This window comes from Penicillium longicatenatum (genome assembly GCF_028827895.1).
Source record: "Penicillium longicatenatum strain IBT 33135 chromosome Unknown contig_2_segment0_segment0, whole genome shotgun sequence".
NCBI classification, from domain to species: Eukaryota; Fungi; Ascomycota; class Eurotiomycetes; order Eurotiales; family Aspergillaceae; genus Penicillium; species Penicillium longicatenatum.
The window spans coordinates 7,322,850-7,451,819 of record NW_026643120.1 but is presented as its reverse complement, the minus strand read 5'-3'; the positions used below and the strand labels follow the sequence as shown (position 1 = coordinate 7,451,819).

The 128,970-nt window shown below is 44.3% G+C and overlaps 26 protein-coding genes across 26 annotated transcripts; 13 read left to right on the top strand and 13 right to left on the bottom strand.

Annotated features, from left to right (window-relative positions):
* Positions 1–16,285: 16,285 nt before the first annotated feature.
* N7484_005309 (uncharacterized protein) lies at positions 16,286–17,254 on the top strand (the record flags this gene model as incomplete). Its single annotated transcript, XM_057115729.1, is given in 5 exon segments — positions 16,286–16,474; positions 16,697–16,729; positions 16,744–16,878; positions 16,970–17,046; positions 17,074–17,254. Coding segments are annotated over 5 exon segments (615 nt in total), but the record flags the coding sequence as incomplete, so codon positions are not given.
* Positions 17,255–18,715: 1,461 nt separating this feature from the next.
* N7484_005308 (uncharacterized protein) lies at positions 18,716–18,985 on the top strand (the record flags this gene model as incomplete). The annotated part of the gene is made up of 1 exon (XM_057115728.1): positions 18,716–18,985. The coding sequence occupies one exon, from the start codon at positions 18,716–18,718 to the stop codon at positions 18,983–18,985; it is 270 nt and encodes an 89-aa protein (XP_056975868.1).
* Positions 18,986–20,956: 1,971 nt separating this feature from the next.
* Positions 20,957–21,427, top strand: N7484_005307 (uncharacterized protein; the record flags this gene model as incomplete). The annotated part of the gene is made up of 2 exons (XM_057115727.1): positions 20,957–21,031; positions 21,143–21,427. The coding sequence occupies 2 exons, from the start codon at positions 20,957–20,959 to the stop codon at positions 21,425–21,427; spliced, it is 360 nt and encodes a 119-aa protein (XP_056975867.1).
* A 4,462-nt stretch (positions 21,428–25,889) lies between these two features.
* N7484_005306 (uncharacterized protein) lies at positions 25,890–26,621 on the top strand (the record flags this gene model as incomplete). Its single annotated transcript, XM_057115726.1, has 4 exons — positions 25,890–25,977; positions 26,026–26,195; positions 26,263–26,369; positions 26,441–26,621. The coding sequence occupies 4 exons, from the start codon at positions 25,890–25,892 to the stop codon at positions 26,619–26,621; spliced, it is 546 nt and encodes a 181-aa protein (XP_056975866.1).
* A 2,733-nt stretch (positions 26,622–29,354) lies between these two features.
* N7484_005305 (uncharacterized protein) lies at positions 29,355–30,816 on the bottom strand (the record flags this gene model as incomplete). The annotated part of the gene is made up of 4 exons (XM_057115725.1): positions 29,355–29,495; positions 29,854–29,925; positions 30,258–30,383; positions 30,748–30,816. Coding segments are annotated over 4 exons (408 nt in total), but the record flags the coding sequence as incomplete, so codon positions are not given.
* A 1,333-nt stretch (positions 30,817–32,149) lies between these two features.
* N7484_005304 (uncharacterized protein) lies at positions 32,150–33,314 on the top strand (the record flags this gene model as incomplete). Its single annotated transcript, XM_057115724.1, has 6 exons — positions 32,150–32,347; positions 32,478–32,719; positions 32,763–32,811; positions 32,898–33,050; positions 33,123–33,171; positions 33,217–33,314. Coding segments are annotated over 6 exons (789 nt in total), but the record flags the coding sequence as incomplete, so codon positions are not given.
* Positions 33,315–35,523: 2,209 nt separating this feature from the next.
* N7484_005303 (ankyrin repeat domain-containing protein) lies at positions 35,524–37,896 on the bottom strand (the record flags this gene model as incomplete). The annotated part of the gene is made up of 2 exons (XM_057115723.1): positions 35,524–35,727; positions 37,132–37,896. 2 exons carry the CDS (start codon positions 37,894–37,896, stop codon positions 35,524–35,526), a joined length of 969 nt encoding a protein of 322 aa, XP_056975863.1.
* A 4,212-nt stretch (positions 37,897–42,108) lies between these two features.
* On the bottom strand, positions 42,109–42,768 carry N7484_005302 (uncharacterized protein; the record flags this gene model as incomplete). Its single annotated transcript, XM_057115722.1, has 1 exon — positions 42,109–42,768. One exon carries the CDS (start codon positions 42,766–42,768, stop codon positions 42,109–42,111), a length of 660 nt encoding a protein of 219 aa, XP_056975862.1.
* Positions 42,769–45,400: 2,632 nt separating this feature from the next.
* N7484_005301 (uncharacterized protein) lies at positions 45,401–45,802 on the bottom strand (the record flags this gene model as incomplete). The annotated part of the gene is made up of 1 exon (XM_057115721.1): positions 45,401–45,802. The coding sequence occupies one exon, from the start codon at positions 45,800–45,802 to the stop codon at positions 45,401–45,403; it is 402 nt and encodes a 133-aa protein (XP_056975861.1).
* Positions 45,803–46,279: 477 nt separating this feature from the next.
* On the top strand, positions 46,280–47,056 carry N7484_005300 (BTB/POZ domain-containing protein; the record flags this gene model as incomplete). Its single annotated transcript, XM_057115720.1, has 2 exons — positions 46,280–46,323; positions 46,378–47,056. 2 exons carry the CDS (start codon positions 46,280–46,282, stop codon positions 47,054–47,056), a joined length of 723 nt encoding a protein of 240 aa, XP_056975860.1.
* Positions 47,057–47,884: 828 nt separating this feature from the next.
* On the bottom strand, positions 47,885–48,570 carry N7484_005299 (3CxxC-type zinc finger protein; the record flags this gene model as incomplete). Its single annotated transcript, XM_057115719.1, has 2 exons — positions 47,885–47,981; positions 48,077–48,570. 2 exons carry the CDS (start codon positions 48,568–48,570, stop codon positions 47,885–47,887), a joined length of 591 nt encoding a protein of 196 aa, XP_056975859.1.
* A 1,058-nt stretch (positions 48,571–49,628) lies between these two features.
* On the bottom strand, positions 49,629–50,381 carry N7484_005298 (Allergen; the record flags this gene model as incomplete). The annotated part of the gene is made up of 1 exon (XM_057115718.1): positions 49,629–50,381. The coding sequence occupies one exon, from the start codon at positions 50,379–50,381 to the stop codon at positions 49,629–49,631; it is 753 nt and encodes a 250-aa protein (XP_056975858.1).
* A 2,479-nt stretch (positions 50,382–52,860) lies between these two features.
* On the bottom strand, positions 52,861–54,471 carry N7484_005297 (ankyrin repeat domain-containing protein; the record flags this gene model as incomplete). Its single annotated transcript, XM_057115717.1, has 1 exon — positions 52,861–54,471. One exon carries the CDS (start codon positions 54,469–54,471, stop codon positions 52,861–52,863), a length of 1,611 nt encoding a protein of 536 aa, XP_056975857.1.
* Positions 54,472–72,820: 18,349 nt separating this feature from the next.
* On the top strand, positions 72,821–73,299 carry N7484_005296 (uncharacterized protein; the record flags this gene model as incomplete). Its single annotated transcript, XM_057115716.1, has 3 exons — positions 72,821–72,926; positions 73,031–73,143; positions 73,236–73,299. Exons 1-3 carry the CDS (start codon positions 72,894–72,896, stop codon positions 73,297–73,299), a joined length of 210 nt encoding a protein of 69 aa, XP_056975856.1. The 5' UTR covers positions 72,821–72,893.
* Positions 73,300–78,709: 5,410 nt separating this feature from the next.
* N7484_005295 (MDR family MFS transporter) lies at positions 78,710–80,776 on the top strand (the record flags this gene model as incomplete). Its single annotated transcript, XM_057115715.1, has 6 exons — positions 78,710–78,984; positions 79,057–79,135; positions 79,206–79,476; positions 79,536–80,039; positions 80,115–80,275; positions 80,333–80,776. 6 exons carry the CDS (start codon positions 78,710–78,712, stop codon positions 80,774–80,776), a joined length of 1,734 nt encoding a protein of 577 aa, XP_056975855.1.
* Positions 80,777–81,385: 609 nt separating this feature from the next.
* N7484_005294 (zinc-binding alcohol dehydrogenase family protein) lies at positions 81,386–82,531 on the bottom strand (the record flags this gene model as incomplete). Its single annotated transcript, XM_057115714.1, has 1 exon — positions 81,386–82,531. The coding sequence occupies one exon, from the start codon at positions 82,529–82,531 to the stop codon at positions 81,386–81,388; it is 1,146 nt and encodes a 381-aa protein (XP_056975854.1).
* A 4,210-nt stretch (positions 82,532–86,741) lies between these two features.
* On the top strand, positions 86,742–87,944 carry N7484_005293 (uncharacterized protein; the record flags this gene model as incomplete). Its single annotated transcript, XM_057115713.1, has 2 exons — positions 86,742–86,755; positions 86,840–87,944. 2 exons carry the CDS (start codon positions 86,742–86,744, stop codon positions 87,942–87,944), a joined length of 1,119 nt encoding a protein of 372 aa, XP_056975853.1.
* Positions 87,945–89,272: 1,328 nt separating this feature from the next.
* N7484_005292 (zinc-binding alcohol dehydrogenase family protein) lies at positions 89,273–90,436 on the bottom strand (the record flags this gene model as incomplete). The annotated part of the gene is made up of 1 exon (XM_057115712.1): positions 89,273–90,436. The coding sequence occupies one exon, from the start codon at positions 90,434–90,436 to the stop codon at positions 89,273–89,275; it is 1,164 nt and encodes a 387-aa protein (XP_056975852.1).
* Positions 90,437–94,000: 3,564 nt separating this feature from the next.
* Positions 94,001–94,555, top strand: N7484_005291 (uncharacterized protein; the record flags this gene model as incomplete). Its single annotated transcript, XM_057115711.1, has 3 exons — positions 94,001–94,155; positions 94,251–94,373; positions 94,432–94,555. The coding sequence occupies 3 exons, from the start codon at positions 94,001–94,003 to the stop codon at positions 94,553–94,555; spliced, it is 402 nt and encodes a 133-aa protein (XP_056975851.1).
* Positions 94,556–99,330: 4,775 nt separating this feature from the next.
* N7484_005290 (uncharacterized protein) lies at positions 99,331–99,966 on the top strand (the record flags this gene model as incomplete). The annotated part of the gene is made up of 2 exons (XM_057115710.1): positions 99,331–99,515; positions 99,567–99,966. The coding sequence occupies 2 exons, from the start codon at positions 99,331–99,333 to the stop codon at positions 99,964–99,966; spliced, it is 585 nt and encodes a 194-aa protein (XP_056975850.1).
* A 1,491-nt stretch (positions 99,967–101,457) lies between these two features.
* N7484_005289 (uncharacterized protein) lies at positions 101,458–101,889 on the bottom strand (the record flags this gene model as incomplete). Its single annotated transcript, XM_057115709.1, has 2 exons — positions 101,458–101,751; positions 101,788–101,889. 2 exons carry the CDS (start codon positions 101,887–101,889, stop codon positions 101,458–101,460), a joined length of 396 nt encoding a protein of 131 aa, XP_056975849.1.
* Positions 101,890–102,835: 946 nt separating this feature from the next.
* Positions 102,836–104,896, bottom strand: N7484_005288 (uncharacterized protein; the record flags this gene model as incomplete). Its single annotated transcript, XM_057115708.1, has 5 exons — positions 102,836–103,600; positions 103,667–103,975; positions 104,032–104,354; positions 104,427–104,665; positions 104,733–104,896. The coding sequence occupies 5 exons, from the start codon at positions 104,894–104,896 to the stop codon at positions 102,836–102,838; spliced, it is 1,800 nt and encodes a 599-aa protein (XP_056975848.1).
* A 493-nt stretch (positions 104,897–105,389) lies between these two features.
* Positions 105,390–106,438, top strand: N7484_005287 (uncharacterized protein; the record flags this gene model as incomplete). Its single annotated transcript, XM_057115707.1, has 3 exons — positions 105,390–105,887; positions 105,942–106,041; positions 106,101–106,438. 3 exons carry the CDS (start codon positions 105,390–105,392, stop codon positions 106,436–106,438), a joined length of 936 nt encoding a protein of 311 aa, XP_056975847.1.
* Positions 106,439–107,579: 1,141 nt separating this feature from the next.
* N7484_005286 (uncharacterized protein) lies at positions 107,580–108,446 on the bottom strand (the record flags this gene model as incomplete). The annotated part of the gene is made up of 1 exon (XM_057115706.1): positions 107,580–108,446. The coding sequence occupies one exon, from the start codon at positions 108,444–108,446 to the stop codon at positions 107,580–107,582; it is 867 nt and encodes a 288-aa protein (XP_056975846.1).
* Positions 108,447–110,836: 2,390 nt separating this feature from the next.
* On the top strand, positions 110,837–111,061 carry N7484_005285 (uncharacterized protein; the record flags this gene model as incomplete). The annotated part of the gene is made up of 1 exon (XM_057115705.1): positions 110,837–111,061. One exon carries the CDS (start codon positions 110,837–110,839, stop codon positions 111,059–111,061), a length of 225 nt encoding a protein of 74 aa, XP_056975845.1.
* A 1,573-nt stretch (positions 111,062–112,634) lies between these two features.
* Positions 112,635–115,054, bottom strand: N7484_005284 (SANT/Myb-like DNA-binding domain-containing protein; the record flags this gene model as incomplete). Its single annotated transcript, XM_057115704.1, has 5 exons — positions 112,635–112,699; positions 112,770–113,409; positions 113,464–113,924; positions 113,981–114,157; positions 114,898–115,054. 5 exons carry the CDS (start codon positions 115,052–115,054, stop codon positions 112,635–112,637), a joined length of 1,500 nt encoding a protein of 499 aa, XP_056975844.1.
* Between the last annotated feature and the right edge of the window lie 13,916 nt (positions 115,055–128,970).

The window sequence follows — 128,970 nt, the reverse complement described above, 5'->3', positions numbered from 1 at the left end:
GGACGAGACTCTTACGCGATAGATTATAATATACTTCTAGCTAAGGTAGTCTAATAGTAGAGTTAAGTAAGATACATATAATAGACCTTGGGGGCTGAGATTTAAAAAGAAGTAGTGCCACGCCGCAAAAGTAAAGAATTAAGCACTATAATATGGTCCATTTATAATCCACCGTAGAGTAAATATTAAGAGTCTTAATGGAGAGAGATATTTAGCCTATATACTACTTCTACTAGACTAGATAATCGAACGTAGGCGTGTCCTTAAGTCCCCTATACTACGGACACCATCTAGAATTATGCTAGATTCTAGCTAAATAAGCTCGTGGAATGGAAATTAGTAGTGACTAGGAGGGGCTACTATAACTAGTTATCGTGGACGTCTTAGTAAGAATAGAAATAACCTCCGTGATAATTTCTATTATGATTAGACTATTATACTAGATTTAATATCTCTACTCTATCTCTTATGTATCTTAGTACTATACTCTATTACTAATAATATATAGCCTTTAATAAATCGATAATATTATAGCTAAGAAATAAGATACTAAATCGATCTCTGGTGTAGAATAGGCCCGTTCCTTAACTAGCTAGTTCCAACCGACGTAACCTATGTGCTAAATAAGGTTTTAGGGTATCGGCCAATCCAATCGTCCCATTTCTATTTCTCCTTATAGATCCTAATCTTACTTAGGTCGATTATCTTATCGTAGATATTACTTAAGCTCCTAATTAGGAGGGTAATAGCCATTTAACCATAGTAAGAATATATCTAGATTATTTACCTTTACAACCGATGCTTATGGCAGGGTAAAACTAAGGGTCTACGAGTACCTATATAAGACTTTAGTGGATAGGGCTGGCTCGGCTAATTAAATCAATTCTGATCTAATAGACTACTGACCTTGGTCCTTCTCTTAAACTTTACGGTCCTAGAACCGTAGACACTTTTAGGCTCGTGTCTTGAGCAATCTTGATTCATTCGACCGCTGCTAAGGGATCTAGGGACCTTACCTAAAGCGGAGAAGCTATGAATGTTATTATGACTTAAAGCCGGGCTCGCCTTTCCTAGCCAATCAGATGTTAGTATATGGTTCTAGAATACAGCGATCACTTTCCATGTGGCGTAAGATCCACCACGGATATAGCCCCCTAAACCAGGAGCCATGGTAACTCTCTTTTAGTAAAAGATCCGTTCTAGGCTGGGGCAGACGAAGAGCCTTAGCCGGATCCACCAGTTGGCTCTCAAAGCTTCGCCTGGGTATGTGTATTAGTCCTTAGGGCCAACTCGTTGACAAATATGTAGTCTGATATGTTCTTTGAGTTCTTCATCAAATAAGACACCCGATAGCTAAGATAAACCAGAAGTAGATTAGTGGTGATTGAAGACATATAAGCGCCAGTTTGAAAAGTTCTGATAGAGAGATAGTATAAAAGTTGTGGTTCTATGTTAGACTTAGTTTACCTCTTCCCTAGAAGAGCTATAATGGGGCTATTCTTGCCGAAGATACCCCGTTTCCCTTATAGTGCTCTTTAAAATAGTTAGGCTTGAGTTAGGCTAGCGATGATATGACTATTTATTGCTAGTTTTGCCGCGACTTTCCTTACGCTTCCTTAACATCGATCTATATCTTGCGTTAATCATAGTTATTAAGTAGCCAAAGACCTTATGAGAATGATGAGAGCTTCGCGAACTAACCTTTTCCGTCTAGTCGACTAATAGTCTTGCTTTTATACTTATCTAATTGCCCGACTATATATGTTAGAGATAATAGACTTATAGATAATATGGGGTTATAATATAAATAGCGAAAAAGTACTTACTAAGGGCTTATGGATCGAGTTTATTTATTCTACCTAGAATGAGACGACCCTATTAACTTTCGTCTTTTGGTAGAAGTGAATCGAACCTTCTATTTATATCTACCTTCCGGCTTCTTAACTAGAGACCGTGCATGATTATGCTCTACTCTAGTGAGCCCTAGCTTCTAGCGAGGATTTAAAGGCGTCGAGGAGCTTGCTAGTTCTAAGGGGTAGATTTCGCTCTCTAAACCATCGAGCGACTTTTTATAGTCGTTTAATATTTCATTAAAACGATCGTCAGAAATATTCTTGTCGTACTAGACTATTGTGAATATAGGAATTTCGGTGGAGTTAAATATGATGGCTGTCAAAGTTTAGGTTGTCTGAAAAAGAAAGAAGAGAAATTGCCGTCTACTTCTTTAAACTTATCAGCATGTGAAATCTTGGCAACCCCGGAAGAATTTAGATCTACTACACGCTCGACCATGGTATCCCTCGTCGCCAGGCCTGAGTACTGTTTACTGTCAATTTGGAAAGGGTCGCGCTGGAATCTATATACCTGTATGAAAATCGCTCTATCGTATCGATATATTCAGGGGTGGGATAGTGGTCGGCTGCTCTGGTGGACAGATGTTCGTATAGATACTTTGACCAGCTAACCCCAATTTTGTTCTTTGATGGGCTGGCATGGGTGACATACTGGACCTGGTGGGATCACATTCTCATAAGCACTTTCTAGCTTGTCGGTCCACATGTAACTATAGATGTCAGTACAGAGCAAATTCCAGTAGGGTCAAAGGGAAGAACTTATCAGGTCCCTCAAACCGAAGGCCTGCTCGACTCTGCATAGCCAAGTGATAGAATTCTAAAACCAGCTTCTAGGGGGAGAAGACATTTATAGGCTTCTCGGCTCCTATCGCGTATGTGCTCTGCTAGGTAGCAAACGTTGAGGGACACAATGCCTATTATTAGTGAGGCCTGTTGTGACATATACCGCAACTATTTGCAGCAAAATCCCTGGTGCCATTTCAAGTGTCCATCGAGAGACGTGCTAGAATTGTGTTGAGAATGAAGTTGAGTCGGGTAAGAAACGTTGGCTCACTGTCAGATCTACGGTCCTCTTTATTTAGGCAATGGAGACTGTTCATTCTTTGATTTTACCAAGAGCGCTCACAATTCCATCACGAAGGATCATGGATCTTTTTCCTAACCTCGCTTGAGTGTTGGTTGTCTGAGCTGTTTGGGACTCTGTCCATCTAGACTGCGGAAATTGTCAGGTCACGGTCGCGCGGGTGCGGGTGTTTGACATGTCAACCCGTTGAAGCTTGGCCATACGTTGGCTCAATTTTTGATCTTCTGGCCATCGAGATACATTGGGATTGTTTTTTTTTTCTTCTTTTTTTTGGTGGTTCTAAATTTTAAAATGTCCTGTTCATCGGGCTTCTGAGACTTTCAACGAAAGTGGAAGAGGTGTCTGATTGAAATATATGTCTCTTCATTAAGAGTTCATGTCTGACCTTCAACATCATGAGGCTTGATCAAATATGCCCGACCGGCCTAGCGGAAGGAAAGTGGAGATTTGATGAAGGATAATGGAAGGTGCCGGACCCTGACCCTTTAGGATCACAGCTGCTTGGCTATAATCAGAAACGTGTTTGCTTTTGGCTTGTTTTTATGAACAAATAGAGATAGCGGAATATCACTTAGCTTGGATCACTGGGGTTTAGGCTTCCTCAGCTTCACTGTTAGCTCTATATTTTTTTTAGAAAGTTTGAGTAGCGCTCTATGCTCTATGCCTGCCCACTTTGTCCCTGCGTAACCAATTGGATATTTGGCGGAGTTTGAATGTGTTGAAATGTTCTACATCAACCAAGACTGTTTCTCAGTGTCACCGTTATTGCCTTTGTCAATAAGAACACTCAGCACCAAAAGCCATCGCGGTGCTTTAAAACCGCAGATATTCCACAACATTTCCTTCGCTACTTGTACTTTGCTAAAACTACTGTGATCGGTTATAATTAATTTTCGTCCATGGGCCAGGAGGGCGTAAATTATGATATGCAGAGTCTTTGTAATAGCAGGGTTTCTTCGATATTGTGATTGGACTTCTGGGGTTATTGATGCGTGCACTTATTGATCATGGCAAGGAGTATAGTGTTGGTGAATGATTATTTATAGTGGATTTATTTGACTGTGTCCGACCATTTTCAACCAGAGTACCGTCGAGAGTACATGAATCTTAAAGCAACTTGCCAAACCTAGCCTTGGTAGTGCCGCTAGATGCGGGTTGAGGGTATTGGCTTTACCCGCCGTTATTGGCTCCCTTCGAAGGCTGTCCAGTAATTAGGCGCCCTTTGAGCAACCTGAGATGCTGCACTCACCCGCCCTTGTTTCAGACCTAATTGTTCATGTCGCGGCGGTAGACCTTTTGCCAATTACTACTTCTGCTAATTCAGTTGATGTACTCCGGAAGGTAAGTAACACCGAACACTCGTTTAGTTTACAGACTGATATTAGAACAACACGCTTTCACCGGGTACCCGTCCGCCTGCGGAAAAATAAATATGGCTAATATGTTTTGCTTTGTAGTCACCACACACCGTATATGTGGCGTAAGTGCATGTATATTTACGATGGACTACGGCTACCACAGGATATCAAATTGTACCAATCAACAGGCTACAAACCAGATCAGACCCACCGAAGCACTCCACTGACAACCAAATGTGGTGGTATATAAGCCAAGCCCCTCCCTCCTCTACTGCTATTACTTTTGTATCAACCCATCCACCATATCCGCCAGGGAAGAGCTGGAATCCTACTTCCCCGAAGATCCCACCGTCCCGTCCCTCGCTCTAATCGCATCTAATAAAGCATAGATCACACTCCCATACTCCACCAGAGGCAGCGATAACCCCACTGCCCTCCTTGGCTCTAGCTGTTACCTATCAAAGCTGGAAAGCACCGACGCGCGGGCTCTATTCGATGCTAAAACCGCCTAGTCGGATAGTAGTTTGAAAGAAAGCGTGCGCTTTCGCATTAAGAATAGGGCGCGCTCGACGTTCTATAAAGCTATTACGTTGAATTCGCATGCCACGGCCGAATATTTAAGTATTTTAGGTTGTGCCCGGGTTAGGGGGATTTTATGGGTGTGAGTGTGAGCGGGCGGTATAATAGCGATGTTTTAGGTAACGTATATATCTATCTTACCCCCTTACCCCGCTTCCCTTTTACTTATCACTTAGATAGAAGTAGCTAGTGGTTTGTTCTAACGATGGTAAGATACGAAAGTATCTATTTAGGCCTCGATCTAGACTAGGATAGTTTATATTAATAAACCGCGGTTTTCACTAGATACGTTGGCCGATACGCGTAGATCCTACTCGAACCTATTATACTTTTCTGAAATATATAGCGACTACTATATAGCTAGTCTATACCTTGGCGTAGATGTAGGGGTCCTTATATCTACTATAGCCCACGCTGATATTAAGTTAAAAAGCCTTGACGTTAAAGCTAACCTATATATGCTATGGTGGGATATTAAAGCTAATTATTATAGCTAGAGCGAGTCGTTAAATTTCTGGTCCTAGATCTAGGTGACTAGGTTTAATATATTAGCTAGGGAGAATGTAGCTAGTACGTCGCTATAGAGTCCGCCATAAGAGTTAGTCATAAAGTACGTCTAGCGAGTCATGAAATTAGAGGTAAGTGTTAGGGAGAAGATAGGCACGTTTGGATTAACTAGTAATTAAGTAGTAGATCTATATATATATAAGAGCCTTTGCTAGGCTAGGTTAGTTATAGAGGTTATACTATTGCTATATAGCCACGTGAGAGATTATATAGCGACGCTAAATAAGCGTACGCTATAGGTAGAATCCCGATTTATCTAGCCCTTCTTAATAGTTATATTAGAACTAGAAGGTACTACTTAAAGATAATTAGACTCTGGTATAGTAGCTCACGCTCCTTACTCGCGAGGCTAGGATTTTTAGTGATTTTATTAACCTATATTATTAGTATCTATTATATAGGATAGGGTATGGTATATATACCTCTTTTATAATTAAGTTTATGTTCTACTAAATATAAATCTTAGCTAATTTAAACCTAGCGAGGGTTTCTGTAAATGGCTTTATGGTAATATACGGTTTCTTGGCCGTTTTTAGATAATTGGGGTCTATATTATTAGTATATACTTATCTTAAATTATAGATAGACGTACCGCTAAATTCGCTCTTCTTAAATTTCGTCTTGCTAGTATCTAGATCTACCTATAAGAACTGAATTTCCTTATAGATATTCTTATAATCTAGAAATGTATCTTATAAGATAGAAGTGTAAACGCTCGTATTCTTATATAATAGAATATCTATTTTCCCTTTACTATAAAAGCTCTTAAGAGCTATATACTTTATAAGCACGGCATAGGTACAAGTAGGCGTTTTAGCTACTAGAGCCAGGAATTAAAGAGCTACTACTCGTAGGTTAGTGATGTTCTAATCATTATCGGCTATAATAGCTCCCTTAGTATCTATACCTAGTAGAATGAATAATAATATATACTTCTTTAGCTCTTGTCTACCTCTAGACTAGCTAATGGAAATGGTGGTCTTATTCTCCTTGAAGATATCCTACTAGTTCTTTTTAACCTCTATGTTACCTTTGATAACTAACCTAGAGGTACTATTAGCCTCCTTCTTCTCTACTTCTATCTTCTCCTCTTTCTTTTACTCCTCTTCCTTCTTCCCCTCTTCCTTCTTCCTATTTCCCTTATTATTATTATCTTCTAGTTCTTTCTTCTTTTTTTTAGTGGGTGTAGCTAAAAGTGTTTCTATCTTTCCTACCTTGGTTTTCTTACTTCTAAATAAGGGGGTGGTTAAGGCGATAGCCGCACTAGAGGGGTTAGCCCTTATCTACTAGTATATAATGAGATATATACTTAGCTTTGATATTCTCGAGCTAATTCCTATCCTTAACTTTAATCGAGATGACCGCGTGAAACTCTCCCCCTTCCTAGAAGCCCGAGATAAATATATCTCTATATACCTTGTTAATTAATAAACTATTAAGGTTCTTAATTAGGATAAACTCGGTGAGTTTATAATCCGTGACCGTCTAATTAATTACCTTAACGCTAATCAGAAATATAATATTAGAGTCGTTGATCTTATTAGAGTTAATAAAGGCTCCTTTACTAGTTCCGTCGATTAGGTTATTATATTTGATAGTAAGGGCTCCGCTAATCTATCTTCTTTAGCATATAGATATCCCGTTAGGCATTAAGGTAGGCATATATTTAAAGTATCTATAATCTTAGATACCTTATCGATGATACTTAACTTAAAGATAACTAACTAGGTGACACCTTCGCCCCCCTAAAGGCCCTAGGAGTACTAAAGACTCTAAGGGGGCTAAAGATAGGGGGGTAGCAGTTTTCGTTATAACGGTATTATTAACACATAGCTTATATATATATGAATTAAAGCTAGAGCTAAGTCTTATAGAACTATTATAGGGAGCGAGAAAGGGCGCTATTTTATAGCGGAAATACTAATATAGTAGTATAATACAAGAGCTAAGTAGCGAGAGCTAAGTAGGTTAATATTTAATTTAGTCTTTAGCTCGTACAGTATAGCTATTAGATAGGAGGAAATAATTACCTAATACGTTAACTCAGAGTTATAGTATGATAAATTCTTGGAAACCTTAGCTCTCTTTAATAACGCTATTTATTTTTATGTATTATAGTGAAGAAAATAAATAGATAGACTAGGCTAAGCTAAAGGATTAGTAAGGGCTAACCTACTATATATAATAGACTAAATCGAGGGTCTAAATAATATTAAATACTACCTACTATTACGGACCTATAGGGGGCCGCACCACCCGCGGGGCACTTATACCCAATCATCCTAGATGAACGGGACGACGTGCAGGTCACGTGTAAGGCATGGTTTAGAGAACCATAGCCTCTTCATAACAGGATGTACGATACGCGATAACCGAAGGTAACCATGGTTTGGTGCCATCCTGGGAAAAGGACGATCGCACAATAAGCACGATCGCAGGATAAGGAGTATCCTACAATACGCCATAGCTATCACCAATAAGGAAGATCCTATAATAGGCTCCGCCCTACGATCAAGGATGTCCTACGATAAGCTATGGTTTAGAACCAAAAGGGAGATCCCTAGGATATAGAGTATCCCAGGATCAATAATACCCTACGACGAACTATAGTTACTAATAAACCGTGAGTATCCTACAATACAGAGGATCCTAAGGAGCTTAGTATCCCAGGAAGATAGGGATCCTAGGGAAGGATCACGTGCTAACTCATCAGGCGATGAGTGTAGCTCATCGGGTGATGAGACCGGAACAGACCGAGTGATAAGTCCTAGACTCATCAAGTGATGCGACGGATTAGATATATAAGGAACGGTCATTACCATAGATATATTTAGTTCTTCGCGTTTAATTATATATTGTTACTTAGAACCTATAGTTCTAGCTTCATACTTATTTCGTACTTAAGACAACCCACCCTACTAGGAGAGGTATACTTAGTCTCTTATCACTTAATATAGACCCTAAGTATAGCTTAACTAGGCGCACTACCTAGCGCAGACCAATAAGAGTCTAATCTATAGACCCAAGCCCATATAAGGCCAATAGGCGATGGTACGGTTGCGATTAAGACTTAAGGGCGAGCCTCGACGTATATATAACAGACCATACGAACGATACTCACTGTGACTAGTTAGCACCGCGTAACACATTAAACGCCCTATCTTTATAAAAGCACGACACGTAAAGTAGTAATTTAATATAGCACCAGCTAATACTAATACTACCGCACTAGCGGCACTAGCAGACACAGAGGCACCACTAATGAACGAGTAGCTTATAGTAATGGTAAGCCAGCTTTAGGAATAAATTAGAACTTTGGCTAACTAGGCACCGCCCGTTAAGCCACCAAAGCTAGAGTTCTTGTATAGAGAACGAACCAAACTACGGTTATTCATCACGTAAATAGAGATACAACTAAGGATCATTCGATGCACCAGCGAAATCGATAAAGTGGTCTATATATCCACCTACCTACAAGGAGCCGCGTTTAACTAGTTCGAACCTACTATGAGGGAGTTTTACGAGAAACCGAAGGATAAGTAGAATAATAACACGATAGAAATCTTCGCCTCATATAAGAATTTTAAGAAAAAACTTAAACAAACGTTTAGCGACATCGACGCGGTACACACGGCGGAACGGAGATTAGATAAGCTTAGACAAACGGGATCTACTAGCGCGTACGCCGCGGAGTTCCAATAGATCATTTCGCACTTAGATATAGACGACGACACCTATACCTAGCTATTCGAAAGAGGACTTAAGGAAGAAGTCAAAGACAAACTTATAAGAATCAACCGACCAGACGAGCTTACCAAGCTTATTAACATCGCCGTCAAATACGATAATCGGCTTTATAAAAGAGCTCAGTAACGGCGAGAACACAGGTAGTAGAGAAGCAACACTAGTCAACCATATAGTAACCAACAACTAGAGAGATAGCAGGATTATAACGCGCGCCAGACACATAATAGTGATCCTTACGGTCCACAACTAATAGAGCTTAACATAGCAAGACTCCTTAATAAAGAATAGAAAAGACGCAAAAACAACAATCTATATTTCAAATATAGGAAACCAGGACACCGCATTAAGGATTACCAAAGCAAAGAGTAACCCTAGCAACTTAGAGCCACTCAAGAGCGAGGGGGCTATAACGAACCACAACAACTTTAGGCTACGGCCAAAGATAAACCAACGAATACAACCCAAAGTAACAAGGTCCAAGAAGCCACGCAAGAACTTAATATCAAGGAACTAGCTAATCAGTTACTAGCATCGAACCAAGAAGACAGAAATAGTTTAGGTCAAGTATAGCAGTAGTTACAAGAACTAATAACCCTTAGGCAAGAAAGACGTAACACGTTAAACTAACTAGAAATAACGGCTCAAGGACTTTATCAAAAAGTGATCGATATAGTCCTTAGTAACAGATTTACGGAAATCGAGAGTCAAGGATAGACTTAACACAGAGACTAGAACGACACCATCTCCCAAGATCTAGTCATGTAGGAACTAAGATCAGAGATATAGACGCCCAAAGAAACTCCTAAGTAAGACGAAAGTGCTAATGGTAATGCGTCCACGCACCAAGAGAAACCCCAACAACTTACAGCCACCAACTAGGCAGCATACCTCAAGATCGACGCGAATATCCTCCTTAAAACAGTTAGGGTACTCGTCGACTCAGGAGTATATAGAAACTTCATGGATCCACAATATATGCAACGAATCAAAATGCCAGTATAGAAAAGGAACCAATCTAGACCCATCGTTAGGCTAAATAGAGAAAGTCTAGGCCTAGGCATTTCCCATAAAACGGAACCCCAAACCATAATTATAGGAACCCACTTCGAAACCATTTATTTCGACGTAACCCCACTAGGAAACTATGATATAGTGCTAGGGATGCCATAGCTAAAAAAACACGAGCCAACGATCCAATGGAACACTAGAGCCATTTACTTCGCAAGTTACAGTTATAGAAGAACAAGCCGAACATGGTCGGGCGCATCACGAGAAATAATTAAAAAGGTCTTTAGCACGGGAGCAAGAGAACCTAAGGAGGCACCATAAAGGGTGAACCTACCTCCGACGCCGGTAACAGGCCGACGTATCACAGACATAAGCGTTATCAAGTCGCGAGAACAGCGACCAGAGATAACAGATAACGAACTTAAAGAATACATCGTGATCCACGAAGACGAGATAGCCCTATATATAATAGAGGAAGGAGCACTAGAACTCCCTAAAGAATATAAGGAGTTTCAGGATATATTTACACCACCACCTATTAGTCAGCTACCAGAGCACGGGCCACACGACCACAAGATCAAAATCATAGAGGGTAAAGAACCGACCCACATGCCGATCTACTAACTATTAGAGAAAGAATCCTAGACCCTAAAGGAGTATATTAAGACCAATCTCAAAAAGAAATACATCCAACACTTAACGTCGTCGGCAGGATACCCTATCCTATTTATGCCAAAGAAGGACAAAAGTTTATGACTATGCGTTGACTACTAACAATTAAACGGGATTACTAAGAAAGACCAACATCCACTACCCCTAATTCAGGAGATCTAAGATTAGATCTAAGGCGCTAAGTACTTTTCGAAGTTCGACATCATAGATGCCTATAATCGCCTACGGATCAAGGAAGGAGATAAGTAGAAGATAGCATTCCAAACGAAGTTTAGACACTTCAAATATATAGTGATGCCATTTAGGCTCACCAACGCACTAGCATCGTTCTAACAATTTATCTTCAGCGTGCTAGTAGGTTACTTAGACATCTTTATGGTAGCCTACCTAGATAACATCTTAGTGTACTCTAAGACCATCGAGGAACACCAGGAACACGTGAAAAAGGTACTCTTAAGGCTAAGGGAAGCTAAGGTAACCTTAAAACTTAAGAAGTGCGAGTTTTATATACGACAGACCGGATTTCTAGGGTATATCATCAGCAACGATTAATTTAGTATAGAAGAAGAAAAAATCAGGAGCATCCTAGAATGGCCCTAACCGAAGAACGTGAAAGACATTCAATAGTTCCAAGGACTATACAACTACTACCGAAAAAGTATAGACAGTTTCAGGGAAATAGCTACAGGACTCAATACCCTAACCAAGAAGGATAAAAAATAGGAATAGAACCAGGCCGCGGAAAACTTATTTCAAGGCCTTAAAAACCTCTTCCAGGCAAGACTAATCCTCTACGCGTTTAACGTGGAATTACCGTCCACAATAGAAGCCGACGTATCTGACTTTGCGCTCGGAGCACAATTAACACAAATCATAACTATTAACAGGGTCAAAGCACCTAGAGCGATTACCTTTTAGTCACGCAAAATGATACTAGCAAAACTCAACTATGATATCCACGATAAAGAATTACTAGCTATAGTGTTAGCATTTAAAATATAGAGGCCATACCTTAAGGGAGTAAAGCATCAGGTTTTAGTCAAATTAGACCACAAAAACCTAACTTACTTCACGACGACGAAGGAGCTCACGAGAAGACAAGTGCGCTAGGCTAAAACACTCTTATAATTCGATTATAGGATCGAACACTATAGTAGAGCCAGCAACGGCTAAGCAGATACACTCAGCAGAAGACCAGATTACTAGATTAGAGTCAAAGAAGCGGTACCAGCTATATTAACTAAGGATAACAAGGGAAACCTAGTATACAATCATCAAACCCTTACAGCAACCAGCGAACTACAGGACGACACTTAGCTACAGAGAATCAAGGAAGCAACTACTAAAGATGAAGCTTTAGAACAGATGCTCAACCACGAGAACCGCCAAGCAACCCTAGACAATAGAATACTACTAATACACGGATTAATCTACGTCCCTAGACCAATACAAGAAGAAATCATCCAGAAACATCACGACGAACCTACCAAAGGACACTTAGGGATTAAAAAGATAGTGGAACTAATTACCCGCCACTTCTATATCCCAAACATACACAAAAAGGTGCGAAAGTATATTAATAAATACGATACATACTTACAAGATAAACCAACGAGACACCTACCATATAGGGGAATATAAAACTCAGAAGTACCCAAGAAACCATAGGAATAGATCACAATAGACTTCGTCACGAAACTACCAGAATCAGACGGGAATAACATAATTATAGTTATCGTGGACAAGCTAACCAAATACGCATACATAATCCCAACCACAGAGAAGATCGACGCAAAGTAAATAGCTACGATCTTAGTAAGGAATGTCTTCGCCAATCACGGATCACCTAGAAAGATCACATCTAATCAAGATAAATTATTCACTTCTAACCTATAGCGATCATTCGCGGACTAAATCAGTATTAAGCATAAACTCTCTACCGCTTACCATCCATAAACCAACGGACAAACAGAGCGAACAAATCAGATAATAGAGTAATATCTACGACATTACGTTAATTACCAACAGGACAACTAGTTAGAATTATTACCAATCGCGCAATTCGCGTACAACAACGCAATACACGCGATAACGAAAGAATCACTATTCTTCGCTAATTATAGGTATAACCCCACGATCATCAGAGAACTAATCGGTGACCACGCAGTGGTAGAAACATCACAGATTCTAGCCACCAGAATCAAACAGCTACACCTCTAAATATCACGGGACATTAAGTTCTTTAACCTACGCATGAAGAAATACTACAATAAGACTCACCAAGAGGGCCCAGAGCTATAAAGGGGGGGGGAAAGTATACCTCCTCCGTCGAAACATAAAAACTAAACGACCTAGCGACAAGCTAGACCATAAATAACTAGGACCATTTACGATTAAAGAGAAAACTAGACTAGTAAACTACAAGCTGAAGCTACCGCAGAGCATAAACAGAATTTACCTAGTATTTTATATATCATTATTAGAGAAAGCGCCAGACAATACAGAAATCGCTACCAATATAGAAATCGAAGACGCTAGCGAAGAAGAATACAAAGTGGAAGAAATCCTAGCGGACAGATAGCATAATAGTTAGCAATAACTTTTAGTCAAATAGCAGGGGTACCCTACCTTGGAAAATACATGGGAACCCATCAAGAACCTAAGGGGCTGCCACCAGCTGGTTCAACAGTACTACAACGAGGCGAAAAAGACCCCTAAGGGACGGTAGCTAAGAAAGCGTCGAAATCGACACTTAACCAGTCCACCGAAAGTAAGGGGTTAGACGCAGTCGTCTACGTCCAACTAGAGTCCTCTAACGTGGCCGCAAGGACATACGTGTCCTCGACGAAAGAAAGGCCAGAATGCTCATCAGCGGTCGGAGTAGCCTTCTTTCCATAGTCATTTAAACAATCGACCTTAATACACTCTTTTTCAAGACGATCTAATTCTTCCTTCTCGCGACGCTCGAGCTCTTCTAGCTCAGTAATCTCTTTAAAATCACGAGCAATGAAATCCCCAGCGTGGGACCAAAGTAGAGCTTCTTGATGCTCTAAACGTATAGCGGTGGCTATAGCTTCCTAACTAGCGGATAGGATATAGTACACTTAACACCACTACTACCCTTTACATAACCACCATAACGATCTAAATCTTTAATATAGATACACACTCGTTTAAGGCGAACATAACGATCGCACGAAATCACGGCTTGAAAACCTTCTACGGAAAAACGATCACTTAGTTAATTCTTCTAGACGGAGGACTTTGATAAAGGCATAGCGGTAGGGTTATGACTGAAGGATAGGGAGAGAAGTAGGAACCAACACTTACTAAGAGAGGGGAGTAGGCGGTTATAAGATATAGGAGTCTTTAGGGATAAAGACCTAGAAAAGGAGGGGGTGATATTACAGACCTATAGGGGGCCACACCACCTACGGGGTACTTATACCTAATTATCCTAGATAAACGGGACGACGTGCAGGTTATATATAAGGTATAGTTTAGAGAACTATAGCCTCTTCATAATAGGATGCACGATACGCGATAACTAAAGGTAACCATGGTTTGGTGCTATCCTAGGAAAAGGACGATCGCATAATAAGCACGATCGCAGGATAAGGAGTATCCTACGACACGCCATAGCTATTACTAATAAGGAAGATCCTATAATAGGCTCCACCCTACGATTAAGGATATCCTACAATAAGCCATGGTTTAGAACCAAAAGGGAGATCCCTAGGATATAGAGTATCCTAGGATCAATAATACCCTACGACGAACCACGGTTACTAATAAACCGTGAGTATCCTATGATATGGAGGATCCTAAGGAGCTTAGTATCCCAGGAAGATAGGGATCCTAGGGAAGGATCATATGCTAACTCATCGGGCGATAAGTATAGCTTATTAGGTGATGAGACCGGAATAGACTAAGTGATAAGTCCTAGACTTATCGAGCGATGCGACGGATTAGATATATAAGGAACGGTCATTACCATAGATATATTTAGTTCTTCGCGTTTAATTATATATTGTTACTTGGAACCTATAGTTCTAGCTTCACACTTATTTCGTACTTAAGATAACCCACCCTACTAGGAGAGGTATACTTAGTCTCTTGTCACTTAACATAGACCCTAAGCATAGCTTAACTAGGCGCACTACCTAGCGCAGACCAACAAGAGTCTAATCTATAGACCCGAGCCCGTGTAAGGCCAATAGGCGACGGTACGGTTGCGATTAAGACTTAAGGGCGAGCCTCGACGTACGTATAACAGACCATATGAACGATACTCACTATGACCAGTTAGCACCGCGTAACACCTACCCTATTATATAAGATACTAAGGCTCCTAATGACGCACTATCTTTTAGCCTATTAATTCTATATAAAATGATTCAACTATTTCAACGACTAATAATAATAGTCTAAATAATTTAATTATTAACTAGTTTAGTTAAAATTTATATAAGGCTAAGGGAACCGCTATACTATGTAATAATCTCACTAGTATTACACTATTTTTTTTTTGCGTCCTACCTTTTTTTTTAAAAATGTAATTCTAATAATAATACCACCTCTCTAGGGTTAGGGAGGGTCTAGGAATTTTTCATATTTAATATTAAATTAGGGTATATAAGGGTTAGAATATCAATAGAGAGAATATCTAGTAAACGGATTCATACCTCTATCTAAGGGAGGTAGGGTAGGCGACCCTAGCGTGGGGATCTTAACCTAAGGATATATAGGTGCTAGGTTATGAGATATATAGTAGGGAAGGGTAAATACTAGGTTATAATTACACGAGCGAATAATATATCACACTTAGAATTAGTCTTAAAGTAATTATTAGAATAGGATTTATCCTCTATCCATCTTCTTAACCTTTTCTCTCCACATCCTCATAGCAAAATAAGTGCCCAAACTACCCCATATAATGATTTAATACGCCTTGGCTCTAGGTAGGTTACTCCCCAATACAAGAGTCAAGCTAATATCCTATAGGTTCAATTCCTACACTCAATAGCTACAAGTTAACGATACAGTTATTAAGGAAAATAAAACACCTCTAACCAATAACAATCTCAGGAAAAAATTAACTCCCAGCTCCAACATAATTAGCTAGTAGATAACCTTCACCTCTAAGTTTATCGACTATACTAGCGACCTTACTAAGGCGTTAAATATCAGTAATATTATATTCTCTCTTCTATTCCGCTTAAAGAGGGCTAACCAAGCTAGGGGCCCTAGAAATTAAATACTAGGGAGTAGAGGGCGTAAAGGCGTCCAAAGGTATATCTCTTTCATAATCGCTTCACGACCTATATATACTAATAGAAATAGCCTACCTCAACTCCTCTAAAGTTAAGGAAAGCGACATCAGCTACTTTATTTAAGTTAAGGTAGTTAACTAGTAGCTCATCGCCGACGATACTACTAAATTTAACATTATTCCTAATATTACCATTACTAACCAACAGCGCTTCACTAAGGTCTATAGGGATAGCTATATCTCCGGCTTCCTCAAGGGTAGTAAGTTTAACGCTCTTCTCTCTATTAAACTAAATAATATAGAGAGCGCCATAAACATTAAGGGAGCGCTATTAGTTAAACTATCCTAGGCTAGTTTAGGCGTTACTAGATTAGCTAAGGGGGGGGGTTTAATAAGAATAATCAAACTAAGATCTCAAAGACGTCTATCACGTATACTTCCTCTTACTATATATTAATTTATATACTTATAGTCACTAATAGGGTATCCTAGTCTAGCGGCGGTAAGATCTAGGATAAAACGTCCATCGCAAAAGGATAGACGATCAAAAATATAGCTAAAGCGGCCTTTACCTTTCCAGATCAAGTCCGTAAGACTCCATAGAGGACGCACGCTATCCTTACCAAATATTCGGCCTTACAATCATATCAACTCCTATTAAATAAGGGCAGTCCACTCGACTATAAGAATATAGGTATCTATATAAACGCTCTACTAGAAAGTTATCTCGATTATAAGGTGATCTAGAAGACAATTAGAATAAGTATACTACTCCTCTCTATCTAACATATCCAGAGCTAATTAGGTAGTGAGCGCTAACTATAGCCAGGGGAAATCAATCCTAACCGTCTCTATAACTACGAAGGACACTACAACGGAGATTAAATCGATAAAGGAAGAGTTCAAGTCAATCTCGCACTAAACGCAGGATAGACAGGACCTATTTAGCCACATCCCGGATACCCCATATAATAGCAGTCTGGTTAGGCTAGTAAAAGCTAAGCGCGATTGTCGATTACAGATGATTCGGATCGTGAAAGAGGTATTTACCTTATTAATAGATGCAGATACCGATGCCGTGGTACTGACTCTTCAGGTTAACGCCGTTACATAAGATCCTAAGCTTGCCACTGACCCTAATCGTGTCGGGATATATCTAAGCCCGTTGCTTTTCTGTTAACTCCTTCCAGTCTGTTCCTATCCAGAGATCCCTACCCGGAGGCAAATACAATACTAATACGGCCATAGACTCTTAAACCTCGACCCACAGTAGAGGAACTTCGACAAGAGGGGGAAAGCATATCGACATTAGAGGCGGATGTGAAAAGTTTGCAGGCCTCCGTGGCCAAAATCAAGTAATCGAACCTCCGTTACATGCCACTTGATTTAATCTAACTTGCATAAAATAGAGTAACTCGTGAACCAGTCTCCGAAAACAAATTTTATTCTATCCAATCAACAGCAGAACCAAGCTATTGGCTCACCACAGTCTACGACCCTTATTTAAAGCTTCACCACCTGCGGACCGTGAAAGACCCGTAAGAGCTTTAGCTGATTTCTAACCCTTATATAGGCTAACAAATGACAGTGAGACTAAAACTTACTGGAAGTTCGTCAAATCCAAAGCCAGTATCCCACACTATTACCTGATTAAAACCGACTCAAACCTGACTCTACATTGTATGTGCAGACCTTCATTACTACCCAGTTATTAATATATTCCAGGGAATCTCTTGCTACATCGATCCGTCCCGCGTGATAAACCCAGCACCCAATGGAAAATCGAAAAAGAATTCGACCGTTACAAGTATGTTTTCTTGTTCTTACTTTACTATATCCAGATTTCTAATTTTCGGTAGTATTTCCTCCGTCCATTCGAAGAAATTTGTGGGCTGCTCTCAGGGCAGATTAGTACTTACATTGTCTTCTGATATGTCGTCATGGTCTATGCGTGATAAACCCTAGACCCTATCCCACGGGGGGTGGTGCGGTCAGGGCAGACTGCAGGTTAGGGCTTTGCCTAGCGCTTTTTTTTTCTAACGGACACTAGAACTAGAGCCACCCGCGGGTCGCAGGAAATTGACCTCAGTTACGGAAGCCAAAGAAGACCCGCCCGGTCGAAAGCTACACTTGAAACTGCTCCAGCATCTCTGGGTGAGCCAAAAGAAGGTATCGAACTTGGGGAATTTTTGCAGTTAATAATTTCGGCGACAGTGATCGATTTTCGGCGACAGCTAAACTGCTTTTGGAATAGTGCCAAATTAAACCTCTTTTAGTCATTAGTGTAACTGTATTTGATCAGAGGTTTGTTTTCTGACCAATCCAATATTGTATCCTCAACGAGTGCTACGAGCTTATTCAATGCAGCCCCTATTTCCATCCGCCCTGTTGATCATGCCTTGCGGGGGTGGACCCTGTGCCTCTCATCCCCATGTGCGATCGACGGCTGAGGAGCCAAGTTCACCATGACATTACTAGCCACAGGTCCTAATATTCGAAAGCGCGGCCGACCACGAAAATACCCATTCGTGGAGCAGAGGCGCGAGGCTCGAACAATTCAACCACGGCATCAGCGATGGCGACAGTCCGCCAGAGCGCTGCCAACCATGCGTCTCAAATCAGTCCGTACTGTGCCAATCTCGCTTGCGTACCCGCCCAACCTGTTGCTGGGCTTGTTGCCGTTCCCCGAGAGGAACCCACGCTGCCTGGGGAAATTCAGCCGCTCTCGCGTCCCCTGAGCCCCACACCAACTGCCGTCATTGACCCTGGAAGCCCCGCTCTCCCTCGATCTCTACCAGCCGACTCGACCTATATATTACCAGATGGCCAGATGGCCTACCTGTGAACACAAACCTAGATCATCATCTGCTAGATCCCTTACTGACTGGCGGATCATCGCCCGCGACACTTGCTACTCGCGGAACAACTCCTCTGTTGATTGCCACACACGATACAACCACGAGCGGAACCCTGTCGGATCACCGAGCCATGGTCTGAACGAGGTCCTGTGCTGGCCCTGCCCGGACGTGCTCAGCACTGCCAGACTGGCCAGGTCGGGCGACCAATGGATCAAGAACTGGCCACCAGAACAGCGTGAAAAAGCCTTCTGCGGGACCGATGCGAGACAATCCAGAAGCGTGCCTGCGATCTGCTTGGCCTGGGGGAAACAGAAGCTAGGGCCAGCAGCCGTCCGCTTCGATAGACAGTGTCTTAGCCTATATAACTAGTCCGGCTGCCTGTTCCTGAGGCCTCGGCTGATATCCTGTCTAGCGGCCGATCTCGAACCTCCAGCCGGATCTTCACTTAGATCCACTGCCGGTCCAGTGTACCGATTGCCACGGTCACCTACACTGCCTCTCACTACCACTGGAGCACGTTAAGCACTACACGTTTACCCGGGTTCCGGGATTCGAGGATGCATCGATCTACGCCCTGTTCCCTAGACTCTATCAGCCCCAACAGAAGTCGAGCCGACTGCCAGATGATTAGTTCCGGACCTAGATAGACAATATCTTCCTCCTAGCGGTGTATCAATACTACTTTAATGCCCGGCTACAGCATTTCAACTCCAATCTCAACTATAGTAACTCAAACTCATAGGCAGCGTGGGCGGAGGGCCGATCTATATAGACACAGTCCCGTTAACAGCTACTCAGCTGCTTTCTGCCCCTAAGCATCTAAATCATATATAGTAGGCTGTTTATCAAATCATTCGAGTAAAGGGACCCGATGGATTCCAGGGGGATCGTCTTTTCGTAAGTGCTAAGAACCTAAAGCTCCGTACACAGTCCGCAATCTAGTCTAATATGCAACATCGGTTTCAAGAGTTATAGAGCCGCACTGTCAACCAGAGGTATATTTACAGGCCTTCTTTGATGTTGGGAAGGAAACATACCCGATTACGCCCGACTCTAGCCTATCAGCGCGCAAACTCTGCTCTGAAAACAATGCTGTCTAGACAAGCTTCTCCACTCCCCGCTAGTCCAGAACCCGGGGAAGATAGCATTTTATCCTTTCCCGTTTCTCCGAGATACAGGATCCTTGACTATACAGACACGGACTAGGTCTCACCTCCGTAAGACGGGACTGCTCTACAGCTAATTCTACAACTCGGTCAAAGAGATCTTTTCTGCTGGAAATTAGTACCCCTTTAGTAATCCACTATTAGAGGCTCTAGCCCTGGATCATGAGTCATATCAAACTTGGCAGCACCTCGGGAAAGGTATTCTTAACTGAGATACCCTACACCGCGCGTCCATCCACAGCAAGACCCGGTGTGCAACTGCAATAGATGGATCTACTGGAAAATCCTTCGGGACCCGGGAAGAGCATCGGGTGCGCAAAGACCTCCTGATCTAGATTAAACAGGTATTTCAGCGACGCCGTGCGGCTCACCGAGTGTTTCAAGATCTATCAAGCCAGCCATTCTATGTCCATTCCACCGCAACTATCCTCAAATGGTTACGGTGTAACATGAACTGGCTATGTGCAGGATTCGAATTAACAAATAGCCTGCAGCACCAGCGCCATTTTATGGTGTCCTGGGATCGCACCCAGGTAATGATCCTGTTCCTCCGCTGTCTGCGACGGGCATTTGGCGGAGGCGGGAACCGGTTAGAGCAAAGCCGGGCCTGCAGGCACGACGTGAAAGCCATTCCGGAATCCAATGGCCGGATTAAGTACCGGGAGGGCATTGGGCTGGGCACCACAATTCAACGCCACGGTTATGGCTGGTTCCTTAACAAGATCCACTTGGAAACTAATGGGGTTCCGCCCGGCCCATCGTCTCCACATGGACCTCCACACACCAGCAGTCATGGCCCAGTTTCGAATCTATTACGAGCGCGTCCGCAAATACCAGGATGATTTTCTCCTACTTGAGGATTATTTTGTATATATAATTCAGCACCAGTAAGATCATGCTAACCCTTCTGCGCTGCTCTCGCTCCTAATTGACTTCTGTCTACGCGCCTTTCGGAAAGATGTCCTTGCTGTCTTGCAGGCTGGCATACGCCCTGAGTTTCAGAGTGTTACAAAGTCTGGACAGGTGGCGTTTAGCAAGCCGTCCCTAAAGCGGGATTTGGAAGGTACCCACTGGCCTCCTACTATCCTGACTGGCAATCGTTGTGGTATCAAGCGTGTTGATCATCTGTTTGCCTGGCTATGGGGGTTGCATCCTGACGAGTACAGCCGCCTGCACTGGGCTCATAAACCACATCGTACACTGTACGGTCGGTGTGTGATCAAGATCCAAGAAATCTATGGTGAGGAAATAGCCACTTCCTAGCAAGTATACCTGAAACATCGCTTTCACAGCACGGATTGGATGCTGCCATATCTAGACCAGCAGCCCTTGTTTAGCCGGGACACACACCGGCGGTATCGCTGGTGGTCGAGCTAGAATACAGCACTAACACGGAACTCGCTCCCGGCATGCGCACCTAGTTGCCCAACTATTTCCACTACGCAATATAGACGTTTACCCCAATATAGCTGGATATCATGCGCCAAGCCAATGCCCCTGGATATCGAACTGTGCACCAATCCCAGGCAATACCGAATTATTCCTTCAGATAGTTCTACTCCGACCAGTAGATCTCGGGGTGGTTCTCCCCGCCGTAGCCATCATAACCATAGGTCCTATACTTGGCCACGACTATCAGTTGTGCCCAAGCTCGCCTAGGAAGATAGCGGTCAGTGGACCTATCACCCCTAGCCGGTGGGCTGGTTTTCTTGGTCAACTTTATAGTAAACAGTCAGAAACTTACCAAGGCCAACCTAAACCCGTCGTAGAGGCCAATTCTCCATACAGACAAACCCACAGCGGTATTCCGAAGAGAAAAGTCTTCACGTTGATTTCCTCCCCTTGGTTATATCTTGACAGTACTTATGACCATGGCCAAATAACTGTTGGAACTTGCTGTCTTCCGTACTCAAATCAGCCAATCAGGGGCATCCATGACTCTCTTTTTTATTAGTGCTATTTCAATCTATTTAACTAACCATGAAATGGTATCCTGACTAACCCGTCTGTTCCTTTGCCTCGGTCGTTGACGTTGATGAGTTGTGTGACCAAGTTGAAGAAACACCGGTATTGGGAGTATGATAATAAATCTCAAGTTCTTAATTAAGACAGCCCAGAAACCAAAATCTCAGCGGTGTTCTTGGCTCTGCTTCGCCATTTTTGAGTCAACGCGGGTAAACGTTGCAAAATGTCTCACTGCAACCGCGTCGATGACGGATTGGTGATAGCTTCATCAGCTAAGAATGGCTAGGGTCATTCATCCTACACGATGCGCAGGGAACGCTTCTTAAGCGTTTTCAAAATATCGATACCGCTAAGCAATTCACGACTCGCAACGCCTAATGTGCCCCTCACCGAGGTCTTCCCCCAATAGGAATCCAGTTGAATCAACTTGCTACTAGATGTGTATAAAATAAAATCCTGGCTGGATTATTCCGCATGTATGTGAGGTTTTATTAGCCTTTCAAAAATTGCTGCACTCGTTGGAACACTGGCTATGAATGGACAGGACCATAATGAAGTATGCCTATTAGCTATTGAAATAAAGATGGCTCAATGGCAGTCCGGCATAGCAGACAGGTCGATATCATGGATGAAGGTTCAAGCAACCGAGACTCCCTAGACAGCACTAGTGGGCAGCGGCGCGTATACCCTGAGGCTTCTTCATAATGGAAAGACTGGCAACGAAAGGAGTGGATATCTGATTCTGGTCCAGTCCTCAGCCGGAATCTTGACAAGGAGGGTATCTGATCAGCCACGTGACCTATAGTCCGTCTATCTTTCTAGTATTTTATATGTTACATCACTATAATAGTTATAGAGCACGAATGATGTGGTGTCTGGTCCGGCATTGTCGGCACTCGCTCAGAACCATATGAAGAAAACAGCCCGGAGACATGTTCGCTACAACACGAATGCGTGGCGTAGAAACAATGCTCTTTACGTATTTGACGAGTCCGGATATGATGGCAACGAGAACCAGAATGACTTGGTCATTTGAAAGAAACTTGGTGCGAAAATCCAACGGGCGGAGGGCCATAACGCGTACCACGGTCGCCATCGCTGGCCACGGCTGCCTCCTTGATCCTTTTGGCAATGACAGCCACTGCCTAATCGAATAAGCGACCATGCGACATATTGAAGGCGTCTCAGCACGTTGGCCAAGTTCAGTCGTTGGGAAATAGGACAGTTAACAACTGTATTATATTGAAGGCATTTGATAGGCGTAGAATTGGGGTTCCACAGTGAAACATAAACTTCATGAGACCCAGCTTTGCAATAAAGATATGGTTTTCTTAATGCTGCCGGTATCTTTTGAGAGGGGCTGATGTTCGATCATCAACCGGTTATCGCACCTCGAGGAGCCGTGAAAAAAAGGCCTTCCGATCTTCTTGTAGCATGTGTATGATGGTTGTATTGATTATGAAGTTATGTGGGTCACGACCCAGTAATATAGATACAGGTCTAACCCTAATGCATGAGTAGTGCGTATCAGGGTGACAGGACAATACCATCAGTACAGGGGATCCAACAGATCTTTTTCACCAACAATATAGATGACCGCATCAACATCCCAAGCTGTTTTCGACCGCCCCCCCAAGCACTATGGGCCGGTCAGCGTCGTTCAAGCAGCCTATGGAAAATAAGATATAAACCCGCTGATATCCAATATTGCCTCGCCTAAAAGCATGCCCCGCTCTGTGTCAAAGTTTGCTAGATGGCTTGAAAGGGCGTCCGTCCAAGATAGCTTTGGCCTTTGTGGGCTACTCGCTCTTGTGTGCTGGATATTTTATAGCCTCGGTCGCCGCTTCAGCCATCTACCCTGGAGTTGCAACACGCGGTGTCCTGTAGACGCTTCTTCCGGGCCCCAACGCCGGGTGTGCTCCAGTGGGTGTGCTCCAGTGGCTCGACATCCCATCATACTTGCAAGGGGAAATGCTTTGAGCCTTACTGATTGCCAGTATTGCAATCAGTCTTCATGCTCCGACCTGGGCGGATGTGCAGAAGTGAGCGGATGCTGAGCGGTCACACATCTTGTTCTTTTCTACTCCGGGTTTAGCTTCAGTCTTCCGGCCCATATCTACCATGTGGAACAGGGTACGTTTCAGTGGGCCCATCATGGCTGGGCTGCATTTGCATACTGCATTGCCTTCTTCGTGGGTCCATCTTAGGCACAGTTGCTCGAATTAGAAGCCTTGGGGTTCCTCTATCATCGGATGGCTTCTGGGGGTTTCATGGAGGGCTTCCTTAATCCCCGTCAGATACTACCTCACAATGCGAGATAAGCGCAGGTCGAGGAAACCGAGTCAACAGCAGTTTTCCGCCGTTTGATGGCCGATTGGAAGACACAAGGACAGCCAAGTCACAAACACCCGGCGACAGTCACGCTCTCTCGAGAGACAAACCTCAAGATGCACGCATGTATTATATGCGACCTCACGAAAAGATCGACGGAGCCAACAGCCGACCACCCCCGCAAATTTGGACGGTGGTTGAATTGACATCGCTTTTTATCAATATTAAGCTTAGACTGTGATGATTATCGATTCGTGGAGAAGGCTCAAGCTCCGCTTCAGTTAAGCTGCTCGGGGGGTCTTCTCTATCTCTGCATTTTCAAGAACTGATCCCAAACCTCCCATATCATTGTCTTCTATAGTACAGTGGCAGATGTTGGCGTTTTAATCTTAGGCTTCTTGAGTATTCAGGAGAATATGTAAACGTGTTCTGACAGACCTCGTCTCAGGGCTGATGCAAGCCAGGAGACCAGAGCTCTCAAGCGGTTATTCGAGGGTTTGTTATTAATGCTGGTTTGCTAGATATGCGGTCATCACCATGTTGGCTAGCTCGCCGGCTCTAGCCATTTCAGCGTTCGTAAAAAATCGAATCGACTTAATTGGGGGCACGATGTCGCTTGGTGAAGAAGCCTTGGCGGCCGCCTGACCGTAGGCAACCAACGAGTTGAAGTTACCATCGCTCTTCTAGTATTGAGGCTCCTGACTAACGACGGAGAATGGACCAGAAGTACAAAGCCTTATAGCTAGGCGGCTAATGAAATTTTGTGGCCTCTCCAAAGGATTTTCAAGACATCAAGTTTCCTTCTAGAAGATAATATCTCATGGAAGGCCCTCTTTCAAGCCTTTCGATGGAATGAAAGATTTACCATTACCATGCATATCCCTATGCCTACATATATTGCGTACCATTCCATAAACGAACTTAGATCATCACCGAGGCCGGCCGTGACCTCCATGCCAATGTTAATGTTTATGCTGCCTTTAACGAGCCAGGCTTTGAAACCGCTGCGATACTTCAGCGAAGACTAAGGCAGGCTCCACTGCCTTGGCCGGTGAAGCATTGTTAATCTTCCCTCTTCTTTCTTTTCCTGTTTCGTCCATAACCGTACTATACCCCCTTATACTTTACATTTACACCCTTGGTAGAAGCTAAGACGCGGTATTTTATCAGTAAAGGATGGCTGATTCAGCGACTATCCCCTCCTCCGTATGTTTCGGTACGGTAAATCGGATCGGGTCGGTCAGTACTAGCATGTACGGAAATTCTGTGGCTCAAAAAACCCTTTCGCGCTCTGATTCCTTAGCTATTTTGGGAGGTACTAGAGCGTTCGCAAAGAAAATAAGACTCTTTTCGACGATTCCATTTATTAGGTTAGCCGGTAATCTGCAAACCTTATCTAAACTACCCGTAAATCATTGCGTTGCAACTGATGCTATGCCGGAAGCGCAAGTGGAGCGGCACTATACTTAGGCGCGGATCACCCGGCGGGGTTTTCTTCGATATCAATGCCAACGGCGGTGGGTTGTTTCTGCTTCCGCGTCATAGTCTCATGCTAATATCCACAGTACCGCTTGGTCGGATTGTTATGGAGCTGCGCAGCGACGCCATTCCTCAAACTGCTGAGAACTCCCGTGCTCTCTGCACTGGCGAGAAGGGTTTCGGCTACGCTCGCAGTAAAATCCTTCGTGTCATCCCCAACTTTATGCTACAGGGTGGTGACTTCATCCGCGGCAACGTAAGTTTCTTACCCCCAAGCTCACTCCAGAAGCCGTGTGACCTAATGGCTGGGAAAAACCTTTCAGGGTACTAGTGGCAAGTCCATCTACGGCGAGAAGTTCCCCGATGAGAACTTCACTCTGAAGCACACAGGGCCCGGTATCCTGCCTATGGCTAACGCCGGGCTTAACACGTACGTTGCATAAACACTGGAACGTCCGAGCTACATTGGTGACAGAATCCTAATATTGCATTAACATTCAGCAACGGTTCATACTTCTCTATCTACACCTTAAAGGCTGGGTGGTTAGATGGCAAACATGTCGTCTTCGGGAGCGTTCTTGAAGGCATGGACGTTGTCCAGTCTATCGAGAAGCTTGGAACCCCGAGCGGAACTATCAAAAAACTTATTTTCAGTGAGAAATGTGGCCAACATCGAAATTGAGTAGTAGTCTGTATAGGAATAAAACGAATATGCACGGTTGGCGTGATAAGATACGATGAAGGAATTAGTTATCATTTTCCAAAATGGCCACTAGCTCTAATTGAGAATGTGCTAGGTTTGGAAGGAAACGTATATCGTACGAAGCCACATCTAACTGCGATTTTTCCTGTAAGCTCTGTTGTGTTGGGCTCTAGCAGAAATGCTAGCTAGCTACCCAAGGTACTAGTCAATACTCCCTGGGCGTAAGAGGGCTTAAACAGAACTCCACGGGGCTCCACACCAAGTATCCAATGATGAGCAATCCATGCACGATCTGTTTCAGATTGGTAGGTCCCTTACGATGAATACATTTACAAGGTCGAGACACAATTCAGTCTCGCACACCCCATGCACTGCGTCACCCAATTATTCCCTAATCCGCCACGGGCCAACTCAGCAGGTCCCAGTCGAGTATCTCCAAAAGGCCTGGAAGGTTCAAGTTCTACAATCACTGAGGACTTTGCGCGAGATTGCTAAGGAGCCCCACGAGCTCAATTGGACCTTAGGACTGTTGACGGCTGGGTAGTCGAATTCAAAGAATACGATGCAACACCATTTCCCATTGCACCAAATACCGTGGTTCAGGTGCTTGCTCCATTCGAAAGGTTGAATATCATTCTCACTGAATGCACTGAAAACAAGCCAAATGAGGATGTTCCTGGAGGACGCGAATACCCTTTGGCTTTTTTTATGCTATTTGTGCTGCTTGATTTTCTCGCGCATAGTTCAATTACTTTCCACTATGTTGCAAAGATAATTTGACTTATATTACTCCGTAGCCAAGAGGTCTAGTGCCCTCTCCATATGCGCATCTCGCTTCTATCGTTCTCCTCAATTGGGTTCCAAGCGACTGTTCCAAGAATCTCCTCCGCTCGATTGGCCTTCTGAAGCCTTTCTTTGGGATACACAATTGATACCACCCCGTCTAGTACTGTGGACCCTGTGTTATGCTTGCCCTGATTACTGCCACCGTCGTGACGACCTCACCTACACAGCGCATCCTGAAGTCTATTTGCCGGGTTGATAACAGGGGTGTCTTGTTGCACGGTTCCATCGTTTACGCCACCTTTAGTATGGTACGTAATGTCGGGCCGACTGGTTCACGGAAAGACCTGCGAGAATCTCAAGTCAATTAGCTCCGGATCAGTGACCACTTCGCTCGTGCCACACCACCATGCACAATAGCAACCGCAGCATCCATATACACCCTGGACAAGCCCGGGGTATCCCAACCAGTCAAATCATATAGATGAATCTCTCGGTCAAGGTACCGCAGGGTTCCGAGAGGCGATGATACCATCTCCTCAAGGCCACGCTGACCGACGAGATGATTCAGATGATCAATCTCTTCCAGTGTCTTATCATTCGTTTTTTATTTCCTTGGGTCCCAACGAGCAAACACAACAGGAGCATGGAAACTTGAATGTTCCTCGTATCGCCCCCTGTCGGGCTTGCCAGCCGTTGTGTGCCGCTAGATAATAAATTGTGGGATTCTTCACCTTCGTCGATATCTCGCAGCACCTGGATTGTATGCCGCGTGATATTCTCGTTCCAACTTTTCTGGCGGTTGTTATCTCAGGCATGGTTGATGCGGGTTGCTTTGAGGAAAACTGCTCCGCTGGTCTCGTCGTCCTCAATTGAGAAGGCGTTTGTCGGATGATCCCGATATATTGTTCAACGGGATCGGTGTAAGGATAGATATTGTGAAGAGAGAGGAATGCCAGTCGCTTTGTTTAGTGAGCGCATCAACCTGCTCGCTGATGTATCTCTGTAGCTTTTTACTGCCCAGTTGGTCGTGACTATGAGGGATCCGGATGACAGCTTCTTCGCAGACAAACCGCGTGTCAAATAAGACCTTGTCCCTTCCCTGGAACATCCTTTAACACGAACATTTTGTTTGTGCCGCGTATACGGTTCTTTTTGTAACCGCGATGTTGAGTGCAGCATTATTTCAAATATAAATAGTCGAGTTATATTAAGGAGAGGTGTTCGGGCAGAGAGGAGAGGTCAGTTAGATCACGCCTCGCAAACCAAAACGGTGGATTCTGTAGTGGACTTGGCGGAGGCATCACAACAATTCCGAAGTCGAGCACCACGAGGATAGCTTAACAACGCACACGGCGATTAGGCCGCGGAAGGCCATGTTGTCCGATTCGCCCATGTGCGGAGGTTTTGCCTCACAAGGATGTCCAAAACGCTCCCCGCGAATATTTTGTCACCTGGAATTTGTTAATAACTGGTTTCGTAATACGAAAAGAGGATGCTTGCCGTGACGGTTGTATATCGAAACTAACATCAGACAATGGTGTTTTGGTGTATATTTGAGGTTAGACTTCCACGAAGTAGAAGTGTTTCTGTGACATATAGGGCAGAACTTGCGAAAACGTCCTCAGAGGAAGACGGCGCGGTACCCTCTCCCGCATAGCTTCTCTACTGCGAGGTAATGACTGTGGTCTCCTAATTTTTCTATAAAATATTATATATCTAGATGAATTACGGGCTTTGTGATTACGTTTTGGTCTATCTTATGCAGTAATTGAGATGATTAAACTGAAATGAAATTCAGGTTGCGTTACTTCAATACGACAACATCGTGTTTCAAGTCTTCCACATTCTTCTCTAGTGACGATATACGTTCCTTTTCGCGTCGAACCTCTCTATCTGTCGGTCGAGGTCCTGGGATCTATGGCCGTATTAGTATTGCATTTGCCTCCGGGTAGGGATCTCTAGATAGGAATAGACCGGAAGGAGTTGACGGAAAAGTAACGGGCTCAGATATATCCCGACACGATTAGGGTTAGTGGCAAGCTTGGGATCTTGTGTAACGGCGTTAACCTAAAGAGTCAGTACCACAGCATCAGTATCTATATCTATTAATAAGGTAAATACCTCTTTCACGATCTAAATCATCTGTAATCGATAATCGCGCTTGGCTTTTACCAGCCTAACTAGACTGCCATCATATAGGGTATCTAGGATATGGCTAAATAGGTCCTATCCATCCTACGTTTAGTGCGAGATTGACTTAAACTCTTCCTTTATCGATTTAATCTCCGTTATAGTATCCTTTATAGTTATAGAGATAGTTAGGATCGATTTCCCCTAGCTATAGTCAGCGCTTACTACCTAATTAGCTCTAGATACGTTAGATAGAGAGGAGTAGTATACTTATTCTAATTATCTTCTAGATCACCTTATAATTAAGATAACTTTCTAGTAGAGCGTTTATATAGATACCTATATTCTTATAGTCGAGCGGACTACCCTTATTCAATAGGAGTTAATATAATTATAAGGCTGAATATTTAGTAAGGACGGCGTGTGTCCTCTATAGAGTCTTACGGACTTAATCTAGAAAGGTAAAGGCCGCTTTAGCTATACTTTCGATCGTCTATCCTTTTATAATAGACGTTTTATCCTAGATCTCACCGCCGCTAGACTAGGATACTCTATTAGTGACCATAAGTATATAAACTAATATATAGTAAGAGGAAGCATATATAATAGACGTCTCTAAGATCTTAGTTTAATTATTCTTATTAAACCCCCCCCCTTAGCCAATCTAGTAACGCCTAAACCAGCCTAGGATAGTTTAACTAATAGCGCTCCCTTAATATTCATGGCGCTCTCTATATCGTTTAGTTTAATAGAAAGAAGAGCATTAAACTCACTACCCTTAAGGAAGCTAGAGATATAGCTATCCCTATAGACCTTAGTAAAGCGCTACTAGTCAGTAATGGTGATATTAGAAATAATATTAAATTTAGTAGCATCATCGGCGATAAGCTACTAGTTAACTACCTTAACTTAAATAAAGTAGCTAATATCGCTTTCCTTAACTTTAGAGAAGTTAAGGTAGGCTATTTCTATTAGTATATATAGGTCGTGAAGCGATCGTAAAAGAGATATACCTCTAGACGCCTTTACGCCCCCTACTCCCTAGTATTTAATTTCTAGGGCCCCTAGTTTAGTTAGCCCTCTTTAAGCGGAATAGAAGAGAGAATATAATACCGCTGATATTTAACGCCTTAGTAAGGTCGCTAATATAGTCAATAAACTTAGAGGTAAAGGTTACCTACTAGCTAACTATATCAAAGCTAGGAGTTAATTTTTTCCTAAGATCGTTATTAGTTAGAGGTATTTTATTTTCCTTAATAACTATATCATTAACTTATAGCTACTAAGTATAGGAATTAAACCTATAGGATATTAGCTTAACTCTTATATTAGGGAGCAACCTACCTAGAGCTAAGGCGCATTAAATCATTATATAGGGTAGTTTAGGCACTTATTTTACTATGAGGATATAAAGAGAAAAGGTTAAGAAGATAGATAGAGGATAAATCCTATTCTAATAATTACTTTAAGACTAATTCTAAGTATAATATATTATTTACTTACGTAATTATAACCTAGTATTCACCCTTCCCCACTATATATCTCATAACCTAGTACCTATACGTCCTTAGGTTAAGATCCCCACGCTAGGGTCGCCTACCCTACCTCCCTTAGATAGAGGTATAAATCTATTTACTAGATATTCTCTCTATTAATATTCCAACCCTTACATACCCTAATTTAATATTAAATATAAAAAATTCCTAGACCCTCCCTAACCCTAGAGAGGTAGTATCATTATTAGAATTATATTTTTAAAAAAAAAGGTAGGACGCAAAAAAAAAAATAGTATAATACTAGTGAGATTATTACATAGTATAGCGGTTCCCTTAGCCCTACATAAATTTCAACTAAACTAGTTAGTAATCGAATTATTTAGACTATTATTATTAGTCGTTAAAATAGTCAAATTATTTTATATAGAATTAATAGGCTAAAAGATAATACGTCATTAGGAGCCTTAGTATCTTATGCAATAGGGTAGGTAGTATTTAACATTATTTAGACCCTCGATTTAGTCCACCACATATAGTAGGTTAGCCCTTACTAATCCTTTAGCTTAGCCTAGTCTATCTATTTATTTTCTTTACTATAATACATAAAAATAAATAGCGTTATTAAAGAGAGCTAAGGTTTCTAAGAATTTATCATACTATAACTCTAAGTTAATATATTAGGCAATTATTTCCTCCCATCTAGTAGCTATGCTATATAAGCTAAAGACTAAATCAAATATTAACCTACTTAGCTCTCGCTACTTAGCTCTTATATTATACTACCATATTAGTATTTCCGCTATAAAATAGCGCCCTTTCTCGCTCCCTATAATAGTTCTATAAGACTTAGCTCTAGCTTTAATTCATATATATATAAGCTATATATCGATAATGCCGTTATAACGAAAACTACCACCCCCCATCTTTAGCCCCCTCAGAGTCTTTAGCACTCCTAGGGCCTTTAGGGGGCGAAGGTGTTACCTAGTTAGTTATCTTTAAGTCAAGTATTATTAATAAGGTATCTAAGATTATAGATGCTTTAAATATATACCTACCTTAATGCCTAATAGGATATCTATATACTAAAGAAGATAGATTAGCGGAGCCCTCACTATCAAATACAACAACCTAATCGACGGAACTAGTAAAGGAGCCTTTATTAACTCTAATAAGATCAATAACTCCAATATCACGTTTCTAATTAGCGTTAAGGTAATTAATCAGATAGTCATAGATCATAAACTCACCAAGTTTATCCTAATCGAGAACCTTAATAGTTCGTCGATCAACAAGGTATATAGAGATACGTTTATCTTAGGCTTCTAGGAAGGGGGAGAGTTTCACGCGATCATCTCGATTAAAGTTAAGGATAGGAATTAGCTCGAGAATATCAAAGCTAAGTATATATCTCATCATATACTAGCGGACAAGGGCTAACCCCTCTAGTGCGGCTATCGCCTTAACCACCCCCTTATTTAGAAGTAAGAAAACCAAGGTAGGAAAGATAGAAACACTTTTAGCTATACCTACCAAAAAAAAGAAGAAAGAACTAGGAGATAACGACAATAAGGGAAATAGGAAGAAGGAAGAGGGGAAGAAGGAAGAGGAGCAAAAAGAAGAGGGGAAGATAAAAGCGGAGAAGAAGGAGGCTAATAGTGCCTCTAGGTTAGTCATTAAAGGTAATATAGAGGTTAAAAAGAACTAGTAGGATATCTTTAAGGAGAATAAGACCACCATTTCTATTAGCTAGTCTAGAGGTAGATAGGAGCTAAAGAAGCGTATATTATTATTCATTCTATCAGGTATAGATACTAAGGGAGCTATTATAGCTAACGATAATTAGAACATTACTAACCTACGAGTAGCAGCTCTTCGATTCCTAACTCTAGTGGCTAAAACGCCTACTTATACCTATACCGTGCTTATAAAGTATACAGCTCTTAAGAGCTTTTATAGTAAAGGGAAAATGGATATTCTATTATATAAGAATATAAGCGTTTACACTTCTATCTTATAAGATACGTTTCTAGATTATAAGAACATCTATAAGGAAATTTAGTTCTCATAGGTAGATCTAGATACTAGTAAGACGAAATTTAAGAAGAGCGAATTTAGTGGTACGTCTATCTATAATTTAAGATAAGTATATACTAATAATATAGACCCTAATTATCTAAAAACGGCTAAGAAACCATATATTACCACAAAGCTATTTATGGAAACCCTCGCTAGGTTTAAATCAGCCAAGATTTATATTTAGTGGAACATAAACTTAATTATAAAAGAGGTATATATACCATACCCTATCCTATATAATAGATACTAATAATATAGGTTAATAAAATCACTAAAAATCCTAGCCTCGCGAGTAAGGAGCGTAAGCTACCATACCAGAGTCTAATTATCTTTAAGTAGTACCTTCTAGTTCCGATATAACCATTAAGAAGGGCTAGATAAATCGGGATTCTACCTATAGCGTACACTCATTTAGCGTCGCCACATAATCTCTCACGTGGCTATATAGTAATAGTATAACCTCTATAACTAACCTAGCCTAGCAAAGGCTCTTATATATATATAGATCTACTACTTAATTACTAGTTAATCTAAACGTGCCTATCTTCTCCCTAATATTTACCTCTAATTTTATAACTCGCTAGATATACTTTATAACTAACTCTTATGGCGGACTCTATAGCAACGTACTAGCTATATTCTCCCTAGCTAATATATTAAACCTAGTCACCTAGATCTAGGACCAGAAATTTAACGACTCGCTCTAGCTATAATAATTAGCTTTAATATCCCACCATAGCATATATAGGTTAGCTTTAACGTCGAGGCTTTTTAACTTAATATTAGCGTGGGCTATAGTAGATATAAGGACCCCTACGTCTACGCCGAGGTATAGACTAGCCACGTAGTAGTCGCTATATATTTCAGAAAAGTATAATAGGTTTAAGCGGGATCTACGCGTATCGGCTAACGCATCTAGCGAAAACCGTGGTTTATTAATATAAACTATCCTAGTCTAGATCGAGGCCTAAATAGATACTTTTATATCCTACTATCATTAGAATAAACCACTAGCTACTTCTATCTAAGTAATAAGTAAAAGGGAAGCGGGGTGAGGGGGTAAGATAGATATATATATTACCCGAAACATCGCTATTATACCGCCCGCTCGTACTCGCACCCACAAAATCCCCCTAGCCCGGGCATAACCTAAAATACTTAAATGTTTGGCCGTGGTATACGAATTCGACGTAATAGCTTTATAGAACGTCGAGCGCGCCCTATTCTTAATGCGAAAGCGCACGCTTTCTTTTAAACTGCTATCCGACTAGGCGGTTTTAGCATCGAATAGAGCCCGCGCGTTGGTGCTTTCTAGCTTTGATGGGTAATAGCTAGAGCCGAGGAGGGCAGTGGGGTTGTCGCTGCCTCCGGTGGAGTATGGGAGTGTGATCTATGCTTTATTGGATGCGATTAGAGCGAGGGACGGGACGGTGGGATCTTCGGGGAAGTAGGATTCCAGCTCTTCCCTAGCGGACATGGTGGATGGGTTGATACAAAAGTAATAGTAGTAGAGGAGGGAGGGGCTTGGCTTATATACCACCGCATTTGGTTGTCAGTGGGGGTTTTGATGGGTTTACCTTTGCGGGTTGAATGCAAAAAGGCCCTTACCCGATCCCCAGCGACAGGGCCACGGAAGCAGCATGATGTATCCATTATGTATAAATGGTAGAGAGGCGGACGGTTGACGCCCAAGCACACCAGCGGTCTGTCGGGCGGCTGATCCTAGGGAGCAGGTGAGGGAAAACGGATAGAAAGTGGGTTTATACCATTACTATTGCCTATTAAAGTGAGGCGAACAAAGCTTTACAACCGCAGAGATCACCATCAATGAGGAAGCACCAACCCAAAGAACCCTCGAAAGTAAAAGTACTCTGAAGCACGCGACCCACGCAATACGTCCTCACGTGAGGGAGCAAGTTACCTGGGGCGAGAAAACTCATAAGGGAGTCTTACTTAATATTGCATCACACAGTTTTCCTTAACGTACTCAACCACCGAACCGGCACCACCACCGAGCCGGTAGCCCTGTATTCCCACAAAATCGCGATATTTAATCCTTCATGTTTCAACCACTATTAGTTCTTTTTGCTAGATGCGTTAAGACCTATAAATATTTTCTTAGATATTTCAGTCTATTATTTGCCAATATAACAAAAAATACACATGCGTACGCTATAATTTATAATGTTTTGACGAATAATAGGGTACATTACTTAAAAATACCAAAATTTGAACTGAATATATTATTTAGTTTTTGAAGACTAAAAATATTTAATAAAATAATCATAGTGTGGTTGGGATATAAAGGAATAAAATTTGGAATTTTGTATGGAATACAGGGCTGCCGTCTCAGTGGTAGTACTGGTCCGGTAGTTGAGTACGTTATCCTTTCTTCACGCATTCGGTAAACAGTTCGAGGCATGGCTAGATTCAATCAATTCTTGCTTCAGCCCTTCACAGAGGGAGTTCCAGAATGTGAGAGGAAAGAGAGGCATGGTGGGACTTGGTGGATCGCCACTGAGGCCAAAGCCGGCGTCACCAATTTTCGCCAACCCAAACGCTTGAATAGCTAGGATGCGTGCCTTGTAGTCGCCGAACTGGGGAGTGGGGCGAGTACAGGGTACTATTCGAACGGCGCGGACCGCTATCTACAACCTCAATCTGGTCTTGGCGGCCCCACATGTCCTAGTCAATACGCATTCCCATCCCTTGCAGAGCATGTCTGAGTGCAGTGATGATTTGACAATGACACACGGTTTATTCGTAGGCGTTAACATGCCAGGTTTAATGCGACATAAGTTTGATATTATTTCATCCAGGACACTGAATGTTTCAAAGCCTGTTTACGGCAGCGTGTATTACAACATAACAAGATTATCACAGATCGCGCAGAGCTTTCCAGCGCTATTATATGCCGTATGATGGTCGCTCGCTCTCTTCTACAGCGATAATACACGCAGGCAGATCAAACAGCACAGTAGCACTAATATAATGGGGATTCGGAATGCCAATCATTCGATTAAGGAGAGGAATAGAAAAAGGCTATATAAGAGGAAAAACGGTTGATCAGACAGTATAAAAGTAGATGGTCAACCACGCCACCATGGCCGACGCAGGAAAGTGAGCAATAAATCGAAACGGCGAGGGCAGCTCATGAAGCAGGAGAGGGTTTTTTGTTTTTGTTTTTTTTTTCCCGCGTCCTATGTGTTGATAGATAGTGTGAATAATGTCAAATTTGGTCTTACAGTGTGAATTTTTCTTACGGTGTGGGCCGGGGTGAGCAAGAGAGAGCAGATGGAGTCGCTCCCATACCCCCTTCCCCCCCTCCCGCCCGCGGCAGTCTACCACCGCCCTTGCCAAAGTTTTCCTCCATTAATCCAGATCTGTCTCCGCAACATGGCACCAATACGTCTCTCCAAAGAGTAATATACCACGACATGATATCGGAACAAATTACTGACTACCCCACAAATGGTCAATGCTGCTGGATGTAGTAATCGTTCGATTATCAACATCAGGAACCACTTTCGCCGGTTCGGAAATATCACGGCACCCTCCAACTCGCGTCGGTCGGTGACGAAGCATAACACCTGTGGTGCTAGGAGCACTGTGACTCGCTTCCTCGAAATGTTCGGATATATGTGGACGAGATTGCAATTTTTGGCAGGACGAGTTCCGCGTCCAGGCCTCAGCCTGGCACTGGCTTCGGTGGGCTGGACAAAAAACGGCTTCCCTCGACAAATTGGCGTTTATTCTGGCGACATCACATCCAGATACAATCCCAGTACCATCTCACCCGGCGGTCGAGTCGCCATTGTGGCAGGAAGCTTTTCTGAATTCGTATTGATCCATGGCCAATAGAAAGCTAATTGGGAGCTACATTCCTTCGATTTCTATGAGAGATCTCTCGTGTTCAGAGGGTTCCACCATGCGTAAATTACCATTAAAAGCAGCGTAGGTCCGGGGGGGGGGGGGGGGGGGCATCCCTGGTTGTCGCGAACATTGGGATCTAGATCCTCATTGGCGAGAAGGACACATGCGGTCAGTATGTTTCCCGTTCTTGCCGCATGGTGAAGAGCTGTCCTGTCGGTTTGACTGGCCATGTTGACGTCTACATGATCTTCTGCGAGAATCTGTAAGGCTACAGCTGTGTGTTTCGCATCTGCAGCTAAGCAAAGTGCTGTTGCTCCACTAACATCTGGGGCATTGATATCCACAGCACCATAGGCTAAGAGAAGCCCTGTGATCGACTTATTGCTATATTCTGCTGCGATGTGGAAGGCAGTGCGACCGTAACTGTCTCTTGCGTTGGAATCTATACCGCATTTGGCCAGCAGGCACTTGGCTACCGACGTGCATCCATACTCTGCTGCGATGTGGAGAGCAGTGCAGGACTGTCTGTCCGTTGCATTGATGGAGATCTCTTCATAGGCGAGCAATTGTTGGACTACCTCCCTGTCACCGTTTTTCGTGGCTAGATGCAACAGGCTCAGGCCATCTGTATTTCTAGAATTGGGATCTGCGCCATGGGCAACCAGTAGCGCGATGACATCTTGAAGGCTTGCCTGTACAGCCTGGCGGAGCAGACGGTTTCTGATAGTGACATCCTCCAGTAGGGTCTTTCTTGAATTGGGATCTGAATGGAGAAGTAACAGCCGGGTAATTCTCGGGCTCTTCTTGCAATAGCAAGGCTGAATGGTGAAAATCGTTTGTAATCTGGCGTTTAACGCTGCCCCGTTCCAGAAGGACTTGCACCAGATTCGCATCGCAGAACACGATGGCGTACCAAATAGCAGACCGGTTCTTGACATCCTTTGTATTCAGACATGGATCAAAATCCAGTAAAAGTGATACAGTAGACAGAAGATTCCTTTCAATGGCATATATCAGTGGGGTCTGCCTGTGTTTATCTTGCCAATTGATATCCGCTCTCTTATGGACAAGAAGCGTGTGAATAATTGTCTCGTTCTTTGTCCAATTGCATAAACGATTGGTGTGCGGGATCTACCGTCTGTGGTGTTGGGGTCCGCTCGGTAGTCGTCCAACATCATTTTTACAATTCCGATCTGCCTCGGCGGACTCCCCAAAACAAGGCGGAGCTGCTTTGGAGTCGGACGTTGAACCTGTACAGATAGTCGATAAAAAGATCGTTCGCTGCTTGATTGAGACAAGCAAGCGCAAGCAAATCTCTGGCTTGATCCAGGCTATCTGCTACGCAAAGAAGAATTTCAACAGGAAGATTGAGAAGGGACATCTATCTGTTACGTTAGTATTAACTGATGTACCAAATCGTGTAGTAAATGGTAGGGGCTGTGCCATACTCACATTGAACTGCTGGGTTGAAGAGGAGCTGGAGTACGGTTTGTTTCGTGTGAAATTGGCGTGTTGGGTAACTTGAATAGAAAGCTGAGAGATGGAGGAGAATTCTTGACTATCTTATATGTACCAGAAGATACATCTTGGGGCAATATGAACTCAGAATGCAGGATCACTTGTTGTACGGTAGGAAACCACTAGGAGAAGTTCGGGAACGATTTAGGCTCCTGGGAAGCGGGAGTTGGATACCAGGACCCCTGCCATGTGAGTAATCGTACTCACGGATCAAGCGAGGTGGATCTCGGGTTGAAAAAAGGATTCCTAGTCGCCAATAGATGGCAAGGCCCTAGACTTTCCAGCGCTATATGGAAGTTTGAGTTCTGGGGTTCAAGTGTGTTTCCAGAAGCTGGAGTGCTCCCAGAAGCCTCCAGAAATGAATACGAGTTTACAAGCAACGATGACACAACTAAAGTTATGACATATTGATCCTTCCATGCATGATGGATATAAATTGCTTAGATCATTTATACTTGCATATTGTATCTAAGCCAGCCAGCCACGTCGAATTTGCCTACATTGCATATAGCCCTGGCTGCCGCACTGCTAACTGGTTCTCTTGTTCATTTCGAATTGTGTCGTCGAATAGTCCGGGACACCCCTTCACACCAGACCCTTGACCTTGCACTGTCTCTACCGAAACACTTATGACTTAAAGTACACATGGGATAGATCTGGAGCAAAAATGGTGATGTTGTAAAAGAAGATATAGTCAATGTAGCCAGTGTGTTTCCATGTGTACTCATGATACGTGCTAAAAGCTACTCCTTGGTTTTATGGTGATTACAAAGCATCAGACTCTCCGAATGAGCATTCTGCTTCAAGGCTTTGCCAATATACCATCTTAGTTAAAACGAATTGATGAATCATTGGAGTAGATGAGGATGAACGAATTTCAACGGTGATCGTCAAAGAGACTAGTTCTTGGCACTACGGGTTTGATTGCCCACTACTGGTCAATAGGGTCCGGATTGAAACTTTACGACGGTTCGACTATGCGGTGGTGCTGGAGCCAAGGGCAGTGATCCGATGGCCGTCTACTAAAGCAAAGAATGTTCAGAGAGACGGACAAAACCAACGTTTTGGCTACATCTTTTGTGATGAAGCTCAGGAGCTCAGAGGGAGCTGATAGGGACAGAAACAGTTGACTGTGGATCCCAATCGGGGGACTCGGAGTTAAACACCAGGCTTTGGGTTTTTAGACGACGCCAACGGTTTTCCATAGCTATATGTTTTCATACTTACGAAAGGATCATACTGTTGCCTCAATCCAAGTTCAACTTCGACGAGGGGCCAGGGGACATAATTTTACAAACGCACTCTGTGCCTCTCAGCGGTAAACTGAAACTAATACACCTTCTGGCTGGGTAACGAGTCGACAAATACATGGATAGTACTTGGAAAGTGGATAGGAATGGCAAGTATCTAATAAAGATACAGTACGGTCACTGGCTTCAAATATTGTGAAAAAAAGATGACATTAGACTTTGATTTTCGCGAAACATGAAGCAACTGACTTATGGTCAAATTGCCAACCTAAGAAAGGGGGAGGCTTGGGACAAAATCAAAGTCCATCACCCTCTTGCGTCCTCACACACCGAGTGAACTTAAATTCAAGAAACCGAAAATGACAACTTGTGGCGTAGCCAAACAATGACTGTTGACTGCCTTCATATCTAACAATCCATTGTAGAACTCGGAGAGATCGACGAATCCGAATAGGTTGCCGTGATCACTCCCGCTGCCGCAACTGATACATGGCCGGACGTAGCGTCAGATGAAGTTTGCAGGGGTCTTGTGTTTGAAGTCGAGGTCCATATACTGCTACCGACGGTACAGGAGCTGCCCCTTTGGAGAGATTTATCGATCCTGCAGCTCGCTTCATCTCCCTGGTCGTTGTGAAAGTAAAGCAAACCACTTTGATACCCTTCAACCCACGCAGAATGTTGGTAAGAGCCACACAAATTGACTTTAACTGGATTGGACTCGGACTGTGTCATGGTGCTTTGTACTCAGAAATACTCTTCATCGCCAGTGGGTTTCTTACTGGAGCAGAAGGCGCCTTCAAGTGGTGCAAATGGCTCTGAGACCTCAGTGCAGTTGAAATTTTCCGTGGAATACATGAAGCACTGGCCTTCATAGTCAATTATCTGAAGGGTCCCTCCGAGAGCCACTGTGATGGATGTGAAAAAAGCCAGCAAAAGACTCATGTTCATATTGATCTTAGATACAGAATATCAGAGTTCAGTTGAAAAAAGGTTGTTTGGTGCCTCGGTCATGGGGCGGCGTGCACATGGGCATTTATAGTCTCAGCTTAGCCTTTACGGTTTGATTATGAACCATGCGCCATTCTTGATGTTGAAGCTTATGCGGCCAGCAAGGATTTGACCTGGGTTAGACACCAAATATGTTATATGTTGAAAGAATGGCATAGCTGCAAAAAAGCGATGCTCAAAGAGAAGCTGTGGTTATGATTGAAGGTAGTTACACAGTCAATTTAGAGTTGGAAGATAACAGTTTGCGGTCTAAACATCTGTCGGTCGTTACATGAAAACATTTTGAAAGTCTCACCGTAGGTAGTGCATCCCATTGGTGGTGAATATTTCGACCACCAGAAATGACTAGGCTACAGATATAGCGGGCTCATTTTCTAGAGCACTTGGAGCCCTTTAAAATGCATAATTCATATAAATAATGTCTAATGAACCCTTCTGAGCTATTCTTAGTAACTGATGCGAAACAAGTAAAAGCATGTGATGGTTACTGTAAGTAGGAGTGTCTGATGGACCGCAGGAAACACGTACGCGCTATTAATGAAGGAGCCAAGCATGAGGTAGACCTATGAACCCTGTTGAGAGGATCTATATTTACAAATTCTGGGCATAATACACTGGGTATTCTCGAGTTGGCCTGGTTGACCATACGAAACATAGATTGAATTTGGAATGTTGCCGATTCTGCCTGGATTAACGTTCGTGGTTCAAGCTCACTCTCCGAATGGACGTCTTTGCCTAAATACGGGAAGATTCGAAAGGCAAGTATTGCGTCAATTTTCTGGCTCAACGATGTTGAATCTTGCACTCACCTCTGGATCATTCTAAGCTGGGTATACCATTGGAGAGGTTTTTACAGTTGGACGTGCCGAGACGCACTCTCATTGCATGTTGATGATCAAAGAATGACACGACACGGTATGATAGAAAATATAAGGTGCTTGGAGTACTGCACAAAGTGAGCGAATAACAAAATTTTGAACTTGAGCCTGAATCTCCAAACTGGAATATGGGAAGCGACGAAAATTGGGATCCTCAATGAGTTCGATTAGCCCATTCTCGCTATCGGCCTGCCTTCTTTCATATTCCACTAGCCTATACGCTTTGATTGTGCCTTGAGTGCTCAAGATATATTATCGATGGTCCGAATTGCGACGAAGAGCACGACAAGAGCAAGCCGAAGACGGAGTGTGGGCAAGAGTGGATGAAGTGGAAAATGAAACGGTCTCACCAATAACACCCTTAGCAGGATCAGGAATAGTTGACCTGATGGCTGCCAAGGCACCGAAAGTAGGTGTTCCGGTACATGATGGCTCACCTTAGCGAAGAAGATTATTCGTTTGGCCATTGTGCTCGATAATGCTTTTGAGGAAACCGAATGTCCACATTCTCTTTGGTTATACAGCCATTTATGTTGGCGATGAACATGGGTGGGAAATTAGGCCTCTGCTTTTGTATGCTCTTGTAGGATTGTTGCGGCGAGTCACTCGCCACGGTGATTGGGGCACAGTTCATATACATCTGACGGTTCCCAATACGATTGAACCATGTCCAGGCCAAAGTATATTTTCCGGAGTTAACGCCTTCCGGAATTGCGAAATCGAGTTGAAGGCCATTGTCGGTAGTGGCGCCTCCGGCAAGTTTCTCTGCCTTCGTGGGGCAACCTCCTTCATAGGACTTGATGACCTTCCATTCGGAATCTTTGGTTGGCTCACGGTCTTTGGTCAGGCTCAATTGGCATGAGCCGCCACCGTGTGTCGCGCTTCCTTCGAACCTGATTGTGTTCACAATGCCGATCTGGTAGATAGTCTCTGTTGAAGGAGCCAAGAATGCATCTGTGCGTAGTTTGCAGGGAAAATCGCTACCATGTTCAGCAAGAGGAGAGTTGTTGAGGGTTTCTTTGCTGTAGGGCTCAGGCGAGATCATGATCAGATGTCCGCTGACCATCCGTAAGAAGATTGTCTCCAGCAGTAGAATATATCGAATGAGCATCGTAAAGGTGGTAGGCTAGCTTGATCTTCGCTATGCTGGAGCACCACTTGACGAATCGAATCCCACGTAGAGGTCCAAGAATTTGGAAGGCGGGGAGACCTTTAGTTTATAAGATATAATTGTCACACGCTTTGACCACTAGTGGTGTGTTGACCAAGCCTCCCGTCTTGGTCAGCCACACTAAAGTGTCATTTTTTACCCTTTTTGAGCTTTTCCAGCGTCACACCTTCTGTATCTATTGTATAAAGTGGTTTTCCATCATCTCCAATGACCCAGCTATCAGAATCCTCAATTTCTCCGTTTTCGTCCGATCTTTGTGGAATTGGGACCAATTCTTTTGCAGCGGCTCGGAGCATGCGCATATGATCCAACCTTTTCTCCTCCTCGTCACGTCTCCAAATTCGCCGGTTGGCATCTAGAGGTGTTAAAGCAGTAAGGCTTGATAGCTGCTTTCTAGACCTTTTGGTCTGAATTGGACGTTGACGAGCTTGAATTGGGAGGAATTTCCTCTCAAGCTCATTGGTATACTCCGTGTTGATAACTTGGCCTATCTGGTAGTGCTTGAAATCGCGTTTCAACCGATTAAGCTCTTCGGTCTGATCTTTCATTTCGTCCGATATTTTTCCAATACGCTTTTCAAGCTTATTTCCCACATAATTCAGCCTTTCAATTGTTCGAGGTGGTGAATTAATAGGCGAAGAGTGTGGTTCTGGTGTGTGGCCTAAGAGCTCGAGAATTGGGTCATTTTTATGCCTTTCATCCCATCTTTTTTGGATTGGTCCGATCACAATATTAGGATTAAAAGGCCAAATTCCAGTATCTCGAAACGCGCTCTTGATAATTCGTGGTTGGAATGATTTCTGTCGGATTGAAGTGATATTTTGAAGGAATACCCGCTTTGCTGAATCGGGCTGGAACCACGCGTTTATAAGCGTATTTTCCTTCCGAAAATATTGTTTTAAACTTAAAAATGGCTTTTGGTCTAAAGGTTGAGTAAAATGAGAGGTATGGGGTCGAAAGCTGATTGGGATAATTCGGTGATTTTCGCAAAAATCGAGGAATTTAAACGTAAGGTGGGATCCATGCCCGTCGAAGAAAAGCACGCGTTTTCCATTGGTCCCAACGCGATTTTTCGTGTTTTCATGGAATAAATGAAGCTATTCTAGGGCAATTAGATCAGACGACCAGTCGTTTGGAGAGACTTAGATTTTATAGTGCTGATTAAGCGCTGGATTGTCACGGAACTAGTCCTCTATATGCGTCCGACCTTGGAAGATCAAATATGGGACCATAACCTAACCATCCGCGGCAATACACTCAATTGAGGTGACAATTTGACCCCGATCGGTCGAAGAGAGCCTATCTAAGCTATATTAATAGCGCGTCACGACCTTTTGAGCTCGTCCTTGACCTAATTGGAACCCTGTCTCGTCGAAATTGTAGATATTTTTGGGACTAATACCTTCAATCCAATCTCCAACATGGTTAAACCAGGTTATAAGACGTGAAATATCCTCTGATTCTAGCCTATTTTTATCTATAGGCTTCTGTTTAATCCAAAAGAAGCCTTCTGGAAGACGTCAGACGAATCGGCTAGACCACATCTTGCTAACCGGAGGCTGGTTAGAACGTGCTAAAATTGAATTTGCGCAACGTTCAATCTCTTGGAGCGTACAAGGCGCCCATAGATCATCAAGCTACTTAATATATCGGATTAAAGCAGCTTCTTGCATCATATTCAGCGCTCGTTGTGGTGATATTTTCGTCTTAACTTTTCCGCGTGCGTGGAACTGACGGAGTAGCGACCGATATGGAAGGCTGAACGACCGGGCTAATTCCGTTATATTAGGCTCATTTTGGTCGGATATGGTAGCTAGGGCTTGCTGGTAACGTATTTCGAGTTCAGATGGCATATTTGACGTATTTTGGTAGAGAAATGGGATTAAAAGGTGAAAATTTGACACTTTAGTGTGGTTTGACACTTTAGTGTGGCTGACCAAGACGGGAGGCTTGGTCAGCACACCACTAGTGGTCAAAGCGTGTGACAATTACTTGCTGAACTGAGATGGTCAAAGTACAAGGTATTAAATTGACAAACTCTTCGGGGTTTTCTCGCATTTAAGTATCCTTCAGGTCACTTGCTCAGGAGTACCAGAAAATGCCGAGCACAGAAATCGTCGTCATGTGGCCCAGGAAGTGTGTCAACAACTGCTTAGGACCGCTGTATAGATCTGCTATAAGATACTACTTGGGTTTGAAGCCTGCACGTGAACCGAAGCGCTCCAAGAATACCTCACCTAGATCCCCGAAAGTACGGTCCTGGTCCTGGAATTTTAAGCGAGCGTTCTAGGAGCGCTAATTCACTTTCGGCCATCTTCGAGGTGTCTATCGTATAGTATAAAGTTTCGGTAAAGGTGGTCGGTGTCGTGTTTAGCGTTAGTAGGGTCTGTATATTACTTGGGTAACTGGGCGGGGGAGTGCGCGCGACATCTATATAGGAAGGGGAGCTCATTAGAGCGGGGGCGCTGATCACCTCGCGTAAGGACTAAATCTCGCGTAGGATCTCATCGTGGTTATTCTAAGAGTGTGGCTCGAGGTGGGGTTGCGGGATCGCGGGTCTATCTGCTAGGGTCTATAGCTCGTGTCGAACTTCTGTAAGGGCGGCACTGAACTCTTCTTTGAGGGCGACAAACTCTTCTTTGACTTTTAGAAGCTCTTCCGTATGTAATTTGTCTCGCTGTCTGATCTCCTTCCTGAGTTTGACAAATTCCTTCAATAGCTCCGACGCGTTCGGGTCCTCGCTCTCTGTTGATGATTCCGAGGCTACCACTTCACGTTGGGATACCCGCTTGCCCTGGGTCTTCTTCTTTCGCTGAGAACGCGCGTTGCTTTGTTCGATATCGAGTTCTTGTTCCTGGGCACAATTGTTGGACGGCCTGGTGGAGCGTCTCGGTCTTAGTAATCGCGGTGGGGAATTTTCGTGCTCGTCGCGGTCGGGCGGTTCAGGGGTTCGTGTCTCGGCCCGTCCCGTCATTTTCGTTCGATTAGTGTCGCGCGTCGGTCCACTAGCTGCCCAGTTGTATAGTACCAAGAGCTGCTACAGGATCAAGCACATATCGTTATCGGATACAGTGTGAGGTAGGTACAGTCGATTTGATGGCGTACAGTCACTCAAATTCCAGTACAGACGCGCTCGAAATCAGTTTCACCTATTTACTCTCTTCAATTCTTTGTTGAACTCTATTTTGCATGGCGCCATACCCTTTACGGTTAGCCTACCCTTGACCCAGACTATTGGCAGTATCTTAAAACGGTAACAAACAATGGCACAAAAATAGCTATCGTATCATGGCTGTATGGGCCATACTCTTTCGCGAACCACTCACTTGCAAACAAGCCAAACAGACTAATTCGCAAGAAAATCGGTCGGTTGTCTGGTCACTACAGCTCTCATCCTTCCCCCCTTTCAGCATCTCCTCTCCACAAACTCACAGCATTTCAACTTGAAACAATGTCCGATATATCAGACGCAAGTGCCAAGTATTTTGCGAGATCGTATGTACTATGCCCTTTGTAGTAAAGATGTTATCTAAACGCTTTTTGATCTAGTATTATTCCACTCTATCATAATGCCTGCGTCATAATTGGAGTCAATCCTAGTGACTACAGTTACACAGTATCGAAGGATCTTCTCTGCAGAGAATCTAAATATTTCTCAGCAATGTTCGAGGGGAGATTTAAAGAGGGACAGCAGCAGACAACAACTTTGGAAGAAGTCGAAGGAGTTGTTTCGGTACAAAGCCTTGAGGCTTTCTTACAATGGCTTTACCTCGGCAGAATCAAATTCGATTTAGATAAACCCGAGCACCATATCGCAGCTGCAATAGAGCTGGCGCGGTTTGCAGATATGTGCGATACAGCTGGGATGGAATCTCAAATCTGTCGGTATATAAAGGATATTCTGATCGCTAACCCATGTCCTGAATATGTGGGTGGGGTGGCTGTCCACACCTATTGCCTCACATCTCAGCATATCATTTCGGCGACTTTCTTACCTCAGGGGCACGCAATCCGTCGCATTCTAGCTGCAGCAACAGCGGATGGATACCTTCTCTGTGAAAATCACAAATTTGCCAAGGAGGCTAGAGAATATCCCACCTATGGAGTTGACCTTCTCCAAGAAGTCGGCTTGGTTTTAAAGGGGCTGAAGTTTGAACAGTATAAAGCCACTCATGAGGATCCTCTGACCGGCAACAAACGCAACATCTACAGATTTCGTTCATCTTAATCTCATTCTCCTTACGAAACACATCTGCGTATTTATCTTCGCTCTGAAATGTCGAAGACGCAAGGTACATAATTTTGATCTATTTGCTGCAAATTTCGGCGGTAATTGCGCAATCTCGGCGAATATGTATTTATACACCCTCTACGAAAAGGAATGTTGTCAGCTTTGGGTTGGTTACTTGTGAGGGCGTCGAGATATTGGGTATCAATCGTATGATCATTTCCAATGGATTATACAGTAGCTCATCATGTGACTATAGCTTACAATACGTTTCGAAATTTCGCAATTGCTTAAGCCGAACACAGACTAGCGTGTTTCAGTATTGAGTTCGGGAATGAATCTAAGAGGGTAAAATGGTGAAACTGATCCGAGCGCGTCTGTATGTTCCAAGCAATACCTCGCTTGCTGCTGATTGCGAGCCTTCGAGCCATCCTCAATTAGTGTATAGTACGTAAAGCTGTACGGGCAATATCTGAAAGAGCACCTTACAATCTAAGCAGACATCAGTTGGAATGTTCTGATTTCAAGTGACTATAACGAGACGGCCACGCACGTGACGACAAGATGACGACAGTAGACGAAGTTAAGTGTGTCTGGGCTACTTGCGTTATGTTCCTTAACTTGTGAACAAAGACCAAGTCAAAAGATTAAGCATCAATTTGAAATATTGGTGAGAGAGACAACAAAGCGCTTGCCGCATTTTACTTGTCTGTAAATGATCCAAAGATAACTCGAAAGAAAAAAGAAAACATTGTCTTTGGCCCGATTCCTTGCTCAGTGTCATACACAACAGAACCAGGGATCATGGAGTACTGTAACACCAGCTGATCAATCATGTTGCAGTTTCCACCCTGGTGTTTCCATCACGAAGCCGTGCACACTCGCACTGGATAGTTGGCGCACGGATTCCCAGATCGAGGACAGCCTGTGTACCAAGAATGTGATGCCATGTAGCGCAGCGCTCAGAAAGACATTCTAGAATAATTAGTTACTGTATAACAACGCTTGTACCATACTTACCTCGCTAGCACCGATGCTAAATCCTCATTCGAGTTGGGACAATGACCAACTTTACACCCTTCACACAGTTCACTGTCGTGCGGTCCTCTGCTCAGGCCAGAAAAACTGGGCCGCTGTACCTCGATGCCATTCCATTTTTTGAGCCAGTATGCCACTCTTGCCGCATAGCACTCAGTATCTAGGACTAGCCGACCAACTGCTCCGCAATTTTTGCACCGCTGGTGATACACTCGTGCATTATATCGCTGTCGGGAGTACATGCAAATTGTAATCGCGACTTTCTTGCTCGACCAACCGCTGGAGTAACATCCCTTGTTTTCGCACATAAATCGACCCATTACGTTTGTGTCTCGTTCCTCGATGTTGGTTTCCTCATCGTCGGTGTCAAAGAAGTCTATCAGAAGCCCTTCCTCGTCTAATAGGCGGGCTACGTCGTCATGAAGCTTTGGATGGAGCGACCACAATTTCGCAGCTTTGCGTCCTTTGCGAGGCATTTTCAATCTAGGTGGGATCGTGAAATGTTAATGATGTCGAAAATTTGCGCTGAGAACTCGGGATATGATCGAAATATGGCCTTGGATGGGCTTATGAACACTTTCCTTGGAGAAAAGCTACCCCGCTTCAAAGCAGCAGCTCTACCTCTCGAGGACAACGCATCGCTACCAGAGCACGAGTTGATTGGTAGATATGTTTATGTAGTGTGACACAACGCTAAACACACTGCTGAGATAAGAATGAAAACAAGGGAATGCTCTATAAGTACTCTCGGATATCACGAAATACTACGCGAGATCTCACAATATCCCCAAGGAACTCGAGAGGGTCAGAATCCCGAAATAGAACACAGCTATTTCATTTCCCCTGTTTATGATGCAGTGATATGCTTACCATTGTCGTCATTTGCTAGCCAATATTGTCTCCAATCAAATCCCCTTACAACCCACAAAAGAAAAAAGGCCGTCATTGGATCAAAATTCAACCTTGGTTTAGAAGCGGACTTCTCAGGCACCGTGCGAATGGTCTTGTTGGTGCATTTTAGCACTCTAATCTTCCCTCTGCCCAAAAAGAGAACCACTGATTTACAATACACCAGTGAGAATATGACGTATAGTAGACCTCGTACGACCCATGTCCAGGTAGATACGTTAGGACAAAAAGATCCTCTTACACAAGCATAGATAGTCTGATGCTTGAAGTGGTCTACTACCAACACACATACTCTCGCTGGGTAGGGTGGGAGATACTGAGACAAATACGTACGTAAGCTTTCTTGTGAGTATCTGATATACCCTGTTGTGTACGCTTGAGGGGAGCTGAAGGATTCGCTGGTAGACCAATGATGGTGGTCAATTGAGGTGACTAATTCCAGACAGGAACAAAGTAGTTACCACAAGCAGCAATTGAAATACCCGGGTAGTTCACTTGTAATAGCCATACATAAAGGTCCAATCGAGCGAAGTATCACTGTGATTATGAATTTACCATAATCGGACGAACCATAAGCGAGAGTTGATTCTATACCCCTATAGGACTGGCATATACAATATAGGTCTCATTTGGCATAATCAAGCGTTACCTCAAGTCTGACTGGACCGGGGGGAAGATTGCCACCAATTCCACGGACATCGGCAAGATCCCATGTGTAGGCGTTCTGAACATGACTTGCATCTCGAGTAATTGCTGAGCAGATATGGGTGAGAACATCACATATCTGCATACCTTGAATCTCCAGGCCAGCGTTCTGTGCTTGGATTGCAGATACATCAAATCCGGACCAGCCGTCGTTCACAGATGAACCGAAGTCAAACTCTCCCCACGTCGACGCATAACCACCTTTGGAATCCAAAGGGATAGCAGTTCCAGGCGCAGTGGCCCATCCACCCTGGGAATTCTCATCAAAGGCTATAAATCGCGACTGGCCGGCGGCAAGAGTGAGTCTCCTGCAAGCCTTGCCGTACCAACCGCCCTGAATACCGTCTGGTCCAAGCTTATTCCAGATCACCACACTCCAGCCTTCTCCCTCTGCTGGGCCATTGAAGCGAACCACATATTTGTACTGGTTTGCTTTGTCGCCAGGAACTTCGATGATATTGCTCCCATATGGAGCGCCAACGTTGCGTGGATGTGCTTTCCTGTCGCTAGGAGGCGTTGACCTCGCGAGATTTGCGATCAGGTATATGCGAGGTGAGTTTAGCAATCCCTGTCTGGGAAGATATGGCGCTCTTTCTGAGCACGGGCGTTGCTGGTGACTCTGGCAGCAGATTGCGGAGCATATGAGCGCGCCCGTCAATCGGAAGAGTTGCATATTCGTTAGGGACGTGGTATGGTATTGGGAAGTCAAAATGACTGAGATTGATTGAGACTGGGCAGCGACACCGAGAAGGCTCGACTTCTTATGTTGTGCTTCACACGCAAGGTTTTCCTCTGATGTCAGATGATGCAAGATGGGGTTGAGCCATGTAGATTGATGCGTTTAGCGTGAGTATCAACAGTAATGAAAGTATTTTTCTCGCAAGGTCGATTGACTGCAACTGGTGAAGGAAGTTGTCTTCCTGATATCAAAGTTGTTGACAACTTCAACCACCGACGTAACTGTTTTTATTTTCCACTGATAGAGCAGTGAATACCACTAGCGAGGGGAATAGATCAGTGCATCAAGGTGGAGCATTTCCCAGCTCATGGTTTGATTGATGTATACGGCGTAGTATGTCTCGCTAATATATCAAATTTTCAGCACTTTACTTAACGTAATCGCCAATAAGATGAGTACGCATTCATCCAAGTAGCTATAGATATCCATAGTGTCGTTATAGTGTCGTTCCTGTCAGAAAACCCCCTGTTGGGTATAGCTAGGCTCAAACATGACCATGGCGACAGTGGTGGGTGTTAAAGTAGGCTTTAGACAAGATCACCAGGAAGGCTGTCGCCCTTGTACAGGCTCTCGATACATCAGTCACCGCTGTGACATTTCGAGGCAGGGTCGTCCATCGTTCACCCATCCTCTGCAGACTTTTGTACGGTATTCGGGCCAGAACAGGATACCATGCCGTAACAGGCCAGAGCACGGACAGTAGGTCCCAGAGAACGCCCAAGAGAATCTATGAACCTTCAAAAAATATATATATTCTATGAGATTCCTTTACTAGCCGGTGCACCAATCCCTCATCCTGCTAAGAACCATAGCGAGGCAGCCCGGACACCGGAGCCAGACTCAGACATCCACATAATGACTCCACATTTGGCATATGGCTCGTGCTCTACATATCTTCACGCATCGTCCCCTTCTCGCTAATTAGCATGCTTCGTAAATTTTCTACAGGGCGGATTTCCTGCAGGTTCTTGAAAGTCAAAGTTTAAGAGCCAATGATGTGGTGTCATTCTGCCGTCATACTTACATATTCAGCAAAGTGATCGTGACAACGCTAGTGGTGCACGAGACTCTTTGTTTGTATATCGCAAGGCGGGCGTTGACTACTGTATCGACAAAATCAGCCACACGATCTCAAACATTCAAGCATCAACTTACTTTCACGGATTCATGGCTACCGGATATTGCTTGACCTCTGCGCCATTATCTAGGTGGCTAGAAACCTTATTATAGATATCCCCATCAGCATTGGTCTGACATTACTATTACCAGTTTCAATCGCGCTTTACTATGTAAATCTCAACCTTAAAACGGTGTTATTACTATGAATAATGGGGAAACTGAAGCCCATTCTACGAGTAGGCTCCGAAAGCTCTTGATCCTACTCTTCGAAAGATACTGACAGAACCAGGAGATCAGGTGACCATCAGGTCATTGTGGATCAACGCTTTCTCCTTCTTCTTCTCTTACTTTCTTCTTCTCTGCTCAGTACTCACACAGTTCATGTTGTATTCTCTGCTCCTTCTGTGCTCTTGTAGCAAGCTCCATGAGCCTGTGCTCCTTTTTTGTTTTTTTCTGGCCCTCCAGAACCACATAATGACACAGCCATTTGATGAAATCGATCACGCGATTTTAGTGAACTGAATGCCTGTCCAGACGAGATAATCCACCTTGGCCACAACCGTGCGAAAGCCAATCAAGAAGTAATCAACTTCCGTGATGTGATATCTTCCACGTTCTGCTTCCTCATCGAGCGATAAGGACCATTCAAAAGTATTGTTTGCCAAGTGTCTGAGGCTATATCGCTGAGATTCGCGGCCTTGGAATAAGACCTCCTGGCATTGACTTTTCTGCTCTAATGTGCCTTCCAAGCTTGCTCGGCTAACCAGCAGCATGGAAAAATCGTATTATACAACCTTGCAGCTTTACTCTATATGTCGAAGGGGTGGCAGGTATTCCTATCTGGATACCGGTGGAGGAGCCTCCAGGTCACGCAAATAGAGTACAGTGCTTGCTTTGAGAACGAAAGCAGCACAATCTGTCATTCTTTGAATATGCGGTCTTTAAAAACCAATGACCCATCCAACAAAGAGTATGGAGTCCGCCTAGCTCCGTGTCCGACAATCAACTGCGCGGCGAATGTGTATCGGGGCGATTCTACCTACTACAGTACCAATTCGACGACAATTACGCAACCAAGGCTTGCGATATTGGTACAGATTTGAAGGTTTGTTTTGCCTTACTGAAAAATGGTATACAAAGCTTGTAAGCAATTGAAGATTGCCTGTTGAAGCCGAACACCTAGAAATATTCTCGTCCAATCAGAAATCTCGGTCTCCTCATCTAGGAAGCATAGTAGATGTAATTTTCTAGAACAAGGAGGTTGTCAGATCAAGTTGTATCTCACACGACTTGCTCATATCTGACGTTGTGTCTGCCTTGACGAGTAGTCGCAGTGGCCCTTTTGCTTCATTGCCTCTTGGATGAGACGAGCCATACCCCGATTTTTGCGGGATTGAGCAACCTCCGCTGGCAATGCCAAAATACAAGGTAAGTTCGGGCCCTGGAGCAATCTGCTCACCATTGCGGGGTCTTCCCGCTTGACGGCTAATAGCAGGGCTGTCTCACCCCAACGATTGATCACGTCAATATTGATTCGAGGATGCCCAAGCAACGTTTCTAGCATGTCCAGTCTCCCGTGACGAATGGCCACACAAAGCGCCGTCTCCTCATCGGGACAGTTCAACTGGTTGATCTGCAGCCGACCCCCGTGCCAGACCAGCAGTTGGACCATATCGCGATGGCCCTCCTGGATTGCGAGAAGAAGCGGCGAGTCACTGTATATGTCCATGGCATTGATTTTTGTCTTTGTGTGGGTGAGGAGTAATCTCACCACTGCGGTGTTTCCTTGTTGTATAGCCAGACAAAGAGGAGATTGGGAGTCCCCGCGTAAATTAGGGTTCAGACTCGGCTTACTCAAAAACCATGCAAGGACGGTTGTATCTTTTCTTCTGGCTAAATGGTGGAGCGAAGTAGAGGGAGTATCGTATTTCCCACACGTTCCGAACGTATTGATCTCCACGTCCTTCTCTTGTAAAAGTCTCTGCGTGACACGATCTTGGAATGAATAGGTAGACCACCAAAGCGCAGTCCTGCCGTGACGGTCTTGACGGTTCAGGAGAGTCTTCGCGTGACGGAGCAGATAATCTACCGCTTGAATATGACCGCCCTTGGCCGCTGTGTGGAGTGGTGTCCGCCCCTGTTGATCCGCTGTATCAAGAGCTTCTCCCTGGAGGCGCAGCATTTGTAACATGGACGTATCTCCGCGGCTAGCGGCTGATGTTACCGTCTCCTCACTCCTGGCGAGCGTTTTAGCAGGTGACACGAATTCAGGAGAGGTCGCCTTCCAGTGATCAAGCAACAGATCTACGATCTGGCTCCTGTTGCTGATGCATGCTTGAATCCATGGCGATATTCCAAGCTGATCTTTCGCATCAGGGTTGGCACCGCTTAAGAGTAGCTGGCACACCAAGTCTTTGTTGCCTTGAAAGACCGCAAGCCAGAGCACGGTTTGGCCCTCGCAATTTGGCAGGTCGATTCTGAGACGAGGGTGTTGCAGGAGCTGGCACACAACAGCAGATGATGACTTACTCGCCACACTGAGCCACAGCGCACTTTCTCCCTGGGTATTTCTCATGTTCACGCGTAGCCTTTTCTTCTGCAGCAAAAGTTTGATTACCTGCTCTGAGCCGTAATTTGCGGCCGTCATGAGAGGAGAAAGACCATCGACCAGCGCATTGATATTGGCTCGGTAAGAAAGCAAGGTCTTTGCAAATCTGCGATTGTTGGTTTTAGCGGCCCAATGAAGTGCCGAGCTGTTCTGATGCTTGACATTGTGTTTGATCAACGCCAGACGCAGCTTAGGATAGATGTTTCGGTGGGCCTGAGCAAAAGCACAGATTTCGCCGCCCATTAAGGAACTGGCTATGATCCAAAGGATCTCTGTTGGGAATTGGATAATGGACATCTGTGGGTATCTTTAGCTTTGTAACACCATTGAGGCATCGACCTTTCATACCTTTGGTCTCAAATTTCCCCACGTGAACATACATGGAAATGTTCTAGGAGAATGTATTGCTTCGCTTCAAGACGACGAGTGAAGTCGATGCGACTATTTTTTAACCAACTTAGCATTACATGAAGTTGGAAATTTGGAGATATGAGGAGCTTTAAATATCACCAAGACAAATGAGTGGGCGCTTGACCACCAGCTAGAGTTCCATGCCCACACGCAACCAAGGCTCTGGGAACGTAGTTACATATTTCAGGAGCCTCACATCCCGCCACGGAGTGAGAAATTAATCGCTAATAGTGCACTCATTGGGTTCGAAAGTCCTCACAGCTCGCGATCTCTCCAGCGAAGAACAGTGCTGGCCCCGGGGTCAAGTACAACAGCTCTAGGATTTGGCTTAAGAGCCCCAGGATCAGGCTAGCTCCCAGGGCCAGTGAATGCATTCCCAGTTCCGGCTCAGTCATTCGCGGGATCACTGATTGAGATCCCAGGACCGGTTGTCGCTTGACACGACCTGGAATTGTAACATGAAAGGCTCTCTGGATCCGACGGCTAGCATTGGCCGAAGTCCGGCTTATGGTGTCAATCATTGATGTGTGTTGTCCAAGACAGGTCAAAGTAAGAGCGGTAGTACTATAGTCAATGTGGCATGGCTACAGTACACTCAGTGGAAATAATTTTGAGTGTGCGATGGCTTGGACCCTGAAAATCCGTCATCAACAAGTGAGGCGACTTACTCAGAAAACAGCATGATCGCCGGCCTCTGTTTTGAATCAACAGCCAATACTGAAGTCCAGATGATGGTGATAAAGGTGCATGCTGTCGCAGTCGATCGTTAATGGCTGCCCATCGTTTTCAACTGTTGAAAGTACGGTCGTTGAGACAAGATTGAACGTTGATCAACGCTCTTCAGACAAAATAATAATTGAATGAAACACGGAAAAAAAAAAAAAAAAAAAAAACCAAACAAATTAATAATTTATTATTATTTAAAAATTCCAGAGATTGACTTGAAGGCATGTTTCACCCTGACCATGACCATTCACTTTTCATCTGCCTGTTGACTTTTGCATAGCCAGTCACCTTAAGTAAGTCGCGGTTCAACAGGCCTGACTTTGCATAGGTAACTTCGATGCACCCGAAAACAATGCCCTCCAGAAATTGATAGACAGGAAAAACTTCACCGCGGTAATATAAAGCGGACGGTAACAAGACCAGTTAATAGACCTATAAATATGGCATCCTTCCCTGGTTCTCTATCGAAATAATTATCTTCCTTACTGTATCTTACGGATTCTCTCGAGCTAAAACCAAGATGCCTTCCTGCAGCGGACTGATGAGTCCCTTCTCTTTGACCCAGACTCCTGCTGTCATTAATACCCACGGTGGCCACTTAAGCCACCAAGTCACCTGCCTCTCTCTACCCATCGGTGGTTCACTCCACTATGCCCGTCTTCGTGCCTGTGGGCCAGAGCTTGGCGACAGTCCTTTGGTGAGTGCTATATCCATGTACCTTGTCGAGTTGAGCTAATAACGTGACTTCTGACTAGCTTCTCGACCATAAAGAGTGAAAGTAAGGCATCCTGTAGGTAAGTCTCTTATCAGCCCCATACCCGTCGGCCAGTGCTAAAACACCTAATGTTACGACCAGCTAGGTCTCCTCACATACGATAGCCCCAAGTCAACACCTCAAGGTTATATAACTACCTATCAGTCACACCGATAACAAAATCACCATGAGACCCGACGCTTTTATATGAGTTATGGGCCCGGACTTTGGTTCTACTCCTGACATATGCTTATCAAGTAGTGTCTCCAGTGAGACCATCAGCCAGATCTCCAAGTATTAAACATCGCCATTCTCGAGCCCGTCTAATGCATATATCGCCGTAATCCTAAATGATTCGATATTCTGATAATGTCTTAAGTATGGCTACTTATGCACGCCATCGCGGCCACAGGTCTCGTGCGGCTGGACCTCTCTTAAAATAAGTACGCCTACTATATGCTTCTACCTTATCACCACTAGTTAATCATCAGCCATGATCTTGGCTAGAGGGCACATGGAGCAGACCGGCCTCATGGAGCTACAAGACGGAAGATATGTTAGATCGGTTTGGAGATAAGACTTATCTCCATAAGACGACTCTTTCGCTATCTTGGCAGTGTCGTCTATCGTAGGTGCAGGGTGAGATTGGATAAAAGACCGTGAGTGAACCCTCATTATTAGACACATGCTGACTGCCTTACAGGGTCACTAGCTAAGCCGCTACGAGACATAACGTGTAGCTAAACGAGCCTCGCACGCGTCTTACACCGTCGTTACTTTTTCTAGTAAGCGATGTATCTCGCTTTAAAAGCCGCGTCGAAGTGTGAAAGTCGCCGTAAATAGAGATTGCCCGATCCCTTCATTCTTTCGCCTCACCTACAAATACAGACCGAAAACACCAGCTCCTACTCCACACCCTTGTGAAGCTCAGGCAGCCATGCGACTAATATATAGACCGAGAATACACGACGCATGGTAGATATATAAAGCGATAGGTTTGACTATCGAGGAACCCTTTCACGGGAGGCTGGCTTCCTCATCTAGAAAGCGTGTAAGTCAGAAGAATGCCGAAGGTCCATCCAATGGGTAGGTATCTCTCGCTGTTCGGGACAGACGTCAATCGCAATGAATCAGTCCAAGAAGATGGCCATGAGCATTCAGATCTGCCACAAGGGTTGTCGCTTTCTGCGGTCGCTGAGATGGAAATCATGATCCCCATCGTCTGCTTTCAAGCCCAATTATTGAACACTGGAATATTTGCCAGACTTTTGCAAAGGGTCATCTTTATGATTCAGCGGTCCCAAAATGAGTTTATGCAATTTGGATTTTGCAGCCGTCACCCGTCCCCAATCGTCCGTCAAAACACTGATCGGCCATCGGATGAATGTGAGTCTACGGTCCCTTTTCTGATCGTTTTGCTAATGTGTGCCCAATAGAAGTTGTCTCCGTGCAGTACCCGAAGCACGTCAACAATGCCGCAGGCGTTTGACTGCCATATTCCGGATATGCGATTCCTTTCGGAGTACACGTTGTCATTTTCCCAAACGAAAGGGTATGCTGAGCAACATGCTCACGAAGGGCTTGATCGCCACGGTTGTCTGGCTCAAGTCAGTGCCATGGCTGGACTTGGTCGGTCTTGTGGGAGTCGGTCTTGTGGGAGTCGGTCTTGTGGGAGTCGGTCTTGTGGGTGTTGGCTTCTGGGTGTTGACTCGTGGAATTGGGCTCGTGGGAGTGGTTCGCGGAAGTCGGCCAGGAGTTGAGTGAAAATTGGATATGTCTGCTCGGGGTATGCTACACGGCGATTTCAGTCGGCTACAGCTGTGATACCAAGCAGGAGAGAGAGATCCGAAGCGATCTTGAAAGAGTTGACTAGAGCGAGTATTGGTCGGGTCGAAAGTTGGAGACCGGCAGAGCCACGCCAAATCGTGGTCTGTGTTGTCTACCGGGCGTCACTAGAGCGAGTCACGGATTGCGCAAGGTCGAACATGAAGAATTGTGAGTGGGATCTTCTCGGACCCGATGTTAACTGACGTATTTTGAAATGCCGTGCGGACCACTCCGCGGGACATGGCGCAAACACTGCCACGCGTCTTGGACGCCTCACCGCCTTTGCAGTCGCGTTGGATCGATAACGGCCTCCCCTTGTCAAGCACTGCCCGAGGGGCGCGTTCGCCGCCAATCATTCTTCGCTTTAGCGGGCTAAAGACGAGTCTCCAAGGATGACTTGTCGCCAGTCCCAAGCTCGACATCTTCGGAGACATCACGCTGTCTTTCTACCCAATGGGAGTGGCAGCGCCGACACCATTTGACATCTTTGCTCCCGACAAGTGGCTCACCTGGCGCTCGCAAACACTGGTTACCTGCTGCGCGGCCGATTTCTATCGATGTCCACGGACCGTCTGCAATAGACAGCGAATGTGCATTCTAGCGTGTCATCCACTCGGCTTTTGTGATGACATGGATATCTACGCTAGCGCATGCCGTCCCCATGCTTGAACAAAAGAACGCGATCGAAACAAGACGATACTTGAAACTTGAGGAGAGGTTCAACAAAGGGAATCACTTCATTAAATGAGAACCTCGATGAATATACCCACATCAATGGGCTCTATAGACTCGTCCGCCAAGCGGACCATACCAGAGTGCACCCGCTGGTTCTTCATGGCCTGCAAGTGGAGCAATTGTACCCAAATGTGGGTGGCATGAAGCCCACATCTGGGAAGCCATGCAGTGCAACCTACAAGCTCTGCAACTCTGACCCGACTGTCATCGCAAAGCCATTTACTAAGTGCCACCGACGGTGGGTTTATTTCAGCTAGCAAGGTTCCATGCGGCCTTTCAATTTTAAGCACATTACAATGCCTTCCTACTTGATCATATCACTCATTCTAGGTCTGGAAGGTCTCATGGAGGTGCACTCAAATTGCGCCGTCTCTCCGGTATCAATCAAATCACGATCCTACTCGCGCCGTCCTAAGTGAAATGTATCTCTCGAGATTCTTGTTGGTTGCTGACCCAAATTGGTGCAACGTGGTTTCCAAAACATCCGCTGCCATTTTATCACGTGACACCTGGCTCCGGCCTCGATTTCGCTCAAAACAAGTCAATCTGAGCTTCCAAAAAATCTACATCCATTTTATTGATGGAAAGAAAAATACAGAGAATTCTGTACTGTACTCAGCGGTGTCAAATTCACCCAGAAACTCGCTCTGGGTAGATGTGGGAATCTACGAAGAGGAAGCCAGGATCGTGTAAGGATAGCCCTTCCACCGCAAATGGCAGAACAAAGAAGGACTCTGCCACAATGGTGCTTGACCTTTAGCTCAGTTGCTAGCCATTCAGGCATATGGATGAGTTTTGCGCCAGGATGTTGTGGTGCGAGATGCAAGGTCCTTATCTCTCTACGTCGCATCGTCTTGTCGAGTCCCTGTGACATCTGCGCCGTCGCGTACATTCCTGCATGGCTGTATGAAGTTCATCTTTGCTCGCTCCGGGCCCTCCCCAGCGTGTTTGTTTGCTCTCTTTCCAAGCACAATTAGCTCTGCTGACTTTGATTTAGAGAATACCACCGTCCTGATCGCCGACGTTGCGTCATGACTGACGCTTCTCCGGCCACCTCTCATTGAATATACCTCTCAGCCCTGGGCATCTTATCGCACTTCCATGTGTCTCATCAGACAAGCAGCTTTGCGTCGCTGATCTTGTAGCTGATGTCCCGCGACGCATGATCCCCACTAGGCCTTGACTTGCCTGGTCGAGCATGTCCCCCGTAGCTGCTGACACAACAGTGACTAAGGCGACTGTGAGGCTCTTTGGTATTTTTCCAAGTGCCTCAGCGAGGACTCAAAACCGAGACCAACGTGCTCATCATACCGGACAAAGCTAAGGGTCTTGGATGCAGGGCTCATTCTGCTTTCATCCTGCACGATGCTTTTTCAACCGCCTGCGTAGTTGCTGATCAGACCTCTATGGGATACCTTCATTCCTGTAGATAGATGGATGACTGCTTTCAGTGAGAGACATGCAGTTTTTCATGTTGTTTGATGTTCGTAAGATGGTAGCCTTGTCAGTGTGTGGGGCAGGGGGGAGCTTACAATGTAGATATACACGACGTTCGTGTACAGTGTCAATTTTATCGGATCTAGGGCTCACACGCAGTATTTGATTTAATATGGAACTTGCCTTTGTGACCAGTGGAGTTGCTGAGCATTAACTTTATGGCCTTTTTGCATCATACGTGATGAACCTTGACATAATTTAAATCCGATTTGTTTCGTGATGTATCACAGTCGTATCTAAAGAGACCGGTGTAGACTTCATTGGTCATGTTCTTGTGAGGGCACTAAAGAGATTCAAGGTCACGCATGCGACTTCGATGTCATAGCGTGTGTAGTCTAAAGATGGAACATGTTGTTTATTCATTAGCAGACGTGCAGCTATATATATATCGAGAAGATTAAGGTGATTTCCAACCTGATTCTTGGCGTACACTTCGAATTAATGACGACGATCTAGCTTTCTTCCTAGTAATTACCAGCCGCATGCCACGACTCTATTTTCTGTCAAGAAGGACTTGACAACGGCTGTTGGCCTATGAGGAAAAAAATACAGTGATGTGGGTGTGGTCTTTTCCCAAGTCGGACGAAGTGTGCGCGAAGGGTGACACACCGCCTGAGCGACTCTGTTTGTCAACGCGTCCAGACTCAGCATTGACAGTCTGCTCGTCGACGCGTTGACACTGTCACCATCGACAAATTGTTTTCAGTGCTGGTTACTTTTTTGGGCTGGTCACCGTTCCAAGCACTGTTTTCCTAGGAGGCTCAATTGTTTACCAACGCTCATTCAACTGTTTACCAGTACAGGCTCAACTGTTTAGAAAGCCGATCAACTGTTTAAGAATGCCGGTCGACTGTTTAAGCACTCAACTGTTGATGTAAACGGATTCAACTGTTTGCCAGGCCAGGCTCAACGGTTTATCAGAGCAGGGTCAACCGTTTACCAGAGCAGGGTCAACCGTTTACCAGAGCAGGCTCAACCCTTTACTAGAGCAGGCTCAACCCTTTACTAGAGCAGGCTTAACCGTTTACTAGAGCAGGCTCAACTGTTTACTAGAGCAGGCTTAACCGTTTACTAGAGTAGGCGCCACTGTTTATGAATGGTCATTTAACTGATTATGGACGCTTAGTTAACTATTGAAGCACGCTTATTTAACGGTTCACGACGCTTAGTTAAGTATCACCATAATAGACTAGTTGCTACTATGGACTATTAATCACCGCATCTACCCGTCACCACTAAAGCTAACCTTAATAGTTATCTTGGGTTTCCTGACCTCTGAGATAGACGTGAATAATGCGTTCTTGCCTAAGTGTGATGGTCTTTGACTGAGCCGACTAGCCTGGACGTGTGTTTATATATGTCAGAGAATGGAGTCCTTACGTGTTCTCTGAGTTCGCACTTTTTTACCGGAATTCTCCGCTATTTCGTTTATGTCATATCATGTGATATTTTACTTGATTTGTTTGTTCTGTTTGATTTCTACTCTAAATCTCAGGTATTTAGTTCTCGTATTTCGGCAGAATAGTTTGAATCTTATGCCAATTTCTTCTCCACTTTCTATCCTGAGAATTTCCTGAGAAGACCCTGAATTAGCTCAGCTTGACCACATTGCCTTGTTCATCTGATCTAATTCCCTGAGATTGGTAACCAGTTGCCCTGCCAATCTCAGACAGTTATGAGCCCGGTGTGCCCTCTCTAAGCACAACAATATCCTCATATTTTGACACTATTCGTGTCGTTTTTTCCTGAGATTGGTAACCAATTGCCCTGCCAACCTCAGACAGACACGATTTAGGTCGTTTTGACCACACGTAGCTGTACGTGTGGGTTATTCTGAGATAGTCTCTAGTCTAGAGATATCTCATATTCTATTCTGTTGAGCCTGCTAGTCAGCTAGAGCCTCATAGAATTACCTCTGAATTGTGATATTTTCACATTTCACCATTTTTGACGCAATTCTAAGTCAGAATTTGTGTTCTCTGTCCACACGTGTGACGTGTGTGTTACCTACACGTATCTATACGTGTTTGTGTGTTTGTGTGTTTGTGTGTGTTTGTGTGTTTGTGTGTGTTTGTGTGTTTGTGTGTGTTTGTGTGTGTGTGTGTTTGTGTGTGTTTGTGTGTTTGTGTTATATAAACACATAAATTGTGTGTTTGTTGTTTGTGTTTGTTATTTGTGGGTGAAAATTCTGCAAGTTTGCTGGAAAATTCCGGTAATATCCTGCTATATATACCCCATTTTCGTGTGGAGAATTCTTCCTTCTTCATATATTTTCTATTCGATATTCCGTGGAGAATTCAACGTTGAATTCGGATATCCCACCTGGTGGAGCTCGGGTGGAGCTCGGACTAATCTTGTGGGCCTACCCCACAATATTGTCTATCATATTCTTCTACCTCATCTCCATATTCGCCAAAATTGAGCTCGTCAAGCTCAGAATTCGACAATTTGCATATCCTCGAACGTTCCAGAACGTCCAGAATCCTCAGAATCCTCCATACGAATCTCTAAGTCCCCAAAAATCACGTCCTATCCTTCAAGCCTCACTTATCTTTCACATATCTCTCACTTTGACATCATTTTGACCTTACTTCCACCATGTCTACATCCACAGATGTGATCCTGACGGGTCCTACCACCTGGCAGCTCTGGTATACCCAAATTAAGCGCCTCGCAAAGCAGCAGACTGTATGGGATTATATCAATCCAGAACAGAATGCACCTCAAGCAGCTTTACCTAGGGTACCAGATATCACAGATATCAACGTGGACGATGCATTATATAACAGACAAGTCAAACGTCGCCTAGAGGTCAAAGACGTGTCAGAGAGAATTCGCAAAGTGGAAATTGCCCTACAATCTACAATCAATAAGTCAATGAAGGAGTTTTTGATTAATAAAACAACTGGATTTGAGATGCTGCGAGCATTATATCTCCTATATAATCAGCGAGACGTCTTACACCGGAGAACAGTCGAAAAACGGTGGAGGAAGACGATCTAGGGCCCATCTCAGGGTCAGAAAATTGAGGATTGGGTCATCCAGGTGCAGACAATATATCATGAAGGTGTTATAGAGGGAATTGCCATCGTACAGACGACGGATTGTGCACCTCTAGACTTCATGGACGCCGTGCACAATATTACCCCTTTATGGCATAACCGAACCTATAACGAGGTCATATCAAAGATCAAGAAAAATATTCAAGTGGATTTTGACGAACTTTGTCTAAGTTTCAGCCAGAATCTCGATATTGAAAAACCCAAGACGACCTCATTCCACCAGTCACATGCCACGTTCCAGGATATTCCAGACCAGGCAGAATAGTCTAAATCAGGCAAATCGACTAAACAGACACCTCGTTGTCCCTGTCAGAATGTGCCAAATAACGGAAATCACCGATTCCAGGACTGCGCCTACCTCAATCCGTCAAAAAGACCAGCGAATTATACATGGGATGAAGACGTGGATTCACGCTTTGAGAGAGCAGCTAGCAAGAGCTTACCATTCAAGACAGCCTTAGACAAATTCAAAAAGGATAATATGGGTGCTAACGCGGTTAGCATGCTAACTATATTCAACCAGATCGGGTTGAATCAACCGCAAGAGACCCCAATTCAGACGTCATACCACGTTTCAGCACCGCAGAATTATCCAGATTGGGCCTTTGATACAGGGTCAAACATATATGTGTGCAACGACAGATCGCTATTCTCTAATTTCGTAGAACGGAGCACATACGTCAAAGTCGGAGATACTAGAACGCCGGTTCTAGGTATTGGATCAGTCTCGTTCCAGCCAACCGAGGGAAATAGCCGCTTCGACCTCCATAACGTCGCATATTCCCCATCATTCCACGTCAACCTCATTTCCGCCTCGCGTGCACGTGCAGCAGGTGTGTATCTCAACGACCGGACTAGCTGCCTTGAAGGCAAAACTGGCAACTGGTTATGCAAGGTGGATTATCAAACTGGCATATTGCTAGTCAAATAGGATAAAGAGAACGTGTTTCAGAACGCATTTCTCACATCAAACTACCATATTAACAGCCTCCATAAGCCTGATATAACTACCACATATGCACAATCAAACGTCTTGCCAATTCGACCAGTTACCTATGGGACGTCGTCTAGTCCCTATATAACCAAGGCAACCATAGAGCTCGTCCATAAGCGTCTAGGTCATATAAGCAAGGAAGTGGTGCAGCACGTCCAGGATTCGACAACTGGCATCGAGATCGACAAGACGTCGATATTTCCACATATTTACGAGACATGTTAGCTCAGCAAGGCAAAACGTCAGATATCAAGGCGTCCCATGACGACTGGAACGTCCCCATTTAAGGCTATCCACTGGGATCTCACCCATATGCAGCGCACTCACAATCAGGTGCAATATATTAGTCACGCATATTATCCCGTGACTGGTTATCATATTTCAACAAATTTATCAAGCAAAATAGATATTACAGACAACTTAAGAGCCAAGATTGCCTTTCTGAAGCGTCAATTTGGAATTCAGGTCAAGGTGCTCCATACAGATGGTGACACGAATTTATCACAATTTACCTAAATTGACTGCATACGACTCGGAATTCAATACCATTATACGCCACCTGGTCAGCCGGAGCAGAATGGATATTCTAAGCGTGCTGGAGCATAAATTGCTGAATTATGCCGCTCCATGTTGATTGAAGCAGGTCTTCTAAGCTCGCTGTGGCCTGAAGCAGCGAATTCTACGGTCTATTTGCTGAATCGGACCCCCATGAGACGACTGAATTGGGCAACGCCCCACCAAGCTCTATATGACGCGCTTATGGAGACTGGGATTAATCCACCTGGATATATGGACCCAAAGCCATCTCTTTCCAATCTCCGAGTCTATGGGTGTAAGGCATATGTGCGCATTCCATCGACTATACGATCACAGAAAGTTGGTCCAAGAGCCCAAATTAGCTATCTAGTTAGATATGTGGCTTCAAATATCTAGAGAATTTGGATCCCATCCCGCAACAAGGTTATTCATACAAGAGACTGTATTTTCGACGAGACCAGTTTTTTCAAGCCAACTAACCAGATTGAGCGCCAGAAACATGAGGTTTTTAACAATTCAGGGTCTATTATCAACTGCCTTGATAAGGCAGAATTTAACTCTCTAATCACAGATCTCGATATGCTAGATAACGAGCAGAGAGTAGAAAGTATAGAAAATGTGACGTCAGAACGAGCAGAAACGCAGGATATGCGTTCTGAGGGGGATAAGGAGGATGAGGTCTTGGGCGATATTCCACATACACCAGAGACCATGAAGGGATCACCTGACTAGTCCCCAGAGCCGTCTTCTTTGGCCGAAATCAACCAGCTCCTAGAACCGTCTTTTTCGGCCGAAATAAACCAGGTAGATAGACCCGCTATATCGGTAATGAGACCCATGATCCTGGTTGACAATTCACGATTTGACGTGTCAGAATATCTAATATTCAACGATAATCCTGCCCATGATTTAGACGACTCAGAGTCTATGGAAGACGTGGTGAATAACCGCCTGAAACGTGCCTCTGATAGCACATATAACGTGGATTTTGAGGATTATGACGCTAAACGTTTCAAGTCGAATCTTGCTATATTTCTATTTATCCAGGCGTTCTCTGCCGCGCTGATGAGCTAGCCAAAGAAGGCTTATATTGAGGATATTCTACCACCTCTAGAAGGTTATCATGACCTTAAAACACACGAATTTCGAGTCTAATTCAGAGAAGCAATAGAGGTAGAATTCAGGAAGCTGGAATAAATGAAAGCATGGATTCCAGTCAAGAAAGACCTTATTTCTCAGGCTTATATTAAGTGTGGACCCATTCCACAGAAATCGTGTCTGACACACCAAATCCTACCTGTTAGGTGGGTATTCGCCTATAAAACGGACCAAAATGGGTACGTTATAAGGCACAAAGCGCGCTTATGTGCGCGTAGAGACCAGCAGATCATAGAGGATCGTAATACGCGCGCCACCACGCTCGCCGCCACCACATTACGTATTCTATTAGCTATCATAGCCGCATTCAACCTTGAAACTATGCAATTAGACACTATCAACGCGTTCTTAAATAGTCGGCTGACGGACGACGTTTTCTATCATTATCCACCAGGATTTAGACGGAAAGGACACGTTTTAAAGCTTCTTCAAGCCCTATATAGTCTCCAAATTGCCCCATTTCTATGGCAACAAGAACTCCGCGAAGCATTAAGAGCATATAGTCTTAACCCAATTTCAGAAGACCCATATCTATATATAGGACAGAACGTGATCATTATGGTCTTTATAGATAATATGCTGATAATATATCATCGGAAACACGCTAAATCAGCGCAGAAAATCAGGTCATTCCTTTATGACCGCTTTAAGATGAAAGATTATGGAGAATTATCTCATTTTATCGGGATGCGAATTATCCAAGAACGTACAACTCGTCGATTATGGATCTTACAGGACGCATATATTAATAAAATTACTCACCGTTTTAACCTCACTGGATATACCGCACCTAAGACCCCATTGCCGTCTAAAAGACTAACGGAATTTGAGACTAAACCACCTCTATCACATGCCGCTCTAAACGGATATCAACAGCGTGTTAGAAGCCTTCTTTTTAACGTCATATCCACACGACCAGACGCATACTTCTCATCACAAGCTCTATCCACGTTCTTGACCAAGGCACATGCGTCATATATTGCTGCAGCAGATCACGTCATCAAATATCTATATAGGACGAAACACCTTACCATTGAATTTAATGGGCGCAAGCTAGCTACTCAGCTATTCCGGGCTGCCTTAGACGCCAGCTTTACGGATAATCCTGATCGAAAGAGCTCAGAAGGGTATATTTTCTCGTTATATGGTAGAGCTATTAACTAGAAATCGCGTAAGCAGCGCACTGTTACCACGTCAACAACCGAAGCCAAGCTTCTATCCATAACAGCAGCCGCTAAACAGTTATATTAGATTAAACGGTTATTTCGATCAATTAAGTTCGATCTTAAAGAGCCCTTTGTCCTACAATGCGACAACCAGCAAACGGTCAATCTCCTTATTAAGCAGGACTCGATATTTAAGACCAAGCTAAAACATATAGATATTCAACAGAACTAGCTACGTCAAGAAGTCCAGAATGGAAACTTACTAATTAAGTGGGTTCCAACCTCAGAGATACCTGCCGATGGACTAACTAAGCATCTTTCATCCCAACAACAACGACGCTTCGTAGAACAGCTTGGTATAGTCAACGTGCAGCACCTCATATCTAACTAGTCTAGTCAATTTTGACGGTTTAACCCGTTATATTTCCTTGGTTATATTCCAGAATTTAACAAATTTTGTGGGATTTGCTTACTAAATATGCAGATTTAACATGCTATTAAATCTGGGGGGGTATGTCAGAGAATGGAGTCCTTACGTGTTCTCTGAGTTCGCACTTTTTTACCGGAATTCTCCGCTATTTCGTTTATGTCATATCATATGATATTTTACTTGATTTGTTTGTTCTGTTTGATTTCTACTCTAAATCTCAGGTATTTAGTTCTCGTATTTCGGCAGAATAGTTTAAATCTTATGCCAATTTCTTCTCCACTTTCTATCCTGAGAATTTCCTGAGAAGACCCTGAATTAGCTCAGCTTGACCACATTGCCTTGTTCATCTGATCTAATTCCCTGAGATTGGTAACCAGTTGCCCTGCCAATCTCAGACAATATATGCTCTACGGGTATATATATCTTATGAGATCGGATTCTAGATATGATACTATGATGCACGGCGAATTTGGTAATAGTAAAATGCTAGATTTATTCATTCTCTATATAACGCTATCTTAGAATGAAAATAGGCCCTGGAATGCGCTCTCCTAGCCCTACTACTAGTCTCTTCGCCCATAGCCTGGGCCTATAAAAGTGAACTATTGATGTTGGCGTAGGTCTTGGCTTCTTTAACTATAGAGCGAGAGTTGAATACTGGTCCCTAGCACCACGTAGAGGTGCCTATATTTCGCTAGAGTTCCTTAGTTTCGTAGCTTCCCCCTGCGGAGTCCCTTAGTTTCGTAGCCGTCCCCTGCGGAGCACCTGGTTTCGTAGAGCATCGTACTGTGGAGTCCCTTGGTTTTGTAGCTGTCCCCTGTAGAGCACCTTTTTATACTCGCGGGGCTCGTGGCAGCGAGGGAGCACTTTTGTTGACGCAGAGTTTAGACTGTGAAGTACCTTTCTATACTCGCGGGGCTTGTGGCAGCGAGGGAGCACTTTTGATCTCGCAGAGTTCGTACTATAGAGCACCCTTTTACACTCGCGGGGCTCGTGGCAGCGAGGGAGCACTTTTATTAACGTAGAGTTCGCACTACGGACCCGTGGCCATAGAGACCCTTAAGCCTGTAGATAAGAGATAGAAACCATGACATACGGGAGTGTAAGGAGGAAAGTCCTGATTTTTTCTAGGCTAGAAATCTGGCGCCTTTTATATTAAGTTAGCTACGTCTCTTTATAGAAACCGCCTGTGTAGATTAATAGGGATAGCTACTAGATTTTAAGGAGTGTTAAAGTGTTTAAATAGGCGTGGGAGGGATATTAAAGTATTTTAATAGGCGTGGGAAAATTCTTTTAGGACTATCTAGCTAAAAAACGCACGTCTAAACGACCCGCGGCCGGCCTTATTACGCCTAGAGGGACTACCCGTTAGTTCTATAAAAGTTGACTATATACTCTTTAATTCTATAGTGAGATATATTAGTCTACTATAACTAGTAAATAAATATTGAATCTATAGCTTTTAATCCTATAGAAATTAAATCGCGTAATGTATCTAGTTAAGCTAGACGGGCTACTACGAAGGGTTGAAAGAGGGCTTAGCGTAATAGTTATAACCTATAGTGGTTATACCCGAGTATGCGATATATAAGTTAAGGAAGGCGCACTAAGTTTAACGGTATAGAAAAGATGCCTGTCGTAGGTAAAATAGCTTTAGTGTAGATAGACCTTATTATGATATTAATAATTAGTTCTTAACTATATAGGAGATTTCTATTCTATACGAGAATAAGGTGGATAGAGGAGAGATTTTGTATACGCCGACGGCACGCCTACTACCCCCTCCTACTTTATACCACCTCTATATTAAGGCTAATTATCTATAGTCTATAGTATCTCACTAACCTCGTAAGCTAGAAGTATCTAATCGCTTTCTCCGCCGAACGATAATTTAGCCCTAATATAATATACGTTGTTCCTATTACCCAATTAGGCGATCCCTAAAGTCTCTATTTAATAATCCGTAAAGTCTCTTATCTAACTAAAGACACTATAGGGACGAGACTCTTACGCGATAGATTATGATATACTCCTAGCTAAGGTAGTCTAATGGTAGAGTTAAGTAAGATACGCACGATAGACCTTAGGGGCTAAGATTCAAAAAGAAGTAGTACCACGCCGTAAAAGTAAAGAATTAAGCACTATAATATGGTCTATTCGTAATCCACCATAGAGTAAATATTAAGAGTCTTAATAGAGAGAGATGTTTAGCCTATATGCTACTTCTACTAGACTAGACAATTAAATATAGGCGTGTCCTTGAGTCCCCTATACTATAGACACTATCTAGAATTATGCTAGATTCTAGCTAAATAAGCTCGTGGAATGGAAATTAGTGGTGACTAGGAGGGGCTACTACGACTAGTTATGGATGTCTTAGTAAGAATAGAACTAACCTCTATGATAATTTCTATTGTGATTAGACTATTCTACTAGATTTAACATCTCTACTCTATCTCTCACGTATCTTAGCACTATGCTCTGTCACTAATAATATATAGCCTTTGATAAATCGACGATATTATGGCTAAGGAAATAAGATACTAAATCGATCTCTGGTGTAGAACGGGCCCGTTCCTTAACTAGCTAGTTCTAACTGATGTAACCTATGTACTAAATAAGGTTTCAGGGTGCTAGTCAATCTAATCGTCCCGTTTCTATTTCTCCTTGTAGATCCTAATCTTACTTAGGTTGATTATCTTATCATAGATATCGCTTAAGCTTCTGATTAGGAGGGTAATAGCTATTTGACTAAAGTAAGAATATCTCTAGATTATTTACCTTTATAATCGATACTTATGGTAGGGCAAAACCGAGGGTCTATAAGTACCTATGTAAGACTTTAGTGGATAGGGCTGGCTCGGCTAATTAAATTAATTCTGATCTAATAAACTACCGACCTTAGTCCCTTCTCTTAAACTTTATGGTCCTAGAACCGTAAATACTTTTAGACTTGTGTCTTGAGTAATCTTGATTCGTTCGACCGCTGCTAAGGGATCTAGGGACCTTGCCTAAAGCGGAGAAGCCATGAATGTTATATATCATTATGATTCAAAGCCAGGCTCGCCTTTCCTAGCTAATTGGATGTTAGTATATGATTCCAGAATATGGCGATCACTTTCTATGTGGCGTAAGATCCACCGTAGATATAGCCCCCTGAACCAGGAGCTATAGTAACTCTCTTTTAGTAGAAGTTCTAATAGAGAGATAAAATAAAAGTTATGGTTCTATGTTGGACTTAGTTTACCTCTCCCCTAGAAGAGCTATAATGGGGCCATTCTTGCTGAAGATACCCCGTTTCCCTTATAGTGCTCTTTAAAACAGTTAGGCTTAAGTTGGGCTGGCGATGATATAACTATTTATTACTAGTTTTGCCGCGACTTTCCTTACACTTCCTCGACATCGATCTATATCTTATATTAGTTATAGTCACTAAGTAGCCGAAGACCTTATAAGAATAATAAGAGCTTCGCGAACTGACCTTTTCCGTCTAGTCGACTAATAGTCTTACTTCTATACCTATTTAATTACCTAACTATATATATTAGAGATAATAGACTTATGGATAATATAGGGTTATAATATAAATAGCGAAAAAGTACTCACTAAGGGCTTATAGATCGAGTTTATTTATTCTACCTAGAATAAGACGACCCTATTAACTTTCGTCTTTTAGTAGAAGCGAATCGAACCTTCTATTTATGTCTACCTTCTAGCTTCTTAACTAGAGACTATATATGATCATACTCTACTCTAGTGAGCCCTAGCTTCTAGCGAGGATATAAAGGCGTTAAGGAGCTTACTAGTTCTAAGGGGCAGATTTCGCTCTCTAAACCATCAAGCGACTTTTTATAGCGTTTAATATTTCATTAAAACAATCGTCAGAAATATTCTTATCGTACTACACCATTATAAATATAGGAATTTTGGTGGAGTTAAATATAATAGCTATTAAAGATCAGGTTATCTAAAAAAGAAAGAAGAGAAATTGCTGTCCACTTCTTTAAACTTATCAGCATATGAAATCTCGGCAACCCTAGAAGAATTTAGATCTACTACACGCTTAACCATGGTATCCCTCGTCGCCTGGCCTGAGTACTGTTTACTATCAATTTAAGTAGGTTAGGGAAGCTGCGCTGAAGTCAATTTATAAGGGTACCAATGATCCCATAGTTAATTTGAAATACTCTACCATAAGTGTCGGCCTCCCAGGAAGTATCCTTTATAATTCTTAGAAAGCGAAATTTCTAAAGGACACAGAAAATATCCATCCTATAAATCTACCGTATCTCTCGGACTGTGCTTAAACCATGCCAGTAATTTCTTCTTATGACCCTCGTTGCTATGAGAAAGAGGCAGGTGGGCTTTTGAAAAGGGAAAGTTACAGTAGGAAAAATGACCTTCAAAGTTGTTCTCCTAGTTACTAGTAGTCAGGGATTTGGGGCATTTGACGATCTGCTACTATTGCTAGCAGTTTTCGCTTGTTGAAAATTTGCCGTAATGGTGTAGCAAAAGTATGGATAGGCAAGGCCAGGACTAATTAAGCTTCGAGATTGTTATAGTGAAGGTGAAAGTAGAATCGAAGTTATGAAGTACCAAGAATATGATTCTTTGTTTTTACGTCGATGAACTACGGGTTGATATCACGCAGGAGCGGTGGCGACACAGGATTGCAGGTCTATGGAATGTAAGATGGTAAAGTTAAGGCTGATCACCTTTAGTCTTTAGCCTATCGCGATCACGATTGGTCAGAGAAATTCCACTATTCAAAAACGTTCACTTTGATTTATATTCCTGAGATTGCTAGGGTGAAAACTTCAAAGCTTCCATAGATATGATACCGGCCCGCGGAGTTATGAACACTAATAGGGTATCGCATTTTAGATAATCTTAGAGATGCTGAGATACATCTTTAAAATTTTAAAGCGACATGGATACCACTTATAGTTTACTTAGTTAAATTTATGTTAACCCCGTTATAAGAGAACCTCCTTAGTTTTTCTATTTATGAGACTAGGCCGCTGGATTAAGAGATAAACTAAATCGACTCTAGAAAATGACTCTGAGTGACTATTAAAATGTGCTGACCTAAAGCGACTTAGGAACTTAAAGTCCCTTCGTTGATAAGATCAGTACGGGGTTATCGCACTATATGAATATAAAAGTACTATAAATTTGGGAAATCCACGCTAACTTATGCCTTTATCCTAGGTTGGAAATTCATCGGCGATAAAGACATCTTTGAATGAAGCCTGCTATATATAAATCTATGGAGTTAAGCGTCTATGTCCTATAGGCGAAGCCTATATATTTACGTAACCTCCTAAATAAGGAATATATATCGTCTAGGGTAAGTAATCCCTTACCTACTCGCTACATTAATGAGACTCCCTATACGAGAATACTTAGAGAAGAGGAGGAAATGGATTTTATCTTTAACGTCACTATCAGTGCGGTAAATTAGGCTCTGCTCGCTAGCTATCTAGTCGTTTTAGGTACGTTTACCTCTCTCTAAAGCTCCGACTAGGTAGAACATGCTTTATAAGCTAATAAAGCCAGTCAAATGGTATTACACACGATCTAAAATCCTCCGTTACTCTCTATTACCTATTATCTTCTTCTAGGGGGCCTTATAGCTTTTACATAGCTTTTGCATTTCGCGAAGCTCAGAAGTAATTACATATAGTTAATTAATAGGCTTTTCACGTAAGTAACTACACCACTTAAACAATAACCAAGGTAGTTAAAATTAATATATTAATAGGCCGATTTCGCTAAATACTACTACTAGGCTATTAACTATAATTATTAATGTCTACGCATCTTAGCGGGGAAGTTAGTCTATAATGGCTATCGTCACTACTATCGCTACTAGGGTAACTCTTACTATTTCTCTAGCACTACTATATTTCTATAAGTTTCATCTTCTAGAGATGATTAAACGAGATAACACGGTCTTCACTTTTGTTTTGCCTCCATCGAGGTCAGAATAGTAAGTCGAGGGGCTGGTATCGATCTGAGTATGGTGTATGAAAAAGATTGAAAGTAATTAGTTATGTCGTTATTCTCTAAACCTTTTCTTTCGTATTATCCTTTGAATATCGGAGAAACTCACCACTATAAAGATCAATAGACTGTTAAAGTGCGAAAGATTTAGTGTTAGATGTAATATGATGTTCTTGCTCCGCTATTTGCTATAAACATATTACGCCAACCATATAACCATGTATAGGGAATGCGGAAGAGGTGCCAATGCACCACCAAAGTGCCAGTCAATACAGTACATCACATCGCTTGTCTGCTTATATACGTACGCAGACATCACCTCAAAGGAGGGGCTGGATCCTCTGAGGAGGACCAGCGATTAGTCTGAATATCATCATACACTGTACTCTTATCAGGCACATCTCACATTTTTCACTCGTATTCTTATCGTATCAGGACGTCTTCAGAGGGTTGTCCTAACAAAACACCTCGTTTCGTACTTCACCTCAAAGTCAAGCTTGATTGTTGAAAGTGTACTGTAAACCAAGCAATGAAAAGCGTTGCTATCTTATTTTGAGCCTTAAAGCCCAAAGAACATAAGTATAGTACTAGTGGAGCTGTGAATAGGATTTCGCAGCCCTTCAAAGGCAAAACAGTAAAAGGTTGGAAAGGATGAAAAAGTTCAAAAACTCTCACGAGAAAGCTGGTTAGCCTAACGGTGACTACTCATGAAAATCGAAAACTGAGTCTTAATTCTTCATTCTTTGTTTTATGCCACAAACAATCTCTAGTAGAATATAGCTTCTATAATAGTTGAAATATGGCGCTCAAAGAAGTTGGTCTTAAGGAACTAAATATTATAGCTAGGAAAATGCGTAGTATTATGTATTCTGACGAGTATTCTAGCACTCGTCAACTAATGAAATAGAATCTTTTATTTTTTGTCCAAAATTCAACTTAAAAAACGAGTCCTGCACCAAAACTTAAACAGAAATACCTATTCTTAATTTACTAAATCCGGCCACATATATACATATGGGATATAACATTATCTAAGAGCTATATATCTATTGGATCTATAATTAAGTCTAAGTTAGCCCCCCTACCTTAAATTTCTGATCACGTCGACGTCTTACTTATCTATCATTAGAATGTTTCTATGCGGCAAGGATATGATCAGTGGAGCTTTCATCGCTTATACCGAAAATAACATTACTACGTCTTAGGAACTTAATATAAATACAGAGATACACTAGAATACTGCCGATGTGCCTTTATCATTGATCATTCCTATATTCAACCTACTAACTCTAAGTGTACCTACTGTCACTACTACATCCCATGCCATTAGATAAGGTACACATATAGCGATAGATACTATACCTAGTGTGATAATGGAGGGATTAGCTAGAAAAGCACTTTCAAATGTCCCATAACTCTGGAGACTCTACTAGATCTTACTTCTTATTAAATATATCTCTCTCTAGGGTTAGTGATAGCTTACGTTCTAGTATAAGCCATTTAGTAGTTTAGAAATACCAATCTGCTTAAATAGTAAGGAGTCTAAGTCATATAGCGGCAAACATAGATAATATAAGAAAACTACAAAGTGATAAGCCTGGTATCAATAATGTTTTGAAGAAATATAGAGTCCTTAGAAAAAAAGTAAGGCTTTCCATCAATCAATAATTAGTTAGGCTTATCCATTCTATTAATAGATAGGAAAATGCGGGAAAATATAGAGTACTATAAGCCAGGTATACCCTTAAGTTAAGGAAAATAGAAATACATCATAAAATAAAGGACTTTATATAATAAAAGGCTAGATTTAATCAGAATCAAATCGCAAAAGCGAGACTCTTAGAATCACGACTTTATAATCTTTTATAATTTAATTTCTAATAGAGACACCACGAAACTAAAGTATCGTAACACGTTTAGATAGAGAAATCAATACTCATAGGATCAAACTTTATATATCAGCTATACTCACTTATAAACCTTAAAAGCGATTATTTACTAGCCTTAATATATTATAAGCCTCTTATATCTCATCATATTCTCACAAGTACCATAGAATAAGGTACTTAGTAATAGATTAGCTATTCTATATAACTAATTATCACGCGATTATTTTAATAGGAACTTTTCCGTCCTATCATAGGATATTTACTAGATTAGCGATATGATTAAGAATATATCACAGTGCACTTACCTAAATACTATACTCTTCCTTAGATAAATACCCTTAAAAAAGATACAAAGCGTCTAATAAATAATACGAGGCATATAATAAGCTTTCTAAATCTAAAGCGATGAAATCACGGTTAGTACTTATCTCCAAGGATACTATAGAGGACTTCTTAGAAGAAGTATAGTTATCTATACCCTCTAACTCCTAATTTAAAAGAACATTTTCAGGACTAGTCATAGTGGCTAATAAAATAGTAAAAGGAAATTACTAAGCTATTAATACTAAGAGACTAAATAGACTTAATAGGTCTTTATAGAAATTTATCTAGCCCGATATCTAGATAGGGTATTTTTTAAGAGAGTTTAATTATAGATACGAAAATTTTAGATAAAGATATCATATTTATTACATTTTTATTAAATAGTATTTTAATTTATTAACAGGCTAAGGTCTCAAGTCATCAAATATAAAGTGAAGAATTCTCTTTAATAACCTTATCATATTCATCTTTACCATATTTAACGCCTTAACCAAGATAAACGATACTTTAGTGTTCATATCATTAAGCGTGTGATACATATCACTTATATATAGGCCTATTAAAACGTCTATTCTATTTATATATACTTTATCCCAGTCTTCATAATCATCTTAATAGCTAAGATATACCACATAGCTACTAAAGAAAAGGATTATGTTTCCAAATTCTATAATAATACAGAAAAAGAAAGGTAATTCTAGTAACAAGAGAAGTTACTAAGAAAGGCTAAATAAAATAAACTAATCAAGTAGATACATTTTACATAACTTCATGGTTAAAATATATATATTACTTCTACCTTACCTAGAAAGACAATACCTCTTAGTATTCCAGTAATCGTAAAAGTCTACCAGCGTTACCAGGATCGTATATCTCAATTCTCATTCTCAACCATGACTTTTTAGTCACGCGACTATAACTTACGTATCATAAGACGATTCTATTTTACGTTTTTATTTCATCGCTAGCCCTATATCCCAGAAACAGCCAAGAGTCATTCATTCCACCCCAGAGCTAGCAGAATCTAGAATAGAGAGCGGCTTTTATAGTAGATTTACTCAAGGCTTTAATGGGAACTAGGACCTAATCGTCAAATAATAGTCATGATCTATAGGGTGGGATAATAGCTTTAATTAGCTTTTAGTATTTTATAGTACCATACGCATGATCGTAATTAATATCGAATCAATACACTTTTAATATAATACCCTTTCTACCGGTAATAAGAGAGCGAGGTAGATAGACCAGGGAAAAAAATGCTAAATAATTTTCTGCCGTGTCAGTCCCGGAACATGGGATTTAGACTACTAGCAGAATATCAAAGGGTAGAATTCTACTGGAACTATAGTTTAGATAATACTACCATTCTGCCATCTACATATATTAGCAGGTATTATTGCCTCAGGCCCCAAGCCGGTCTACGGCAGTGCACGACGCCTTTTATACAGACAAAAATTGGCAGGGACATAGCGAGTATTTTATGATTATATGCATTACATACTTTTAATTACATATAGTGGGGTATTCTAGTGTATTGCGTTCAAATACTTTTAACGATATTTAGAATGAACGCGATAGGAATAGCTTTAGCTAATGTCCTCAGATGAGATCATTCTTGCTCTATCTAGCACTTTTACTTAGAATAGTGGCATTTGAGAATTGTCGCAAGGTAATTTGATCATTGGTATTCGAGGCTACTAAGGAGGAAAAGAGCCACGCCCATGGAAATCACTTTCAAGTATACCTATCCTTAGAGGGCAAAGGGCTAAAGTCTATTTACTAAGGTATAAAGACTATAGTTAAAGTCCGCGGGTAAGATATACCTAAAGGTACCCCTAAAGGAATAGATTATTAATACTTAGAAGCGAACTATTTACTCTTAAAGAAAAATAGTCCTATCATGGAGGCTGAAGCATGAAGAGGGGCAATTATCCCCAATTCAATGCGAACAGCCGTGAATGCGGGAATTCAGCGGGGAACCGCCGGCATGGCGGTGGCTTAGCTGAAAGGGTACACTGCAGGACTTGGCGGCCAGCTAAAGGACTACACTGGATGAAGGCCCCATTATCTGCTCATCTTGCTATTGCGTTCTTGATCCCTCCTTCCTGTTTGATTTCTAAGTATGCCTGTTTATAAAAGCTGATGAGTGAGGAGTGGGTTTAGAATTCCTCAAGAAACAGTCTTGGAACATCTTGACTTGGTGACTTTCTTCCTTACCTGATCAACAGGCCTTTCCCCGCAAGTAGATTTTTTCATAACAAGGAGCTATGCAATTGAGGCTCTTCAGCTTCTTCAAGAGGCAACCCCCATGAATCCATGATAAGACGCGTATCAATATGTGTAAAGAAAGCGCGTTCTAATTTATGTGGAACGTGACGGTGCGTGGGAATTAAGGGATACGAGGCCATTCCTAATCGGTAAGAAAGCGGCGGAAGCTAGCCGACAAATAGAAATCTTAGTTCAAAATTACCACTAACCACAGCGCTGCCAGCCAAGGGGATACCTACATCCATGTACGAATAATTGGCTGCGAAATTGGTTTCAGCATCAAAGTCAACAAATTTCACAACGTATATTATTTCCGAAGAGTGCCCAGTCATAATCCCCACCTGTCTTGTAGCAGCCGTCAGGGCTTTTAGACACTTACAATATTAATTCTGAGAGTAGCCCTGAATAGCTGATGGTTTTTTGGGGGCTTCGGAGATGGACTCCGATCAGGTCCACACTCCGGCCCAAACCCGAAATAAAGGTAGATGCACCCACCCTGGGTTAGATCTGAGATGATGGCCCTGCTGCAGGTGACATCCACGGCGAGTCCGGATTTCGGAAGCAGAGTCCGATTACCTCAATATTCAGGGGTCCCAGGCAGTTTGCATAATTGATGCAGCTTATTAGTCATCAGGAGAAATGTCACTGATATATACACCATTTAGCATGATCTGAGAGTTTTCAAAGTGCTGACACTAACAGCACCACACACCTTTCAGCCACAGCCCTTGCCGGATAAAACTTTGTTGCAATGGCGGAGACAACATCTTACACTCTGGATGGGCCTCCCCCAGACGCGACCGAAACTTGGCACAATCACACTGTACAGAAGCAGGATGGTGCTGAAGAGAGTCCCTCCAGCGAAGATGCAGACCTCAAGTACGAGTACCCTACGGGGCTCCCAGTCACTCTCATTCTGACTTCAGTTACTTTGGCCTATTTTCTCTTCTTCCTTGATCTTGCTGTCATTTCCACGGCCACTCCGGCTATTACTTCCCAATTTAACTCTTTGGTGGACGTTGGCTGGTAAGTACAGTTCGACTGTCTTCTATCGACATCGCAGATTATTCTTGCAAGACACTGATTTATTCTGCTCAGGTATGGTGGTGCCTATCAGCTCGGAAGTGCAGCTTTCCAGCCTCTCAGCGGCAAGATATATAGCCAGTTTCCGATCAAGGTAAGATTTAGTCTGCGGCTTAAACAGCCTGTCAGGTTGTGAACTAGATTCTGACGAAATGACAATGTAGTGGACCTTTCTACTTTTCTTTTTTATCTTCGAAGTTGGATCTGCCATTTGCGGAGCAGCTCAGTCATCGCCCATGTTTATTGTTGGCCGTACAATCGCAGGAATTGGTTCTGCTGGCGTGGCTAATGGAGCTGTGACAACCATTGCTGCAGTGCTTCCAACACAAAAACAGGCGCTTTTCATGGGACTCAACATGGGTATGGGCCAGCTGGGTCTTGCAACAGGACCGATTATCGGTGGAGCTTTTACCACCAACGTGTCTTGGCGATGGTGTACGTTGTTCCATCACCCTCCAATTTCAGCGCTCTTTAGGCTAAAATGCATGGCTTAGGCTTTTACATCAACCTCCCGTTGGGCGCTGTCGTCGGTGGATTCCTTCTCTTCAACAATATCCCCGAACCAAAGGCCAAGAGTCCACCCATGGAGATTCTCGGGACTGCCATCAAGTCTCTAGATCTCCCAGGTTTCATGCTCATCTGCCCCGCGGTTGTCATGTTCCTTTTGGGACTCCAATTCGGCGGTAATCAACACCCCTGGAACAGTTCGGTTGTGATTGGCTTGCTGGTTGGCGCTGCCGTCACTTTCGCTTTTTTCCTGGTCTGGGAGCATAGGCAGGGAGACAATGCCATGGTGCCATTTGCAATGCTTAAACACAAGATCATCTGGTCAGCGGCAATGACGATGTTCTTCAGTCTTTCCAGTGTTCTCGTGGCCGACTTCTACATTGCGATCTATTTCCAGGCCATCCACGATGACTCCCCTTTAATGAGTGGTGTGCATATGCTTCCAATCACACTGGGCTTGGTCCTGTTTACCGTGGTTTCGGGTGTTCTGAGTAAGTGTCTCGACTTTCGATTAGTTGTCTCCCATTAAGTCTTCATGCTAATGATTTGTTGCCCCCACGACAAAGTCTCCGTTCTGGGATACTATCTCCCATTCTTGCTTGCGGGAGGCACAATTTCAGCCGTTGGCTACGGTCTCTTATCAACACTCAGCCCCTCGACCTCTGCTGGAAGATGGATTGGCTATCAGATTCTGTACGGTGTTGCAAGCGGTTGCACGGCAGCTGCTGTAAGTTCTGCCTATCGCAAAGTACGGGTTCATCGGCTAATCTCACCTTCTCTATAGCCCTACATCGCTATACAAAACCTCGTGCCCGCAGAGCAGATTTCCCTCGCCATGGCTATTGTCATTTTCTGGCAAAATATTGGCGCGTCAACTTCTCTGATTGCTGCAAATGCCATCTTTAGCAACAGTCTTCGTCATCAGCTCCAGCAGCGCATCGCTGAAATTGGTATTTCTCCAGATATCATCATCGATGCCGGTGTACGCTCCATTCGCAACCTGGTTTCCGGCTCTCAGCTGACTGCAGTCCTTGCGGCCTACGCCAAGAGCGTCGATAATGTCATGTATCTCGGTATCGCTGTCAGCGTAGCTGTCCTGGTCTTTGCTCCCGGTCTTGGATGGAAGGACATTCGGAAAGTGAAGGACCTCCAGGCCATTACTAAGGACTCACCGGACAAGCCCGAGAAACAATCGACGAGACAGGAGGCAGGGGTGACTGAAACGTAGACGAGTGAACCACACTAGCTGCCGGGAGTTGATTTGGGTGTGTTCACATTATCGCTGGCTCCTGCAGCTATCTCTCTACCAACGCCGTAGTATTTCATTGTCGATTTTATCTGTTTATGTTGTACCTGCAAGGATCGTTTTGCGTTAACATTATTAGGAAATTGCCCTTAATTAAGATAAACTCTAGTTGAACAAGCCATAGAATCTTTAATACCACTGTCGAATGCTCAAAATGGAGAAAATATACGTGCAGAACGCGACTTGCATACAATAGCATGTATTACTGATCTCATAAAAAATCTCGTATCCCATTCTGCTCAACAGTTCTTTTTGCATTTTCGAACGCGGTGGACCTAGCTGCGCGGCCAGGTGGAGCACAGTTTAAATTCCTTGTTCAATGAGGTGCGCAACTCGTTTCTTCTCAGAATTGACAATCTAAAGAAAAATAATAATTTATTAAAAGGATTAAACAAAATAGTAGGGCCAGTGACTGTAATGCACATGGCACATGGACAAAACCAGTAATCGGGTAAATATTGCGAAAATTATGAAACCGACATCCTGTTTTACCATAGCGAGGGCTTGTTCCAACTGTTGTTGGACACTGAACTACAGCGTCACAACAAGCTTCTTTCCCGAGACCCCTTTTCTCTGGAGATCCAAAGCCTCTTGAATCTTGTCCAGTCCCTTGCCGACAACCTGCGGTGGAGGAGCTGGGACAAATTGGCCCTGCTCCAGCGCATGCGGCAGGAAGTCCATGTAGACACGAGCAACGACACTCTTGGGGTCGACCAGGCCGTCGACGAGGATGAATTTAGCCTCAACTCCAGTGACAAGGCGCGTCCCGGTCGACTTGATCATGCCGCCTACCATGCCCATCAAAAATGTGCCCTTTCCGACGAAAGACGTGAGTTTCTTGGCAGGGATAATAGCACCAGCCACGGCGATGCGCTTCCTGGTGAGCTTGGGATCATGTTTCTTCATAATAGCGGTGCATACTTCGACTGCGCCACGGCCAATGGTGTAGGCACCCACAAGCTCGTGGCCCTTAAGCACACCAAGGAGATCCTTGACCAGCGTTTTGCTATTGTAGTCGAAGACATGGGTGGCACCGAGGCCCTTGACGTAGTCAAAGTTTTTGGCCGAGGAGGTGGACAAGACTTGGTAACCGGCAGACACAGCGAGCTGCACGGCATTGCTCCCAACGCTCGACGCACCACCAGTGATGATAACAGTGCGTGGTTTGCCCGCCTTGCCCATAGCCTTTATGGGTGCGGGGATCTGGGGCATGTCGAGGCCCAGATAGCCTGGGTGGAATAGGCCGTACGCTGCAGTCCCAAGACCGAGCCCCAAGACACAGGCTTGTTCATCGGTAATGTGAGAAGGGGTAGGTGACAGCATATGTTGTCGCATCACGGTATAGAGCTGGAAACTTCCCTCGGCCGGGCTGTTGACCTCTTTAGCTAACGCCGTAGCACTGCCGAAGACTCGGTCGCCAACGTGGAAGCGCTCCACATTGGGGCCAACCTCGACTACTTCGCCAGCAACGTCGGTACCAAAGATGAAAGGGTACTTGATATACCCAGCGAGCGCCGGACCAATGAACTGCAACACCCAGTCGAAAGGGTTAATAGCCACGGCGCCATTCTTGACCACGACCTGGCCGGGACCGGGAGGGGTATATGGCGCATCACCAACTTTGAATGGAATGACCTTTTTGGCAGGAATCCATGCCGCCTGGTTTTGAGGAGGCATTGCTGTAAAAGAGCGATGGGAGTCTGCTGTTGGTTTTAACGAGGGGGAGTAATTGCGTATCGTTTGAGATCAAAGTAAAATTTTGCGCTCCTGCACAATGAAGAACAGCTATATGTATCACAACCATTGTAGTTAAAGCTTTGAGAGGCCCAGGAGCTTTCTGGCGCAGCACACGGATTCGGTGGACGGACTTTCACGGTAATGAACGGACCGAACTCCGGTTATGCAATTACGCAATCTCGTACAGTTAGTTGTCGCCCCCATGACATCGCCCTACATGATTGGAACAAAGAATATTTGGAGTCCAACTTAAGTACTTCTGACTTGGATCTTAAATGGCCACCAAGACTACCTATCTAGGCTCACGGCTTATCGCGATGTGCAAACACGACCGATGCTCATGCAAGCACCGCTCGGGCTTCCATTCTAAGCTTGTTCTAAGCTTGTATATTGAACTGTGTATTTACGACGTTCAGTAAGCTCTGCACTTCCGAACCCCATAGTTAGGTATTTTAGATGACTGACGGTTTTCACCTTCCAAGCAACCTCCAGTGCTCTGATCAGGATGGAATGTTTGCCTGGACAGTAGAGTAGTTGAATGGTCATATCAGGGAGTGAACATTATGAGTTTGAAAAGTACACACCTATATCTTACAATCCTTGGGTGACTGTCAATATGGCAAGACATTTCCCTTTTTAAACCGCTGAGCCTGCCCAGCTTACTGCACTCGGGTAAATAATATCGCAGTTCTCGTTGTCCAAGTGACAGAGTGACGAATGCAGAAGTGACAGAGTGACGAATGCGAAAGGCCTTGCTTTACCACGATGATGCCCATTGTGCCACTCTAAACGTAGCTCCCTCGAAACGTTAGGTAATTTGCGCTAGAGCGCCATTGAACAGGACCAGTCTGGATCAATTCCTCACTCAAGAATAGTAGGCAACTTCATTCCCCCTCATCAGCTATCTTTGTGGCGTCAGGACGAAACGGAAACCTGTAATCTCGAAACTAAAACGATCTAGAGGGGTTCTCTTATTGTGGTTGACTCCATCTCGTTTACTCAGGGTGGAGAAGTCCATTAGCTTATTGTCGCTGCTCGAGTCTGTGCCCCACCTTAGAGACAGGACTTTGCCCTGCTACTCACTGTTGCATACAGCAAGGCCTCAAATTATCAGCATCCCGCAAAATGCCGTGTCCAACAAGCAGAACACTACCCCAGCAGCCAGAGTTTGCATGTGAGGAGTGTCGCAGACAAAAGGCGCGGTGCGACCATGTGCGACCAAAATGCGGCTTTTGCTCCGAGCGGAATGCAGTGCATCGTGGTGGATAAGAGACAGCAGAAGGGTCCCATACGGGGTCGGATCAACTCAATGCAGTCACAGCTTGGTTCGTTCCCCATATCTGGCAAACTCTGGTGTTGTTGCAGGTCCCTATATTTTTCGTGTAAGCATTAGCGGATGAAGAGATCTCTTCTTCTTGTGCTTGTTTGTCCTTTACCTTGCCACGGCCTGTGATATCATCGCGGATTCGCGTCATCCGTGTTCAGCTATCCATTTTATCTCACAGGATTGTTAACAATATCTTTCTTGTACAGCAACATTGCGGTGGCGGCTTGACCAATATCTCAGGCCTCAGCTAGCCCCGGCCTTGCCTCCACAAGGACCACCCGCCGAACCAGCCACCAATGCCCCTGTAGACCTTCCCATCATGCTTGAAGGCTTTGGAATTCAAACCAGCTTGCCAAAGGACCAAGCCGTATCAGTCGCCTCGACAGCATCTCTAGACGTATCAACGACTGATGCGCTAACGGTGTCAACTACGTCGACTAATTCCGGCATGCCCGCTCCCAATGACCTGCCTGACGTCGGTCTCCAAGGCTGGTCAGATTGGCTTGGCTGGCAGGATATGAACACCACGATCAGTCTTTTACCTCAGAAACCGCCAGAAATCCCATCAATAGACCATGTCAATTTTATTACTCTCAGGCAGAACAGGCCTACCACAGCCGACTCTGGCTCCAAAGTTAAGTTGACGGATCTCGTTTGGCTCGAACTGTGCATGCGTCCCTTCATAAGCATCTATCGTAGATTTGCTAATAGCCTCCCACAGGGACCAACTATACTTCGAGAGGGTGCATACATTCTGTCCTATCCTACGCCGCCAGCGATATTTTGCTTTAATGGCCCAAGACAGCCTCACTCCTGCCCAGGCATGTTTAGATGGCGCGGCTTTCCGAGATTGGCTTTCCATCTTGTGACCTGTCTCTTCCTCTTCCTCTTCCTCTTCCTCAGCAATCAGTCCCGATGTGAGCGAGAAATTCGTTGACGCTGAAGAAGGGAGGAGAACTTTCTGGTTGGCTTTCAGCTTTGACCGAATACGGTGCTTGCAGAAGACTGGACCCTAACGATACAGGAGGAGAAGGCAAGTTGTTCTCGCTGGTAATATGGTGAAATGCAATCCAAAACGAAAGACGAACTAACGTGATGAAAACAGCCAGCCAATTCGCATCAGTTTCCTCCCAGAAGCACTTGCACAGACTGGATACAGCACACTGTCATCGTCCGCCGAATGCGAATGCGTTGTCATGGCCACGCAGCATGGTCGCTGCATGTCAGACCGGCGGTCGTATGTAAACGAATCCGAGAAAAGAAGAGAGAATTTTGTATCCATCAGGGATGGTTGGCCACAGCGCTGGAGAGACGAGTGCAAATAATTCCCTCTTCGCCCGCCGTTGACAGTGATCCGATGATTTTTTTTACTCACATGCTAGCTTACCGCGCGACTGTCCAGCTCAGCAACACGGTCCAACGAGCCTCATGGCAGACTGCCAACCACCAGGTCCTGGTCGCATCCTATCAGAGCCGCGCTGCAGCCGCTCGAATTTTCCGTCTAGCAAAGGCAGTGCCGCACCATAGCCATTTCAAGACTAATTAATTTTTGCCTGACACCCTCGCGTCTGCGGCCGTCTTCCTCGCTACACAGGCTGGTCTTCCGAATGGCGTTTGCGATGGTGTCCAGCACCTGCTCCGAGCGCTAGCCGAACTACAGATCACTCATAGCATGGCGCGAGATTATCTACAGACCCTTAAAGATACTGTACCAAGAGACTAGGCGACGATGCAAGACAAGTATGTAGATTCAAAATTACATCTGATAAGAAAAGTATCTATGAGCATTACATGAGGCATCATATAGTCTCCATCTCCCTTTATCGGGGGCATGGAATATTCTCCCATCTTCCTGAGGGATAGGAAATAGGCATTCGGCGGGCAATAAACACAGACAAATGAAGCAAGAAGATGCCCAATAGAGTACTCATGATTGGTCTAGGCTGTGACTGGAAGTATACGTGGCATAGCATCATTTCCCCAAAGATAATGGGTGCATCAGCCTCGAGCTGTACCCAGTATTGTCCTGGAATATCGGAAATTTCCGTCATTTTACACAGAATAGAGTTCAACTCCATGTATTTAGCTTCGGACAACTCCTGCTCTCCTGAGAGGTCTTCCCATCGTTTATCTCGAGGCATCGTTGAATAACGCTATAGGGTTTTTCCATGACAGTGCATAAGTGGGAACAACCAGCGGGCCACGCTGCTTCTTGATGCAGTCATCTAACCTAATGAAGAAGTCGCATTTGTTTCTCTTTCTAGGTAAGGTGTCTTCCAGTTCATTCACGTCGATTTGGAAGGTTACAAGCGTCACTTCAAGCTTACTTGTGTCCCGACATATTTTGTCACCGACAATACCGAGTCATCCTTTCCAGTCAGTCTCAAGGCTATGGTACTCTCTGCTCTAACAGTCCAATCACATGAGGTGATCTTGAACAGATCAACGGCAAATGGCTCGTGCTGGCTGTTATAGTGACAGATAAGAGGACTTACTTGAAAAGGATAATGCTGCAATGCAAAAGGACGCCCGCGTGTCGGCGACGCCAATGATTCTCAGCAGAAATCGGACTTCGGAGACCGAAATCCGGTCGATCACGCGCGGAAATACATAAGCCCGACGGAGCTCTCTCCGGGCGATCAACACGCACGAGACGGGGATCTCCCGCCTGCCCCACCTTACCACCAGTCATCAACTGAAAGTATCCAGACTTCCTGGCCTGGCTCAAGTCGTATGAGCAGTCAATACGATGGAGAGATCGAAAGCAGACCCCGGCCAATCTAGCACCTATGGCCAGGCTTGCACGCAGTGCTACAAGGCAAAATGCCGCTGTGTGCGTACGGCCAATGGCGATGATTGTGAAAGGTCGATATGGCATATCTGGTTTCTCAACTCACAACACTCGACTAATAGGCCTCCAGATGTATTCGTCTTGATAAAACCTGTGAGCCATCAGAATCGGTTCGCAGGCGCAATGCGCAGACAGCCGCAGCCGAGGCGTCGGATATGCGGATCTCTCGGCTGGAAGATAAGATGGAGAGCTTGTTATCTGCCATGCAGTCTTTCATCGGTGCTCGGGGGGAGACTGCGCCTGCTGTCAATGTCATTGAACCGATCAATGGACACGGCAGTGCTTCATCGATCACGTCTCATTCGAATAGTACTCTGGTGAACCCGACAGGCACGAACCTTGCATTCAGTGATGGGTCGACATTCGCAGCGGGTTCCATTGCGACAGTCTCGCCGCACCCAAATACATTTCTACTGCCCCATCAGTACCCTCTATCTCCCACTACTCCATCATTGATCCAGGCAGACGAACGATTAAGTTTTTTCCGATCCCGCATGCTGCCATTTTTCCCTTTCATCGACTTGACCCCGAATATGACAGGCTGGTATCTGCGGCAGAATAGACCTTTCCTATTTCAAGCCATCCACACGGTGACCATCTTCTCAACGCAAGAAAGGCTGGCTCAACTCGAAGAGTTGAAGCGTGTCTTGTTCACATCTGCTCTGCTCGAAGTCCAGTCAAACATTGACCTGTTGCTGGGATTGTTGACGTATATAACATGGAGCACGGATGCTTTCCTCGGCAGAGCAGACCTCCTCTCACGACTCATGATGCTAGCAATTTCACTTGTATATGATTTGCGATTGTTCAAGCCGTCCTCGACAGACGTGGAAGTTATGATGATGATCACCCAGGGGCGGGCTGATGATAATAACCAGAGCCCCGCTGATGAAACGCCCTATGAGTTATTGGAAAGGCAGCGGGCAGTACTGGCATGTTTTATACTGAGCTCCAAGTGCGTGTGCTCTCTGATTATTTATCAAACTCGACAGGAGTCTTGTGCTCGCGGCTCAGCGTTACTAACATTGACTTTCTCAGTATCTCGTCCCACCTTGGGCGCCAAGATGCTTTACGATGGACGCCGCAAATGGAGGAAGCGCTTCGACTCATTACCACGAATAAATCATGCGCCTCAGATGAGTTATTCGTCTCTCAAGTCCGCTTACAGTTGTTAAAGCAAAGAGCGGAGGATATCCGGCGTCAAGACGAAGCAGATTACCTTTCCACGGGAGCAACACCCATGGCGTCAGTTCCTCGTTTATTCTATCTTAAAACTCTGCGAAGACAACTGCAAGAGCTCCGCGCTTCATTCCGGCCAGATCTTCCCCAGATTGGTAAGTAGATTTACAGGCGAGGAGCTGGTCACGTATCTCATTTGCCGGATCGCTAATTCTTTTTCTAACCGGGGTTATCCTCCGGTTTCTCATGCAGACATTCTTAATACACACACACAATATGTCGAAATATACATTAATCACCTAGCGTATTCCATCAATACAGACTCACTTTCTTTGTACCCATCTGGACAAAGGAATGACGGTGGGATCGACTTGGGATTCGAACGTCTCGAGTGTTTATGGCTGTCAGTTGAGAACATCAAGTCATGGCTGAAGAGTTTCTACAGAATCCCCTGCTCGAAACTTGTCGGCCAACCTTTTCATTTCTGGTCGCAAATGATTCTGAGTATCACACTCTTGAAATATCTCTCAACCCTGAAAGACCCAGAATGGGATTGCCAAGTGGTGCGCAGCACACTAGATCTCATAAAAACCATCGATTCCATGCTGCAGAGAATTGAATTGAGTAGCAAGGAGCCGGAACTTCAGTGCAACGACCATCTACTGAAATATTTATCGAAGCTTTTGAGCAGATGTCGCATGTGGGCTGAAACTCGGTGGCACATCACCTCTCAGGTACACGATGTAGAGACCAGGACGTCTCGGAGCGTCAACCCTGACACCATCTCTCACAATTACCATGTGCCTGATCTTGACCAAATGATCTGGATGCAGTCGATGGACCTGGGAAATGAGCATTGGTTTGAGGATGTACTAGGCATGCCTGCGATAGTGTACTAATTTGCTGGAATTCCCATATATTTTATCTTTATGGTTCGGTACAATCCCACGAAATTGAATGCAGAAAGGAGTCCTTCAAGTCGGCAATCGTTGTGAGCGTAAGAAAGCCCGGCCGACCGATCTCTTCCGGCACATTGAATACAAAGTCAGCCCCTTGGCGTAAGATGTCCATTTTAGTGCAATGTTGGGCTCTTTGAAGAATCACTTAGCCCAGTTGTAGACCCTCTCGCTCGAGCCTTCCATTTAACAAGAGAACGGCATCTCTCCACCGGTTACTTCGATTCAAGTTTCAACTTTTGAACAAATAACATCGACTGTGCTCTCCAATGTAGATCGATGAATCTCAAATAATCCATTAGCTAAACCGAAGGTTTTCCCCCTTGCAAAAGTCATTCTAACTGTACTAAGTGGATGTGTCTGCACGACTAAGGCAACGAGACAATAATCTTCTTAGCCGAGACCCCCTTCTGATTGAGTTCCAAGGCCTCGTTGATCTTGTCCAGTCCCCGTCCGACAACATGCGGCTCCGGTGCCGGTACAAACTGCTTCTTAGCCAGTGCAGGGCCCAGGAAGTTCATATACACTTGAGACACACAGCTATCGGGATCAACCAGCCCCACAATCATGATGAACTTGATCTCAATGCCCGTTCGCATCTTTTTCACGGCATTCTTGCCCATCATGGAAAACATCCCGCCCATCAATCTGTAAGTCCCGAACAGTCCTCGAATCGAGTCGGGTTCCCTCCGCGCACCACCCGCCAAGGCGATGAATCTCCCCGTCGGTAGTTCGGGCGTCTTAGCGATCCGTTGTATCATGACAGAAGCGCAGACCTCATCTGCGTTTTCTCCGACGGTATATGCGCCGACTAGCTCCCGGCCATCAAGCGCACGCACAAGATCTACGACAAGTGTCTTGCTATTGTAGTCGAAGACGTGAGAAGCGCCGAGACTCTTGACCAAGGCAAAGTTCCTTGGCGACGATGTCGATATAACTTGGTAGCCAGCTGCAACGGCGAGTTGTATAGCGCAACTGCCAACGCTTGACGCACCACCCGTGATAATAATAGCGCGGGGAAGATATTCCCCAGGTTGTGGATTAGGCGGCGGTGGTACCTGGGGGAGATCGAGGCCGAGATAATCTTTATGGAAGAGACCATAGGCCGCTGTGCCGATCCCGAGCCCAAGGACAGCGGCCTGCTCATCGGTGATATGGTCGGGAATCGGGGCGACCATATACTCGCGTAACACGGTATACAGCTGGAACGCACCTTCAGCAGCATCGCCGGATTCTTTCGCAATAGAAACGGCGCAGCCAGCTACCCTGTCACCAACCTTGAAGCGCGTCACGCCAGGGCCGACATCAAGGACGGTGCCAGCGACATCTATTCCGAGTACCATGGGGTACTTGAGATGCGACGCAAGGATAGAGCCCTGATATTGTAGTACCCAGTCAAAAGGGTTAATACCGACTGCACCATTCTTGATCGCTATTTGGCCAGGACCGGGGGTTGTGTAGGGTGCATCGCCGACTTGTAAGGGCACTGCACCTTTCGAGGGAATCCAAGCTGCTTGGTTTTTGGGAGTCATTTTGTTGAAACTGGAAGAAGAAGAAATACTTCGAAGGGGTCGGGCAATTGTAGAGATTGCGACAAGAATGACATGTTCTCGTGAACAGTCTTGAGAGCTTGATAATCATAGCGACATAGGGATGGAATTGAAGCACTAACGCTAAGAAAAAAGAGAGGCGGCTCCCGGACTTGAATTCCGTATTAGGACCCAGGAAAAAACTCCCACAGCCTCCCCTAAACCAATGCATCGGACCTATTTATAAAAACTCCGTATCGATTTTTTGATAGGTTTTTGTGGTATGCCCAACCCCGTGCATTGTCCACTTGAACACCTGCCTACTAAGAACAACTGACTGGTTACGAGGTGAAAGCACTCTGTATATGCTGTTTATCCAATAATAATCCTTGGGATGGTCCATCACTCCCAACGCCCACCGCATAGTTTGAATCCGCCGACTCATTAGGCCGATGGGTCGCCCAGCACTTTGAGCCGCATCCAACGGGATGCACGATACAGATAGGAGTGTTAGAGCCCATGAACTTTTTTAACTTGCGTCTAATGTGTGTTGTTTGCTACCTCAAACTCAAACTCGAAATTGCAATCTCGAGTCCGCCCCAGTTTCCTGTGTAGGGAGATTCCATTCATGAGACTCCGGTGGGCCGCGGCGGCAAGGGCGGCCTCACGCCGGAAACACCTGTAGGATAGGGCCACTTTGACTATCGGGGGACGCCACACCCGAAATGTGTGCCCACTTTACTAGATCCAGTGGAGTCTAGACTACTAGAGAACGCTCTAACAACCCTACGGAGACGGAATTCGGAGTTCGGCAGCCGGCCCCATCTGATTTTGTGAAAAAATGGACCCTGAAGTCGTAGTCGAGCGATGATCGCTGCCCACCGTTTCAACTGTTGAAAGTACGGTCGTTGAGAAAATGTTCAACGTTGATCAACGCTCTTCAGAGAAATAATAATTAACTTAAATTAAGATTAAATTTTTTTTATAATCTATTATTGTTCTAATTTTTCAGAAAACAACTTCATTTTAAAATCCACCCTTAAGATGACCGTCCACTTTTCACCTGCCTGTTGACTTTTGCCTAGCCTGTTACCTCAGTAAGTCGAAGTTCAACAGGCCTGACTTTGCACAGGCGACTTCGATGCCCCGAAAACAATGCCCCCCAAAAATCGACAGACAGAAAAGACTTCACCGCGGCAATCCAAAGCGGGCGGTAACAAGACCAGTCAAAAGACCTATAAATATGGCCTCCTTTCCTGGTTCTCTGTCGAAATAGTTCTCTTCCTTACCACATCCGTCGAATTCTGTCAAGCTGAAATCGAGATGCCTTCCTGCAATAGACTTATGAGTCCTTCCTCTTTGACCCTAAACTCCTACTGTTACTGATACTGATGGAGGCCACTTAAGTCACCAAGTCACCTGCCTCTCTCTACCCACTGGTGGTTCACTCCACTACGCCCATCTTCGTGCCTATAGGCCAGAGCTTGAGCCTTGACTGGCGATAATCCTTTGGTGAGTGCTATATTCATATGCCTTGTCGAGTGGAGCTAACCATGTGACTTCTGACTAGCTTCTTGACCACCAGAGTGCAAGTGAGGCATCCTGTAGGTAAGTCCTTTATCAGCCCTATACCGTCGGCTAGTGCTGAAACACCTAATGTTACGACCAGCCAGATCATGTTAAATAGGAAGGCCCCAAGTCAGCACTCCAAGGGTTATACATCTACCTGCCAGCCACACCCATGACCAAGTCGCCCATAGGCCCCAAGCTCTTGATGTGAGTTATGGGCCTGGACTTTGGTTCTACTCTTGACATGTGCTTATTAAATAGGGCCTTTAGCGAGTCCATCAGCTAGACCTCTGAGTTCTAAGCACCGCCACCTAGATCCCTTCCCATGCATATGTCGCCGTTATCCTAAATGGTTCGATGTTCTGATAGTGTCTCAAGCATGGCTACTTAGGCACGCTATCGCCGCCACAGGTCTCGTGCAGCTGGACATCCGTTGGATAGATACGTCTACTCGGTGCTTCTACCCTATCACCACCCATTGATCATTAGTCATGATCCTGGCTAGAGGGCAGACGGACTAAACCGACCTTAGGGAGCTACGAGACGGAAGATGTGTTAGATCGATTTGGAGATGAGACTTATCTCCACAAGACGAGTCTTTCGCTATCTTGGCAGTATCGTCCGTCGTAGGTATAGGGTGAGATTAGATAAAAGACCGTGAGTGAATCTTATTATCAGACATATACTAACTATCTTGCAGGGCCACTAGTCAAGACGCTACGAGAAATAACGTACAACTTAACGAGCCTCGCACGCGTCTTGCACTATCGCTTCCTTTCCCATAAAGCGATGTATCCCGCTTTAAAGGCCATTTCGGGTTGTGAAAGTCGACGTGAATGGAGAATGCCCGATCACTCCACTCTTTTGCCTTACCCACTGATGCCGACCGAGAACACCAGCTCCTACTCCATATCCTTGGAAAGCTGAGGCAGCCATGCGACCAATCTACCGACCAAGAACACACAATGATTGTACATAGATGCAGCAATAGGCTTGGATGTCGAGGAGCCCTTTCATAGGCGGGACCAACTTCCTCACCTGCGGAGGGTGCGAATAAGAGGGATGCCCAAGGTCCATCCGATGGGTAGATATCTCTCGTTGTTCGGAACAGACGTCGATCGCAATGAACCAGTCCATAAAGATGGCCATGAGCATTCAGATCTGCCACAACGGTTGTCGCTTTCTGCTATCTCCCTACCCTTGTCAAATCTGGTGGAAGCCTTTGTCACCAGATGATGGAAAGCCATCGCTTTCGACGACAGTGATTATTTCAATGAGACAGGCGGCCTTCTTGCAACAGCAGATCGCAGACATATCGTTCATCCACTTTGTGCAGAACCAGCGACAGCGCCAGCTCCCTACGGTCAGGCGATAAGTGAACAGAGCGACTCTCGCCCTCGCTTCGGAAGAGAAAGTCCTTTGCGTCACACTCGCCCAAGCGTTGCGTTCCATCCTGCCTCTTACAACTGCGCGAGGCATCTCCATTGGTAGCTTGCCAGTTCCTGCCTCAACAGCGCATCGAAGATCGTTGTCCACCATGCACATGTTGCCCTGCATAACTGGGTGCTACCATTGGGCAGGAAAAAAATCGATCCCTCTTCCGTGGTGTACCAGAATCAGTTGTGGGCACATTGCCAGATACAGCGCTCGTCATCACCGCGAGAGGGATGGGAGCGACAGGCATCTGCGAGCCCGCAAATTGAGCATTGCATCATTTGCGGAAGAGCCCCTTCTGTCTTCACAGGCCCCTGATGCCCAAGATAAGTTCCCCGCCTTGATACGTGTGCGAACCACTCCTTGACACGAACACTGCATGCCCTAAACGGTAAAGGTACCCAACTCCGGTACGTCGTTGATGTTTCGCCATCAGTTCGTGTCTACCAGCCAAAATCACGGTCACAAGCATACACCACGTTACAACATCCCGTACGTATGAAGTTCGTACGAGCCATGCCGACCTGAGCTGACCGAACTCCACCTCTCTCAGTTTCTTTCACTATGACAACACGAACGATTCTTCTCGTGCAGCTATGTTCCAGCCAGCTCAATATCATTGAAGACTTTGCTGAACATCGAGTCATGCGACCAGCCCAATCCATACTCAACCACCTCAGGTCAAGGATGGTACAACGGTCAGCCCGGTATCTGGAAAGGTAAGTCAGAAACCGTTTTCCTGATCCAAGCACTGATAACGCGCCCAGTAGGACATGCCTCCAGGCACACCTCGGGCGAATCATGAAAGCTTCAGGCTACGAGGGACTGCCACCTTCCAGCCCATCTTGTATCAACGCACACGCCGCCATAGACAAAGAGCTATTGTGGAGCAATATATGTACGGGCTGAAGAGTGGTGAGGTCGGGGATGATAGATTGTGAGTGGACCCCATATCGCCGGAGGTATACTGACACCTTTCGAGAGTCACTTGCCAGGTGCGAAACATGTCGACGACACGCGGTGCGAACGCTCCGAACCGACTGGACGGGGAAAGGAGTGCCAGACAAAGGTCTGTGCTATCAGACTGCTCAAAATTCGGCGCGACTGCAGGACGCTTGATCAATACGATTAGAGCAGCAGTCTCCCAGATGATCACGATAGTGCGGCCAACCCATTTTGGCGAGATAATTGGGCTCCCCAGTTGAGCGTGACGGATCTCGACATTGGCACGCGAGCTCGGCGGCATGCAATCGATTGCATTGGAATGGCATTTCCCCTGGCGGCTCAATAACGTCAAATGCCGACGCCGAGTGTCCCTCGCCAATCTTAACAACATATGGGAAGCAGTGCGATACTTCCAGCAAAGAGGCCGACTATGAAGACCACCCCCACACTACACATGAGCGGCCGGATGATCAATGGCGACCAAATCAGATCCCACGCACTCCTGGAGCCCTTCGTATTCCCGCTTCCCGATATGAGCAGCCCTCATCATGTAGACTGAGGCGTGGATCTGAGGCAGGGATCATCACAAACATCCACTGCCTTCAAGCCCAAATATTGAGCATTGGCTCTTTTGCCAGACTTTCCAAAGGGTCACCTTTATGGTTGGGCAGTCCCAAAATGAGTTCATTCGCTTTTGGATTCTGCACCCGTCACCCATCCTCCAATCGACCGTCAAAACGCTGATCAGTCATCGGATAAACGTGAGTCAAGGGTCCCTTTTCTGATCTATTTGCTAACGTGTGCCCAACAGAATGTGCCTCCGTGCAAACCCCGAAGCATGTCAACAACGCCGCAGGCGTTTGACTGCCATATTCCAGATATGCAGTTCATTTCGAAGTGCACGTTGCCAGTTTCCCAAACGAGAGGGCATGCTGGGCAACATGCTCACGAAGGGCTTGACCGCCACGGTTGTTTGGCTCAAATCAGTGCCATGGCTGGACTTGGTCGGTCTTAGAGTCGGTCTTGTGGGAGTCGGTCTTGTGGGAGTCGGCCTTGTGGGAGTTGGCTCGTGGGAATGGGCTCGTGGGAGTGGTCTTGTGGGCGTGGGCTTCTAGGTGTTGGCTTCTAGGTGTTGGCTCGTGGGAGATGGCTTGTGGGAGTGGGCTTGTGGGCATTACTTTATGGGAGTGGGCTCGTGGGCATGGATATGTGGGTATCGGCTCGTGGAAGTCGGCTCGTGGAAGTCGGCTAGGAGTTAGGAGAAAACCAGATACATCTACTCGAGGTATGCTCCATGGTCGTTTCAGTCGGCTACAGCTTTGATATAAGTTAAGAGAGAGAGAGGGAGAGAGACCCGAAGCGATCTTTAAGAGTCCACTAGAGCGGGCATTAGTTGACTCTAACTTAAGATAGGCAGAGCCACCAATACATAGGCTGTGTTGTTAGCTAGAAGCCACCAGAATGCCGAGTATTAAGTAAAGGCGAGTATAAAGAGCTTTAAAAAGATCTCCTTAATCTGATATCGACTGACTTATTGTAAAGGCTAGTGTTATATACGGACCAGCTCCGCGGGACGTCGCGTAAATAATGTGGCCCCCGCGTCTAGGACGACTTCACCGCTTTTACCGTCGCGTTGGATCAATAGTAGCTTCCCCTCGCCACGCATTAGTCGACGGGCGTGTTAATACCTACCGTTCTCGCTTTAGAGACACGAGGCTATGTTTACGTCCATAACGTGCGCGCGCTAATACTATTCGACATTCTTGCTCGATAAGTAGCTTAGCTAGTAAACGTTATTATTATTACTAACCTATCCACCTACTGCGCGACTGATATTCTGATCTCCACGGACATAAGTAGTAATCGAGCATATATGCATTACAGCCTATCATCTTCTTATCTAAGCAATACTATGCTAGTGGATACTCTATTTATGCTTTGATTGCTTTAATAAAATTCGATTACTTTAATGAAGGCACGCGATCGAAACGAGACCAATTTCGAAAATTAAGTAGAATATAATAAAGGGAATCACCTGATTCGATAAGAATGTTAATAGATCTACCTATATCTATAGGGGCTGGGCACTCGTCTCCTAGGGAGCACGTATAATATCACGCCTACTAGTACTTAATCTTCTATTAGCGGAGCGATTATATATAAATATGGCTAACGTGAAGCCATATCTTATAGCTATATAGTGTAGTCTACGAGACTAGTAACTCTGGCCTAACTATCATTATAAAGCTAGTAACTAAGTGCTACCGCTAGTGGATTAACTTCAGCTAATAAGATCCCATATAATGTTTATATTACAGGCATCACTGCTTAGCCATATCAGTCGTTCTAAGGTCTAGAAGATCTTATATAAGGTGTTATTAGTTTACGCCGTCTCTCGTAGTATTGATAACATCACGGTCCCTACTTAAGCTAAACAACCGAAATAGATCTCTCGCGATGCCTGTTGGTTACTGGTCCGAATGGCACTAAGGTTTCCAAACAGCCCCTATGATCTAATCACGTGACACATGGCCCCGGCCCTACTACTACTAAAGAGAAGTTGATTTAAGCTTCCAAAAATCCATGCCCTTTTAATTAACGATTCGAAAAATACTAAGAATTCGGTATTCAGTGATATCAGTTTCACCCAGGAATCCACTCTGATAGGTGTGGGAACCCATGAAGAGGAAGCCAGAACCGTGTAAGGCTACCCGTCGAACTGCCATGACAGAATAAAGAAAGGGTCTTGCGTATTAGTGCTGGGTATCTAGCTCAGTAGCTTATCATTCAGGTGCAGCAGTGAGAGTTACGCCAGAATGGTGTGGTGTGAGATGCAAGCTCATTATCCCTCTATGTTGCACTATCCTTTCGAGTCCCTATGACATCTGCGCCGTCGCGTGCATCCCTACATGGCTACGTGAATCCATCTTTGCTCGCTCCAGGCCCTTCTCAGCGCGCTTGCTCCTTTTCCAAACACAGCAAGCTCTACTGACCTTGTCCTAGAGAATGCCATCGTGCTGATCGCGGGTGATGCGTCATGACACAACGCTTTTCCGGCCACCTCATCAATCACACATCTCAGCTATCGCACAGTCATGTGTCTCATCAGACAAACAGCTGTGCATCGCTGCGTAGCTGATGTCACGCAACGCATGATCACCACAAGTCCTTAACTTGCCTTTATAGGCGCATCTTATGTTCCGCGTGAGCTGCTGACTGACGGAGAGTGACTGTGAGGCTCTTCCGTGGCATTCTTAGGTGCTTTCAGGTTGTTTCAAGAAGAGTGCAAGTCAGAAGGGACCAAAGCGCTCGTCATAGTGGACAAACTCCAAGCCGGTGATGCAGGGCTCATTATGCTTTCGTCCTGCACGCTGCTTTCGCCCGCGTAGTTGCCCTGATTAGACCTCTATGATTTATTCTTCTCGTAGACTGATGACTGCTATCGGTAACACAAATTCAGTATATCATGCTGTTCGATGGTCGTACTACGGCAGGCAGCCTTGTCAGGGCGTGGGGCAGGGCAGCTTAAAAAGTGTATATACACACCGTACGTGCACAGTATCATTTTGTCGACTCTCAGGCTCACCGCAGTATTCAATTTCATATGGATCCCACCTTTGTAGCCGGTGCGGTTGCTGAGCATTGGCTTCATGTTTGTATCATACGTGGTTAACTTTGAATTAACTTAGATCCGATTTGTTTCATGGCGTATCGCAGTCGTACTCAGAAGAGACCGGTATACAGACTTCACTTCATTGGTCATGTTTTTGTGAGACCACTAGAGAGTCAAGTCACGCGTGCGACTTTGATGTCATAGCATATACTGTATAGTTCAAAAAAAGAAAATGTTGTTCATTCATTGAGAGACATGCGGCCATATATATATATCGGGAAGCTTGAGCCAACTGGATTCTTGGTGTAGGGCCTCCCAAGTTAATGACATGATATAGCTTTCTTGTTAGTACATAATTACCAGCTCTATGCCACGACTCTATTTCCTGCCAAGAAGGACTTGACAACGGCTGTTGGCCTGAGAGAAGAATACAGTGATGTTGGTGGGGTCTTTCCCCAAGTCGGACGAAGAGTGCGCGAGGGATGACACACCGCCTGACTCACTCCGTTTGTCAACGCGTCCAGACTCAGCATTGATAGTCTGCTCGTCGACGCATTGACACTGTCACCATCTCCAGAATTTTTGTTCAGTGCTGGTCACTGTTTTCCAAGCTGGTCACCGTTCCAAGCTGGTCACCGTTCCAAGCTGGTCACTGTTTTTCGAGCAGGCTTAACTGTTTACCAAGGCTCATTCAACTGTTTACCAGCACAGGCTCAACTGTTTAGAAAGCCGATCAACTGTTTAAGAATGCCGGTCGACTGTTTACGCACTCAACTGTTGATGAAAACAGATTCAACTGTTTACCAGAGCAGGCTCAACTGTTTACCAGAGCAGGCTCAACTGTTTACCAGAGCAGGCGTAACTGTTTACGAATGGTCATTCAACTGATTATGGACGCTTAGTCAACCATTCAAGCACGCTCATTCAACGGTTCACGAATGCTCAGTCAACTATCACCATACCAGGCCGGTTGCCACTATGGACTATTAATCACCGCATCTACCCGTCACCACCAGAGCCAACCTTAACAGTCATCTTGGGTTTCCTGACCTCTGAGATAGACGTGAATCATGCGTTCTTGCCCAAGTGTGATGGTCTTTGACCGAGCCGACCAGCCTGGACGTGTGTGTATATATGCTCTATATGTGTATACATCTCGTGAGATCAAATTCTGGACATGATACTACGATGCACGGCGAATTCGGTAACCGCAAAATTCTGGGTTTATTCATTCTCTATACAACGCTATCTTGGAATGAAAACAGGCCCTGGAATGCGCTCTCCTGGCCCTACTGCCAGTCTCTTCGCCCGTGGCCCGGGCGTATAAAAGTGAACTATGGATGGTGGTGCAGGTCTTGGCTTCTTCAATTGCAGAGCGAGAATCGAATACTGGTCCCTAGCACCACGTAGAGGTGCCTGCACTTCGCTAGAGTTCCTTGGTGTCGCAGCTTCCCCCTGCGGAGAACTTGGTGATGCAGCGGTCTCCTGCAGAGAACTTATTAACGCAGCGGTCTCCTGCGGGTCTCGATTGTCATCACAGCGTCCCCCTGCGGAGTTCACTTGGTAATGCAGCGCCCCCCTGCGAGGAACAGTTAGTATCGCAGAGCCTATCCTGCGAGGAACAGTTGGTATCGCAGAGCCTATCCTGCGAGGAACAGTTGATATCGCAGAGCCTATCCTGCGAGGAACAGTTAGTATCGCAGAGCCTATCCTGCGAGGAACAGTTGATATCGCAGAGCCCATCCTGCGAGGAACAGTTGGTATCGCAGAGCCTATCCTACGAGGAACAGTTACTAACGCAGAGCCTATCCTGCGAGGAACAGTTGGTATCGCAGAGCCTATCCTACGAGGAACAGTTGCTAACGCAGAGCCCATCCTGCGAGGAATAGTTGATATCGCAGAGCCTATCCTGCGAAGCATGTTTGATGACGCAGAGCTTGTACTACAGAGCCGTGGCCATAGAGACGCTTAAGCCTGCAGACAAGAGATGGAAACTATAACACACGGGAGTGTAAGGAGGAAAGTCCTGATTTTTCCTGGGCTGGAAATCTCGCGCCTTTTATGTTAAGTCGGCTACGTCTCTTCACAGAAACCCCCTGCGCAAATTCATAGGAACGGCCACTAATTTAAGAGGGCATTAGAAAAGTTACTTAGAAATCTTTGGCCAGAAGACGTACCTTCCATAGATCCGAGGTTAGTCTCATGTTGCCAGGGGGGACCAGCCCTTAGTTCCATCAAATCGATCATCTAGACTGACCATTTCCTGCGGTGGGTTACACTAGCGATAGGGTACCAGAATTGATGGAATGGAATCCATGGATATAATCGCTGTGGCAATCAAATTGCGTTGCATTGCAAGTTGCGACAGAGGTAATATAACACAGCATTTAAAGAGGGCTAGACGCAATAGCCATGCAAGTGCGACCATAGGTACTATTGCCATTATTGTCGCGCATCGATCAAGAACTGCTGCAGCGCACGTTGTCCTTGTTTTTACCAGACTCTAAGAAACCAAACAGTGGTGTTCAGCAAGATACACGAAGGACTGGTCCTTAAGACCAACCCACGTGCTATTCAAGATTTAAGGTGCCGGCCGATCATTTCGATCTCGCCGTCCCACGTTCCACTCATCTTATGCACCCTCTTCCTGACGATACTTTAGCCATTGGTAAACTCCTGATGAGAAGGTCAATCAATTGCTACGAATACTACACAATATCTTCTTGCTCATCTCTGTAATCGACGCGCGTGGCAGGGCAAAACATGAGACTTCACGAGTACCTTTGCATGTACCCTGGTAAGTACCCGGGTAAGTACCCGGGCAAGACTTTGGTTGATCTGCGGGCCCTGCTTCTACCGCTCAAACTTACCGGCCACGGACCCGCTACACTCCTGTTTCCAACAACCTTGATTGGTGAGGCATCTGCAGTCCATCATGACTCACACCCTGCCTGACCAATCAGACGCTAGCCCGTTCTCGGAGAAGCCGTCGATCACTTTCTAGAATTTCCATGTGGCGCAAGACCCACGTGTCTTGTAACATCCTGGACCAGGGGCCATGGAACTTCATCTTTGACCGGATTTACAAACTAGCTCTAGAAACTTGTCTTTTTCTGAAATTGATATCCATAGCGAGCTAGTGTACAAATGCTGCTCATAATATGTTCTCTGCAAGCGCATAGATAAGACACCTGATAGTTGGGAATTATATTACATCTCAAGAACATTCTCGATTGCTAATGCGGGCCTGCCTGACCTAATTTTCTATCGCATAATTGCCCTTCGCACATGTTTGGAATAGGGATGTGACTTACATCATAGTACGCGGGTTCAAGGAACTGAGTTTTGACGGTCGCAAATTGCCTTCTGACCTCACTTGAGCCAACGGAGTGATTCCATCAATACCTGTCATTGTTTATTTAAACGAAGCCGAGTAACTCGATTAGCTCGGTATTGAAAGTCTTCACGGCATGCCAAAGAATAGATTGACCCCTTGATCTCGATCGACCCTGAATTTGGACCGCGAGAGTAGACATTTGTGAATCTTGACGTTGTTGGGCTGATCGTAGGCATGGAGCCTCGCAGCCAGCATAAGGGGCGTCTCTCCTAGATGATCGGGACAATCGACATCAATCAGCTCCTCTCTCGCAAGGCTTGTAATAGCATGAAGGTCTCCGTAGATCATAGCTAGGTGTAGGATGGTTCGGCCGTGGTGATCCTTCTGGTTGATCTTGGCCCGCGGATCCTGCAAGAGGATCTGCAAAATCTTATGCTGTTGATATTATAAAGCCACCAGGAGTGGCTGCTGGACTTTTCGATCTTGGCTGTAGAACTCGATATCTTTGCGCCGGAGCAGTTGTCGTACGATTGAAACACTGCCCTGAGTGACGGCCATCGATAGCGCAGTCTGACCGTAGGCATTGTATTGAGAAGCACGAAGTCATCTTACTCCAATAGCAGATCGATAGCCCCGTGAACCCCTGCTTGCACGGCAAGGATCAAGGGCGTGTGTCTTCCATGTATCGTGTTGATATTCGTCGTGCACGTGCAGAGGTACTTTCGAAGCGGATCAGGCTTCAAAAATTGTTGCTTTAGTGGATGGCTAGGGTAGAACAGAGCGGGTGACATGGTGGCGGTGAAGATGGATGTATTGGACGATATATGAGGGATGAGGTATTGTTAGGTTGACACACGTGAAATGAAGCCCTTGGGACTTTCATGTTCTATGCTGGCAAAATGAGTAATCTAGGCGAGAGTCATAGACTCGTCTTTTGTTCACAGCATGTCTGAGTTGAAATGCCGCGAAGACAAATGCAGATCGTGAATGTTGCTTCACAGTGTTTGTTTCCAGAGTTTGACACACGCACCTTTTCGCTGATGCTGCTTAGCAATAAGGATTATGACAAGGCTCGATAGCTAAAACCGTGAAATAATGTTCAAAAGTGAAGCCTTATCCTAGAATCCGATCATTTGTTCCTGGGACAATTTATGGCTTCATCTAGGATCAAGGGCTCTAGCCCCAGAAGCCAGGTAATATCTTCTGCGCGCGATTCTTTCATTTGACTGTCATTGAGGTACTCTATCAGTAGAGTTATAATTCGAGTGCTGAGTCACAAAGCTACAGTATAATTGACCGGGATTGAAGAAGACACAGAATATGTTGTCTCGTTAACATCGCCATTTCACAAACAGCCGGCTTGACGGAACGGTCATGCAACGTGTTATTAATCGATAACAGGCAAATATGCCTCATGTGTCTCAATATATGACTGTTCGATTTTCTATCTCATTCCTTTCGCACCGCACACATCACAAATTATAGCTCATCTTCTTGGCTCTACTTATTGAGGTACGTGCGGACCGACTTCCCTCCAAAACCGACATCGTTCACCCCGTCCTCCTTCCCAGAAATATGCATTCGCTAGGCGGAGGTGATTGACGACCCCCGGATCTTCACGAAGCCAATAAGCCAGATGTCCAGTGACATTTCTGTACAACAAGCTCCCTCCGGTTGTATTCAAGTCCATCATCATTGGTGAAGAAGAGTTCCACATCGGCCAAAGAATATGTTCATCGGTATTTTCAGGCACTATGGCGTCACTTGCACCGCCCTTCGCATCCTGAATAGATATCACTGGAGAGTCTTTGATAATGAAGCTTCCCAACATTTTTTGGAAAGCATGCCTAATGCCTTCTGTTGGTGTTGCTGTATCTACAGAGAAATAAGCTGTTAAGTCTGCTCCGTGATATGCCGGAGTGACCGAGTACTGGTACTTCCAACTCTCTTTTGCGTTATTCCCGGAGAAAGCATCCACCAACCAGTAAGAAGGACAGACAAAGGATGTCTCAGCAAATATGTTGAATACCGTCTGCTGGTAGCCGGTCGCAAACTCGGACTGATTCACCGCGGTGAGCCCACGGTCGCCAAGAGTGTCGTAGAGAGGACCAAACGGATCGGGATAGGACGATGCGAAACCATAAATCTCCAATAAACGACTGACGTCTGAGGCAATGAAACGCGGAAACGTGTCTTCCACATAGGCCTTGAAATCCGCAGTGGTCTCCACATACGGAAGACTCAGGGGAATACCGTCATTGGCATTATTCTGAAAGAAGTCAGCAACCAATAATTTGCTTGAGGCTCTCCCTACATGACATGAGTAGTGACTTACGCCGGACAGAACGCGCTTGCCGCTGACTTGCTTTTCGAGAAGCTGCTTTGATGGAAGGTCTCGAATGAAATGTCCATCAATAACAGGCAAGAAAGCAAAGGTTCCCCAGGCCCCCGAGGCCGATACAGCCCCGCTGGCATTTTGTAAGGTGATGGTGTCGGCGTTCCTCAAGCACGCAAATGTCTGCGCGTCAGCTCTTTTGTCGCCAGCAAGGCAGCCTGCTTGTCCTGCAAAAGCTCGATAATATTCTGTCGGTACTTCGTCGTCATACCGATACTGAGTCACAATGTAGGGGCTTGATGCGATGATCTTATCAAGTCAGAATTAGTTGATCGCTGTGAGATGTAGCTCAATATACCACTTACATTGTTGAATAAATGATCTTCTCGGCCACCATAAGCCATTGCTTGGAGAATCGCTGCGCCTGCCCCAGCTGACTCGCCGCCTATCGTGACCCGAAGTGGATCTCCACCGAATTGAGAAATATGTGCCTGCACCCATTCAAGAGCGAGACGCATGTCCAGTAGACCAACGTTTATTTGACCGTATTCTGCCACATCTGCAGAAGAAAGGAAACCAAATGCGCCCAATCGATATTGAATCATGACTGAAATAAATCCATCGTCATTAGTGTTGATCCATCCACTTGGGTCGTGGACCGCCCCAGATAGACCATAGCCCCCACCATCTGTTTCACATTTTAGTACGGGTGGGTTGGTTGTTATAGTCACGAGGAATATGTGAAGGGGTCTTGACTTACGAATCCAGACAAGAACGGGGAGATCCCGCGCACTTGGTGACGCGAAGACGTTCAGGTATAAGCAATCCTCGTCACCTAAGTCTGAGTTAAATCCATAGACTTTAGGAAGCTCAGCGGCGCCTGACTGAGGACAGAGTGGCGGCTGATGAGTTGCACGAATGATAGTGGTCCGGTTGATAACAGGAGGCTGCGGAGCTTGCCATCGCATTCGTCCTACCGGAGGGGTCGCATATCGAATCCTGGTAACAAGTAGGAATGGGTCAGTGCTCTGTGGAATTCTTGAGGTAAGCGTAATCAGCCACCTACCCCAAAAAAACATTCAGCCTCGACGTGCTGTTGTAATATCCTTGATATTGTGCGTATCCCAGATCAACCACAGGATTGTCTGCTTGTAGATGTGCTCCCAAGCAAGCCGTGGTACATATCAAAATCGTAAAAATAGTGCTGCGGGAAGATATGAATAAATTCATGCCGAAATTGTGCTGCCAATGACCCAAAAATAAGCAACAAAAATGCCAACGAGAAACGTGCAAATTCAGAAGGAAAGTTTCTGGGTGTAGCCGCTTTTATCTGAGAGTGTGTGCCAAAAAACAGATTCGCCATTTTGCAACGCTGTCAACGCAGTACAAATCTTCTCACCTATTTACGCAAAGCTGACTTTTGTTGAGAAAAATTGTGACATGACTAGCGACCTAGGTCCAGGTGTTGACGTTGAAGCTCTTTGCTGAAATGAACTTTGTGTTGAGGTTAAATTGACGTTGAGGTTCAACCGCGCATGCTGCCTCAAAAAATCTGCGTAAAAGATTTACGGCGGAGAAGAAGTTGACCAATGAAGACTAACGTCAAGTCTTTGTACCTGCTCTTGTGTATAAGAAGCTCAGTTCCCTCATCGATAGGAGTTTCTATGCACCCAGATGACCTGACGTTCCAAGTTGATTTCATTGGAAGTGCACGCCCGGAAGTATGAGCGCCAGCAAGCATAACCGCAGACCCCCTACCATATGGGTCAGTGAAGCACCGCCCCTTCAAGCTGATTCAGTCTCCGAGACATCTACAGTGGATCAAGCTTTCCCGAAACCGTTGAGAACCAAAGAGAAGACGGCAACGCTTGATACCGAGAAATATCGCTCGAGTTCGGGAGCTTTGCATGAAGATCCATGGAGCATACTTGAGCCCATTGCAAATATCAAATTGGATCATCCATATGTGCTGGCTCGATACAAGGAAGACAAAGGCAGACTTGTCCAAGTGCGGAAACTGGAGCTGCAAGCATTCTCCGACCTTGGATTGCAACGAACGCTGAATCGCATCTCTCACCCCACTTTCCGGTCATTGCTTGGATGCTATCATCATGATGGTTCGGTGTTTTTGGCCTGGGAGCATGTGGAAGTTTCCGTCACTCAGATTCTGGCAACGAAGCTCGTGATCACGGCGAGTGAGATCATTGCAATTGTCAAGCCAGTAAGTGGAGTTACATATTGTATCACAATAAGAGCGATCGCTGATTATGAACAGATACTCGAAGGGATTCAATACCTGGCTGAACGCGGGAGAGTGCTGGCCACTTTGACAATGAATACCATCTTTTTCACTCAGTCTGGCAAGGTCAAGATAGGTATGCATATCAAATTGACCCCAGTTTTCAGACTTCTTACTAACCGTTCCATTCACCAGTGGGTATCGAGGACAGCTGCGAGATAAGTGCTTGGGAAATGGATGCTGCGACAATGAAGCTGTACGCTTTAGCGGATATTGTAACCAAGCTGATGGGTAAATGTCATTCGACGCATGAGTGGCCTGTCGAGATTGAAAATCTGCCTGATCAGCTTAAAAAACACTCTTTGACGGAGATCCTGCAGGTGATTGCCCCCCTTCTCTTCAATGTAACAAGGCTGATGTCCCAGACAACCCCCTTTCAGCAAAGGCCAAGTCCAGAAGAGTTGAAATCGCTTGTCAACTTGACGAACAAAATCGTGTATCACCGAGTCGAAATTCATTCTCATCGTGTATGAGAACATCATTCTACAATTCGACACATCCGACCTGTCGATGATAGGCAGCTTTCTGAATGCAAAATGATGAGCAGCATGTCTGGTTGCTCAGTAAGGATGGCGATGCCTATCGTAATTGGACAATTTTTCTTTCGATTTCTCTAGCGGCAAGCTGCTTGCATTGCAATCATAATACAAATGTTGGAAAAATTTCCGGCTCGTTTTCGGTTTCTATTCAAAACTAGAGGGTATCAAATTCCAGACAATTGACGTCAAAGTTCAACTCTCAGAGTCCCTAGTGTATACAGAAGTCTGAATGTGTAATTTGTACGCCACGACAGTTGAGAAGTTACTGCTGGTCGAAATTAAGTTTGAAGAATTAGGCGCAAGACAAGTTCGATAACAGAGGCTCATCTAATCATCGAGTTATCGTGTACATTCAAGTCCAGGTACACGTTGCCTTTACGTGCAAAACCTTTCGAGGAGCATTTGGCACTCTTTTGAAGCTTCGGAAATTAGACTTTTATTCTGACGGAGTCCGTCTGTTCTAGTCAGCAAATGGCTATCAATATTAGACCAATCTTGACCTATTGATGTACAGATAATTTCAAAAATAGATTACCCCCCGGACACACACGCTTTCTCCAAGTCCCTTACAAATATTGCGTCAGGATTATTCTGGCTATATAAAGCCCCTTCCCGTGGGAGTCATGCCTTACTATTGGCTACGGGACAATCTAAAACCCGGACGACTCGGAATAGGGGCCAAAGTGAGTCTCTGGATAGGAAACGTGTGTGTCTGGAGGAAATTCTGTTTTCGAAATCCACTGTAGGTACGGCGGCTCTTCTATCTTCATCCCAATTTTCGCAGAGTGGCATTGTCTGTGCGATTAACTCGTTTGTGGCTGGGTTATTCTACAAATTCTGTTGCATCCTTTTATGATACTTGTTATCACTGGATTACCATTGCCAAAAAGCAGTCAATGTGCAACAGAATACAGTACCGGACACGAGAACTTGAACTCCAAAGTATGGCGAAGACCTTTTCAATGATTTATCAAATTTTCATGCATATTCAATCCCCGATGCTTTGCTCAATCAATGGCCTTCATGTTAAACCACTTGTACAGTCTGATTGTGCCGCGAATGCCAAAGATAGGTATCATTGATGGCTTGTATTGCGGCGGGAAGCACGACAAGAGCAAGGTGACGGCTGAATGCTAACTGGAGAAGTGGACGGGGAGTATGAATCAGCCTTCCCAAGATTGCCCTTTTCAAGATCTGGAACGATCGGGTTCATGGCTGCTGAATCACCAAATTCAGGAGTTCCGGTGCATACTTGTTGACCTTCGGGAAGAAGATTTCGCGCCAGACCATTGAGTTCAACATTCTTTCCTGGCTGAGGGAATCGAATATCCAAGTTTTGTGGAGTCATACAGCCATTTATGTTCGCGATGAACATGGGTGGATAATCCTGCGCTTGGTTCTGTATGCTCTGGTTGAACACAGGCAATGAAGGACTGTCGACGGTAATTGGTGCACAGTTCATGTACATCTCACGATCTCCAATACGATTGAACCATGTCCAGGCCAAAGTATATTTCCCCGAGGCAATGTTTTCAGGTATCGTGAAATCGAGCTGAATGTCATTGTCGGAATTGGCGTCTCCTGCAAGGTTTCCTCCCACATTTTTGGGGCAGCCGCCTTCATAAGACCTGATGACCTTCCATATGCTTTCTTTGGATGGCGCGAGGTCTTCAGTGAGGCTCAACTGGCATGATCCGCCCCCGTGAGTTGCACTTCCCATGAACCTCATTGTGTTTGAAACACCAACCTCGTAAATATTCTCTTTCGCAGGGGCCGCAAATGCATCATCTCGTAATTTGCAGGGAAAATCACTCCCGTTTGAAGCAAGAGGAGAGTTGTTGAGGGTTGTATTGCTATAGGGCTCAGGCGACATCATGATCAGATGTCCGCTGACTACCCGTAAGACGAGCGTCTCTAGCAGAAGATAGGGTTTCATGCGCATTGTACGGGTGCCTAGTCGAGATGCTCTTCGTTTCAATTGAACAAATTCGAATATCACCTGATAGGGCAATATCTTAGGAAGATATATAAGGGCTAAGCAGTAGCGAAGAGTTATTTTTATAATGGAAATGCCGCAGGACACCGCACTACAGTACTTATATCGAAATAATCGTGAGTGAAAGTTGATGCAATTCAAATATTGTTGCTCAAAGCTCCTAACTTCATTCGCTGCGACTTGAAACCGCTAACGACTGTTAGTTCGAGATTTAAATCGGTTGAAAGACCCAAATATTGGACTTATGACTTAATGATCCTGTTGATTGATCGTTGATGAGGGAGCCTGTCACAATAAATGAAGGCTTCTGTTGATTCAAAACACCGATCACTCACGCAACACAGAGGCACATTCTGAGTCATGAGATATGCAACTCTATAAAGAATGCTGTAGTCAAATTGATTACGGAGATTTCAAGAGATATTACCTCCGATCTACAGTAGAGAACCTTAATGTCTCTCGAATCTCGTTGAACGATGTCTCTCGATAGAATTCTGCTGGATTTGCTTATGTTAGTGTTCAAACTTTCTCGCTCATGATAAACGCTGACCATGGTAGACGCAGTCGCCAGACAGCACAAGGAAGAAGAGAAAGATAGCTCAAGTAACAACTGTAGGTATTCTTCTGATTGTTTTGTAAATTTGCAGCCCACCTTTTGCATGAAATAGAAAGCACTGAAAATTAGACCATGACTTCTACTTCGGAAAGCTGACCCCTTTCGAAAGACTGGATGGCATGCCAATTCTTTCGTCGATCGAAAAAAGCCCTCTAGAAGCATGAACCATGTCTCTAAGAACCTTCCCCGTATGCCGTTGAGAGGTACTGGAATGTCTCAGGCAATTTAAAATTCAGCCTTGACTCTAAAGCTAATATGAAATTGTCGATTGTTTGGAAAAAGGCAAGTATTATAGAAGCTTTTTGTGTCGCGAGCTTTCGACGCCGAATGACTCTGCTTTGCACATCCTGGATGAGAACTTCTGAAAATGAACAGAAGAAGCAGGAGACATTTTTCTCAATCGAGTCAGAAGTCAGGTGGAAGGACCGGAAATATTCGCGATTCAGGGATCATTTGAGACCCAATAATACTGTATGCGACGGTGATTTGATCTGACTGTAATTCGCTATTATCTACGGTTCTTCCCGCGTTGCAGGTGTATAACTTGATGTGCAAAGTATAGGTAGCGCTCGCAGATGTAGGATACTACCAGCGATCTAACGTTGTGGGATTTCTAGGCTCTTGATACATGCCTAAAGAAGTAGCTAAAATCGAAGCTTTGACTTTTGTAAGTGAATTTCCTGTAAGTTACATAAGATAATGTAACATACTCGTAATGTAATTCACAGATACGGCTAGTAAAGCGGTCTGTAGAGCGGCTTTGAGGGCGGTTCTCTGAGCGGCCACGTCAAAAGCGGTCCCAGGAGCGGCCATCAAGGCGGTCTTGTGAGCGGTACTGGCTCTTCCAAAAAGAAGAGCGGTTTCGAAAGCGGCATAGAAAGCGGCGAAGACCAAATTCTCCCCCAGTGGCCGTCTATTCAAAAAGTCGGTGCTAGTTGGGGAAGACCAATGTTGAGTGGTCTGGGAAGTCTTGTAACAAATGAATGATGGGGACCGAAATTTTTGACTGAAATGCATTTCTCGCCATAGTACTGTACCGACTTCCTGAATGTCTATCTACTATCCGATGTTGCAATAAACATCATGGGCTCATCATGTCACATTTCAGAGGTTTAACTTTTCGTAATGTCTTATCAAAGGCCTCGATATGGTCTTCTGCCTGTTGCAGGACAAATCCCTTTGGAAGTCACTTTCTCAAGTCCAACAAGATACGAAGTTGTCTGTAGGTGAGGAAATAGTAATTAATGGTTGTGATTCACTCAGCCTTTCTCTGCCGTTTCCGTCATCCGCCACTTAAGTAATGTAGATTAGTTAATGGCTGCCGCTACATTTGGCTGAATAAGTAACTCATGGACCATGTGTCTTATTCAACGACAAAACAGATGTGCTCTGGCTACAAATAGTCCTAAGGGCGGAGTGAAGCTCTTTACCACCGCGTCCACCAACAGCCGACACGGCTAAATGATACTTGTCATCAATGACTGCCCGCCTGGTGTTATCCACATTGCTCTCTTACTGTCTGTCAATCTGCGCGCCCTTGTTGACTTTTTGGGATTTGCTCCACATGTTGTCATAGGCTCGTTCATGATCCCGTAACCCAGCTCCAGCTTAGTGACAACCATGTGAATGGCCCTCAAAATGATGTTGCCGCTAGCACTTTCCCATCTTATCAGTCAGACTCCGCTTATACAACATAAGCGATAGCATCGATGTTGGTTGAATGTCTAAGGGTCAATTCGGCGATAGCTCGATATGGTCTTCAAACCAAATTATCCCCGACGAGACCGACCCTTCCAAGATCCGGAAATACGTGGACGAGATTGCAGAGTACTATTATAAGAAGGCAGTCAAAATCAATCCGAAAGGCACTGCTCTGGCAATGAGCAGAGGTGTTCAAAATCGTTACCAAACAATTCTCAAGGGTGCTGCGCTAATTGATGATTGATCAAACAACACTACCACCCGCAAGGGCCTGCAGATGGATTCACCATGGGAGAAAAGGCTACTACATAGAAATTCATGGAGGCTGCTGAATACGGGTTGGGAGCTGAGAACCAACGACAGTATCGCGTCTGGAATAGACTTTTCCTTGCGTGAATCGGGTATTGATAAAGTTCTTTACTACCATTCGAAGGAATTTAACAGCTATTGCAGGGGCTATTTAGAATCAGCAGAACTCTCGTTTGTAGATGCAGTCAGAGACTTAATATAACCCTTTTATCGAGCAGCTTGAAACACGTGTTCTCAATTCTGTAACGGAGGCATGGCGCGCCCGTGCGATCTTGACAAACCCCAGGTTTTAAATAGATTTGAAGTTCCCAAGTCTTATTGGAACAATGCCGGAAACAAATGGGCTTTCACTGCGGACAGAGTAAGCTTCACAGAGAAACACTTGCATGCTTTGCCTGCGAATTCATACTCGAAATTCAAAACAACCAATTGGTGTCTGACTTTGGTGAAGACAAGTCTCCACATGTCTTTCTCGTTCCCCAGAACGACATTTCTTTGTCCGTCTGTTCTGTCGTCCCTGTGTGTAAGGGAGACTTTCTCGGAATATTCTGTGATAGCATTCGCTTCTCGGAGGACTCAAGTGCAAAATACGGTATCTGCAGCCCCTTCGATGATCTTTGGCTAGATTACTCTCAGGTCACTGGTACTTTGAACCAAATGATGGTCTCGGAGCCCGACGGACCGGCAAAAGTGCGTCTTCAATGGAAAGTCGTTCATAATGACATCGGGACGAAGTGTTGCTTCTCGTTGAGAGTCCTCTGTGAGAACAACAAAGTCGATAATGCCATTTGACACTCTCATTCGCTCGGCTACCCAGCAAGAGCAATATGCTCTACATTCATCTCCCGAAAATGCAAAGAGAGGCTTTCTCGAGCATTGTAATGATAACTAACAAAAAATCGAGAAGTCCCTGAGGAATGGACAAAATAGGGCACCAGATTTGACAGTAAAGCTTTCCGAATTTTTGTGTAGTGTTGCTGCTAATCACTGTCATTTTGTGCTATATTTGATTCAGATCCGCAGAAGCAAACAGAAACATATCAATTTATTCTAGCTTGACGATTATATTTCAATCATTTTCCCTTTTTCCCGGAATACGTAAACACGTAGGCTTCTTCTTGAATGGTCCTGCATACTAAAAGCGGGAGTGCTTTGGTCAGATTATTCTCCAGTAACCTAGTACGTCCGACATTTGAGCCTTATGAGAGTGCTCTTACCGCTTCACAGGACGAGTTGCACCATTCACCTACTTGAAAGAAATATGGACGAGGTGTCAAGATTCTTCTGGTCTGTGGCTAGCATCTAAAATGGGGCTACGAAATGGCTTTTGAGTGCAATCTTCTCTATTTTGATTCTTGAGCTTCATACAGCTAATTCAAAATCGCCTTCCGTAACTTATGTGACAAATTTCAATTCAGATCCTGTAAATAGGCATCCTGGAAAATTTCCGGAGGTTGTACGAGGTCCCCAGATGCGATCCGGTCCATAGGCACCCATGCCTGATTGAATTACTCAGGCAGCCGGCGAATAGCGATCAACTGGTCGCCTACGTCGAGACGGGCCATATCGTTGCCTTGGTAAAATATTGGGAGACAGCGTAGTAGAAGTCAGAGGACTATATAAGCGTTTTGTCGAATGCTCACGCCCACGCAAGGGGCCGCTTCCTTCGTTACGTCTCTTGAGACGTGTAGAATACCGGACTTGAAGAGAGCCCTGAGACCTTCCTGGAAAGCGTTTTGCAATCTCTTTCCATGATAAGCCTTGCTGTTCCTTCAACTCAATGAGAAGCCTGTCAGCTTCTGAGATAGATCTCGTGGAACGAGAAGCTTGGCGACGGGGCTTTTCATGTGAGTGCGAGTCTTCATTTGCACGACGTGCCTGAGCCCTGTCCGGAACTCCATTGACGCAGATGTGCTCTACTTGTTCCTCGAAGGTGACTGAATAGACAACCTTTGACAAAAGTATCTGTCTCGTCAAGAAACCTCTGACTGGGATGGTCTCAATGTCAGCCAAATTGGAAGAGTATACTTTGTTACTGACGGCCGTAGTTTGGACTGGTTCGTTGACGGAGAGGTGTTGAGATTTGCGCCGGCTACGCCTGAAGCCAATCTGTATAGTGGGCGGAGCTTTCTTCGATTGGCGTGGCGTGCATTGAATGCCGTTCATGTAGACCGCATCATTCGGGTCATCACAGCCATCAGTGGTGTCGCCGTCGTACATTACGGGCTGGCGTCGCACTCGCTTCCTGCTCGTAGAGGTCGGCGAGTCAGACGACACCGAGTCCTCTATTTATCGAGCTTGGGTTCTCGGATTGGTAATAACCACCGATGGACATACCGAGGCTGAGCGGGGTGTTGCAGCTGTCTCGGGTCTGACACAAGGCTGTTGGACTATGTCGCCTCCATAAATGGGCGAGGGCTGATGCACGGCTGATGCTATTCGAGCTGATTCAGACGCTGCCTCTGGGTCCCATTCCGTGCTCTGCTGGTTGCCTCCGTTTTCAAAACTGGCATCAGCCACGGCTTCTTTTGTTCCCTGACCAAAGCCAATGTTGTTTTCCGTAGCCAGGTCCTTGGATTGCCCGCCGACTGCGCTCTCTTCCACTACACCGGCTGGTGGCTCTGTGACGAAGTCCTCGCTTTCCCCATCTGCAGCTAGCAAAGGTGATTCGTGACAGGGCAGCAGACTATCGGGGTTAAATTGCTTGTCAAAACAGCTTCGGTTTTCTCTACTGGCCATTGGGGGCCGTTTGGCATTATGAGTCGACTGTTGTGAAAGCCCTTCGAGTGTAGAGCTGTCTACACTCAATAGAGTGAGCAAACTATGAAGCAATCGGTAATGTGAGATAACTGACCTGAAAGCTGGAAGCCCAATGATTGGTTTTCCTCCAAGAAGACAAGGCAGTCAGGGCCATCGGTGTCGAAGGCTGCAGCTGGGGTTGACGCAGTGGATCCTTGGTCACTGGTCAGATTGACCAAGTCCTCAGGAACGGCTGTTCGAATATTTTGGCTCTGGTCGGACTGCTGAAAATCTGCGAGATATCGACGTTTGAATTTTAGCATTTGGATTCTCTCAATCCGTTAAGCCCAACTTAGCATTGGGGAAGCTGAATAGACCTGGACAAAACCCGCGGGATTCCCACCATGGGACTGACCGTGGCACGGGTATTTTCATGAAAACCAGTCCCATGGGAGTGGGGCGTGGTGGTCAAAAGCACTTAGTCCCGTCCCATGGGCGGGACTAGGGGGGTATGTCCCGCCCGCGATGGGACATGGGTATTCCCACGGGTATTGTAAACAGTGCAAACTTACCCTTTTTAGACATGCATTAATTATCCAATTTCTACTGTATTTTTGGTAGTAATCTATATACGCACGTGACTATATATCCATGACTAGAATTCTATTAGAACCACTAAATTCCACTAGAACCACCCTTTTTCTAAGGTTCCAAGTTCGATTCTAGCTCTATATTACATACCAAAACAGCTTAAATTACCAATCTTTCAGCATTCTTAGTCAGCAGATTATATAGGGACTTTATGTAGATATGGGTAATTTTGCGACTCCCATGGGAAGCCCGTGGGTATACCCAGGACGGGAAATAGGTAAAAAAAAATCCCATGGGAGTGGGGCGTGGTGGTCAAAACCATATTATCCCGGCCCGTATGACTAAGGACCCGCGGGCACGGGACAAGAATTTAGGACCTCCCGCGGGTTTTGTCCAGGTCTAAAGCTGAATAGGTCCTAACACTCTAAAAAAGGCACTAACCGTCAACCTGCTGATCGCGTAAATCCAACGCCAAATCCCCGTTGAGATGCGGATTATCCTTAGGTTCCAGGCGCTCGGCTGACAATACCACTTCGGTTTCGTACGAGTCATCCCCAGATACTGCTTCAGCAGACCTGCGAGAAGGAGTCGGCATCATGGTCTGTGTCGTGAAGTAGACAGAACTGTCAGGTGGAAATGAGCATTCCGGTGACGTAAAGCTGGGCCTCCAGTGCTGGTCTAATGAAGGCCAGGGGCCTGCAACAGGGGAATGATGAGGCCTGGAACGGAATGCATTGTTTGTGTCCAAATTTGGTTTCGAGGCAGATGGATCGTAATGAATTATGTTGTCCAAGTCGATTGGGGGCATGTTGCAATATGTGCCCTTCAGACACTTGGCAAGGAAGACAGACTTTCCTTGGCGTATGTCCTGCTAGGAAGTCATGTGGGACTATTTATCTTCATCTCTAGAGGCATTGACAGTCATCGCAATCAGCCAAGCGAATAGCCGTCTAAAAATTACATCTCAAGGCCAGTGCCCCTTGCCGAGCACTCAATTCGCCACGACCAGACAAATGTGCAAAATGAACAATCTGCATATGCTGCTGCAGTATGAGGCAATTTTGCCATTGGATCACAACGTCGTATCTCCGGGACCAACGAGGCTTTGAGGTCGGAAACATCGTTTCACCCTGCTGCGCCTCGCCAATAGGGGGTCACTACCATGATAAGGCTACCCAATTTAGAGCGGAACTCGTCATCAACGTGACGATCTTGCCTTTCACATCATCTCAGCGAGCGCCACTTTCCAAAACCGGTGAGACAATGAGACATCCGCGTTAGAGGGAGCAAAACAATGATCCACTGGACGGGAGACCTGAGCCAATTAGATAGAAAAGTGCGTATGACCATATCCCGCACAATTTAACCCGAGGATGAGGCTAGCGGATTAGAAGTAGGTGGCCTCGAGAGTCATCGCAGGATCCGAGGTGGGCGACGTGGCATTCTCAGTATGATTTGCTGATGATGGGAGAGTAGAGAGCGCATGAGAGCATACCGCCCGTGGACCACTTTCAAACAATGGGGGCTCGCAGTGCGAGGCTGGGCCAAGCCGTCTGATCTGTGGTATAAGGCCCCGCCGGTGTAAGCGAGAGGGCCAGACTCTTGATCGGCATTGGTGGCGAAGCCGTGCGATCCGGAAATACCGTATTATTTCAGGGCCGTGAGGATCCTGGGAGGGCAGGGCGAAAGGAAACCAGCACGGATGATGGAGGACGACGTGCAGCGACGCACCGGGGTTATATAGTACGGCGAGCGGGCCTTGCAGGCGGTGGAGGCCGGCAGAAACCCGATCAGGGAAGGTGCGGGCGACCAAACCGCATCGGGCCCCACTAAGCCCGAAATGGAAGTCGTGGATCATGGGCCTATTTAGGCTTAGAGGGACGCTATGCCTGAATAGGGGCATGCTATCCCCAAACGGGGATCGAGCGGGCGGGCGCTAAACCGCATAGAGGGGGGCGCCGAATCCGGCGGCGCCGGCACAAATGGTAGATGTCCTCGTTCTAATATCACATTTTCCATACTTTCCACTCTCTACTCGTTATCTAGTATATCGAGATCTATGATTAGAGAGTTAAATTCTACCTTATTAAGGTAGTTGATAATAGACCCTGAATCGTTAAAAACCTCATGTTTCTAGCGCTTAATCTAGTTAGTTAGCTTAAAAAAACTAGTCTTGTCGAAAATATAGTCTCTTACACGAATAACCTTATTACGGGATGGGATCCAAATTCTCTAGATATTTAAAGCCACATATCTAACTAGATAGCCAATTTAGGCTCTTAGACCAACTTTCTATGATTATATAGTTAATAGAATGCGTATATATGCCTTATACCCATAGACTTAGAGATTAGAAAGAGATAGCTTTAGGTCTATATATCTAGGTAGATTAATCCCAGTCTCCATAAGCGCGTCATATAAAGCTTAGTGGGGCGTTACCTAATTTAGTCGTCTCATAGGGGTCTAATTTAGTAAATAGACCATGGAATTCGCTGCTTTAGGCCATAGCGAGCTTAGAAGACCTACTTCAATTAGCATAGAGCGGCATAATTCAGCAATTCGTGCTCTAGCACGCTTAGAATATCCATTCTGCTCTGGCTAACCAGGTGGCGTATAATGGTGTTGAATTCCGAGTCGTATATAGTTAATCTAGGTAAATTATGATAAATTCGTGTCACCATCTATATAGAGCACCTTAACCTGAATTCTAAATTGACGCTTTAGAAAGGCAATCTTGGCTCTTAAGTCGTCTATAATATCCATCTTACTTGATAGATTAGTCGAAATATGGTAACTAGTCACGGGATAAGATGCGTGACTAATATATTGCATCTGATTGTGAGTACGCTATATATGGGTGAGATCCTAGTGGATAGCCTTAAATAGGGACGTTCTGGTCGTCATAGGACGCCTTCATATCTAACGTTTTGCCTTACTGAGCTGACACGTCTCGTAGATATGTGGAAATATCAACGTCTTATCGATCTCGATGCCAGTTATTAAATCCTAGACGTGCTATACCACTTCCTTACTTATATAACCTAGACGCTTATAGACGAGCTCTATAGTTGCCTTAGTTATATAGGGACTAGACGACGTCCCATAGGTAACTAGTCGAATTAGTAAGATATTTAATTATGCATATGTGGTAGTTATATCAGGCTTATGGAGGCTATCAATATGGTAGTTTGACGTGAGAAATGCGTTCTGAAACACGTTCTCTTTATCCCATTTAACCAGTAATATGCTAGTTTAATAATCCACCTTATATAACCAGTTACTAGCTTTGCCTTTAAGGTAGCTAGTCCAGTCATTAAGATATATACCTACTATATATGCACGCGAGGCGGAAATAAGGTTAACGTGGAATGATAGGGAATATACGACGTTATGGAGGTTAAAGCGGCTATTTTCCTTAGTTAGCTAGAACGAGACTGATCTAACACCTAGAACTAGCGTTCTAGTATCTCCGACTTTAATATATATACTCTGTTCCATGAAATTAGAGAATAGCGATCTATCGTTATATATATATATATTTAACCCTATATTAAAGGCCTAATCTAGATAATTCTATGGTGCTATAATGTGGTATAACGTCTAAATTAGGGTCTTTTACGGTTGATTTAACCCAATCTGGTTAAATATAGTTAGTATGCTGACCGCGTTAGTACCTATATTATCCTTTTTGAATTTATCTAAGGCTATCTTAAATGGTAAGCTCTTACTAGCTACTCTCTTAAAGCGTGAATCTATGTCTTTATCCTATATATAATTCACTAGTCTCTTTAACAGATTAAGGTAGGCGTAGTCCTAGAATTGGTGATTTCCGTTATTTAGCACATTCTAATAGGGATAGCGAGGTGTCCGTTTAGTCGATTTGCCTGATTTAGACTATTCTACCTAGTCTAGAATATCCTGGAATGTGGCATGTAACTGGCGGAATAAGGTCGTCTTAGGTTTTTTAATATTAAGATTCTAGCTAAAACTTAGATAAAGTTCGTCAAAATCCACTTAAATATTTTTCTTAATCTTTGATATGACCTCGTTATAGGTTCAGTTATGCTATAATGGGGTAATATTATATATGGCGTCTATGAAGTCTAGAGGTGTATAATCCGTCGTCTATACGATAGTAATTCCCTCTATAACACCTTTATAATATATTATCTATACCTAGATAACCTAATCCTTAATTTTCCCCTAAGATAGGCCCTAGATCGTCTTTCTCTACTGTTTTTCGACTATTCTCTAGTACAAGACATCTCGCTGATTATATAGGAGATATAATGCTCGTAGCATCTCAAATCTAGTTATTTTATTAATCAAAAACTCCTTTATTAACTTATTGATCGTAGATTATAGGGCAATTTCCACTTTATGAATTCTCTCTGACACGTCTTTAACCTCTAGGCGACGTTTAACTTATCTATTATATAATATATCGTCCATGTTGATATCTATGATATCTAGTACCCTAGGTAAAGCTACTTAAGGTATATTCTGTTCTAGGTTAATATAATCCCATATAGTTTACTACTTAGCAAGACGCTTAATTTAGGTATACTAGAGTTACTAGGTAGTAGGACCCGTTAGAATCACATCTATAGATATAGACATAGTAGAAGTAAGGTCAAAATAAGGTCAAAGTGAGAGATATATGAGAGATAATTAAGGCTTAAAGGATAGGACGTGATTTTTAGGGACTTAGAGATTCATATAGAGGATTCTGAGGATTCTGGACGTTCTGGAACGTTCGAGGATATGCAAATTATCAAATTCTGAGCTTAACGAGCTCAATTTTGGCGAATATGGAGATGAGGTAGAAGAATATAATAGATAATATTATGGGGTAGGCCCACAAGATCAGTCCGAACTCCACCTGAGCTCCACTAGGTGGAATATCAGAATTCAACGTTGAATTCTCCACAGAATATGAAATAGAAAATATATGAAGAAGGAAGAATTCTCTACACGAAAATGGGGTATATATAGCAGGATATTACCGGAATTTTCTAGCAAACTTACAGAATTTTCACCCACAAATAACAAACACAAATAACAAACACATAAATTATATGTTTATATAACATAAACACACAAACACACATAAACACGTATAGATACGTGTAGGTAACACGCACGTCACACAAACAACAAACACACAAACACGTATAGATACGTGTAGGTAACACACACGTCACACGTGTGGACAGAGAACATAAATTCTGACTTAGAATTGCGTCAAAAATGGTGAAATATAAAAATATCACAATTCAGAGGTAATTCTATGAGGCTCTAGCTAACTAGCAGGCTCAACAGAATAGAATATAAGATATCTCTAGACCAGAGACTATCTCGGAATAACCCACACGTACAGCTACGTGTGGTCAAAACGACCTAAATCATATCTATCTAAGGTTGGCAGGGCAATTAGTTACCAATCTCAGGAAAAAACGACACGAATAGCGTCAAAATATATGAGGATATTATTATGCTTAGAGAGGGCACACCGGGCTCATAACTATCTGAGATTGGTAGGGCAACTGGTTACCAATCTCAGGGAATTAGATCAGATAAACAAGGCAATGTAGTCAAGCTAAGCTAATTCAGGGTCTTCTTAGGAAATTCTCAGGATAGAAAGTGGAGAAGAAATTGGCATGAGATTCAAACTATTCTGCCGAAATACAAGAACTAAATACCTGAGATTTAGAGAAGAAATCAAACAGAACAAACAAATCAAGTAAAATATCACATGATATGACATAAATGAAATAGCGGAGAATTCCAGTAAAAAAGTGCGAACTCAGAGAACACGTAAGGACTCCATTCTCTGACACTTTAATAATTATTCTTTTTTTAATTTCGTCTATTAAAACTTTAATTTCCTTTTCTTTATATTTTATAATTAGAGGACTATACCTTCTTTTTATAGTAAGAGAAACCTTTAGAAGAGAAGTATATAGTAGAAATAAGCTTAAAGTATAGTAGAAATATATATTTATGATATATAAAGGATAAAGTGCTTATACTTGGGTTTTTTATAGGCTTTCTATGGGCTTTCTATAGGCTTTCCATAGGCTTTTATAGGTTTTATAGGCTTTCTATAGGCTTTCTATAGGTTCTATGGGTTCTATAGGCTTTCTATAGGCTTTCTATGGGCTTTCTATAGGCTTTCTATAGGTTCTATAGGTTCTATGGGCTTTCTATGGGCTTTTTATGGGCTTTCTATGGGTTTTATAGGCTTTATGGGCTTTCTATAGGTAGGCTTTCTATAGACCTATTCTATTAATAAGTTTAAAATTTAGATTATTATTATTTATATATCTCTTTTTATTTTTTATTATCCCTCTATTACCTACTAGGATTATATCTTAGAGTTAATAAAGTAACGCTCTCTTATTATTAATCTATAATATAGATTTCGATGACCCACCCCCTCACTTTCTATCTAATACCGCTGACTTATTTACCCCTAACCTCTCTAGTAGCTAATATACTTTAGATCCCTTTAAGCTAAACTTCTTTAAAATACCTCCCTTATAAGCCCCCTCCTCTTTTACCTATATTAGCCTAAATCCCAAAAAAGTTTATTTACTTTATTAGGATATAAATCATATAGAGTAGGTAAGATAGTGGCTTAAGACTAATTTTAGGAAGAAAAAAGATATTTAATAGGACTCTAATCACTCCTTAGATATATAGGAATAATTTAACTAAGTTATATATAGTACTAGTAGTGCACTAAAAGTAATATATAAGCGATATAGTATAATTCTAGAGTATCCTTATATAGCACGGGTAAATAAATCCCGTTAAGGAACCTCTATAATAGTAAGATATATTAAAACCTCTACTTATCTTTATACTAACCGAAAGTCTTATAGAGCTATTATAGAGTTTATAAAGGTAAGGAACCATTATACCTATTACTTACTAATAATCTAATCTAAATCTAATTATATACTAATATTAGTAGGGAAATAGATACTAGATACCTCTATAAAAAATGAATTCTATTAAGATGAGGTAACAGGACGACCTGTTACCGCCCGGCAGAATCCGGCCGGATTCTGCTAAGCCACACCGCCTCTGGCCGGACCCTTAAGAAGAGAATCATTAGGATTCTCTTTAGAAAACATGTAATCCTACTTGAACCACACCCTTAAGAAGAGAATCATTAGGATTCTCTTTAGAAAATATGTAATCCTACTCGAACCACATCTAGTAGCATATCCAAAAATCATATAACTATTCTATAGTATATGAACTAGAAGAAAATACTCTTCTAGTGAACCAGATCTAACCTGGAAATTCGACCTAGAGTTATTATGCGTCTGTGCGGATCTGACCAGTCTTTACCAAGAACGCATATAATAAAATAAATAACTCTAGAGGACTATATCCTTAGAAAGTATTTAGAACACTCCTAAGTCACTAATAATCCCACGCTCGCCCTTAAAACCTCCTAAGGAATAATGCTCGATTAAATGGATACCTCTAGTGTGGGCCCTATGACTTCGTAAGAACCTTAACGCCCACGACTAGCCTAGGCATTATTTAGTAAGAACCACCATCGCACTAGAGAATAACTACCCGAGAACGTATAGAACACTCTAGGCACGTTAAATATAGCTATAGTAGCCTCTATTTACAAAATGTGGCGTACGTTAGACGACCCTATAATACTAGCACTAGTTATAGAAAACCTGATCCGCCTCGCACTACGCGATCACAACCATATATAGAGAGTTAACGAAGGGCCCGACCATAGCTAGAGAGAGCTAAATAAACTACTTATAAGGGATATAGCCCTGATCGCTTAGTATAAGGGTAAACTATAAGACTAAGCGGCAAGAAAGTTTCTAGAAGACTACGAACAATACTTTTATGATATAATGTCAGAGAATGGAGTCCTTACGTGTTCTCTGAGTTCGCACTTTTTTACCGGAATTCTCCGCTATTTCATTTATGTCATATCATGTGATATTTTACTTGATTTGTTTGTTCTGTTTGATTTCTTCTCTAAATCTCAGGTATTTAGTTCTCGCATTTTCGGCAGAATAGTTTGAATCTCACGCCAATTTCTTCTCCACTTTCTATCCTGAGAATTTCCTGAGAAGACCCTGAATTAGCTCAGCTTGACCACATTGCCTTGTTCATCTGATCTAATTCCCTGAGATTGGTAACCAGTTGCCCTGCCAATCTCAGACAGTTATGAGCCCGGTGTGCCCTCTCTAAGCACTACAATATCCTCATATTTTGACGCTATTCGTGTTGTTTTTTCCTGAGATTGGTAACCAATTGCCCTGCCAACCTCAGACAGACACGATTTAGGTCGTTTTGACCACACGTAGCTATACGTGTGGGTTATTCCGAGATAGTCTCTGGTCTAGAGATATCTCATATTCTATTCTGTTGAGCCTGCTAGTCAGCTAGAGCCTCATAGAATTACCTCTGAATTGTGATATTTTCACATTTCACCATTTTTGACGCAATTCTAAGTCAGAATTTGTGTTCTCTGTCCACACGTGTGACGTGTGTGTTACCTACACGTATCTATACGTGTTTGTGTGTTTGTTGTTTGTTGTTTGTGTGTTTGTGTGTGTTTGTGTGTTTATGTGTTTGTGTTATACAAACACATAAATTGTCTGTTTGTTGTTTATGTTTGTTATTTGTGGGTGAAAATTCTGCAAGTTTGCTGGAAAATTCCGGCAATATCCTGCTATATATACCCCATTTTCGTGTGGAGAATTCTTCCTTCTTCATATATTTTCTATTTCATATTCCGTGGAGAATTCAACGTTGAATTCTGATATTCCACCTGGTGGAGCTCGGGTGGAGCTCGGACTGATCTTGTGGGCCTACCCCACAATATTGTCTATCATATTCTTCTACCTCATCTCCATATTCGCCAAAATTGAGCTCGTCAAGCTCAGAATTCGACAATTTGCATATCCTCGAACGTTCCAGAACGTCCAGAATCCTCAGAATCCTCCATACGAATCTCCCAAAAATCACGTCCTATCCTTCAAGCCTCACTTATCTCTCACATATCTCTCACTTTGACCTCATTTTGACCTTACTTCCACCATGTCTACATCCACAGATGTGATCCTAACGGGTCCTACCACATGGCAACTCTGGTATACCCAAATTAAGCGTCTTGCTAAGCAGCAAACTGTATGGGATTATATCAATCCAGAACAGAATGCACCTCAAGCAACGTTACCTAGGGTACCAGATATCACGGATATCAACGTGGACGATGCATTATATAATAGACAAGTCAAACGTCGTCTAGAGGTTAAAGACGTGTCAGAGAGAATTCGAAAAGTGGAAATTGCCCTACAATCTACGATCAATAGGTCGATGAAGGAGTTTTTGATTAACAAAACAACTGGATTTGAGATGCTGCGAGCATTATATCTCCTATATAATCAGCGAGACGTCTTGCACCGGAGAACAGTCGAAAAACGGTGGAGGAAGACGATCCAGGGCCCATCTCAGGGTCAGAAAATTGAGGATTGGGTCATCCAGGTGCAGACAATATATCATGAAGGTGTTATAGAGGGAATTGCCATCGTACAGACGACGGATTGTGCACCTCTAGACTTCATGGACGCCGTGCACAATATTACCCCATTATGGCATAACCGAACCTACAACGAGGTCATATCAAAGATCAAGAAAAATATTCAAGTGGATTTTGACGAACTTTGTCTAAGTTTCAGCCAGAATCTCGATATTGAAAAACCCAAGACGACCTCATTCCGCCAGTCACATGCCACGTTCCAGGATATTCCAGACCAGGCAGAACAGTCTAAATCAGGCAAATCGACTAAACGGACACCTCGCTGTCCCTGTCAGAATGTGCCAAATAACGGAAATCACCGATTCCAGGACTGCGCCTACCTCAATCCGTCAAAGAGACCAGCGAATTATACATGGGATGAAGACGTGGATTCACGCTTTAAGAGAGCAGCTAGCAAGAGCTTGCCATTCAAGACAGCCTTGGACAAATTCAAAAAGGATAATGTGGGTGCTAACGCGGTCAGCATGCTGACTATATTCAACCAGATCGGGTTGAATCAACCGCAAGAGACCCCAATTCGGACGTCATACCACGTTTCAACACCGCAGAATTGTCCAGATTGGGCCTTTGATACAGGGTCAAACACACATGTGTGCAACGACAGATCGCTATTCTCTAATTTCGTAGAACGGAGCACATACGTCAAAGTCGGAGATACTAGAACGCCGGTTCTAGGTGTTGGATCAGTCTCGTTCCAGCCAACCGAGGGAAATAGCCGCTTCGACCTCCATGACGTTGCATATTCCCCATCATTCCACGTCAACCTCATTTCCGCCTCGCGTGCACGTGCAGCAGGTGTGTATCTCAACGACCGGACTGGCTGCCTTGAAGGCAAAAATGGCAACTGGTTATGCAAGGTGGATTATCAAACTGGCATATTGCTGGTCAAATGGGACAAAGAGAACGTGTTTCAGAACGCATTTCTCACATCAAACTGCCATATTGACAGCCTCCATAAGCCTGATATAACTACCACACATGCACAATCAAACGTCTTGCCAATTCGACCAGTTGCCTATGGGACGTCGTCTAGTCCCCATATAACCAAGGCAACCATGGAGCTCGTCCATAAGCGTCTAGGTCATGTGAGCAAGGAAGTGGTGCAGCACGTCCAGGATTCGACAACTGGCATCGAGATCGACAAGACGTCGATATTTCCACATATTTGCGAGACGTGTCAGCTCAGCAAGGCAAAACGTCAGATATCAAGGCGTCCCATGACGACCGGAACGTCCCCATTTGAGGCTATCCACTGGGATCTCACCCATATGCAGCGCACTCACAATCAGGTGCAATATATCAGTCACGCATATTGTCCCGTGACTGGTTATCATATTTCGACAAATTTGTCAAGCAAAATGGATATTGCAGACGACTTAAGAGCCAAGATTGCCTTTCTGAAGCGTCAATTTGGAATTCAGGTCAAGGTGCTCCATACAGATGGTGACACGAATTTATCACAATTTACCCAAATTGACTGCATACGACTCGGAATTCAACACCATTATACGCCACCTGGTCAGCCGGAGCAGAATGGATATTCTGAGCGTGCTGGAGCACGAATTGCTGAATTATGCCGCTCCATGTTGATTGAAGCAGGTCTTCCAAGCTCGCTGTGGCCTGAAGCAGCGAATTCTGCGGTCTATTTGCTGAATCGGACCCCCATGAGACGACTGAATTGGGCAACGCCCCACCAAGCTCTATATGACGCGCTTATGGAGACTGGGATTAATCCACCTGGATATATGGACCCAAAGCCGTCTCTTTCCAATCTCCGAGTCTATGGGTGTAAGGCATATGTGCGCATTCCATCGACTATACGATCACAGAAAGTTGGTCCAAGAGCCCAAATTGGCTATCTAGTTGGATATGTGGCTTCAAATATCTGGAGAATTTGGATCCCATCCCGCAACAAGGTTATTCGTGCAAGAGACTGTATTTTCGACGAGACCAGTTTTTTCAAGCCAACTGACCAGATTGAGCGCCAGAAACATGAGGTTTTTGACGATTCAGGATCTATAATCAACTGCCTTGATGAGGCAGAATTTGACTCTCTAATCACAGATCTCGATATGCTAGATGACGAGCAGGACGAGCAGAGAGTGGAAAGCATGGAAAATGTGACGTCAGAACGAGCAGAAACGCAGGATATGCGTTCTGAGGGGGAGGATGAGGTCTTGGGCGATATTCCACGTACACCAGAGACCATGAAGGGATCACCTGACCAGTCCCCAGAGCCGTCTTCTTCGGCCGAAATCAACCAGCTCCTAGAACCGTCTTTTTCGGCCGAAATAAACCAGGCGGATAGACCCGCTATATCGGCAATGAGACCCATGATCCTGGTTGACAATTCACGATTTAACGTGTCAGAATATCCAATATTCAACGACAATCCTGCCCATGATTCAGACGACTCAGAGTCCATGGAAGACGTGGTGAATAACCGCCTGAAACGTGCCTCTGATAGCACATATAATGTGGATTTTGAGGATTATGACACCAAACGTTTCAAGTCGAATCTTGCCCTATTTCCATTTATCCAGGCGTTCTCTGCCGCGCTGATGAGCCAGCCAAAGAAGGCTCATATTGAGGATATTCCACCACCTCCAGAAGGTTATCATGACCTTGAAACACACGAATTTCGAGTCCAATTCAGAGAAGCAATGGAGGTAGAATTCAAGAAGCTGGAACAAATGAAAGCATGGATTCCAGTCAAGAAAGACCTCATTTCTCAGGCTCATATCAAGTGTGGACCCATTCCACAGAAATCGTGTCTGACACACCAAATCCTACCTGTCAGGTGGGTATTCGCCTATAAAACGGACCCAAATGGGTACGTTGTAAGGCACAAAGCGCGCTTATGTGCACGTGGAGACCAGCAGATCATGGAGGATCGTGATACGCGCGCCACCACGCTCGCCGCCACCACATTGCGTATTCTATTGGCTATTATAGCCGCATTCGACCTTGAAACCATGCAATTAGACGCTGTCAACGCGTTCTTAAATAGTCGGCTGACGGACGACGTTTTCTGTCATTATCCACCAGGATTTGGACGGAAAGGACACGTTTTGAAGCTTCTTCAAGCCCTATATGGTCTCCGAATTGCCCCATTTCTATGGCAACAAGAACTCCGCGAAGCATTAAGAGCATGTGGTCTTAACCCAATTTCGGAAGACCCATGTCTATATGTAGGACAGAATGTGATCATTATGGTCTTTGTGGATGATATGCTGATAATATATCATCGGAAACACGCTGAATCAGCGCAGAAAATCAGGTCATTCCTTTGTGACCGCTTTGAGATGAAAGATTGTGGAGAATTGTCTCATTTTATCGGGATGCGAATTATCCGAGAACGTGCAACTCGTCGATTATGGATCCTGCAGGACGCATATATTGACAAAATTGCTCACCGTTTTAACCTTACTGGATATACCGCACCTAAGACCCCATTGCCGTCTAAAAGACTGACGGAATTTGAGACTGAACCACCTCTATCACATGCCGCTCTAAACGGATATCAACAGCGTGTTGGAAGCCTTCTTTTTAACGTCATATCCACACGACCAGACGCATGCTTCTCATCACAAGCTCTATCCACGTTCTTGACCAAGGCACGTGCGTCACATGTTGCTGCAGCAGATCACGTCATCAAATATCTATATGGGACGAAACACCTTGCCATTGAATTTGATGGGCGCAAGCCAGCTGCTCAGCTATTCCGGGCTGCCTCAGACGCCAGCTTTGCGGATAATCCTGATCGAAAGAGCTCAGAAGGGTATATTTTCTCGTTATATGGTGGAGCTGTTGACTGGAAATCGCGTAAGCAGCGCACTGTTACCACGTCAACAACCGAAGCCGAGCTTCTATCCATAACAGCAGCCGCTAAACAGTTATATTGGATTAAACGGTTATTTCGATCAATTGAGTTCGATCTTAAAGAGCCCTTTGTCCTACAATGCGACAACCAGCAAACGGTCGATCTCCTTGTCAAGCAGGACTCGATATTTAAGACCAAGCTAAAACATGTGGATATTCAACAGAACTGGCTACGTCAAGAAGTCCAGAATGGAAACTTACTGATTGAGTGGGTTCCAACCTCAGAGATGCCTGCCGATGGACTGACTAAGCATCTTTCATCCCAACAACAACAACGCTTCGTAGAACAGCTTGGTATGGTCAACGTGCAGCACCTCATATCTGACCAGTCTAGTCAATTTTGACGGTTTAACCCGTTATATTTCCTTGGTTATATTCCAGAATTTGACAAATTTTGTGGGATTTGCTTACTAAATATGCAGATTTAACATGCTGTTAAATCTGGGGGGTATGTCAGAGAATGGAGTCCTTACGTGTTCTCTGAGTTCGCACTTTTTTACCGGAATTCTCCGCTATTTCATTTATGTCATATCATGTGATATTTTACTTGATTTGTTTGTTCTGTTTGATTTCTTCTCTAAATCTCAGGTATTTAGTTCTCGCATTTTCGGCAGAATAGTTTGAATCTCACGCCAATTTCTTCTCCACTTTCTATCCTGAGAATTTCCTGAGAAGACCCTGAATTAGCTCAGCTTGACCACATTGCCTTGTTCATCTGATCTAATTCCCTGAGATTGGTAACCAGTTGCCCTGCCAATCTCAGACATATAACTATGCTTATATAGTAAGCCCTAACAGAGGAGCATAAGGTTATCGCGGCGAGCGGGAAGCTTATAGGAAGGGCTAGGGAGGCATAGAAGGCGCACCAAGAAAACCACCTTAAAGAGACTATCACGACCTTTAAAGGGTTTAAAACGTAGGTCAATACCTAGTTTTTGGAATACCTTAGTCCTAAAAAGAGATAGGACTACTTCGATAGCCTCCAATAGGGAAAGAAGGGAGTCTAGGCGTATATAAGAGACCTCGCCCGAGCTATA